At 47.6% G+C, this 122,617-nt stretch overlaps 6 protein-coding genes, 1 long non-coding RNA gene and 1 other non-coding gene across 37 annotated transcripts; 4 read left to right on the top strand and 4 right to left on the bottom strand.

Annotated features, from left to right (window-relative positions):
* Positions 1-6,679: 6,679 nt before the first annotated feature.
* On the bottom strand, positions 6,680-16,659 carry SLC27A4 (solute carrier family 27 member 4). The gene is made up of 13 exons (XM_085077141.1): positions 16,531-16,659; positions 13,938-14,104; positions 12,850-13,244; positions 12,023-12,181; positions 11,607-11,676; positions 11,426-11,517; positions 10,779-10,888; positions 10,154-10,363; positions 9,825-9,951; positions 9,505-9,642; positions 9,177-9,341; positions 8,623-8,769; positions 6,680-8,375 (listed from the first exon to the last, which is right to left on the bottom strand). The coding sequence occupies exons 1-13, from the start codon at positions 16,543-16,545 to the stop codon at positions 8,218-8,220; spliced, it is 1,953 nt and encodes a 650-aa protein (XP_084933267.1). The 5' UTR covers positions 16,546-16,659; the 3' UTR covers positions 6,680-8,217.
* A 113-nt stretch (positions 16,660-16,772) lies between these two features.
* TRNAR-UCU (transfer RNA arginine (anticodon UCU)) lies at positions 16,773-16,861 on the top strand. The gene is given in 2 exon segments: positions 16,773-16,809; positions 16,826-16,861. It is a non-coding gene; the product is annotated as a tRNA-Arg (tRNA).
* Positions 16,862-17,941: 1,080 nt separating this feature from the next.
* Positions 17,942-23,349, bottom strand: COQ4 (coenzyme Q4). The gene is given in 7 exon segments (XM_085077145.1): positions 17,942-19,145; positions 19,699-19,792; positions 20,542-20,671; positions 20,767-20,869; positions 22,439-22,535; positions 23,015-23,256; positions 23,258-23,349. Coding segments are annotated over 7 exon segments (921 nt in total). The 3' UTR covers positions 17,942-18,982.
* A 38-nt stretch (positions 23,350-23,387) lies between these two features.
* Positions 23,388-27,587, top strand: TRUB2 (TruB pseudouridine synthase family member 2). Its single transcript, XM_085077142.1, is given in 10 exon segments — positions 23,388-23,521; positions 23,637-23,765; positions 23,855-23,929; positions 24,447-24,508; positions 24,827-24,908; positions 25,441-25,513; positions 25,958-26,094; positions 26,706-26,939; positions 26,942-26,970; positions 26,973-27,587. Coding segments are annotated over 10 exon segments (1,029 nt in total). The 5' UTR covers positions 23,388-23,415; the 3' UTR covers positions 27,075-27,587.
* Positions 27,588-29,462: 1,875 nt separating this feature from the next.
* On the bottom strand, positions 29,463-33,689 carry SWI5 (SWI5 homologous recombination repair protein). The gene is made up of 6 exons (XM_085077144.1): positions 33,643-33,689; positions 32,005-32,259; positions 31,860-31,908; positions 31,320-31,441; positions 30,296-30,390; positions 29,463-30,049 (listed from the first exon to the last, which is right to left on the bottom strand). Exons 1-6 carry the CDS (start codon positions 33,672-33,674, stop codon positions 29,985-29,987), a joined length of 618 nt encoding a protein of 205 aa, XP_084933270.1. The 5' UTR covers positions 33,675-33,689; the 3' UTR covers positions 29,463-29,984.
* GOLGA2 (golgin A2) lies at positions 33,025-52,144 on the top strand. Of its 7 annotated transcripts, none has more exons than XM_085077105.1 (28): positions 33,025-33,181; positions 34,406-34,528; positions 34,852-34,932; positions 38,257-38,391; positions 38,990-39,033; positions 39,157-39,220; positions 39,686-39,745; positions 40,225-40,305; positions 42,047-42,085; positions 42,594-42,656; positions 42,895-42,988; positions 43,623-43,729; positions 44,280-44,338; positions 44,560-44,701; positions 45,682-45,771; positions 45,938-46,045; positions 46,133-46,220; positions 46,708-47,051; positions 47,875-47,988; positions 48,265-48,489; positions 48,741-48,840; positions 48,920-48,999; positions 49,566-49,719; positions 49,857-49,924; positions 50,200-50,302; positions 50,555-50,661; positions 50,835-51,003; positions 51,110-52,144. In XM_085077105.1, exons 1-28 carry the CDS (start codon positions 33,134-33,136, stop codon positions 51,358-51,360), a joined length of 3,141 nt encoding a protein of 1,046 aa, XP_084933231.1. In that variant the 5' UTR covers positions 33,025-33,133; the 3' UTR covers positions 51,361-52,144. The 7 variants fall into 7 exon arrangements, with proteins under 7 accessions (XP_084933231.1, XP_084933232.1, XP_084933230.1 ...); XM_085077106.1 differs by having other exon boundaries at positions 46,705-47,051; positions 48,923-48,999; XM_085077104.1 differs by having other exon boundaries at positions 46,705-47,051.
* A 1,125-nt stretch (positions 52,145-53,269) lies between these two features.
* On the bottom strand, positions 53,270-119,349 carry DNM1 (dynamin 1). 24 transcript variants are annotated; one of them, XR_014855491.1, is made up of 24 exons: positions 119,041-119,349; positions 95,665-95,738; positions 94,785-94,934; positions 94,205-94,408; positions 93,591-93,689; positions 92,752-92,912; positions 91,715-91,857; positions 91,501-91,636; positions 90,271-90,338; positions 89,124-89,262; positions 81,019-81,105; positions 80,758-80,828; positions 80,246-80,297; positions 79,022-79,033; positions 77,667-77,780; positions 67,414-67,523; positions 66,695-66,806; positions 65,466-65,477; positions 64,029-64,199; positions 63,626-63,867; positions 63,033-63,242; positions 61,211-61,368; positions 59,979-60,015; positions 53,762-55,841 (listed from the first exon to the last, which is right to left on the bottom strand). XR_014855491.1 is itself a non-coding variant. In XM_085077125.1 (23 exons), the coding sequence occupies exons 1-22, from the start codon at positions 119,199-119,201 to the stop codon at positions 59,994-59,996; spliced, it is 2,550 nt and encodes an 849-aa protein (XP_084933251.1). In that variant the 5' UTR covers positions 119,202-119,349; the 3' UTR covers positions 53,762-55,841; positions 59,979-59,993. The 24 variants fall into 24 exon arrangements, 16 of the variants coding, with proteins under 16 accessions (XP_084933238.1, XP_084933240.1, XP_084933239.1 ...); XR_014855496.1 differs by having other exon boundaries at positions 63,652-63,867; XR_014855492.1 differs by lacking the exon at positions 61,211-61,368 and having other exon boundaries at positions 63,652-63,867.
* A 14-nt stretch (positions 119,350-119,363) lies between these two features.
* Positions 119,364-121,624, top strand: LOC146429933 (uncharacterized). The gene is made up of 3 exons (XR_014855502.1): positions 119,364-119,726; positions 120,537-120,642; positions 120,753-121,624. It is a non-coding gene; the product is annotated as an uncharacterized LOC146429933 (long non-coding RNA).
* The last annotated feature ends 993 nt before the right edge of the window (positions 121,625-122,617 follow it).

Raw genomic sequence — 122,617 nt, 5'->3', positions numbered from 1 at the left:
GCACCAAGTTCAGGCTTCAGTGCGCATAGAAAGCCCATTCCCGTGCTCAGAGCCACACACAGAGCCCTGCTCCCGTGCTCAGAGCACTGGGGCTGCGCTAAGGCAGGAGCTGCAGACAGGTTTCCCGACAAGGGTTTCCCAGCAGAGGTTTCCCTGCAGCAAGGCTGCTATAACACAAGAAGTTCCACCTCAACGTGAGGAAGAAGTTCTTTACATTGAGGATGGCAGAGCACTGGAACTGCCTCCCTGGAGACATTCCAAACCCACCTGGGTGCATTCTTGTTTCACCAGCTCCAGGTGACCCAGCCTTGGCAGGGGGTTGGACTGGATGATCTCCAGAGGTCCCTCCCAAACCCACAATTCTGTGATTCTGTGATGCCAACCTGCATCGCAGCACATTGGGATTGTGGTGGGGGACCAGAAACATCCGGGTGATGCTAACGATGGCTCCTGTCACCACAGGGAAGATGCAGTTCTGCATCAGGGGTGTGTGTTCAGCATCCCATCCTGCTCGGGCCAGCCAGCACATCCCCACGGCGCCAGGCACCCCCAGCACAGCGTTAAACAACGCGGCTCACATCTGTCGCCTGTTTGTTTTCCCCTCCTGTCCCCAGAGAAGGCCCGTGTACACAGGCAGGACGCAGCCATGGCGGTGACAGCTGGGCTGTGCTTCTCCCCCACAACATGGAGCTGCACAGGGGCAGCACTGGTAGAAAAACTGCAGCCCCTTAACCCTCCCTCCACTCCGCGGAGGGTTTGGGTTTAAAAAATACACGTACGCGTGCACACATGCACATAGAAATGTAATAGCTATGCATATACATGATGCATTATGTGTAAGGGGCATAAATTTACACAGACAGATTGCTCTTCGTTTATGCTAACGGGGGTCAGAGTACGCCTAACCCCGGGAGCAGAAGGTGGTGGTGTTTGTAATGGCCTTTTGTTCTCCGAGGAGATCATTCTCCGGGCTGGGCCCCAGGAAAGGCCGGTCCCTCCGGCAGATGAATGCTGCCGTCGCTGCCGGGGTTACGTGATGGCAGAGCCGCAAAGCTGTTGACCGTGGTCTTCATCCAAAAATTCCAGCTGGATTTTAAATATCTCTAAATCCCAAGGCATTTTTGAGTATCTCGGAGATATGGCCCAGGATGGAATTGTGTGAAAAAGCAGCTGGGCAAAAAAGCCTTCGACAAAAATCTTCACTTCAGAAATGAGTGAAGCATTCTGTGTTCAGAGGATCTGGTAATCTTGATTCCAGATCAGTGTTTGCAGTTATGGTTTTATATGAGCTATTCTTCTTGCTCCCAGAAATCATTTATGAGGCCAAATAAAAGCAGAACTAGCTCCTAAAAGAATCTTGATGCCTGACTTACACAACAAAATGTTACAGATTTAGTGTTAGTACCTCCCTGGAAAAGCAAATATAAATTACAAGAAAGGGAACAGTAGTCATAAATACCAATTTGGCTCATTCAAGCATTCAAAGCTGGTTACTGTTAACAATTGTCCTGGACAAACAGTGAGATACGGGGGACGTTTTTATGGACATTGTGTGCTTGGGAGAAGAGTGAGTCCTGTCTCCATACTGAGCGCTGAAATCAGAGCACCACAAATTCTCTGGGATATAACTGGGATGGGGAAAGCAAGCACACAGTCTCCTCGAGAAAATGTAATTCTGGCATTGTTAAAGTGCTGTAAACACGGATGGTGTTTGATAAACAGGTACATAAAACCCAGGTAGCTGTGGTGCTCACTTGGGTTCTTGGGGCAGGAGGCCACTGACCAAGGGTTCTGGCTGCTCCCACCATTCCCCTCCCACAAAGCCAACTGCGCCAGACAAAGGGAACAGGTTGGAAACTGAGCCTGGCAATGAAGAGGGGTTAATTTCTTTTGTCTCACTCCTGGTTTCTGGCTTTTTCCCTGCCGTTTGCACACTTTCTCTCTCCCCTTGAGTGCAGAAGGAACATGCCTCCATCCGTCCAGTGAGGGTTTATCCTGGAGGAAACGTTTTAGGTCGCCATCACATCCTACAGGGAAACGTAGTTTATAAATACAGCAGGGCCTAGCGCTACGAGGAAACATTTTATCAGAGAGCCCCGAACTGACGATTCAATTATTTTTCAATAAAACATCAGGGGAATGCGCAAACAGCTGCTCGCATCCTTCCACACAGCAAGTCAAACTTCAAGGGGAACAATAGCTGGCGAAAGGGGAGTCATCGTGGAGGCGGTGACAATGGGTTTCCTTACTCGGGGCTTTGTTTGATTTCCCCGTCTCAGTTTTGAACTCCCTCCGCCGGAGAAAGGCGAGGGGGTAGGACGGGGAGAGGGGGAAGCAGGCAGAGGGGAAGGAGGGTCAGTGGGAGTTAAAGCCTTTTGCAGCCTTTCTCTCCCATTCATGTGGTAATTGGGTGTCAAGCAGAGATCAGTAAGATGGAGCCCGGCCTCTGTGCCCGGGTTAAACTGCAGCAGAAAGAAAGCGGGAGCTGAACCGATGGAGGCCTGAATGTCATTAGGGCGGGAGGAAGCGCCTCTCCCCCGGGAGCCCTTCTGCCGGGGTGCTGGGCTGGGGGGGCTGCTTCCCATTCAGGGCATCCCTGAAAGCGGCCAGACAAAGCGGGAGGGCGTCCGAACAATGCCGCACCCCCGGCTCTACCTTCAATAGGGAGCTCTAAACAGGCGTTTAACCTTCAGAATAGCTGAAAGTGATACTCAAAGCTGAGGGGGTGGCTCGCCCGCCGCTGTTAGCCTCTTTCTGCGGCCGAGCCGGAGGCCACTTGGATGGCCGGAGGCAGGAGGAAGGCTCTTGCTGCCCTCGCTTCCTCAGGCCCCTTGGCACGGCGCTGCGGGTGTGCCTGGTCCCGTGCGGGTCGTGGGAGGTGTCACCTCCAGGGCAGGATCAGGGCTGGCAGGATGCTGGGGGCCCTGGGAGGGCTGCTCCGCACCCGCAGGGATGGGGCTGCAGGAAGGCGGGGCTGTAACGCGGACAGGGTATGCGGCACAGTAGGGGTCAGATCCCACTTCACAAGCCTGGGATCATTTGTCGAGGAAACAGGGAAGATCGGGGCAATGACCCCCATCCTGAGCAGGAATATGTCCTGGACTTGGACAGCATCACCATTGCCTGAGATTCCTGGGGTTGCCAGCCTGTACCACATGATCCCAGCTGCCCAAGGCTCTCCCAGAGCCTGGCCTGCCATCATTTGTGCCTATGGATGTATTTCTAATGAACCAGGAGAAAAGCAGATCAAACCCAAGATTCTTTTGTAAGGTGGGATTTGCCACTGAAATGGGCCAGGGTCAAAGAAAGCAGAGCAGGACCTGTCCTTGCTCCCTGAGCCTTGCTCAGCTGCACAGCCCAGCCATCCTGTGCTGTCCAGGAGCTCAGCAGCAAACAGCCCTAAGGACATTTGCTTCCCTTCTGAAGCATTTCTGCTTTGGGAAGGAAAGCTGCTCTCCTTTCCCTCTCACACAGCATTATGAGATCTCCACAGACCATCATTTTGGTGGAATCCCCAGCCACACAGCCCCTTCAAACTGGAGAGGGAGAAGCCACTCCTGGCCCTGCTCCTGGTTACACTGGAACCACTCAGGAATCAACTATTTCCACTTCTAAAGAGTGCACCAAAGGATAGTCCCTTATTCAGCCCAGAGTATTTCCCTGTCGCTGCTTAAAGGCAAAGCCAGCTCCTCAGCATGTGGAGGAGCAGGCGGCTGTCATTGTTTGGGAAGGCTCCAGCACACCAAGAGTGGCAGGAGGAGGCTGGAGAGATGCAGCATTAAAGGTTGTCACAGACTTTCTCAGCAGCAGAAATTAATTTCACCCAGAAAGGTCCTGAGCAGCTTGCAAAGCCCCCACCTGCATTAGGGCTAAAATACACTCCAGTTTTGCACACCAAACACGGCCTGGCGGGGCTGGATCTAGAGCTGAAAGGAGATGCTGACCAAAAAGAAAGTTGCCACATTTTTTGTCTTGATGTTATTGTCATTGTCCAGGACACAGGGTCTGGGAGAAGCAGTCATCTCCATGGGGAAAAGTACATTTGGTTTGTAAAGCTCTTCGGCTTTGCTTAAATTAACAGTTTGATAATAGCCCTGGAAAGGATTTAAATGTTTTTTTAACCTCATGCAAACAGAATTTTAAGTGTTTTAATTAAAAAAGAATAATACCTCATACTCTATGTATAGGACTTCTATCTACATGCAGCTGTTGAGCCAGACTAGTGCATTGATCAAAGGGGAGGGCTGTCTCACAAGGTGTCCCTAATCACAGAGGATTCAATTAGCCTCTTCCTTAAAACTGTAGGAATAAAAAGATATTTTAAAAAATCAGACTATGATTAAACACTGGCTATTTCATTCCAAACACCTCTCTGCTGGAAGTGTTGCATCTCAGCATTTATCTACCTGCACTTCTGTTTCTGGGCCGAGAGCTGCAGGGACACTTGCACATGGACTTCATTTTTCCACAGAAGTTTGGACTTTAGAAAAGGCTCCAGGATTTCAACCCAAAACTGACAGCCAGCGGAAAACCTCTAATTGGTGTTTCAGGGAATCTTGAAGCACTGTCAAGTGCGACACAACCCTCCTCAGTCAGCACAAACACAGTGCAAATGATGAATTGTCCCCGGGCACCAGATCTGCAGTGGGGACCAAGCCCCCAGCACCACTGGGCAGAGGGGCTCCTTTAAGCAAAACTCAGAGCTATGAACACACCTCCCTGGGGTTCCCCTCTCCCTGGGAAATCCTCTGGCACAGAAGTGTACGTGGCATGTGCACAGCCCAGCCCTCTGGCACAGCACTGCAGGTCTCTGCTATCGATGGGCTGGGTACCAGAGCCCTCCATGCTGTTTGCTGAGCTCTTTCCCAGTGATTCAGCGCCTCCTGTCTCCCCAGAGCAGGAGCTTTCACCTCGGGGGTCCTCATCCTGCTCCTTGTGCCTGCAGCTTGCAGCTCCCCCTCCTCACAGCCAGCCAGGAATGCAGGGCTTGGGGTGAGCTCCCTGCTGTGCTCCAGCTAGGGCCCAGCTCCTAACTTGTGTTGGCACCAGCAAGGGCTAAATCCTGCTCCTCTCACAGGCCTGTAATTCCCATCCATTTCCAAAACTCAGCAATGCAAGCCAGTCTCCACTTGTATGGGCTCACTTGTGAACAAGTAACAGCCATACTTCCATAAGCTTCCAAAGGTATTACCATCTGTGTTTAAGAGGCAGTACCCTGAATGCATAATTTCCTTGGCTTTTTTAACCTACCCTACTCTCAGACAGACAGAAACACAGCGCTGAGCTTTGCCCTGCAACCCCTCTTTCTTCAGGACAGCCATGTCCTCCAGGGAGGGAGCACAGTCCTGTATCCTCCTCTGCTACTCCAAACCACCCATTTCCAGATGACCACCCCCAGGTAGGACTTCAGGGAGGCCAAGCTTTTCCTCATTGCCTTTAGCAGAGGGATGGATGAGGCTCGGTGCTTCAGGTCGCTGCCAACCACCTGCCTGGCACAGCTCGGTGACCTCACTGCTGCCCAAGTCTCTGTCAGGCACAGCCTCTGGCCAGGAGCCTGAGCACAATGGACACCAGTGCCTGGGCCTGCCGCTGGCCTCACACCCAGCACCATTATCTGTATCTGAAACTTCCTCTCCACCTCAGGCAGGGTCTGGGCGGTTCCCCTACTCCAGCATCCCATGCTTCCAGGGCTCCGAACCCACCCGAGCGCTGTGAAAGCCCCAGGAGCCCCTACAGTGCGTCCCCCCGAGGGGAGGCGTTTGCCGAGCCCAGCCTGCCCTCCTCTGGTGGCTGCGAGCGGAACAGGGCCGAAAACTGGGAGCAGAGCACCTGGAGAGGCAAGGCTGCATCCCCTGCACCAGCTCCCTGGCCCCTAAATATGACCCCCCAGGCAAAGCCACGCTGTTTGAGGGCTGAGCCCCCCGGGTGCTGCAGGGCTGTTGGGGGTGAGGTCTGTTTTCCACCTGCTGCTTTGGGACAGAGGCTGGTGAGTGTCCAGCAGACTGAAAAACTAAAATTAAAGCTTTTAGCTTAGAGATTATGGAGAAGACATCAATTTGAACATGTCCAAAGGTGCAGCTGGTATATAATGGATGCAAATTTCTGGCACTTTTCTTATGGTGTGTTTCACCAGGCAACACACTTCACACAGGCTCATGGAAGACATTTGTCCCTGGCAGCCACATACCAAGAAGGAGCCAGGTTCTCCTGTCACCAGGGTTGGATGCAGATGGTGTAAAAGATGGTTCTGACAGCAAGGGAAGGGGAATGACTTCCAAAAAACTTATCTGCAAGGGCAGAAATGAGCTGGGAAGTTCAGCATGGACAAACACAGAGAGAAGCAGCAGGAAGAGGAAAGAGAGAACAGGAGAGGGGCGGAAGAGCCAGATGTCCCAGGGTAAACAGGGGGGACAGAAGAAACCAGGATGGCAGTGCTGAGGACAGGAAAAGGAGAAAGGGGATGTGGGGAGTCAGTGGAGGGAACTGAGGAGGGTCTGATCAACATGTGTTCACAGAGTCATTAAACCCAGCAGCAAGGGGCTTGTTCCCCCTGCTCTAAGTTGAGTCAAAATACACACAGCGAGGTGATGCTCTGGAGTGGCAGTTCCCAAACCAGCACACTCCCTCGCCTTCCCTGACAGAACAGGACTGTACAAGGAAGAGGTAGGAAACTCCAGCATAGACCCATACTTGTGTTTAATTGTGAGACCGGGACAGACTGGGGCAGGCAGGTACGTTGGTGTGGAAGCACAGCTAGAAGAGCAGACACACCCTGCCCTCACAAAAGACAGACATCGTTTTAAGGAGTAACCCTGCTAACAGCATAAAACCAAATCATTAAAATAACAAAAAAAAAAAATAAACCCCAACCCAGAGTTTTCTCTGGAAGAGACATTTCTGCATGTTCTCCGAGGACTGGAATCAGACATTGCTGCTGAGGCTGTTTCACGTCAGACACAACATGGGGAATTCACATAGCACAAGTCAGGTGTTTCACACGGACATTTCAGTTCAGGGCCCTGCTCCGGCGCTGGAGACAGGGAGGGCTCTTTTGGGAAGGGATGCAGAGCACATGAAGTCAGGCTCTCACAGAGGCCACCCTCCAGAGGACGTTCTCTCCCCAGGCAAGTTGCCTCCCCTGTTCAGGACACTGACATCACGGCAGGAAAGCCCTGAGAGCTGCTCCGTGGTGCTGAGTACATCTAAGCAAAGGCAAACTCGGCCCTTCTTCCCACTCTCCCACTTGCTTTCTGCAGGGAAGAAGGTCCACAAAACAATGCTGCATCCACGAAAGATGGAAGTAAAAGACCCAGAGAAGTGCACACAAGACAGTGGGATTTGCTCATGTCCTCCACCATGGAGCAAGGCCACAAGGACATATACAGCTGCACCCACGCTGGAAGAGGAGAATCAGTCCCAGATGAGCATCCCATCTCCCTGTGAGAGAAAAGGATTCTCCAAGAGAGGACAGGTCTGGGCTATCCCTCCACCTACTGCACAAACCCGGGACACATTCAAAAGTATAGATAATAAATTAAGATTGAAAAAAAAAAGTCAGCGTGTATAATATATATATATATAATATAATATAATGTGCGTGTGATTGTGAAAAATAGAAATGTCATCCCCAGGAGAGAGAAAGGCATGGCAGAAACACACCCCTGTCCCACTCCTGAGCCCAATACTACCCTGCTCCCCTGATTCACAGCAGACACACAACACCAGCAGGGCCATGCAGAGGGAAGGGGTTGCACCTGGCACCCAGCTTCCCTCTGCCAGTGGGGTCCCTGTGCCAAGGGGGAGCTGGCTGCTTGGTAGAGGAGTGGGGAAGAGCCCAGCACTGGTCCCTTCATGGCCTTCACAAGGAAGGGTTACTGCAGGCAGGAAAAGGGAGGGAAAGACAGGAAAAGCAAAGTGGAATCGCAGGGGCACCCCACCCCTCCTCAACTGGCCAGGGCCCTGCCCCTCCTGTGGCATGGGACCACCACCACTGTACCAAGTAGAAAATAAAGCCATAATGAGTCAATGCTTTGGTATGTGACCATCCCCCTCCCCTCAGTCCCCTCTGTGTTACCCCCAAACCCTTATCTGTAAAACTCGTCAAATAAAATCTCTAGTGTGCCGTTTTATCACTCCATGAACCTTTCCTTCCCCAGTGCCTGCCTTGCCCCATGTCCCCAGCAGGATTTGGGAGGTGCCTTGCTTGAGCCCCACCAGTTACAGCTTCTGCTCTCCCGACTGGATCCTGCTGAACGCTGCCTGGTCCAGAGGCAGGTAACGGCCTTGCCTGGAGTCCAGAAAATACAACCTGTCCTTCACCAGCGTGGGGTCGAAGCCCTGCTTCCGTAGCTCCATCTTCTGGAACTTGTAAGTGCCTGGAATGGGGAGAGAAGAAGGAGCAAGGGCTCACTGGCCACACACATGTCCATACTCACCACATCTGTGTTGCCCAAGACCCAGCCTTGTATCCCATGCCTCAAAACCACCTGAGGAACTGGCCGCAGGCTCTGTGGGGCAGAGAGGCTCCATCCCCACCCTACACACTGATCTCTGTAACCAGGTTTCCCCCTCCCAGGCTCCCCCAGCTCCATGTCCAGTGTAAGTGTGCATGCCACGGCTCACTTGTCTTGGAGACTTCGTGTAGGAACCGCAGGAAGACAGGACGTGCATACAGTGGCAGGGCCTTTTTCAGCTTGCTGGAAAAGTCTTCTAGGTCACAGGAGTTCTCTGGGTCAGCGATGGCTGCCATTCCTGCCCTCCCCTCAACCCCTAAGAGGCAGAGAAGGAAGAGCACTCAGACACATTGTCCCTGTAGCATCATCTCCCCTCTGCCCCATGCCAGCAAGACCCTGCTTTGTACTGAAGTGCTGGCAGGTCCAGCTGTGTCACCACCCTGTGGCAAGGGCTACCAGAGACACGCTGCGGTCACAGGCATGGCCAGGAAGGACACAGGGTCCTTAACAAACCAGCCAGAATCAGACCAAAGCTTGAGAGTGAGAAAACCCTCTGGTTCATGCTAGCCACATCCCCTGTGGTCTCTTCCCAGCTCGGCCACAGGGAGCCCCAGTGCCCTCTCTTGTTAAAGGACACATCAATCTGGACATGCAGGACATGTTCACACTCAAGTGTTGGAGGCCTGCCTGCCTCCCCTGATTGTCCACTTCCCTCTCAGCTACCTGGGACCTCCACACCATAAACCACCACATCCGTCAGGTTGAGGATGCGGCTCAGCGTTCCCTCCACCTCCGTGGTGGAGACGTTCTCCCCTTTCCATCGGAATGTGTCCCCAGTGCGGTCTCGGAAGTACATGTAGCCATATTTGTCCATCACCAGGACATCCCCTATAGGAAAGCAAGGAACAGGCAAAAAAATGAGATGTCAAAGTGGCTAGGAGCAACCCTGGAGCATCTCAGGGCAGTGGCGCTACCCTGGAACAGACCCCATTCCCACACAGGTGCCCTTCTCCTCCACTCCCAGCAGACTGAGGAGTCCTGCTTGCCTCACCTGTGAGATAGGCAGCATCCCCTTTTGTAAACACATCCCTGGCAATTTTCTTGTTGGTGGCTGACTGATTCAGGTAGCCATCGAAGTGTTGCAGGGGATTGCTCTTGACAATGCGACCCACCAGCTGCCCTGGCTCCCCTGCAGTGAGAAGAGGGTATGAAGGAGGGAAACACCACCACCCCCGCCCCCCTAAGCAAAAAGCTTGTCTAATGGAGTTGTTGGGGTTTAACTGAGCAGAGACAAACCCAGGAAATTATCTCGATGTATCATGAAACACTCACACAGGACTGAGGAGATTTTATCCCCGTGGCTGTCCTCACCTGGTTTGCAGCTGATACAGACACCATCTGGTCCCCGGATCAGCTCCATAGTGTCTTCATCCACCTTCACCAAACCAATGGGGTACACACCTGGTAGGATCCTGCTGTTGAAGCCACATGACCCAACCTAGAACAGAAAGAGCTCAGAGCTGTGGGTAGCAAGGACATGTATCCCATCTGAACCCACATGCCCAAGGCACCACAGAGATGGTACAACACAACAGCCAAAACCCTTCGGGGCCAAGGAGCAAACAGCCCATTTGAGTTTCCAACCTTGCCCAGCCCAGCTGTCACCCTTTGGGACATGAAGAAGGACTGTGGGGCCTTACGTTGCCATCAAAGTTTCCCAGGCTGCAGTTGCACTCGGTGGCTCCATAGAACTCGGCCACCTGGGCGATGCCGAAGCGGGCCATGAACTCCCTCCAGATGGAGGCCCGCAGCCCGTTGCCCACGGCCATGCGCACCCGGTGCTGCCGCTCCGCATCATGGTACGGCTGGTTCAGCAGGTAGCGGCAGATCTCCCCGATGTACTGCACGATCTGGGAGCAACAGAGAGGAAAGACTCACTAGGACCCCTCTGCCAGGCCCCGGGTTGTCTGAGGTTTCTTCAGGGCAGGAAGGAATGGCACAACACACCCAAAGTTTGCTAAAGAGGCCGCACTAAAAACCAGAAGTTCTACTAACTCATCCAGCCTGTCCTTCCCTGGTTAACCCACCTCTCCAGGCTGTGAAACACATCCAGTGTCTCCTGACTAGTGCTGGAGCACAAGGAGGACACATAGTTACCAGCCCAGCTGGGAAGGACACAGCCTCACCTGGGCTGAAAGGCAGTTTTGGACAGACAGAACTGGTCCAGGCATCCCCTACTTCCAGCAGCTGGGCTCTCCCCACCATGGCACAGACCCCCAGGCTTCACTCCCCACTCCCAGCTGGCCCCTTGCCTCACAGCCTCACCGTGCAGTTGTATTTCACACAGTCCTCCCAAAAATGTGAGGCTGAGAACTTCTTGCGGATGACAATCGTCATGCCCTGCAGCAGACACTGCCCGATCCCCACGATGTTCCCTGCAGAGAGGCAGCCAGGAAAGCCCTCAGTCCCCAAACACCTCCAGCCCAGCCCACCTGGGGAAAGAACTGGCAGGGCAAGGCAGAGGCCATGGCTGGCTCACAGTAGTGGGGCTTCATGTAGCCAAAGACCCCAGGACCACGGGCACAAGAGAGGAGACACACAGCAGTAACATGTAGGGCAGCACTTTGCACCTAAACATCCCAGCACATCTCAGCCAGCCAGGCAGGCACTGCTTCCCCTTCTCCATGACCTTCCCCCCTTACTTTCCACAGGGAGCAGCAATAAAGAAGGGCTATTCCAAAACTAGGTTAGGATAATGCCCTCCCCACACACTCCCCACTCCAAAGGTCAGCCAGATCGATTCTTGGCTTCCAGGGAAAAGGCAGAAAAAGCCTCGGTGACAACACGGCAAGCAGCACTCAGATTCTCCTCGACATGGAGATCACAGCCACACTAGCGTCCAGCCCAAGCTCTGGGCTTGGCTGAGGCAAGAGTCAGTCCCGGGATGCCAGGCTCTGTATGGCACACGTTACCTGCAGCGTGGTAGAGCGGGAGGCAGTCGTACATCACATCGTCAGACCTCATCCGAAAACCGTAAAAAACTAAGCTGGACATGCGGAAGTACCTGAGGGGAGGGTGAAGGGTCAGGGGTGCTGAGCTAGGACAAGGCAGAGCTCAGCCCCATCCTCCCCAAGCCCCTGTCCATGACCTTACCGGCAGTTCACCACAATGGCAGCCTTGGGCAGCCCCGTCGTGCCAGAGGTGTAGATGTAGAAGAGTTTATCTGGGGAGCAATGAGGAGACAAGGTCACATTCCCAATCTAGAAGCTGGCCACACCAGGAGAGGGGACAAGCAAAATTTAAACACTTTACTCATGCCAGCTGAGCCAAAACCCTTATGTAACAGCCCCAAGCACATGCTGGGATCACCCTGGATAGATCAGGTTCATTGGACACATGGAGGGTACAACAAGGCTGCTCCACACAGGGCTGGGCTTCCAACACCAGAGTATGACCCTCCCAAACACCCCATGCCATCGGCATCCCCAGCAGCCAATCTTTCCAGAGCTGTAATCGGCTGATCCACAAAATCACCTCCACAGGTCTGGCCCCAGGAGCTGCCCACATACCAAGAAAGCCCTTATTAGGGGGGGCTGGCTGGTGTCGCTGAGCCATCTGTAAGAGGGGGTCCAGGTGTTTCGCACCAGGAAGCACAGATTCAGGGCTTCCTTCCCCGGACCAGAAGAGATGAACGGATTTATCCAGGGAGGGCTGCACTTCCTGCATTGCTGAGAAAGTAAAAGAGGGGAGCTGGAGAAAGGCTGCAGGGTGGCTACAGCACAGAGACCCCCTGCCCTCCCAGACAGTCTGAGGGACACACTGCTCCAGGTAGCAGTACCCCCACTGTGCTTGGCAGAGTCCCCAAAGGGCTCACAGCCATCCCAAGCAGGTGTTGTTCCCATGATTAACAGGTGCTGGGGCCACAGCCCAGACCTCTTCAGGGACCAGAAGATCCTGTTCTCCATCTTTCCCCATCCAAAATCTCTTTGGTGCCAAGAGGTCTGTTGACACCATCAACCTCAGAGGTGTGGGCTGAAACACACAAGGAGCTGAAGCCAGGGTGCTGCAGGGATGTGGCAACAGCCACAAGAGCAAGGGGAGGCTCCTCCCGTCCAATGGGGCAGGCCCAGCCCAGCCCAGGGATCCATGATGGGAATGGACTCGAGAGGCACAAGGAAGGCTGACTTGCTTAGGAGGCAGACAGCACTGCACTCCACATCCTGACCACTGTCCAAAGGTACCACCAACAAAAAACCCCCCAAATCTAATTTCTGGATGATTCAACTTGCTTCCAGATCTCTATTCTGTGATGGGCAGGAAAGGAACACTGAACCCACAGATTAGACACACCTCCCTCCAGTCCAAAGCATCCCCAAAATATCTGCCAGCACCTCACCTTCCATCATCTCCACCCCAAAAACCACAGCTTTGGAGTTGGAGATGGTGATGCAGTGCAGCAAGGCCTCCATGCGCAGGTGGGAATTCACGAGGGCCGTCTCCACCCCGATCTTGGCCAGGCCGAGCCACAGCCCCACGTACTGATTGCGGGACTCCATGAAAAGTGCCACCACGTCACCCGAGCGGAAGCCTTGGCCGTAGAAGAAATTGGCCACCTGATTGGAGTACTCGTCCAGCTGCCGGAATGTCCAGCTCTCGCCTGTGCCTTGGAAGATCAGTGCTGTCTTCTCTGGATACTTCCTCGCGGTCTTCTGGAAGATCTTGGCGATTGTGTTCTTCTCCCTGACGTGCCTCCATACCTGCCATTTCACCCGCAACAGGACCAGCCCCGTGCTGCCAAAGGAAGGGAGCAAGAGGGCAGCTGCTCAGTGACCCCTGCAAAACCACTTCCTCCAGCAAAGCCAGCACAGCACAAGGACCTTCCCAGGAGCTGCAACAGCCCAGCACTTACACCAGACCCTGCTCTAAGCAGCAGCTCTGGGTGCTCCCTTGAGCAGTGTGGACATAGGCAGAGCTCATCTGCAAATATGCTCTTAGCCAGGGACTGATGGAGGCCGGGGAGAGATATGTTTTGGAAGTCTGTAGACAGGGATGCCCCTGATCAAAGGGGCATTTTTGAGCCTCGGGTGCTCTCCAAGAGGTACCACCACTCCCTCCCCCACAAATCCTTACCAGGAGCTGGCACAGCCTGGTACCAACTCAGAATGAACTGTGCACAAGGGCCTGGTGCCACACCAGCAGCTTTAGAGACAGTAGTACAAGGTAAGTCAATAGACTTTGAGTACAAGGACAGTCAATAGACTTTGAGCTCAGCTGAAATCTATCCTTCTTGGGAAAACTATGCCCGAGAGTTTGGAGTCACCCGGACAAAGCAGAGGGAGATCTCCTTCCAGCTGGGCCAAGTGCCAACAGAAACCCAGGCTGTGCAGGAGTGAGGGGCTGTGCTCACACATACACATACACCAGGGCTGAGCAGAGGGCCAGGGGGAGGGTGAATGGTTGGGCAACCCCAGCCGAGACACCTACGTGACGTCCCTTCGTATTGTCTTGAGGAATATGAGGAAGAAGTCCCATCCGCCAGATGCCAGATAGAAGATGAAGAGAGCAGGGATGGCCTGGGCCCAGGACAGTTCCAGAGTGACCCTGAAGAACAGCAGCACAGCTGCAAAAGCAGCCAAACGCAGCATCGTGGCCTGTGGGGAGAGAGAAACCACAGCCATCAAACCACGCACACTAGACCTGATGACAACAACCCCATGGATGAGGGATGCCTGAGCAGCCCTCAGTTTCCTGGATGAGGTCCCTGAGTCATCAGTCCTCCTGGCAGTGAGTATGTAACCCAACAGCCCAGAGCTCCCACAGATGTAACTTTATCTGACCTTGGAGATGGCCTCTGACTGAGCCATCAGCACGGCACTGCTTGGTGCCAGCCGAGAGCCCGGCCATTCCCACCTGCGGAGCCACATCCTGCACACCAGCCAGGGGTACGGCCATGGCCCAGCAACATGAGATGCAGGATAAAGTCACTCCCATGGATGTGGAAGCAGAGTCATGGCAGGAGACCTTGTACAGATGATTGGAAGCCTCCAGGGTGATGGCAGGCAGGGCTGGCTCAGCCCCTCAGTCACAGACTGACAAAGTCCAGCTCCAAATTACTCTCTATCCCAGAGATTCCCTCTGTCCTCAAAATCCAGAGTCACTCAGGCCCCAGGTATGAGCTCTCCTGCACGTCTGGCTCCAGGACAGCCAGCATGGCTGTTGGGAGAGCACAGCTCCATGCGCTCCGTGACACAGCTCAGGCAGGATCAGAGACAGGAAACTCAGTCCTTTGAGCTCTGCTTGTGTTTGCAAACCCTCGTTTTGGTGGGCAGTTTCCTGGCCTGGTTAGGCTGGAGACACTGCCAGAGCAGGTCCGGGATGAAGCCAGGCTGGAGTGGGCAGAATAAGGGCTGTCACTGTTGCCAATAGTGCCAGACCCCTGCCCCATTCCCTGGGGACAGTGACTCAGTCTCTGGTACTTGTCCCTGCAAAAGAGCATCTCTGTCCCAGACACACCCCAGAAGTGGCTCTGAGACTCAGAGACTGTGATCAGCACTGGGAGGAGGAAAAGGACAGCGATGTGACCCTCACAGCTCCTAGATAAAACTGGCCCTTCCTGGCATGGACACAGGCCAAAGAGGAAGGAAACACTTGCATCATTTCCCTCTTGAAGATTGATTCACTGCTCTGAAGCTGGAAGCCCCACATGGGCTCTACTACAGTTGGGGCTAAGAGCCACACTTGTAGCTTTCCCTCAGCTCTGTGCAGTCCCCCCAGGTCCAAGGAGCCTCTGTGGATTTGATACCAGATGCTGCCAGGGGCAGTGCCACACGGTCACTGTGCCCTTCCATGTCACACTGGCTGTCCCACCTCTGAGCCATGCCACCAGCAGCAGGCTGGGATGCACCAGAGCACAAGATGACACCTGGAGACATCTTCCCACCTTATCCTGAGATTCCCCCCTTGTGCCACTGACCTCTGAACACTCTCCAGTAAATACCTACCTCCCAGATGTGATGTCCCACAACACAGTCCCTCTGCCTTTTAGCAGGGCAGGACTCACTGAGCGTTTGCCTGGCAGTCTCTCCCTGCACTTAAACAGGGCAACTTTTAGATGACCATCAAAGTGAGGGCACTGTGCCTCAGCCAGGACCTGGGCCCTTCCTTACAGGCTCACACCAGCCAGATGTGGAGAGGCAGCAGCGGGGGAGGCCCACTCTTGTGTGGGCAGCAAAGTGCCTAATCTCCCGCTTGAAGGCAAGGCAGGCTCAGGCAAGCCCCTGTTATCCTCTGCTCGCATCTCCACCTCACACCGGCATCCCGGTGCCTCCTGCGGAGAGAACCGCGGAGAGATTCCCGACAGATACCCGGTGTGTCAATGCCAGAGACCTCCAGCCCTGCGTTACAGATTCAGGTCTTGTCCAGCTGCATCAGCACAGAGAAAACGAAACCCTGCCTGTAGCTCACGGCCAGCAGGCACCGAGGCAAAGTGCGGGGATCCACCCCGGGAGCACCGAGCCCGAGGAGGGCCGGGGAGCGGGTCATGAGGGGGACAACGGGCAGGTGGCCGGGCTGTGAGAAGCACCAGCTCTCAAGGCACCTGGGAAGCACCTGGGAGGCACCTGGGAGGCACCTGTCCCCCACCTGCCCTAGGCAGGGACACCCGTCTCACCCTCCCGGGGTGCCCAGCAGGGAGGGCGAGCAGCGCTGCCCCAGCCCCATCACACGGGGCAGAAAGGCCGGGAGGGCCCCGCACCGGGATGCAGCCGGGCCCCACCGCCCAGCCCCAGCCAGGCCCCGGAACCGCCCGGGCACAGCCGCTCTCGGCGGGGCGAGGGCCCGCGGCGCGCTCGTGGGGACACCGCGGAGCTGAGGGACCCCGGCGCTCGCCGCCGTGCCCCACGAGGAGCCCCGGCACCTCATGCGGCAATCGGCGGGGCGGAGGGACCCCGGTGCCGCCCGCAGGGCCGCGGCGCCTGATGGGGAGCCCGCGGGGCCGCCAGCCGGGAAGGAGTGCGGCCGCCGCGGCGGCGCCGGGAGCAGACGGAGCGGGGTGGGGAGGACGGTGCCGCGCTCTTACCGGACTCCGGGGCATCCGCTGCGGCCCGGCCACCTGCACCGGGAGCGGGGCCGGGAGCAGGGCCCGCCCGGCTCTGCGGCAGGGGCAGGGAGGGGCGGGCAGCGCGGGCCGCCGGGAGCTGTAGTCCCGCCCGGTGCACCGGCCCGGCCCCGCGATGACGGGCGCGGTGCCGGGGAGCGGTGGCACGGGCGGGGCGGGCGGGGCGCGCGGAAGAGGCGGTGAGGGCGGCGCGGCAGAGCGAGGGCTCTGTGGCGCAATGGATAGCGCATTGGACTTCTAGCGTGTGACGGGAGTCATTCAAAGGTTGTGGGTTCGAGTCCCACCAGAGTCGCATTTTGCCGCCGGGGCGCGGCGATCGCTCTCGGGGCTCCGTGGCCGCATGGGGCCGGAGGGACCCGCGGTCGTCCCCGGGCGCTGCCGCCCCTAAGGGTTCGCCCGTGTTCGGGAGAGCGCCGAGGGGGACGCGTGTTTTGGGAGCGGAGCCAGGGGCGGCCAGGGCAGGGGGGAAAAACCCGGCCCTACCGGGGATCAGTAACCGGGCATCCATCCCAGCATTTCAGGAGTTACGGTTACCGCATCCCAGCACGGCCCTGCAGCACGGGCATGATGGAGCACACACTTGCCCACAGCGAATAAATCCTCTCCAAAAAAAGCATTTTCATGTGGCTGGTGTCTGCCCTCCCCAAATCACCCTCTGCTGCCTCTGCTGCCTTCTTTCCGCAGGCTCCTCAAGCGATGGCTGCAGGAACAGGAGCCACAGACACTGTTACTTGATCTGGCTGAGCAGATGCCGTTTAAAATTACATGATGTACCATTTCTGTAGCGGCGGCACCAGCCACTCATGCCTCACTCACGCACGAAGGCTGCACGAAGGCGGCACCACCAACACTGACAGCCTGGGCACATCACAGCTGCATTAAATAACCCAAAATACAGCAAAACCCTCTCTCATGGCCATCCTTTCCCATGTTTCATTGACTGTTTCTCAGAGCTCCTGGAAGCAAATCTTTGCCGCCCTTTGGTTTATCCACCCCAAGGCTCTGACATTTCTGATACAGAAAAGCACATTTCTGGGTCATTTTAGAGGCAAATGTTTCTTTCATCTCGACCACTGCACTAGGACAACCCCCACACTGTGTGTTTCACTGGCAGCTGAAGGATGTATTTATATGCTGTCTTTTAGTATCTGTTTAAAATAACTCCGGGGGCCAAGGGAGGCTTTGGAGAAAAACCCAAAGTCTGGCTTGTGGGGTGGATGATGCAGGGAGAATTTAAAAAAAGGGGGTTTGGCGGGGAAGGGGGGGAGGTGGGGGCAGGAAGGAAACCTGCTGGAGCCAAAAAGTGGTGAGGATTCACATCAGATCTCCAGCTCAGGAGGGGACATGGGGCAAAAGGACAGGGGTGACAAACTACAAGCTCCACTGTGGATTTTATTAAGCAAGAAGGAATTCCAACAGCAAACACACATGTACAAAGAGCCCCTGGCCTCGTGGCTCTTTGCCATCACATCCAGCAACTCTGCTCCCTGGCTGCTGGCAGGCTGGAGCACAGTTTAATTAACCTAGACAGTAATCAGCTCCCAGACACAGCATGAGCAGCCACCATTTCTGCACTCACTGGATTCAATCCTGTAATTCTGGCTGTGTCATTTTGTTGCCCAAGGAAGGGATGATTCCTACTGAAATCCCAGCACAATCATGTGGATTTCATAATTTTTGATGGGGAGGGACTCCAGGGAGACACGGCAGACTGGGATCGGCTCTCAAAACACCCAATCCAGGAGGGAAAATAACCAAAGGTATTTCCCTGCCTGCCCCATGGGCACACAATCATACACTGCCTGGCCTCTGAGGCATGAGTGAGGTACATCCAATATGACCCAACAGGAGACAGGTTAGGCACCAGTACAAGATGGGATTTCACCATCGCACACAATAAACCTGCCCCTGTGATCCTCTGAAAATCACTGGTTTAGCTCCAGTCCAGGGCAGCTCCAAGATGTGAAGCCTCTGTCTTCCCAGGAAAGGTAGGAGAAAGGATTTACCTGCAGAGCCCCAGAGCTGCAGAAGGCCAAGGCACTGATTTGCTGCAGAGTGCTCCCAGCATTAGGGAGTATCAGTTCCAGAATGCTGCTGCTGCCGGGAGACATGAGCAGCCAGACCCAGCTGGCAAAGGCACATCTGACCTTGACATCCCTCAACCGAAATCACAAACAGCAAAAAAGGTCCAGTTTTGACATGGCACAGGGAGATGCCACTTGGCCTCTATCAACAGGATGGTGCCAGCTCTTGGCAGGAGAAAACACAGCCCTCAGGTCTTTGGTGGCAGAGCCACAGCCACGCTGTGCCCCCAGGCAGGGCAGGAGGATATGCAGTGCTGCAGAGGCTGGCTGCTGGCTGCTGGCTGCTGGCTGCCGACAGGGATCCCCTGGGCCCTTCCTGACAGGAGCTCTCACACTCGGACAGTCGGGGGAGGGAAGATGCCAAGCTCCTCCCGCAGGGACTCCACTGGCTGCTCCCAGCGCTGCTCGTAGTAGATGTTCAGGACACAGCTGGCATTGAGCCCACTCCGAATCGCCCAGGGAACCAGCTCGGTGGCCAGGACCTGCAGCTTTCTGGAACAATACAGGTGGTGGCAGTTTTGATATCCACATTTTGTTAATTTCCTTCTCCAAGTCCCCAGTGTAGGCTGATAGGAAGCCCGTGGGTCCTGTGTACCACTCTAACTTTCTAGCATCCCCTCTGCTTAACTCACAGGGGAAACTGAGGCACAGAAGAGGATGGTGTGCAAGGAATTTTACAGCACCAACCCAGGACCAAAACTCAGGCTTTGCAACTGCCAGGCCACCAAAACAGATGTGCTGGGGCAGGAACAGCTGTCAGTGTGGTGAGGGTCCTACTGGCCCTCAACACATGCCTATCCAAGGCCCAGAATTGCTCCTGCCTGGCACGGAGGCCCTGGTGCTGGAGGAATGCAGATTAAGCATCAGGTTCTGCTTCAGTGACCAAGCAAAGCTGTCACAGCTTCCTTGGGATGTGGGGACAGCAGTGAGCTCACACCTGACTGACTCCCCCCTGCAAAGCAGCAGTGTCCCCTGTTTGTCCCCAGTGGCCATGTGAAAGCATCACACAGGCTGGGTGTTCCCAGGGCAGAGATGAAGCACCTACCGTGTGCTGAGCCGGACAGGGCCGAACGCTGCTCCCAGGACACACATGGGCAGCCCTGTCTGGACGGCTTCGAACCACTTCACCACGACCTCACCTGGGAGGGAGCAGGGAGGCTGTGAGTGGGCACAGCACCTGGAGCCAGCCAGGGCTGTGTAGTCCCTCAACACAGGCTGCACATCTGCCCTTTCTAAAATGGCTACTTGGGAATGCTTCCCAAGTCTGGCCATGGCCTCATCCTGTGCCAGGATGGGCCTTGTCACACACCACCCATCCCACAACCCCTGGGAGCTTGGGGAATACGTCCCAGGCAGGCCAACTCCCGGCAGACCTTGGCAATGCTGTGCCAGGGCCTGATGCTCCGTGTGGCTCTGCCAGCACAGGACAGGCCTTTTGCAAAACTGCCTGGGCTCAGGCAAAGCCTGCGTAGGAGACCTGTCATGCTGGTTCCCACAGGTACCAGCAAGGCTGCACTTGTGACTTGCTATTGAGTCAGACACAAAATTAGGGCAAAGGACACAGAGACGTGCAGATAAGGAGCAACCAGGGAATTCCCTTCTGCCTTCACACAGAGCTTGCAAAACATCCCTCTCTCCATGCCACCCTCCCTGCCAGGCAGAAACCACCCATCCAGTGGCTGCCTGTGCCCAGGTCTTGGGCAGAGCATCTCCCAGCAGGGAGAAGGGGACAGCCCATGGCCTCTCAGTCACCACAGAGCCAGTGATGATGCAAAATCCCCACACACCAACCCAGGCTGAGGTTCAAGGAGCCCAACTGACCCAGCCTGCTCCATTCCTGGGAGAGGCAAGCACTGGTGGATTTGGCAGTGTAGCCCCTGCTGCTCACCCAGCATGTTGGTTGGCATGCCCAGGAGGGTGTGCATCAGGTCGTGGACTTCTCGGTACCGCTGGATCACATATGCCAGCTCTTCATCATCAACAAACTTGGGAGGCATCCGGGTGTCCGGAGAAACCTTCTGCAAATCCAGGGAAGTCCAGCTCAACTCACATCTGGGCTCTCAGCACAGGGATCAGCCACAGAAATGTGCACCCCATGAAACCCCACACTCACATTGTCCTCCAAAAACCGGACGTACTCCCGGCCCAGCGAGCCGTCCGGCAGCCCCTGCAGCCTGGCCATGTCCAGGGTGGAGAGACGGATGCGAGGCCGTTCCCTGAAAGCAAAACACAGGTTAGTGAGACTCCCAGTGAAACCCACAGGAGCAGGTTCTGAAGAAAATGAGCCCTTGGAAACCTCCACCTCTGCCTCTGCCCTTCCTCACTGTTTTTCCTGTGCAGATCCTGACTGCTCACTGCAGGGACAGCATCGTCTGCATTTCTATTGCTCAGCCTGGGACATGAATTGCTTAAAGGATCTACCTGAAGCCTTGGCAATAAAAGGGCCTTTATCTTGTGCCTTTGTAACAACTCTGGTGGGAAAAACACCAGTGTCCTCTGCACTTAAATGCTACTGCTGTGTGGGCTACTAGCCAGGCACAGCCCCCAGCAACAGCCGGCCCTGCAAAGCAGCACAGCTTCAAAGGAATAACCCCAAAGAGGAAAGACAATTTGTTTTAAACACAGGTTTAATTTCAATCCTGCTCAGGCTTTCCCCAGCAGCCACGTGGCAGCCATACATGGAAAGGTCTCCTCTCCAGGTTGCTGGCAAACAGGTACCTCACAGCCTTGGAAGTAAAGAAAAGCCCTTTTATTTCCATTCCCAGGGTAAACTCTTCCCGCACTAAAAGCCCTACAGTGGATCCAGGAGCTGCTCAGCTCCTGGAGTAGAGGTGCCAGGGAGATAAACAGGACTGGCACCAGTTTCCCAGTGGCTGCAGATGTTTCCTTGTGTACTTGTTGTCAAAGGGACCGCAGCAGCTTGGGGGATAAAAACAAAAAGACTTGTGTGCCCAATTCAGACCCCTGCAAATCCCTGCAATACCATGGGGCAAGGAGCAGGTGGGGACGTCCCTCCCCAGCCCTCTCCCTGGGCAGTTCTGCTGGGTTTCAGCCCCATCCCAGTGCTCTGGGCATTGTGCCATGTCAACCTCCAGAGCCAGGATGAGGCTGGTCTGCACAAACATATGGAAAAAGGCAGCTTTCCTCAAGCTCCTCCATGAAACAAGCAGCAGGTGTGACACGACAGGGAACAGGGAGAAGGCAAGTACATATGCAGTGAGAGCTTGGTTAATAAGAGAAATCCCTCCTGGTCCTCAGACTTGCTGCACTCAACAAGTCCTTGCAGAAATGCAAGCAGAAGCAATTGAGTCTTAATATGGAACACAAGAGAAGTGGCCTCATTTCAGCAGGAGACAGGAAAGAAAATATGGAAGTGTCTAAGGAGGAGGCAGACCAGCAGAGATGAAGTCTCCAATGCAAGAAAATGAAGCAGCAGGCACAGGGAAGAAATCCATGGATACAGTGTGTTCTCATTGCTGCTCAGCATCCACATCCATGGATTTCTCCCCTGCGCCTGCTGCTGCATCTCCTGGTGTTAGCAGCTGCCAGTTCCAGCAGCGAAGCAGAACAGACAGGCAGCAGTGCCTGCCCTTAGATATGTTACAGGGCTCCTGTGAACTTTTAAAATAAAGTGAAATAAACAGCTTGGAGGGTTAAAGCTAACGAAACACTTGTGCTGCTTCCAAGCTCTCCCTTCACAGGGCCCAAGGAACCTGCTTGGCCTCGTGTCTCCCTCCCCACCACAAACCATGCACTGAGGGTGGGAGGGATGGGGAGGGACGCACTGGAGGATGCGGTAACCTTCAGGGTGGTTTTTCATCTTGTCTCGCAGGTTTGGCAGGGCCAGGCAGCCTGTGGTCTCCCCAAGGACTGCCACCATGTCTGAAAGAGAGACCAGAGAGTGACCCAAAAGCTGTTTTCGCAACACCCAGCTACCCTTGGTTGGCAGGTGAGGAAATAGGGCAACGAACCCATTGATCAGAAGCAGGAAAGAAGCCTGTGGCAAAGTGGGGACCCCATAAACCACAGATATTCAGCTTGAGGACTACTCTGCCTTGGTGTCACCCACATGATCCTTCCTGGGAATGAGATGGAGGAGCAGGCATGAGGCCTGAGGGACTATGGAGAAATAGACTGGTCTGGGCGGCATCACAAGGGGTCACACTGGGGTGTGTTTGGGTTTCCTCACTCCCTCTGTTTCACAGTCTCCTGCCTCGAGTCAGTGCTCAGCCCTGCGCTTGCCCCATAACTAAAGGTGTCACACAACAAAGGGAGAAATAAACTCTCCTACGAAGCTGCCAGGAGACAGGGAGCGGGATGTGCTGGACGCGGGTGGCAGGCGCTCCCCTCGCCGGCCTTACCGTGTCTGTAGGGGTCACAGAGCGCCATGACGGCGGAGCCGGCGGCCAGCAGCGCCTTCTGCAGCGGGCTGGTGGGGATGTGCCCGGGGTACAGCTGGTGCCACAATTCCTCCTCCTCCTCTTCCTCCTCCCAGTCGCGTCCATCCCGGCCCCGCGGCTCGCTGTGGCTCGGCCGGGCCCTGCCTGCGGGGAGCAGCGGGTTAGGGAGCGGCCCGGGTGAGGGGCTGGCGCGGACGCCCCAGGGGCTGCGGCGGGGGACACTTGCCTGGGGAAGCGGGACCCGCCCGCAGCAGCGGGATCCCCGCCCGCACCGCCCGCAGCAGCAGCTGCCGCATCCCCGGCGCTCGCCCCGCCGCTGCCCCGGAAGCGCCTGGCGCGGCGCGGGGCGGGGCGGAGCGGGTATGGCGGCGGCCGTGGCCGAGCTGGCCGGGCTCTTCGCCGTGTACAAACCGGCGGGGGTGGCGTGGGGCCGCGTCCGGGAGGCGGTGGAGACGCGGCTGCTGCGCGGTGAGCGCGGCGGGACCCCCAAGCCCGTCCCATCCCCAGGGGCTGCCGCTGGGACCTGACCCATCTCATGGCCGGGGGTCGCCGGCCGCCCCTGACCGCCCCGCTTCTCTCGCAGAGCTGAACGCGGCGCCGGGACGAGCCCCGCGGCAGCAGATCCGCTTCCTGCCGGTGCCGGCGGCGGACGGCGGCGGGGCCGTGGAGCTGGTGGCTGCCAGGGTGCCGGTGCTGGCCGACCACCCCCTCGGTAAGGGCACAGCGGGGCCGGGGGGAGCCGGGGCCGGTGGAGCCCCGGGCAGGCGCTGCGGAGCGGCTCCAGCACTGTCTCCCTTGCAGTCCGAGGCCCGCGGTTCAGGAGGCTGAAGATCGGAGCGGGTCATCGGCTGGATGTGAAGGCCTCGGGAGTCTTCGGTGGGTGTCGTCCCGGAGCAGCACCGTGTCCTCCCGGCTGCGACGTGATGGGTTTCCATGAAGGGAAGAAGGAGTGGAGGCTCGGCCATTGCACTGCAGCAGGCCCTGGATCTCACAGCCCCTCTGAGTTTAAGTGCTAAAACACAGAAGAAATGTCCTAGCAAGCCGCTGGCAAAGCCAGATGGGAGATAATCCTCACCCCCCAGCACACGGAGTTTTGCTGGAGGACACCAACCTCTTCTCTGCCCCACTACCTGCACTGGCTTCTCTGTGGCCAGCACTGCTGAGCATTTGCAGTACCCAGGTGGAAAGTTCCGGGGAAATTCAAGAGCTCTGGTTACAGCTTTACAATTTTCATGCCAGGCAATAACCTGGGGGTCTAACTGCTCAGACATCACTCAGGAGGAGATACAGCCCTGTCCAGGGGCAAGAGAGGCGTGAATGTGCAGTGCTGTGTAAATGCACATCAGTGATTTTTTGTGAGGCTGAATAACAGGTTCCCCATTTTCTCTTTCAGTGCTTGGCATCGGCCACGGGAACAAGCTGCTCACTGACCTGTACAACTGCCACCTGACCAAGGTAGGTGCTGGCTCTGAACAGGCCACAGAGCCCAGAGTGCCATTGCACACTTGATCCTGCCCCAGTGCCCCAGAGCAGCCTTGTGACAGTGATTCTGTTCTTGAGTTTCAAACCTACCAATGCTTTTGAGAGCTTTGCAGGGTCCAGAGTTTCATCTTTCATGTGAGCATCCACTTGTGACCTTCTAAGCAGAGGATGCTGCTGTCTTTTTGTGCAACACTCTCATAGCCTGCACTTCTAGCAGGGGCATGGTGCAATACTGCTGCTCAATTGCTTGGAGTATTTTTGGATAAATTGCACTCTTTGTCCTTCTTCCAGGTTTATACTGTTGGTGGACGTTTTGGTAAAGCCACTGATGACTTCTCAGACACAGGGAAGTTAGTAGAGAAGACAACATTTGGTAAGAAACTGATTTGATGTAGGTTTTTTTTTTTTTTAAACAGAGCACCAAACAGCAGATTAACTGCAAAGCATTTAACCAGGTGAATTGCACAATGACAAAAGCTACACCTTGCATGTCTTCTAGTCCTTCTTGATGTTGTAATCCCCCTGTTCTAAATCTAACCACAATATATACAAAGTCAGTGTGAATGTTGGTCGTGATGGTTGCTGGTCAGGACTCAGATCTCCCTGTAAATCACACTTGGAGATAGCAGTTAGATTTCATTGAATGAAAACATAGAGTAAGAAAACTCGAGCACCAATATTTTGAGATCAGTTAAGCAAAGTAACTCTTCCCTTTGCAGTCCAGCTCTGTGCTGCTCCATATAGATCTGGGGGAAGTGACTTTGCAAAGGCCACCCCTCAGCTCTCATCAGCCCCTTTTGATGTGACTGCCTGCCTGAGAAACAGCAATACCTCAGTGGCACATTTCAGACTTTCCAGTTTCTGGATGGATAATTGAGACTTTGTTTCTGCCTTAATATTTGCAGATCATATCACAAGGGAGAAGCTGGAACGGATTCTTGCTGTCATTCAAGGGACAAATCAAAAGGCCCTGCTGATGTGCGTATCCACCAGGGAAATGAGCTGATCTGAGCCCACTGCCATTTGCTGGTCTTGAAAACAAATGAGGGGATTTTGTTTCCCATAATCGAAGTCTTTAAAGGTTGGAGTGCTAGCCAGGGGCGGAGGGGAGTTACTCTCACTGCTCTGTGCTCTGGTGAGAGGTTGCAGTTAAATGTCCTCCTTGTATCCAGAAATCTCCAGCTGGTTTGGGACCAATCTGCTACATTAGGGCTGACAAAAATGTCTTGTAAACATGACCAAGTACCTCCCTCCCAAACTGTACTACACTACTGATTGTACATACACCACTAAAATACATGCAAAGACTTAACAGTTTTAAGAATAAAAATTGCATCTCTGTTTTATTTGGGATAGAGATATTTTGAATCTCATTGGAGAGAAGTACTAAATGTCTGTGCTGCTCCTTTTTTCTTTTCACAGGTATTCTAACATTGATATGAAAACACAAGAGGCATATGAGCTGGCTGTTAAAGGGTTGATTCGCCCCATGGAAAAAAGCCCCCCAATAATCACAGGTGTCCGATGCCTCCAGTTTGCACTTCCAGAATTCCAGCTAGGTAGGACTGGTAGAGAATGTACCGGGTAGTATGTACTGGGAGTATGTATTATGGCAAATAAGTTGGTAAACTTCATTTTCTTACTCATGATTTAATGCAAAATGGGTTGGTGGGGATTTCTAATCAGCCCATAACTTCTGTGGTAAATCCAGCCAGCTCATGGTTTTTCCTTGCCAGTTCAGATCTAAGCCAAAGGCTGGAAAATTTGCATCACGAATACCTATGGGGGAAATTCTTCTTAGCTCAATGTTTCAGTGTAATCCATTTCAGTGGTGGGGTTTGGGTTTTTTTTAAAGTGTGGTTGGCCTTCCTGCAGCCAGTCCCCTTTTCCTCAAGAATTATTTATTAAAAAGATGCCTTTTTTATCCCCTTTGAAATGGTTACATTACTCTCCTATATCTGTGGGTTTGTTTTCTAAAGTATTCACTTTGGAAGAGTATTCTGCAATACTTTCCTGCAGTATTGCAGAAAATCACATCATGCTGTGTCTTAAATAGTATCTTCTGCCAAACCAGTTCTTTCAACATAACTGTGAGTGATGGCTGGATTTACAAAGTCAGACCTTGTGTCAAAGCTTTGCTTCTTCTGAAGGGATGTCTCTGTCCTCCTAGAAATCCATTGCTTGCATGAGACTCAGCAGTACCTCAGGAAGATGGTTCACGAGATTGGTCTGGAGCTGAAATCATCTGCTGTGTGCACGCAAGTGCGGAGAATACGTGACGGGGTTTTCACAGTGGATGATGCTCTCCCGAGAACCCAGTGGGACCTGCAGAGCATCCGGGAGGCAATTCGGAACTGTCAGCCCAAAGTGGAAGCAGAACTGGAGAGAACACTGGGACACGGGGAGAACAGTCCTCTTCATCAGCTGGATGGGGAGACAGCTGAGCATGCTCTGCAGGAGCAACCACGAGCAATCGCTGCAGCACAATACAGCAGTGATGTGCCAGCAACGTGATGGACAGCAGACAGAAAGAGGTTAATTGCAGTTCACTTCCACCCTTTCCTTGAGATGACTTTTATCTGAGGCGTTTTTTTTTTCTTCAGTGACAGGCTGTATCATTTTTTTAAAGCATCACAAACAGTTCATTAACAGGAGGTAGCTGTGCCAAAATTCCTGTTGACTTTGAGAACATTAGGTTGCTAAGGGATATAAAAACCCATTCCCAAATTGTTTAGCAGCAGGAAGTAGTGTCTTGGAGAGCTGTATTCCCTTGACTGCACATATTTGTTCCTTGCAACTGGCAGCATAACTTATCTGCTGTATGGATTTTATTTGCCCTGTGTTCTTCTAGAGTATTTTCTTTCCATTAGCCCTGCTCTCAGACAGGTGAGAACTCAAATTTGGGCTAAATGAGGGATGTGCAGGAGAAAACACAGCTTACCCAATGCAAGGAAATGGTTTTATCCAGAGTCGGCACATGAAAAGTGGCTTCTAATGGGGACTAATGCACAGGATACACAAAAAATAAAACTGAAAATGTCCTAATGGGGAAGAGGTTGGTTCTTGGCTCGGTATGCATCCATGTACATTGACCCATTAAAAAACCCAGCATGTGCTACTTTTTTTTACCCCTTTTTTCCTGAGGAGCCAAGGGTGTTCAGTAGTCTCTGGTATCCTGCTCTGCAGAAGCTCCACGCAGACAGCATGTCCTGCCCTTTGGTGAAACTGAGCTCTGTAACACCATTTGGTCTCTGTTAGCTCATTATAGCTGGGTCTGACTTAGCAGAAACACACTTTCTAAATTTAAGTTAAAAATCTGAAACTATACTTATCATTACTGCAGTCGTTTCCCAGCTATACACTTAGTGAGTTTGGAGATTTATTTATAGAAAGGAGGAGACTCGTTCTGTTCCTCTCCTGGACTTGGACAAAGGCCAGCATATTTCATCCTCCAGGTGACAGCCATAAAGGTACAAGAGTAACTCTGGAACGAGCAGTCACAGGGACCACCATAAAGTACCTCAGTGTGCAGTGCTGTCCTGAAGCATTAGGAAATCCTTAACTTAGTCCCTGGAATCTCTCATTTCTGGGCTGAGGACTGGAACCTCTCAGTTCCTCTGGGCTGCACAGAGCAGCCGTGGAACGCAGCTGCCACCGCGTGGCAGAGCCACCGTGCCAGCAGCAGGGACTCCCCAAGGACACTGTGCCCTCTTCTCAGGTTGTTCATCCTCCGTGGACAAGGGATTGGGATCAGGGAACCTTCCCTGGACACATGCCCAATGCTCCCTGAAGTGTAAACCTATCCCTGCAGTAGCAGACTTGCACAGGTACAGCTGCAAGTTTTAATCCCAGTTGTTCCTACATAGAGGGGAAGAAAACATGGACTTCTCACTCTTTGAGCAACCTTCAGTAACTTTGGTAACAGACTGTACTTCATCCCCACAGCTCACACCTCACGCAAACTGAAGAATTTCCGTACATACTTCCCATTGCAAAAACAATTTCCAGTTACGTGTCATTGCCAGAGGAACATTTTGGTTGGAACACTCCAGGCTGAACCAGTCCTTCCACACGGGAAATACCACGCAAAACAGCAACTTCAGTAACAAAGTTTGCATTTCCCCGTTCCTGCCACCTTGTGACCTTTATCCTCCCCTTAAAACTACTCCAAAACACAGGAGTTTTATACATTTGACAGAGGGGTATATGGTGGGAAGGATATACCTGTAAACACTCTCCTGAAAGTCCACTCTGATGTGGCCACAGCAAATACTCTGCACAGCTGTACATCAGCAGAGACTTGCTTGGATGAATCACAGAATCAGGCTCTGTCTGTCCCCCTGTTTGAGACCACTCCCCCCAGTTTTTGAGGCAAAACAAGACACTTATTAGTGATGTTTCTATGCCACATCCAGAGCGAGGAGTGCAAAACCAATTAGCAGCAGACTTGTGACTGGCTTCTGATCACAATAAAGACAGATTGATTTGATTCAAATTTGGAAGTAACACACAGACTGCAGCATGGGCCTAACTGGAGACCACAGGGGAAACTTACTGGCTAGAAGGTCTTGGAAAGTAGAAATGGGTAGAAGGACATCAAGCCTGAGTGTAAAAGGGACAACAGATCTGCAGTGAGCAGAGCACTTCATCACTTCCAACTGCCCAAAGCAGCCAAATTTAGTCTGTGCAGTCACCCTCAGCCCTAACACTGACATTGAAACCCTCGTGCTCCCAACATCATCCACTATCCAGGACAGTGCTCACTCTCGTCATGACTCTGCACTTGGAGCTGAGAAAGGTGATTCTGTACCTGGACATTCCTGGAGCAAACATTTGAATAACAAATGTTACAGTTGTCTCATTATAGTTTTAGAGTTTGTTCCCAGGTTCATGCAATGTTTTATAGATTCTTAAAGCAAATTACTGATGGATGTGAAGGCTGCTTTATTCAGAGTGGACATTTCAACACAACTTTACATTCTGCCATTTACTACAGAAATGATACAAAACCTCCAGATACCAGAGCAGGTAAGTACAAAAATGTGTAACACCCAGACTTCTCTGGATTTGATGATAAAACAAAATAAAACCTCCAAACCACCACAATTTCAGCCTTCTTCCCCCCTCCTTACTCTGAGGGTTTTCCTTTCAAAGCAGCTATTACATTGCACATTTGTATGTCCTCACTTCCTGTATCTATTCAGTAACCAAACAGTCCCTGGGTACTGCAGGGAATCAAAGGCTCCATGGAAGAAGCTCAATATGTACCTGAATTACAACATTTCCAAAAAAAAAAAAAAAAAATCCTGTTGATCAGGCAGTACATGAAATTATCTAAAATCCTACATCCCTTTTCCACCTTCTGTCTATTCTAAACCAGGATGACACCAACATGTAATGGTCCAGTCACAGTCACTTCTGCAGGACAGGGCAATCTCCAGGCTCAGGACTAGTCACTGAGCTCCAGGTCATACTCAGGATAGAGCTGTTTTGTAGTGACCCCTCGGATAACAGCTATGGAACAAAGAAACATTGCTTTCAGATCAGTCAGAAGCATGTTTTCCTCCCCTAATTATCCCATAGTACCTCCCATAGCCAAGAAACCCAAGGTTCTGCAGCTGTGCCTCCTGCTTGCCCAAACACTTTTTTTAAGTGAAGAATCTGTAACACAAGTTTTGCCTCCGTGGTGCAGCAGCTTCTCTCTGTATCTGTATGAAAACACTGTCTAAAAAAAATCTTTAATAGCTTTCCCTTCCTTACCCAACTTGCCCAGCAGCATCTGCCCAGCATCTTTGATTTCGTTGTACTCATGGAGCAGAGAGATGTGCTTCTCTAGTTCCTCCAGGCTGTAGCCCCTGTAAAATAACACCAGAAAGGTCACAAATGACATGGAGGGACTGAGGGTTCCTGCTGCTGTGGGAGATACCCAAGCCTGGCACTTCAAAAGCAGAAACTGAATGCAGCAAGTGCAGCCACTGCAAGTCATAAACATGAAAGTTCCAAATAAGCTCAAAAAAGCCAATTTGCCCAAGCTCTCAGAAGCAAATGGAAACAAGAGTAAGCTGTGGTGAATTCCATTGATATGTATCTCTGATCTGTAACTAGGGAAGAAAAAAAAAGAATTGTAGAATCATTTAGGATGGAAAAGACCTCCAAGATCATTAAGTCCAACCTTTGGCCAAACACCACCATATTAACTAAACCAGAGCACTGAGTGTCATGTCCAGTCATCTCTTGAATACCTCCAGGGACCATGACTCCATCACCCCCCTGGCCAGCCCATTCCAATGTTTAATCACCCTTTCACCGTCCTGATGATCCTGGCACAGCCTGAGGCTATTTCCTCTTGTCCTGTTGCTAGGTCTGTTTATCGTTGAGGATGAATCAAAAAGGGTTCTGAAACAGCCTTTGTTTTTCTACCATTTCCATCCTATGCACTACACTTACCTTAGAAAATACCAGTCATTCACAACAAATAAAAAATGGCTAAAATTATCTGTTCCCAGTTAACACATAATTACCGCAGGAACACCCAAGCTAAAGCTAAAATCCTCTTATGCAAGCTCCTAGTAAAACTTGTTTTGCTTTACCACATGAAGTGGAAAGAATTCCCTCTTGTCTCTAACAAGTGCCATCTCTTACAACACTGTAACCAACATTGCACCACACCAACAATGGCATCATACAGGGTCAGCTCTCAGCTCCAATTCCTGGATCATATTTTGTTTTAAAAACAAAAATAATTGAGGCATCACAGTGAACACTGAGCTTGCCAAGGACATACTCGGACAATAATTGTGCAATTTCCTGGTCGAGTGCAAGGTCCTTCCGTTTCAGCTCTTCGATTTCACACTGCAGAGCTTCTTCGCTGGTTCCATTAGGCTGGAAGGACCTTGGAGACAGCATCTGAAGAGCACAGAAGACATTTAGCAGGAACTCAGCTCTGGTTAAGATGCTACAATGCTGGAACACTAATGGGAAAATAGTGTGTGTGTCACTGGATAAAACAGGAGAAAAGAGAAAAGGAAAAAAATATCCCCAGTGCAGGGAGGGGGGTGTTCAAGTAAGATATGGATCAGTGCACGTAAAATTAGCATATCACATCCTACAGCACTTTGGAGAGTTACAGCGTGAAGTGAAAATAAATAACTAAAAATCACAATCTGCCTTCTAGGAGAAGCTCCCAGGACGGCACAGTGCAAACTGCGGGGCCGGCACTACCTCGGGGAACCATCAACTTCGCCCTCGAGGAAAACCCTCCCGCTGGCCGGGCTGAGCCCCGCGAACGCGTGAGCGGCTCCCGGGAGCCCCGCGCAGCACTCACCGGTGCCCTGAACGCGGCCGTGCCGCTCCGCCGCCCGCCGCCAGACACCCTGCCAAGGCAGAAGACGCCGCGTCAGGGGCCGGTACCGCCGCCTCGGCGGGGACACGGCCCGGGAGGGGAGGGACAGCGGGATACCGGCTCCTACCTCCTGGGCAGGGCCCGCGGCGGCGGGTGGCGGGGCGGGCTGCGGCCGGCACTCGGCGGGACCCGCTCGGCCAGGGCTGAGGGCTCCGCGCTGAGGGCTCGGAGCTCCGCTGCACCGGAGAGTTGCAGTCCCGCCACCGTAGCGCACGCCGGGAGTTGTAGTCCATTCGCCGCTAGGCACGCCAGGCGTTGTAGTCCTGCCACCGAGGGGCACGCCGGGAGTTGTAGTCCCCTGCCGGGCCCTGCCGTGGCGGGGCTGCAGGTGACACAGGGTGTGGCAGAACACAATTGTCCCAATGGCCGCAGCCAAGGCGGTTACATTCGATGCCTCAGAGACACCTCAGTCCCGGGGCTCAGCCAGGACGGTGGTCCAGGGGGTCTCGGGGTCACTCACACAGAATTTCAGAGTCGCAGAATCAATCAGGTTTGAAAAGAGCTGAGGTCATCCAGTCCAACCTGTGACCGAACCCCACCATGTCAACCAGACCACGGCATTAGTTCCACGTCCAGTCTTTATCCTTAAACACTTCCGCGATGTTGTTTTCCCAAGGTGAGCGCTGCCTACCACCCTGGCTGCCCCCGTGTCCCGCCGGGCCATCGCAGCTCCCTCCGGGCCCGGTTCCCCTACCTCTGCACAGCGGCTCGGACTGCACTGGAGCCCCGTCCCGCCGCGCTCGGGCCCGGCTGGCGCAGGGAGTCGTGTCCCCGTGAGCGCCTGTCCCAGCGCCGGGGCAGCCCGAGCGTCTGCTGCTGCCGCGCTTGGAAGGTCACAGGATTAGGGGTCACACACAGCGACCCCGCCGCCTGCGCTGCCCGCGGCATCAGAGGCACCCCTCGGACACCGCAGGGCAGAAGGCGAGGCGGGTGTGCGGGACGCGCCCCGCAAAGGCGAGGGAAGCCGGGCTGCCTCCCGGCGTTTGCTCTGGGCTGTCGGGTCACTACAGCAGCGGGACGGCGCCGGGTATCACACGGGGGCCGGGCTGTCGCGGGTCGGGGGTGTCCCACGGGGCCGGGCTGTCCCGCGGTGTCACCCCGGGGTGTCCCCGGGCGGAGCGGGGCCGGCCGGGGGCGGAGCCGCCACCGCCCCCGCCGCTCCCGGCGGGCTGACGTGGCCCGGGCGCGGGGCGGACATGGCGGACGGCAGCAGGCAGAGCCGGTTGGCCGCGGCCAAGAAGAAGGTGAGGGGCCCGGGGGCCCGGGCAGGACGGGACGCGGCACGGAGGGGCTGGGGGCGGCTGCGTTCCGCGGGCCCCGCGCGGGCTGGGCCGGGCCGGGCCGAGCGCGGCCTCCCTGAGGAGCGCGGGCCGGGCCGCCGCCGCCCCCTCGCTCCGGGCCGGGCCGCGGTGGGGCCCCGGGAGCCCGCGGGTGTGCGGGGCTGCGGCCAGGCCTGCTCGGCGGGCGGCAGGGGCGAGGCCGGGCCTGGGTGGCTGCTGTGCTGTGCGGGCTGCCCGGGCTGGCGTGCGGCTGTCGTGTCCCCTCCTCTCCTTCCCCCCCACTCCCTTTTCCCCTGTTTTTTCCCGTGTATTTTCCCTCGGGGCAGCCCGGCTCCCTGCGTCCCGGCGGGATGCGCTTGTGTGTCAAAGTCACACCAACGGGAAAGTGTCCTGGAGCAGTTCAGGCTTCCATTTTGAAATCCTACCAATAATGGGATCCTCCTCCGTCCTTCTCCATGCCCCGCTGTCCCGCCGTGCCTTGCCCGGGCTGTGCGGGCCGGGGCTGCCGTTATTTACATAAACAGCTGCTGGCACCGGCCGCTCCGGGGCTCGGGCATGCAGGAATTGCACGGAAATGCCGGCAGACCTGGCGGGATTCGAGTTACAGTTTATCACACCGGCACTTCCTGGGCCAAGTGGATGTGATTAAAAATCGTTTGTAGATTGCTTCTCCCCTTAGTTCGCAGTTGTTGCAGTGTCTGACTAATGCGTTACCTACCTGTCGGGATTGCAATTGTCCTTCATAAAGTCTTTAACAGAGTGGAAGATTTTACTACCAGGTAGTGCTTTTTCAGTCTGCATGCAGGATTAATCGTCCTTCATTAATTTTTTCTTACTGCTCTTAGTTATAACTCTAAAAATCCCCAAACCCGTGCTTTCAATCTCTTTTTAGTTGCACTATGGAGTATCAAATAATTTCCCAGGAACAGCATTGGCTGTAAACAAAAGTTGAATGTCTACAACTCTGATGCTCTTGTCATAAACCCATCACTTAGGTCTTACTTTAGCCTCCTCTGGGTTTATTTTGATTCATGTTTTCCTCCCAAATGCAGTAAATTCATGGAAGAGCATTTCTCTTGCCCTTACACTTGATCTGTATTTTTACTCAGTGGAGTTAGGTTTTGAGGGTTTTTTGGGGTTAGAGAAGGCATATTCTCTTTGGACTTCAGATTATTCTTCTGTTCACAGCTGAAGGAATATCAGCAGAAGAACAGCCCTGGAGCAACTGCAGGAACTAAGAAAAAACGCAAAACTAAAGAAGGCAGCAGACCTGCCACTCCCACCACCGATGACCAGCAGCCTCCAGAGAACGTGAGTGTCTCATTTCTCCCAAATCATTTGCCACCTCCCTGTTCTTTGGTTTTCTGGAGCTGGGAAGTGGTTGTGCTGGGGTAGGAGCTGAGTGGTGTAGGTGCTGCATGAGGTGTACTACAGTAATTGGTAGCTGCCTGTGCTGGAAGGTGCAGCTGGAGTTGGGGTCTGTCCACTGGTGCCCTGGGTGTGCCCAGAGCCACTGGGCTGAGGCGTGTGCTCCTGATGAGCTGGACAAGGTTCTTTGGCTGCCTTGGATTGACATTTTCTCTCTGTCCTTCTCTGAGCCGTTTCTCTTTCCCCTTTTCTTTCGCCTCCTGTAGATTCAGAACATTCTGAAGGTGCTGGTGTCAGACCTTAACCGCTCCAATGGGGTAGCCATACCCTCATTGGACAAGAGGAAGGTGAGGCAGTGCTCATGTCCCTCGCAGTGACTCGCTCTCCCTCCTGCATGCTTTGGGTTCTGTTCACACTGAATTCCATCTCTGGGATGGAGCCATGTCCTCACACATCCATTGTCAGTTGCTTCAGTTTTGTTGCTGTTTTATTAACATGGAGCTCTTTGTTACCATTGCTTGTTAAGTGCTTGTTTCCTTCTGGTTTGTGTCAAAGTTAACATGTCAAAAAGGGAACCTTGTCAGAAAGTCTTCCTTGAGACAGCTGAACTTGGAGGAAAACAGGAATTTGGGGTGAGGCAATAAACTGACTTAACAGCTGAGGAGAACTGTCCTAGGAAGAGGCAGTGTTTCCCTATTCTGTATTTCTCCTGCTCTGAGTGTCATTGCTTTGTTTCCTGGAGCTTGGTTTCTGAAGGGCACGTTTCTGCTCATCTCCAGGCAAGCAGCTGCCCTGGCTGGTTATTCCAGCCACCTCTTTTATGACAGGCGATGAAGCTGGCACAGGTGATGTACAGTCTGGCAAGTAGCAGAGGTTTAAATGTGCTTAGGCAGGAAGTCAGAGACTTCAAAGCCAGGCATGTACAGGCTTTAGCGTCTTCACATTCCCAAGATCCTGAAGTGGAAAGGGCAGGAACTATGCCAAGAAGCAAGAGAAAGGTGTTCAGGAGCATACATGAACAAACAGCCTTTTAAAAATATTTATTTTCTGACTGTCAGTTTATTTAAAACAAGGTTCAAACTGTGATAGGAACTCAGAGAAGTCAGATTTTGTAGTCTAGAATGTTCTTCCAGTTTTGTTGTACCAAAGCTCTGCTTTTCATTTTCACTTGCATCATTTTGGTAGCTTATTTCCCTACCATTGTTTCAATGTAGTTCTCATAAAGAAGCTCATTGTTATATTTACTGCATACCCATGTGTCTCCAGCAATGAATATAACTATAGTAATCACATGGGGTACCTGACAGATAAATTTAAACCTACAAGATGGAATGGAATTCCCTCTGAATTGCTTTGTATTTTTTTTTTTTTTTTTTGTGTGATAATACGTCAAACACACAAAGTTCCTCCAGCTGGACCATGTACATGTAGGGTCTGCATCAGCAGAACTCAAGTGATGTGAAGACACACTGCCAGCTTTGGGGTGCTGAGTGTGCCTGTCTGGTCTCAGAAAACATCTGCTGTGACTGAAGGGTCACTGTTGTTCTGGGGACTGTTTACACTTAATACGTGTAAGATCAGAGTAAGTTAAATCTTGGAGAAAGAGACTTGCTTCACATTGGAGGGTGAGATGAAGATAGGTAGTCCAGTATGGTTGCTGAGGTGACATTTAGCCTTGTAGTGAAGGCCTACCTGTGTCTACAGCTTTAGTCATGTTCTGGAAATGGAGAATTTATTAATCTATTCATTCTTGTTTCCCCATCTTTTTTCTCTTTTCCTCAGAGATTCAGTTTGACCAGATTGGCTATTATAGAATTTTTGTGTTGTTGTGCCTGGGGTTTTAGAAATTTTTTCAAAACTAATATTTAATTGCAATTTGTAATGAAAGAAAGATTTCCTATTCTAGTTGCTGTCTTGTAAAAATCCTGAGTAAGGAAAATGCTGTTCAGTAACTTGAAGCTGATTATTGGCAGCTGAGCTGCTGCTGCCATTGGTGTCTGATGTGAGACAGAGCCCTCCCTTCTCACTCCTTTCAGCATTCTTGGCTCTGAAACACAGGAAAACCAGCAATATAGAAGCCTTTGTGTGAAAGCAAAGGGATCCTACTATATGCTAAGCTGAGCAGAATTCCTGATTTTTTATTCTATATTATTCAAATGTCACAATGCATAATTTCCATATAAATGTTTGCTTCTAATGGTTTCTGTTTCCAGCAAATTTGATTGTTCAAATAGTTTTGGGGCTTTTGAAAGTTTATTACAAAACTGTTCCTTGTGAAGAAAGAAGGAAAGAGTTCTTGTGGTTAAGGCATGTTACTGGTTTCTGCATCTTGGTAGTATTAGGCAAAAAGAATGTTCCGATCAGAATAAATGATCATTTTGAGATGTACTGGGGCATGAATTCCTTGTGTCTCTCTGATGTTTATATTGATGAGTGTGTGATTGATAAAGGCGAAGTTACCTTTAGCTGGAAGAAGTGAGGGAGTTCCTGACCTTCCTATAAGCACATAACATATATTGCTCCTTCAGAGCATCAGTACCTGTCCTGCTAAAAAGAAATACAGAAAACTCTGCTTCCCTTTGTAGTCTTCCAGCCTAGTGCCTCATTATATCTGTCTTTACTGTTGCTGTTTTAACCTTGCTGCTGGATTAGTGAGCGAAGTGCTGAGCAGGTAAACAGGGAATGCCAAGAAAGAGGTATTTCTTGTTTCCTGTGAAGTGCCAAAAAGGAAGTGACTGAAGTAAGAGGGAACTCTTCCAGGTGGAATTACAGTATATTGGTGGGGCTGAATGCTGAAAGATTATCTCATCTGTTTTGTTGTGCTTGTATGTGATGACTTAACAGAGCTGGACGATGAATTCAATCAAATTGCAATGAAACACAAGAGCACTGCTGCAGTTTTATGGCACTGGTGCTGTGCAAGGAGGCAAAATGGTCCAGTGCAGTGTGGCTTCGTAAAGGGGGCAGCAGATGCCATTCATCCTCCCATAAAGGCTGGATGGGAACTTGCATTGCTGTCCAGAAATAGGTTTTCAGCCCTTCTCTTTTCTATTTAGATTCTTCTAGTCATGGGATCCATGGCTGCAGCAGGGCCACAGGCACCTGCTCCCAGCCACCCTCCCTCTGGCCTGTTTGTAAATGTCCTGTTTCTAAACTGGTGGGCCATGGCATGCCGCAAATTTCACCGAGTTTTAGACAGAGCATTTGAATTTGACTAACCCAGTTTTCAAGTAGTCACTCCCCTGTTCTTTTCCATCTTCATTTGCATACAGTGATCTGTGTTTTCCCCAGGAACACCTTGAAGGTGGTGCTTTTCAAAGCACAGGAACATTTGGCTTTGCCCTCACTTGATTTTTGGTGAATCTTTTGCAGTGAATCTCCTGTATGAACTTAAGAGTTGAGTTGCTTTATTGCCCCGTGTTAAAGAAGGGAGTTGGATTGTCAGACACTGGTTCTTTATGAAAGAACACACTTTGGGACAATGTTTTTCTGTGGTTGATGCAGCCACCTCTTTGCTCTGGGGAGAACACAGGTTCCCTTCCACATGTTTCTAAATGACTGACTGTTCACATCTGTCTGGTTTTCCCAGGCAGGTCACAGGGTGATGTGTTGGTGTGTGCATTTGTCCATTTTGCATGAAGGCTGTAATCCTGTGCTGTGTTTTGTGACAGGCATACTTTGACAGTGATGTTGCCACTCGTAGTGCTGAACAGCTTGCTCCCGATGTCCCTGTGCTATCTAACAGCAACAGCCTCCCTAGTTGTGGTTCTGTTCTGCCTGCTCCTGAGAGCATGCAGCTGACACAGGTTTGTGACTTATCATTAATATTGAACCATTGAATATTGGTTAGTGATGCCACATTAGTGTGGAGAAAGATGATCTTCGTAAATATGATATGACTAGTTCAGGTTTTCTCCTGTTAAAAATACTACATTCTCCACTCTCCATGCAGTCATCATCTGTCTGTGAGAGCAGAGGGAGTACTAGCACACGTGTCCCTGTGGCTTCCAAAGCAGTTTTCCCTCCCCTTCTATTCCATTAGCAGAAAGTACCCTTAATAACAGCAGTTCTCCAGTCCAATCAATCTGTATTTCCTTTCACTAATTAAAGATTCAGTTGAAGATTTTTCCAGCAAAGTGTTGATTATACTGATAAACAGTAACAGCAAACATAAAGCTTGTTACACTTGAGTTGCTCCATTCCAGGAAACCCAGATTCACACCACTCAGAAATGGTGTGTAAGCCAGGGCTGAGTTGGTGGTTTTAAGTTTATCTTCCTTTGGAAAGCAGTAATTACAGCAGCTGTGGAACTTGAGCCCAGGTGTAATCAAGTCTTAGTGACACATTCGTAAGTGTGACTCCCATCTTTTACAGGCTTGTAAGTTTTTATGTTTTAATCCACAGATGCATGAAGCTGAGGATCATAAAAATGCTTTGGATGAGAATAGGTGAGTGTCTGTGTTGGTTTTGCAACAGGATCGCAACAAATTAAGGTTTTATTCCTGCCCAATGTTGTGCTGATTTGGGCAGCTCTCTGGGAGAGATTTTCATTGCCAGGTCTTTGTTCCCAGGTCTTTCTCGTCAACAGAAGGTCTCCGTCAGTTGTCTGAACAACTCAATGGCCTGGTTTCCCAGGTACTCCTTTTCATCCATTTGTCCCATTAATTCTCTTGCTGTTTGATGTGGAACTTTAAGCAGACAGCTCAAGGAAACACTCTTCAATCCCTGAGACGTCTGCAGCCATCCTACTAAACAATGTGATATTTAAACACTGAGAAGCAAAAAATCCTGTTTTAGGAATGTAAGAGTTCAGCAGTAGGAAGAAAAGTAGAGTGGGATGAATGAGTTGTACGTATTCATGGAAAGATGTACTCCTGATTTAGAGGAAAAGAATCTGAAGTCAGTCTGAATAATTCACATCAGCTTGTTACAGCTGGGGCAGCCAGTGTCTATCCTGAGCCAGGAAGGTGTTTTCTGTGCCTGTGTGTGGTCGTTTGAAGTGACAGGTGCTGTAAGAAGTGTTACTGTTATAGCGGGTTCTTACCTAATAGTGATTTGTTGCCTTGGGGACTAAAACTGACTTACTTGATTTACTTCTAGTCTACATCGTATGTGAATGGAGAAAGTGCTGTTTCTTCCACAAATATTAAGGAAATGGAAGTAAGTTGTTCTCAGTCTGTCATGTTTTTTGTTTTTCTTCTTACTTGCTGCTGTTAATCACTTGTTTGAATTCTGTGCTTACAGCAGTGTTAGTGAGGCCTGACTGAATGCACAAGTCACATACATCACTGTGTAGTGTCACCTGGGGCTGTAATTGGGTAGTTGTGATCACAACAGTTAGAGGCAGGTATTGGAGGTGTTCCCAGTTTGGGGACTGGGGATAATCTGGCTTCCATGCAACTGCAGTTCTTATTTCTGATTCACTTTTATGTCAAAATGAAGCCTCAGCAGAAACGGATAAAATAGGTTGATATCCCAGCTGCTTTTGTTAAAATCACAGATTTTGTTTTGTTTGGAGAATCTGATTATATCAAACTGTGATAATGATTTATTTTTCTGTCCTTTTTAATTATTGCTTTTTTCCTCCCCTCCTCCTCTTCTGCTCCTTCCTTTTTCTCCTGTATGCATGTGCCCGTCAGACACGTTACCAGGAGCTGGCAGTAGCCCTGGATTCCAGCAATCTAACTAACAAACAGCTCGTTACAAAGATAGAGGAATTGGTAAGAAACAATCCAACCAACCAGTTTGACATTGTCTTTGCTGCTCCTCCACGCTCTCTGGGTGTCTGCAAGGTTACGGGTTCCCTCATAGTGCCACAAGGAAGGCTGCTTACACAGCACTTTGTATGGAACAAAATGGGCTGGATGGAAAACCTGTGAGAGGATCAAAGCCATTTGTGAGTGTGGTGGCTCATCTGAGGAAGCAGAAACAGAGTTTTGCTGTTTCCATTTAAATGTGCTCTGTTGATCTCCTCACCCTGTCCCTGGATGATAAGCATCCTGATAAAGCAGCTATTTCTGGTCGTGGTCTGAATCCTTGAAATACAGAATTTTGGTGCTGGAAGCAGTGTGAAAACCTGTTTCTGCAGGTGGTGACGCTGCTCTAAATATATCAGCACAGTGGGAGCAATAGGTCCAAGAGAGCCTGGGGCTGTTTTCTGATCATATCCTCAGCTTCTCTTGGCATGATGAATGAACTGCTTTGTCCTGTGGCCTGCATGGATTCCTGCTGCTGCTTTTCAGCCTTCAGCCTTAACACTGCAAGAAATGCAGCTAAGTGGATCTGTTCCAGGCTGAAAAGAGCCTTTCTTGTGTGAAATACTTTTCACCATTTTGTTCCTCTCTAAAACTACACTTTTCCCAAAGTTCAGCATTTCCCAGTGTACCCCATGACCCCTCTTTTTTGTTTCATTTTTGGTTTTGGGTTATTTTTGTTCCATTCTGTTTCTTTTTGTGTTTTAGTTGGGCTGCAAAGGTACAGTGCATTGCCCACCCAGGATTCTCATTGTTTGCCAGCTTTTCTTTTTGTCTGGTACACTGTAGGGCCTTTGCTGCATTTGTGCTCTTGCCTTTGCTTTTCCTGGTTATGTTGTGCGCTGGCATTGCTAAAATCAAAACCTCATCATACTTCCATCTGCAGTTATGTTTCAAAATGCACTGACAGTAGTAGTGGTAATAAAGAAACAGTTTGGCCAATTTTCATTATATGGGAAGGGGAAAATACACTAATTATGTATTTACTTATGAGGCATCTCTGAGAAAATTGCCAGGGGGACAAGAGCAGCAAAGGGCAGACAGGGTTTAGTGGCAGCCTGGGCAGCCTTTGTCCCCTTTACACCTATAGATGCACCTTGTGCAGTCACAGATCTCCAGTACTTCACCCATGAGACTAAAATTGGCTGGGACAGAATTATCCCTTTCCTTGCATCTGGCTTCAGGTCTGTCTCATACTACCTTGGTGGGAGCCTGCCAACGTACGTGCGGCTCTGCATGACTTGGAGGCCAGTTGTTAACTGGGATAGAGGTCTAAGGAATCACTTACAGTGAAGGTCTTTTGGTTTGGGGTTTAGGTGTTTAGTTTTTGTTGAAAGCATTTTTGCTGATTCTCCTAACACACCTGGATTACTATGATTAATTGCATAGATGTGGGATATTGCAAGTTTAACTGAAGTTGCTGGATGCTCAGATAGGAACATAGAGGAGTTTTGGCAGAGGTGTGGGAGAAGAACTCCATGTATTGGAGTTACATAATGTACTGGACAATGAAAAACATATCAGGTGTACTAGTGAAGGGAGCCCCATACTGCTTTTAATAGCTAAAATGAACTTTCTAGTCTTCTAGAGAAATGGAAATTCTCTTTGCATTAACTGGGCATATATCCTACTTCATCAAAGTGAAAATGTGTTTCAGCAGTATGAGAATATTTTCTCTAAATATTGGTGCATCAATTTTCTTCCATAGAAACAGCAGAACCAAGAAGCAGTGAATCAGCTGGAGAAGGTAAAGTGTGTCCTATTTTTGGATAGAGACAGAGATAGGTACCTGTTTCTCTGAGGAATAGAAAACACAGTGGATTGTGGCACAAGCGTGTGTGATCTTTTCTTGTGTTAGATTCAGTTTTATTTGTGGCAGAAAGTTGAATATTTTGACTTCATGAATTGGGCCTGACAGGGCAGCATTCTTATTTCAACCAAAGCTAATATTTAAATGCTCAAGTTGGAGGAGTGCAGGGGGGGCAGGAGGTTACAATTTAGGTCTTTGCCAGGAGCTTCCATTCCAGCACTGCCATGTGTGTGCTGCAACGATTGCACTGTGTTGTTGCTGCTGGTCTGGGATAGAAAAAAGATGAAGTAGTTCAAATAATGGAAAACTGTGTCTTTAAAAATACTGGCATTGTTTAGACGCTGCTAGAAATAGTACCAATGAATTCCTGCATTTTTACTTTGACATAAAACTAGGGTTAACTATCTGCATGTTTGTGCTGACCAAGTATTATTTGTTTCCACAGGAAAAGAAGGAGTTTGAACAGAAATTTTCTAAAGAGCAAGCAGCACTGAGGGAACAGTTACAGGTAAGGCAGAGCCTCTTTTACAGTAATACCACCTGCCTTCTGCTGTTTTGTGGATTACTGGGCACTCACAGTCCTTATCCTGGAAGCCAGAAGTCGATTCCTTCAGGAAAACTGCGAGTGTCAGCCAGACTGTACTTAACTGCACAAACTCTTTACTGAATTATCCTTTTGTGACAGCAGTGATGTTGCAGTGACAAGCAAAGAAGTTTTGCACTGAGCTGATTTTCCTTTCCCAAAGGTTCATATCCAGACTATTGGAATTCTCGTTTCTGAGAAGTCTGAGTTGCAGACAGCCCTTGGCCACACTCAGCAAGCTGCACGGCAGAAATCAGGTACGTGACTGTCTGCGCAGCTCGAGCTGCTGTAGATGTCAAGTCACAGGCATGACAGTTGCTGGCAGCCAGCTCACAGCACTCCCTGACCTCTCTGTGAGCAGCCTTTGGCACTGGCACTGCTGCTGTCATCGTAGCTGCCCCCAAACGGGAGCATGTTAGTCTCATGGCAGTTGAGGTTCTTTTGTGCATCACTAAAGCCTTGTCAGCTCTGTTGGGCCTAGTGACTACCCCAGACTGTTCCTTTCTGATTCTTTTAAAACTTTGTTCCTCTTTTCCACCCTACCTCCCACACAGCTGTCATGTTAATCTAGGTCTTACCCCAAGCTTTTTATTCCGAACTAAATTTCAGCAATTTATTCTAATAGAAAAAAAACCCCAAACAACATATTTTCTATTGTTCTGCAAAGGAAGTTTCATCATTTCCTAAGAGTGAGGCAGGTAGTTAGAGAGAGCTGTGCTCCCAGGGCTGCTAGTGAATCACCTGTACAGCCAGGAGTGGAACCAGCTCTGCTGATTTACTAAGCTCTGTGCTGCCTGAAGAGCTTGTTGACAAAGTAGAAAGTGCTGTTCAGCCAGTTCCAAAATGCTCTTTGTGGTGTAGCCTGAACTGACTGTGCTCTGACTTGTCCAGGAGAAGCTGAAAGCCTTGCTGCCCGTTTACACTCATCTCGCCAGCGGGTCTCGGAGCTGGAGCGCACTTTGTCCTCCATCTCCATGCAGCAAAAGCAGTCAGAGAAGGTAAGAGTCACCTCTGTTTATGCTTAACCAGCAGCTCTGCCTTTGGCTGTTTGCTTATTACTACACTGCTGCAAAATCTGCAGTCCCTGCTTGGAGAAGAGGCAGAAATTAACCTTGTTAACTGTTAATTAACCTTGTAAAGACCTGTATTCCCCATGATCAAGGCAAACTTCATTCACGTTTCCGTGACTAATCATATGGTCCAGTTGGTGTCTTCAGATCTGGCACCTCACTTCATTAGTCTGGCAGCTCCATGCAACAGACAGACCTTGTCCCAGAAGTCTTCATCAAACACATACTTTAGTATTGACATTAATTCAGAAGTTTGCAGAAATAATCTCTTGTAGCATCACATTTGAAAAGACTGAGCAGACTTATTCCTGGCAAATTCAGGAGGTTCTAAGCAAACCTGTCCTGAGGTTTTTGCTAAAGTTATGACCTTTTCTGCTTTAGCTGATCTGTTAAAGGTGAAATGCAGTATTTTTTTTTTTAATATCTTATTTGTTTGGCTGAAGTCTATAGATGAATCAATAATTTCCTTTTTCTCCAGCATAATAAAGAGTTAGTGAAGGAGCGAGACAACCTGAAACTGGAACTGTACAAACGAAGGTAAGTCCCTTCTGCTCATTACTGCAGAAGAACCCCAAAACATAACAAGTAGCACAGACCATAGGTAGTGACTAGGGACGCTGGATATTCAATTTTAAAAAGAAGTAGTCACTAGATGTGATGTTTTTGTAATTCTAGCTGCCAGGAAGCACTGGTTTGTAGACTTATGACTTGGACATCAGCAGACCCAGAGCCACGTAAACTTTTTTTGTTTGTTTCAGCAAAAGTAGTGAGGAAATAAAGCAGCAGAATTCAGAGCTGTCAGAGAAAGTTCACTCGCTGGTGTCCCAGAACTCAGCTATGAAGTTGGATGTGGAAGATTTGCAGAAAAAACTGGAAATGGCTGAACTGATGATTCAACAGGTGAGGGCAGATGATACTGATCACTGCCACATTTCCTTCTGAGAGAGGGGGCAACACTTAACTCTTGGCTTTAAAGGAAGGCTTGAAATCTCATCAAGACATCCTCCCAGTGAAAGGCTTTCAGGAAGGCCTCAGAGGAACAGAAAGTTTGTATTCTAAGGAGATGGAGCTGTAAATTGAAAAGGAATGTGACATCAGTCTGCTAAAAGTGTTGTACAGTGTGAGAGGGTGAAATGTGGAAATACAATGACTTCTCTGATTGTATCTGTTGAGGGTTTTGGTTACTCAGTTGTGCAGTCTCACTGAATAACCAGCTGAGTAGGGGTGGTGTTTGTACCCCCCAGCAGAAGGTGGTGAATTGGACAGTGGCAGCTTGAAGTCAGCTGGGAAAAGAATGCATGGAGTCAGCTGTTAGCAGGTCAGAGTGCAAGCTTGGTGTAACCGTGGGCCTGGGAGGGAAGAAAATGCTATTTTTTATTCCTAGAAAGTAGCTTAAGTTACCCTTGAAAGTAAGCCAACTGCTGCTCATCTGGGAAAAGTACTGTGCCTCAACTGAACCCCTTGGTGCTCAGTCCACTGACATGCTCCAGACACTGGCTTTAAATTCGTGACATGTCTGACAACTTTTAAGGTCACAGGCTTTTATACCGTCTGATCTGACAGTATAATGCAGACTCTGGAAATGTGCAAAATTTCCGAGCCAAAGTTTGATTAAATTCTATTTTCTTAATTAAAAAAATAGTAAATATAAAATTGGTAGGGAGGAGCTGCCCAGTTCAGCCTGATTTACACAACTAAGATCTCTTTTTGTTTTTAACCCCCCTATTTTTTTTCACATTGAACTTCACTATAAGTTGGAGTACCTTAAAGAACTGCAGAAGGTTACAACATGGATCATGTGGCAGGTTACTGTCAGGGGAAAAGTTTTGCAGGAATTGAGTATTAACATTTTGCCTTAACTTTCTGATTTTTATTGACAGTTCTCAAGCCAGGGAGGGAGCCTGGATGCAAACCAGCAGCTGCAGATGGCTCTGGAGGAGAAGGCGAGCCTGGAAACCCAGTTAGCTCAGGTAAGAGGTTGTATGAAGTATGATCCGAATCTTGATGTCTGTAAAGAAACTTGTGGGGCAGAAAAATATAGCCTGAGCTTTGCACTAACACTGTTTTTTTCAAGTTTTATCCCTTAAACCAGACCTATTTAGCCAGTATGATTGAGCTTGATTTTGTTTTGAACAGCTCTCAGAGTCGCTTCATCAGCTGCAGGCAGAAAGAGATCAGTATGTGGAGAAACTGAAGGAGGAGGGGAGCGTTTGGCAGCAGAGGGTGCAGCAGCTCTCTGAGCAGGTAACCCTGGAGGCAGCATCCCAGCTCTGGGCAAACACAGGCAGGAGGAAATGCCCCATGAACATTGTTTCTTGTGTGGCCTTGCAGGTCCACACAATGGCAGAAGAGAAGGAGAAACATGTGGCCAAAATTCACGAGCTGGAAGCCAATGTTACAGAACTGTTGAGTACATCAGGTAGGGCTTCCAAAGTGGGGCTTCCCACTGCAGAGGGGAGCTGGATAACTGTCCTGCTCTGCAGGTGTTTGTGCACAGGAGCTGCAAGTAGGCCTGATGCTGGGAAGGCAGCTGGAGTCCAGGTCACCCTAAGAACCCTTTTCTCCTGGGAAACAGCAAGTTTCCTGCAGTGAATGGACCAGCAGCCTGGTTATGTCTGTATTGGTTTGACTGTACTGTCAGCCTTTCTGGCCCAGGAGCTTGGGAAGGCAGGATGCTCCTGCTATAGCTGTGATGTAGTCAGCAGCAGACAGCAGGATGCTGTGCTTGGCTTTGCTCTTGGTTCCTCTCAGTGCCATGCACTGAAGATTGGATACAGAAGCTGGTGATCCCTTCTGGGTCACAGAGCCCTATGGGCTGGGGTGTGCTTTGTGTATCCAGCAGGGATATGTCTCGCTCAGCCATTTTCGCTGTGACTGAGCCCCTTCTGATTGCATTTCCTCAGCAGTGAAGCCAATGGATGTCGAGCCTCCCTCACCCCCAGGGCCCACGGCAGCCGAGCTCAGTCTGCAGGAGGAGATCCAGCGGCTGCAGCAGGAGAAGGAGGAGCTGCAGGGGCAGTACCAGGCCCAGGTCCGGGACAATGAGCAGCTGAGCCACCTCAACCGGGAGCAGGAGGAGCGGCTGCTGGACCTGGAGAAGACTGTGCAGCGCTACAACGAGGAGGCTGTGGACAGACAGCAGATCCTGGAGGACATGCAGAGTGACAAGGCCACAATCAGCAGGGCACTGAGCCAGAACCGGGATCTGAAGGAGCAGCTGGCTGAGCTGCAGAATGGGTTTGTCAAACTGGTAGGTCTCTTCTTCGCATCTTTTCCAACTGCTTCCCTCACTGATGCAATCCTTTCGTAGTGCAGATGTGAAAAACTGGCAGCAGCATTATCCCTTTCTTATCCTCTGAGGCTCTGAATGCTTGCTCCATCTGTGATACATAGTGCCTACCACGAGGTTCCCTCCAGTTCCTTACTCCCTCAGGTGTTCTAGCAGATGAACCAATATTTTTGTCCAGAACTGTTTTCTCTTCTTTCTCATCCCCTGGCAGTCAGGCTGTTTCTGTCCCTGGGTATTCCTCCTGTCTTTTTACCTGAAGATACCCGTTTCCTGTTCCTGTATTTCCCCATGAGAGTTCTCAACAGTATTCTCTCCTGCTGCTGACATTGTTACCCATCCTGGAGCTGAATCCTTACTCTTGCTTTGCTTCTGTCAATTTAACAACTTCCCCTTCGGGGCCCTAGCAGACTGACACATGGTCTAGCTGTTGATTTTTTTTTTTTTCTTCAGTCCTTTTTGAACTCCTTGTTTTTGAATGTCTGTGGCTCTGTTTGGGATATTCATACCACCCATCTGCTTTGGAGCTGACAGGCTGCATGATGTGCCAGGCCTCTTCTTGGCACTGTCCCAGCACTGATTACCCTGGCTCTTTCCTTCCTCTTCTCCCATCTTCTGAACCTTTCTGTAAGTTATTCACTGTCCTGAACAGTCAATTTACAGACCTCAGTTACAGCCCAGAATAATACAAGGGATGGCACCCTGTTGTATTAGGAACATGGTTTATTGAGAGCCTGCTTAATGGTGGCTGGGACAGTTTCCTTACACAGTGGTGTTTGTCTTGCAGACAAATGAAAACATGGAAGTTACAAGTGCCCTACAGTCAGAGCAACATGTAAAGAAAGAGCTGGCCAAGAAGCTTGGGCAGCTGCAGGAGAATCTGGGGGAGCTCAAAGAGACGGTGAGCACCAGCAGTGGGATGGCAGGGCTGGATTGTGCAAATTGCTGGCAATTTACCAAACACTGATGGAAGGATGGAAATGGGTATTGTAATGATCCAGCTGGGAGCCTTCCCCTATCATCTGCTGCCTGATGTGGGGGACCAGCATGTGGGGGCAGATGGTGGCTGCCTGCCTGGTTTGTGGCTTTGGGGCAATGTTGACAATTTGGATCATGTCACACGGATCAGCTTTTCAGGCAGAAAGGGTTTGATGTGGTGGTTTGATCTCATTCTCAGCTGGAGCTGAAGACACAGGAGGCCCGTGGCCTGCAGGAGCAGAGGGACCAGTACTACAGCCACCTGCAGCAGTACACTGTGGCCTTCCAGCAGCTTGCTGCTGAGAAGGAGGAACTGCACAAGCAATTCCTGCTTCAGACACAGCTCATGGACCGGCTGCAGCACGAGGAGGTCCAGGGGAAGGTGACAGTGGAAATGCATCTGAAAGAGCTGCAGCAGACCAAGGTAATAGTAAAAAGGGACCAAGTGGAAAGATGGGGAGGTAATCATTAAGTGAGAGGTTTGGCTAGTCCATTCCACCCTGGGCTGTTCTGTGATGCTGTGATTACACCTGTGCCATACAGGCAAGTGATACCTGTCTGGAGCTGAAGTACTGCTTTTGTATTTGTGTGTGTGGTGCTACTGTCTGAAGGTGGAATGACTGTTTGCAGTCTGGCTTGTGCAGGTTTTTGTGATCTTATGCTTCTGTCTTGCAGGAAAATCTAGAAGCTGTAGCTAAGGAAAATAAAGAGCTGCAGGCCCAGATCAGTCAGTTGGCAGCAGAAATGGAAGGCAGGATTTTGCACCAACTGGAGGGTGAGTGGCTGCATCAGGGAGGAGGCAGAGCTGGGTTCTCTGCAGCATTGCCTCCTTGTTCAACTTCCTCCTTTTACAGAAGACGATGAAGCAATGACTGAAGAAATCCAAAACCCTTCACTTGTGATTCCAGAGAAGTTTGAAAGCCATGAAGAAATGGTGAGTCTTAATGGATAGAAAAGGCTTTGGTTTTAGTTCCAAACAAGTATCTAGAAAAGGAAACCGGTTAAATTGCAGAGAGGTTTGTCAGCTGTTATCCTATCAGCTGAGTGCAGTCATGAGGGAAATGCAACAGTTCCTTGTGCATAGCAGCAAGAAGCCAAGACTCTTCTGCAGCATCCTTGCAAAACAGGCTGGCAGTGGTTTCCTTATGACGACAGCTCAGCTGGCAGAGCAGCTCTTTAATGGGGCTTTGATGATGATGTTCTCTTCAGTTTAGAAGGCAATTTGGAAATGGTGTCAAATATCTACAAGATTTATCTGCAAGTACAGTCATAATACTGCAGTCAAACAGCTCTCAAAGGACCCAGTTTTTAACCTGCACTGATTGGGAATGAGAAGAGGCAGTAGCTGCTGCCTGGCTTAGTTCCAGGGCAGTCATATAGTTCTTTGGTTTCACACTCATAAATAAAATGGGGTAAAGTGTTACTCTGTCCTGAGATGTACCATTGATCCTGCTGAACACAGGGGAAGCACTAATGTCCACACTCTGCAATTATTCTTAGGTCACTTTCATGACCTCTGCCATGTCCCAAGTGGAGCAGGAGCGAGAAGATCTGAGGAAGCAGCTGGCTGCTCAGAAGCAGCAGTGCAGAACCCTCCTGCAGCAAATCACAGCTCTTAGGCAGGAGCAGCAACATCACATCGTGCTGGATGGAGGTAAATGTCAGCATGGTTTGGGGACAGTGTGACCATGAGGTGCTGGGCCAGCTGGCCATGGCTGCCATGAGACAGACCTATGGGTCTATGAGTGCATCCTCCCCCAGGAGAAACTAAATTGCTCACATCCCTTCCAGGATCTGTCATGGATACTGTTCCAGTGGAGGTTCATGAGGCTTTGAAAACTGCCATGGACAAGCTACAGGTAAGCAAAGCATCTCATGTTGTTTCAGTTCTGCTACACTGCTCTGCCAGACTTGGATCTAGTGTCAGACAAACATAACACAAACAGATTGTAGGGGAATAAGCAGCAGATGTTCCATAATAAGCTCTATCCTAAAAAGCTTGCTCACTACTTGGTTGTAAAGGAGAAGGATTTGTTCCCCAGGCTCAGACCAGTGTCGTGGGGGTGTTATCTTTAGCACAGGTGCTGTCTGTATGTGAACAGCCCGGATGGCTGACCCCAGTTTGTGTGTTCAGTTGCGTTTCACAGAGCTGATGCGTGAGAAGGCTGATCTGAAGGAACGTCTGGAGGAGCTAGAGCACCGCTGCATCCAGTTGTCTGGAGAGACTGACACTATTGGTATGTTCAGGCAACACCAGCACAGGCTAAAGCTTGCTCAGTGCCTTATTTTTGTGGGGGGCAAAAGGTCCCCAAACAGCTTTTGGAGCTGGAGCCATTAAACTACCAAGCCCTTTATGTCTCCTACTGCTGCCTAACTGGGCTAGGTCTCCACTCCAGGGCTGGATTCCCTGGATTCTCATGCCTCATAGCTAACTGTAAGGCTTGTACCCCAATCTTGCAGACACTCCTGATGCTTCTCTTGTGTTCCAGGGGAGTACATTGCACTGTACCAGAGTCAAAGGGCTATCCTCAAACAGCGGCACCAGGAGAAAGAGGAGTATATCAGCAGGTTGGCTCAGGATAAGGAAGAGATGAAGGCAAGGAATCTTTTCTGTGGTACTACTCCAAGCAGGGCGGGCCTGGGGAGCACTTAAAGAGTTCAAACCTTTGTGTGCTGCTCATTTGCTAATTTTGTGACAGAAGCAGGACTTCAAGCTGCAGTGGTGTGTTTGTGTGCATGTTTCATGGGCTTCCCTTTATTTTGGTGCAGATGAAACTATTGGAACTGCAGGATTTAGTGATGCGCCTGGTCAGGGAAAGAAATGAATGGTACAGCAAGTATGTAGCAGCTGCTCAGAACCCAGAGCTGTTGGCAAGCCAGACTGAGGGCGTGCTTCCAGCGGAGAGGCGCATCGAGCTGAACGCCACTGACGGAGCAGGTAAGCTGCAGTAAGGACAAGCTCTGTGCAGGGGAACAGCCCTGGGGCTCAGCCTTGTGTGTGGATGGGAGGAGTTACCTGCCTGCCTTATCTGTGCTCCTTGCAGGGTTACGGGAGGTGAATCTGTCAGATGAAGCAGAACAAGAGGCTGCTGTTCTTCATCAATCCAGTTTCCCCCCTGTTGACAGTAAAGCTGTTCAGCCAAACCAAGAGGACCCCACGGCAAAGCAAATAATGCAGCTTCTCAGAGAAATCCAAAACCCTCAGGAGAGGCTGGGCTCCCTGCTGGAAAACCCATGCATTCCCTTTTTCTACCGTGCTGATGAGAATGATGAGGTCAAAATCATGGTAGTTTAAGTGGTGCTAAATCTTACTGACAGCAACTTTAAATGGGCCTGAAAGGACTTGATGGACTTGTACACGCCCACACCTCTGTTCAGTGCCCTTGATGAGAACAGATTCCTAAAGACATCAGTAAAGAGAGATGTTATCTGATGGAACTCAAGCATCAGACCTCATCTTCGCTTTCTCTTTTCTCTGTTACTTGGTGTGCTTGGAGTACAGGCAGACTCTTAACTCATCCTGGCAGGCAGCTGGTGCTGCCACATCACCTAGGCCATGCTCAGACTGGGGGCAAAGGCAGTCCATGACTTTGGGCAAAATGACTTAAGCCCTTGTCCCAGACTGCTACCACAGCAGCTTCACACGGTTCTGATCCATCACTCATGCCTGTCATCAGCCCAGTTCCTTCCAGGGCTCACAAAGTAAATAACTGTTCTGGTAATGGACTCTTTGGACTCTCAGCAGGTTGGGTTTGTTTCATACTATGTATCCTGAACTCCCAGTTCCTGCTGCAGCCCTGCCTCCTGCACCTGTATTTCACATCAGGCCCCTAGCGAGCAGCTCCTGGGCAACACAGCCCTGTCTGTTCTCCTTGCAGGGGAAGGGATGGAGGGGAGCCTTGGGGGATCTTTTGGTTACTTGACAAAGCTTTATGTGATTCTTGGGAGTGGGGTGGAAATGTAACTGCACTTTGAAGGATGATGTGTTTCACTTGTATGTGTCTGAAGGTTTTATTTATTTTAAGAAACGGGAGAAATAAGTAAAAGGAAACCACTTAATAAACATGCTTCATTTTGAATTTCTGGACTTCAGGGGTTCTAGTTCTCCATCCCTGAACTTTCCTCCTCCCATTTTGGTAAGGAGTGCAGGAGACGAGTGGAAACCAAGGTCCCATGGCCCATGTTTAAGGTCCTGGGACACACAGCAAGCAAGCGTGGCACCTGGCCCTGCCTTGAAGCCATAGCCCTGATTTTAAGGAGAAAAGAGAACATGGAGGGAGGAGAGTGCTCCTTGAAACAGCAGCAAACCAAATCTCCTGGGTGTGGAAGTGAATTGGATGTGGATATCCTGCAACTGAATCTGCCTTCAGGCAAGAACTGCCTGTTCTTAGGACAGGTGGTGTCAGCAGTGGACTGCTGAGGGAAACCACAAGGGAGGTTAAAGGGACCTGATCATCAGAGTTGCGTGATCAAACACAGGCGTTTCAGCTGGTTCCTAAAGCAGCAGCAGCTGCCTCCCTGTTACCTGCCGAGATAGCAGATGCAAGCACAGGAGCACAGATTTGTGTCTGTTCAACAGGAGAGATGGTTCATTTCTTCATGTCCAAGTTGATGAAGCTTTACAGCAGCACGACAAAAAGCTTTTCTTCTACTGCCCAAGGCAGATTATGCGTGGGTTGGTTTTTTTAAATGCTTCATATCTTGGTATTTCAAAATACAAATGAAAAAAGGGGCACACAGCACAATCAGTGCTTTCCTGTGAGTCCCCAGGGGAAGCTGGTTTTTGAACTCCTTTCATTTAAATAGCACAAGTGGTGTCAGTCTCAGCACAAGTGACTGGGCTCCCCAGAGCATGGGGTATGTACATACTGTATCTGTGTAAAATGCTGTATATTCCTTGAAGGGAGACTAAGCCTGTTCAGTGTTTGTGCTTGCTCAGGCTATTCATAAATCTGAATCATAACTAATAGGGGAAGGGCTGTGATTTAATACAGAGCATTATTGTAAATGGTATAAATATTTATTGGGTGTTTACTCTAGGACTGTGAAGGAGACAAGACCAGTGAAGAAGGTCTGTGGTCTGTTGCAGAGGTGACTTAATCCTGTTACAAATTTGCTTTCTGAATAAACTTATTCAGAGGGGCACTGACTAGAGGTACTTCTTCTGCACAGATCACCTTGAAATTTGGGAAGAAAAAGAGAAGTGAAGAATGAATTCTTTATTGAAAGTACCTGCCCTGACAAAGAAGCCCTTTTCACTGAGCTTTCATTAATGTTTTCTGTACAGACTGCTGACAAGTGTGAGAGGTGGCTCTTGGCTAGCATTTCACATCCAGACCCCAGCTTCAGGTTCATTTTTAACCCTAATGCCTTTCAGGAGTGATTGCTGACCTCACCTTTCCTCAACATCCACTTGCTCTGCTCCACAAGCAGCATAGGCAAGAAATTCTTTTTTAAAAAGCAATTTGTGTGTATGTCCCATCTCGGAAGCTCCTCCACACATTTTCCTCTTTACCTTCTGTACCTGACAAGCTGTTTCACTCTACTGCAGCTCCTGGACATGCAGTGCTGATGCAGATCTGCTCCACCTTCCCTATCAGTGACAGCCCCTGACTGCATGCACAGCTTGTTAATTCTATGGGATGAAAAGATCAAGTTATAATCCAACACAGCTTGAAAATCACCCAGAGAAAGAGCAAGAGAAAGAGCGGTGGTTTTATTCTAGTCATGGAGACCTTCATTATACAGAAATGAGAGTTTATTTCATCCAATAAACAAGAGTGACAGGTAGATCACAAACTGCATCACAGCTACTACCAGCACTGAGACGGTTCACCCACAAGTTTGGGGTAATACAATAACCCAACTGCACACAGCAGAGAATTTAACAATCAGCTCAAAAACTCAACATTGGGATTTGGTTAACTTTTTTGATGTGTGTGTGTATATATATATGTATATAGATATTCTTTTCCTACTTAAGTATTTCCTAAAATTCACATGGAAGCACAAATGGCTTTTAACACCTGGACATATATAGATTTTTCATCTTATATATATATTTATAGATATTTATAACAGTAAAGATATGTTTTTCATTACTACAATATACTTGTTTAACTCCTTTAAGCAGCTGGGAAGGAAAAAAAAAAACCCAAACAAAAAAACCCCAAAAACAGTTTCACTACAATCACATCTGATATGTGTGTGTCACAAATTACAAACAAAACAAGCCATGTGTGAGATTCGAGTCAGACCATTCCAGGACAGAACAGCTAAGAGGCAGGCAAAGAGTCTCAGAGGGAGCAGGCCTACATGTCAAATGGTGGTTTTGGGCTCTCCGGGCGGGTGGAACTGGCCTTACCCGGCCGGCTGGAGGTTAAAGACAAGAAAAACAAAGAAAAAGGAAAAGGGAAAGGGAAGGAGAAGGGGGAGAAGTAGTAAAACAATAGTTAAAATACAGAAAGGAACTGGCATCAGAACAACAGAGGATCCACAACAGAAATTAAGAGTAATAGCACTGAAATGAGAGAACTGCGATGTGAATCAGGCCTAGAGGACAGCCTGCAACACAGGTGGCTCATTTAGCTCTGGTAGAGACATGACATCCAAGATGTACAGGGTTGATATATTTTTAATTTTTTTAATTCTCAAGTATTTTTTTTTGTTGTTTTTTTTTTTTTAATACATGTAGCATGAAAAGTAGAAATCAAACCTTAAGATGAGTTGTGATCAACAACAGTTACAAGTTTCCCCAAACACGTACCATCCACATGCAAGAAAAGGCTACGGAAGAAGTCACCACAGTACCCCAAAAACACTGAAAGATGTGCTTATTTCAAAGCAGAAATATTTTCAAGAAAACACCACACAGTGAACTCCCTGAAACATTTGGCTGTCCGTTTGCAAGGGGGGAGCAGCATGTCTATTCCCCTCGCCCTGCTGGGTTCAGGAAACTCAGCCAAAATGGTGGTGGCAAAACAACTGCTGGCAGGAGCCAGTGTGTCTCCAGCAGGAGTGGCCCGGCTTTGGGAGCCAAGTGTGAGCAGGTCCGTGAGCTCCCTGCACACTGAGGTGTGTGTGCTATCTCAGACTTCACTCTGGCAGGACTGGGCTGATCCATTGATTCCCCCTTTTATCAATCTCCCTGCCTCACTTTGATATAAAGTTGATTGCACTGTTCCCAACATGAAATTTTTGCACCTTAGAAGTCAAGCTAATACACAGGACATTGAATCTGTTCCTAACGGGTGTCATGTGTTTTGACAGCATATTTTTGCTAAGCCACGCTTTTGTCTTAAACTACAAGGAAAGAAAACAGCTACAGCTCAGTCCTGGGTGCTACAACTAACTGGTGCAGGCAGGACACTTATCCAGGCTAGACCAGGCAGATGGAATTACTGGACGGACAGCCACCACTTGGACCTAAGGATGTCCCTGTGGCTGATCTCTCCAAGGAGCCTGTGTACTTCAGGGATCCATGCCACTGAATGAAGGCTACTCTACGCTCACAAAGCAATACAGGACGCACGAGCGAAGACGAAGAGCTCGATCACTAGGCTAGAGTTTTACGACACACCGGGAGGGGTGGTAGGAGGCAGGGATGTGGGATGGATGAGAGGAGTGACTGTGGCTGTGGAAGGGAGGGTGGAATGGGGAAGCCGCCAGCACGGCACTCGTCGCCAGCTGTCTACAGCCTCAAGTTATAAATCTAAGAGGGACGGTTCAGCCGGTCGGATTATGGTAGGTCGAGTAGGTGAGGCGGGGCCCCTTCTGCTGTGAAAAAGCAGGAAACAAAAACAAGAGAACACACACTGTGGTTAGCACAGCAATTGCAGTCACAACCACACATGCTTCTCCACCTCGCCTGAGCCAGAAAGGAAATCCAACATGAGGCACAAATCCCCGGAGTACAGCTCCACAAAGGAGACTCACAGGCTTCTACTCAGCCTTGCACTGGCCTTTCTTGCACAGCACAGATCACCAGTAGAGCAATCCCTTGGACTGCTGGTTTTGCTTCCCTCTGAAATTTGGAAGTGCAGAGATTTATTGCCAGTGAGTGCACTGGCTCTGGGATGAGAGTGGAGAAGCATGGACAACAGTGAGCTCCTGTATCAAGCACATGACAGTCACACAGCATGGATGGGGTCCTCTGAGACGCGCTGCTGCCAGAGGCTCTTGGCTGGTTTGGTGGAGCACCTTCTTCCCCTGCCCTTGAGGAAGCCTGATTCCCTGTTCTGACACAAGACTGATCTTTGGTGTCAGGGGCAAGCTTAGACCTTTCAGTTTTCTAGTTCTGGCACTCAGCAAACACAGCTTCTACTTCACTAAAGGAACTTTGGCTACTCCTACTCCATTCTGTTCCAGCTCTTTTGCTGGTACTTTAGCTAGGTAAATGGGCAGCAGCTTAAGTGTTTGCCCTCTGCATGGACTAAGGGTTCTAGAATCTCATTCCTGTAAGGGATGGGGACGGGGGAAAAAAGCCACAACTAAAAATACAAGACAACACCCCTGACATGTCTCTCAGCTCATTACTTGAAATATCACTTCAGTCTCAGACTACAGGCTGTAGAAGGCTATAAATAAAAATGTGTCCTGTAAGACTGAGTCCAATCTGTGTTTTTCCGTTAAAGCATGCTCCCTGCAGTGTCTGCAACTTCAAATGCATTTTGGTGATGTTTTGTTAAGGTAACTAAATTGTTCAGTATCAAGCCAGAGTAGTTTTAAGGTCCAAATTACCTGAAATGCAAAGAGCAAACCCAACAGCATGCAGACCAAATGGAGGGGAAGCCCTTGCACTGATCATACAGGACCAGGTGTCACAGAATTAATGCCTCAGTAATTCCACACTGGTAAGATTTAGATTACAGAGAATCAACTCACTGCTAGAAATGAAGGCCCTCCCCTGACACAGGGGCTGAGGGGAGAGAGGGAAGGAGGGAAGAGGGGCAGAGGAGGATATCTGCACCAGTAGTCTATAATCACACTGGTACCAGAAGAGTTACACTCCTATAAATAGGGGCAAATTCCCTCATTTAGCAAATAAACCAGAGCAACTCTCCAGTCCTGTTTATTAAACCTCTGCAGAACTTACTGCTCCAGATCTGTTAAGCCCCAGATCTCAAAACAATTACAACCACTTGTTCCTTGCCTTGGGAAATAACACATAAAAAAGCTTCAGAGAGTAAAAGCACTTCCAAATGCTATCTCCTTGACTAAAAACACCAATGGGGACTGCAAGACCCCACTGTCAGCATGGCAATCAAGTTACTGCTCTTGTACAGCAAGTAATGACGGGCTTGAGCTAACCCAGAAATTACAATAACCTTGGAAGGATGCTGAAATAAAATGTTGTCCAGAAGTAAAAACTGCAATGGGATATTACAGCTGGGGAATCTGTGACCCTGAGCTTCACCACATGTGGGATCTGTGCATTATCTCTAAGGGTGCTCACGCTGCAAATGCAGCCACAGCAATCCTTTGGCAGCTTCTTCACTGGAACAGCAACAGCACCTGAATTAAAGCCCTACAGAACTTCAGCTCAATCTTTAATGAGATGCTGTTGCACCATCAGGTGTCAGGAGGCATTTTTTGAGCAGGTTGAAGGACTGTTTGCATTTCAGGAGTTTGCACAGGTTGTGCTAAAAAGCCTGTGAGAGTTCACATGAAAAGGATTCTTGAAACCACCAGAGTATGCAAAGTGTTCTGGCAAGAGTGGCCACTTGACCCCAGCAGGATAAATAGGGCTGAAAGGAGCAAGTAATTCACAGGTAGATGGGCTGCTTTTTTGTAATGTACTATGATTGATTTTTGCAGACTTATTTTTCTCAGCATTCAAAGCATTTTAGGGTGTGGTGCTGTCACTTTTTAAACTTACAGGTTGCTTCTGTTGAGGTTTTCTGGAGATGCTTGCAGAATCTGCCTGGTAAGGTTAGAAAAGGCTGAAAATTGTTTCCCAGCACTAAAATGGACTGAGACATCTCTCAGGCAGCATTTACCCCCAAAATGTTGCTTCAGTCTGACTACGTTGCTAGTCAAGCCTTTCTGTATCACTGAAAAGCCACTTTTCTCTGTCAGGACATGGAACAAAGTTTTGCTCACAGGGAAGCCTGTGGCTGTCTCCAGTACATGAGAAGGAAGACCTGAGCCCCAGCAGGAGCCCAGGGAGATGAGCTACAGTGACTGTCACATCCTTTGAAGTCAGTATTTCAGGCCATACCCAGAGAGAACACTGAGCTAATCCTGTCTAAGAACCACTGGGCTGATAGGGAGTTCTGCTGAAAAAGATCTTACAGAGGTGTGAAAACACTGCCTTTATTCCCTTGAACTGCAAAAGGTTTTGGGTATAATTTTTTGGATAATTTGTGGGTTTTTTTGGTTTTTTGTTTGTTTTAATTTTTATTTCCTTGGTGCTCTTTATGCCAGATTAAAAACAGAATGCCCCATAACAGCGAGTCCCAGAATGGGGTACAGACAACAGCAAGGCTCCTTCCCGAGGTTGTTCACCAGGATGCATGTTTCCAGGGCTGTCAGAGATGTCTGCAGTAGGCAGAATATTGGAGGAAACTGCTGATTGCTCCAACACCTCTGCAGTGTGTCATCAGTGAGGAGGGTTGACGATGACGTCCTCAAAGATGTCAATCATGAGCAATCACTGCATCGGTTTGATGCAATGTGGCACCTCTCAGCTCTAACTGCAGTTCTGTGCAGCAGTAACAGACACCATTTACTGCAAGATGGGGGCTGACTGTGACCCCTCTGCCCTGGAACAGGGGCTTGAACTTCTGCTATTCCTAGTAAAGTAGGATTTCAGGACATGCTCCTCACCCCCAGGTCTCTCTGCCACAACCAGCAGCAAGGCAAACTGCAGGAGCTGCTGCTGCTCCACTCCTCTGTCATGAAACAACATCCAGAGAGAAAGGGAGAAGGGGCCCAAAAAATCCACACCTGCCCTGTTTTGCCCTCTGTACCTCTTTGTCAGTAAAAGGTGGAGCTTACCAAGAAAAGGACTCAGGAGAAATTGCTAATATCCCTCTTCAAACCCCCACTCGACATTAACAGAATGAGCAGTACACAGCACGAACCCAGAACCTGCTATGTCACTGAACCACTACAATGCTACAAAATGCAGGGAGAGAGAGGACAGGGAGACAGGCAGGAGCTCAGGGCAGTGTTTGAGGGACACAGATAACTAAACCCTTCCTTTGGCAGGGCAGGAGGCAGAGAAGGCAGTTTGAATGGAAGCAGAAAAGTAACCTAGAAGGTAAAGGGCCAAGGGGAGAACAAACAAAGGGAGTTCACGTCTAACTGTGATGATGGGGCACAAGGATAACAGGGAACATTCAATGTCAGAGTTACCCTGCACTCAGACATGGAAGTCCTGATATTAATGATCCAAACTCCTCTTGACTTCCACAAGCACTAGGGAAACAGGATGGGAGCACTTCTCCAGCCAGACATTAGAATATAAGAAGAGGAGTCTGAACTATCAGCTCCCCAAGTCTCTATCTTGATCCTAACAGAGCTGACAGACCAAATCAAACCAGAGTTTATTCAGTTGATCTTACAGTTAGCCTGGATATAAGCCAAATGAAAGACAGAGTTTAGACCTTGTTGCCAGAGCTCATTCCCCCATCCCACCTTCTCTATTTAGAAGCAGAGAAAGGGTCCTCCAGTGACCTTAAATCAGGTACTGAGGCTTTCCCAGCTCCTGCAGCTCAAGAAGCTGCTGTCTCTATCAGCCAGTTTTTCTGTTCAAGACTCCTCCCTTTATGAGATCCTGGCAGAGGTGGTTCATCAGACAAGGGACTCTGTTACTAACACAAGAACTGGGCAGCAGAGGAGAGCTGCAGAGCAGTGCTGAAGGATGGGGACACAGTGACTCATGCATTGCAGCGAGAGTGCAAAACCTACCGTGGCTGCCAGTCCTCAGGGGTCACTGATAGTGATTCTGAAAGACAACACGAAATCAACATGGCAATTCAGACAGTTCAAGGCAGAGGCCACACAGACTGTCAGGAAGGTGGAACAGAGACACAAGCGCTTCCATAGACACAGTCACACGTCCCCCTCCAGACACAGCATGAATGGGGGGATTGCAAACCACACACACACACCACTCAGTCTCATTGCACACATCCAGACTTTGCTGTGCACAGGGGTGCATCAAAACCCATCCATCTGTCCACACACCTACTGGCTGTTGCTCACTCACCACCTAAGTCTCTCACACACCCAGGTGGATGTTCACTCCAGTGTCATACCCAGGTTTCAGTGCCCACAGCTGGGCACAGGTAGCTGGGCTTGTCTCTCACTGAGGATTCCCATCTTCTGACCATATTAAATGTTAGAGCTGAAACAAAGAGCTCAGGAAAGAGGGAGGTAATATGCAGTCCTGAGCACTACCCAAAGAGGCACAAAGCAGGTGAAGGCTTATATTCTGAAGGTTGTATCAAAGAACAGAGAACCTATTAATGCCTTCAACGTATTTTTCCAATGGCTAAGTCATTCTCACTTAAACTTCCTTAATTTTCCTTCAAGCTCTTCCATCTACAGTTTCTATTAAACTATTTTAAATTAAAGAGCCTAAATACCTGGAGGAATACCTTCACAGATTTCTTTCCCAGGTCAAATCTGGAGTGCAGTCCCACACAGATAGGACCTTGGATGGTTTGTAACTTTCAGCTCCCAAAATTATGTATTTGTCAATATGGGCTTCCACAGTAAACTGAATAGATGCTAAACACAGAAGCAAGATGGCAAGTCTTGTTTTAAGTGTCCTTAATTATATGCAGGAAAACCCTTCTGTGCAAAAAAATGTACCATGTGGTGATTATATGTGAAAACATGTTTATACACTTATGGTTATGAAAAAGGAGTAGCGTGACTCTTGTGTAAGTTCATCATTCATAAAATCAGAGGCACAAAACTGCCAATCTTCCACATAGGCATCAATGAGCACACAAAGTACACCCAGGCAGCACCACACACTTGAGTTCACTCCACACCACCAACTCCTCCATCAAAGCCCACTCGTGCTGTACACGAGAGCTTTGTTCCTCTCACACACACACACACTACACAGCCCGGTTAGCAAGGGAAAGATGGGTATTAAAAAAGCAACAATGGAGATGGCATTCGTTCACCCATGGCAGAAGGACCCGAGTCCAAGTGCTAGCAGGGAACATTCTTATTCTATATACAGGAGAGGAAGAGAAAGAGTCCCTTGTCATTGGAAATTCTCCATTCATCAGTGAACTCAAATGACAAGCTGGTATCAGGATCCGGAGGAGTCTATGAACAACTGGAAGAATCAGAGAGGGGGATCAGAGAATGAGCATCACACTTCACAGCTTCTGGAATTACATTCTCAACTCCAGATCAGGGCAGTCAATAGCATGCAATCCAACCTACCATCACTCCTAAACCAAGGGGTTGCTCAGTCAAGCATGAAACACTTTCCTCCTCTGCTCCAGTGCTGTTTTCCCTACCTTCCTCTAAACCCTTCAACTCATGCAAAAGGCAGAAAAGCCATTAAGATAGGCTATGACAGATTTATTCAAAAAAGGCCAATTCATTTCAGCCCATTTGGGGAATCCTATCACAGTGGTCAGGTATATAGAATATTTTTCATGAGTGAAGAAATGAAACTGAGTGAAAGGAGGAAGATGGAGACAGAAAGAAGCATAAGTATACCAAAAACAAAACCACAAAGTAACAATATATGTATGGAAAGGCAGGGTCACAAGAAGCAGAAGCCAAAATACACAGTAGAAGCATGCTGACATCCACAGGTGCCTCCACAATCTCTGGGGCAACACTGAAGTATGTGAAGACAAGTTACTGTGGGAGCTGCATCACGGTGCATAGGAAGGATTGGAGCAAAGGCACCAAGAAAGTAAAATCATTTGCACACACCAGAAACTGGTCTATAAACCTCTCTGGACTCATCCATCTCTGGGCTGACTGCAGCATGGCAGAGAACACTTCCTTCTAAACAGGCAGCACCAAGTATGAGCTGGGCACTATTGCAGGCTGAAGCTTGAATCCCCTCTGCCATACACCATCTCCAACCATTGACAGGCTGGGCATTTCCATAGAAAATGGCAAAGTTTCAGACCTGTGCCACCAGCACCCACTGGAGAGGTGTTTGCCACAGGGGAAGCATTCCCTCTGGCATGTCATTGAGGAGTTTCTGTTTATGTTTGTTCTTTACATTGCAATTACCCCCTCTTCCTCAAGGGAACTTAAGTACCCAACATAAAAGCATTCCTGGTTCCAGACTGCTTCCTAAGTCCTGTTCAGGAACACATGCTCAGCTGCACAGGGGATAATCCCTTATTACTATGTTGAAGTGTGTCTGAAGTGACTGAACAGGAAAGGAAATGAGTTTCCTAATGGGAAAGCAAAGCTGTGTGATTTGAACCCTCTAGACTGGAAAATGTTCAAGTTGATTACACAAGCAACAAAATTGCCTAAGAATTCATTTCCCTGCCAGTGATCCTGTGATACTCTCCTAGCCAAAAGCAACTGAGCAGCTTTGAAGGTCTTCCAACTCACCTTGAAGAACTCTGGGCCAAGAGAAAAGGGGCAACTTCAGACTCTGGAGAGCCCTACACAGAGGGGAGTGTCACCCCTGTCCTGTGACTTATCTGGCGACCACAGGCATTGGTATAACTGCTGTAAACCTTGGGTACAAGGTTCTCTCCGACATTCTTTACTGAGGTTTGTCAAGATGCAGCTGCCCCTCTGGTCCTGAGAGTTGCCTTGCCATTACCTCATCCATACAATTAAATCTCAGTGGACAATGATGCTCCTGCCTCTGGATCCAATTCAAATATCCAAAGGCTGTACCCACAGCATGCACTCCATTCTCTTCCTGTGGCCCAGGCAGGCCAAGTGCTGCCAAGGCTCCAACCCATAAACAGAACATACCCCACCTGCATGGAGCAGCATTTTAGGACTTACCTGGGAACACCAGGAGGAGCACGATTAGGCCGAGAAGGAACCTGAGGTGGGGGCCCAAAGGGATCAGGAGAGGCACCCGGCCTGGAGGGCACAGGGGGTGCACCCGACCCACCAGCAGGAGGTGGCCCAGGAGCTGGTCCGCGAGACCCAGGTCTGGCGGGGGGCACTGCAGGAGCTCTCCTCTGCGGCGTGGGGCTGGATGTGGGGGACCTGCCAAACAAACAAAGGCATTCAACTGCAGCAACAGCTCTGGGATACCTCTGCCACGACAGGCTGCCTTCAGTGTTCCCTCTTTAGCTTCACATCACTTTATACACCACCCTTTGGCTTTCAAGAGCCACATCAGACCCCAGGTTGCCTTCAAATCTACATCAGCCCCATCCAACCTAAGGGCTTAGAACATCTTAACATCTCTGTAAAGACAGAGCAGCCCTACACAGCTCTAGGAGCCTGCCAGCAGAAATACCCAGGACTCTTCATCCACAGGGAGAAGAGGGGAAGAAGAGGACTCCCTGTGTCAGTGGGAGGCCCCAGCAAGGCACTGAAGAGGCATCAGGCAGGTCTGCGGGGCTCTCCCCCTGAGCCTCTGGTACCTGCGTCCAGACGGTACGCTCTGCACCTGCAGCCAAGAGTCGTCCACCGGTGGGGGCATGGGGGTGCTGATGGTGCTGGTGTTGATGTCCCCGATGATGTTGAGGGCCTCTTTCAGGGCGTGGTACATGCGCAGCATTTCGTCGCGCCGCTGTGCCTGTTCCGCCGACTCCTCCATCAGCGTGTTTTGGTCACCGCAGGAGTACAGGTTTGCCAGCAGCTCCGAATGGATGAAGTCCTTGGTCTATAAATGAGCAGAGAGAGGGAATCAGTTTTCACCATCTTCCCCAAAACATTCTATTCTGTCTTCTTTACAAGCTGCCTTCAGTTTTTCTTTATTCTTTTCCTCCCTATTTTTCCCCTTTCTGTCTCTCCCACCTCCCCCAACCACAGCATGATAAGTACATTGTTTATCATGAGGTGCATGATTGTCTTCGGCATGAGGTCTCTGATGGTTTTGTTGACAATCGCCATGTAGGAATCCACCAGGTTCCTGATCGTTTCCACTTGTCTCTCCAGCTGAGGATCCATGGAGTGCATGAAACTGTCTCCTCCATTCTCCTCTGCTTCACTGGCCTGCAGAGAGAAAGAGAAACAGATTGGTTCTTCTAATGTAACACAAAATTGGCTTTTCATGAGAGCTAAGAGAAGAATAGAAGGGAACAGGCAGGAAGCGCATGCAATAAATAAAACTTATTTAAACTTACATTTTAAGCTGTGATTGTCAATGCACAGCTCAGTTTGTACAGACTTCTCCAGCTCAGATCTGAGGAATTTTAGTAATAAAGCTGCCCTCTTAGTAGAAAGCTATTAAACAAAGGTGAAAGGCAACAGGGACTCCTGACCAACGTTCAGAGGTTATGGCTCTGGTGCATACTCAAAGCTGTATCGTTATTTTTAATGTTTACAGCTTCCTGAAAGGTTTTTCATTTGAGCCGGGTTTTCCATGACCAGAGTCAGTTAAAATCAAGAATCATTCACCATAAATTAAGTCTCACAGGCTCTCTGCCTGCATCTTTGTCCTCATTATCCAAATGAGAAAACAGAGAGGTGAAATAACTGCTCTTCTCAGGCTGAGCACAAGAAGATGGAATAACCTAGAAAACTTTCCTATCACTTCAACTGCAAATCCTGCATCCTAAGTTATAATTATGTTTTCTTTCACACCAAGCAGATGAATCTCTTCCTGTCAGCCTGAAGTACATTGATTATTCTGTAAGGTAAAACCTGGACTGTGCTGTTTGACAGCCAGCAATCACCAAGGCTTCTCCATTTGGGATCAATTTCAAAGCACTGAAGCATGAAAGACTGCTGCCTTCCTCAATGCTTATTTAAAAAAAAAAAACAAAACAAAAAAACCCCTTGATTGTATAATGAAACATCTTTGTTTTAAACCGCCCTAGTCTGAACAATTTGCCATGTAGGAAATGCCTTCTCTTTTGTTTTGGGGAACAAAATATATGACAAAGGGCAAATTCTTTTGTTCATTTGAGCTTTTGCCGAGAAGATCTTACATAATGAAGGAATGCCAGGTCTCAGTGTGAAACAAAGTAAAGGAAGTGGATGTCAAACAGGACAACTTAAAAAAAGTAAGGGTAAAAAAAATCCCAAAAATAAGCTTGCACCAAGATTCAGAAGTCATACAAAAAGGGAGGAATAAAAAGAAAAAAGGAAAAGTCAAACCAAGAACAGAAACAGACAGCAGGAATCCAACAGAGGGTACAAAGAGGGAGAAGAAGCAAATGCCTCTCAGGAAATTTTGACAAAAGGAGAAAAAAAAAATGAGATAACTATCCAGTGAGAGCCCCAGGGGGCAACACAGGCAGAAGGGGTCAGACTTACTTTGTCCTTGTCCTGGCAGGCCAGTTTGAGCATACGTGGAAAAAATTAAAACAAAAAGGGACAAAAAATAAAAGATGACTTTTAGTTGGTCTCAGAATTTGGAGAAGGTCCCATAATAGCACTGACAAACAAAAGACCAATCCCACTAAAAATACATCAATACCTCTATTACCCTGGAAGAGGAACAAGTGAAGTGTTTAGCTAAACTGAAAAGAGGGATGCTCTGCAAAGGAAATCATATTGTTAGCAACAAAGGGCAACTTACTTACCTGCAAGGGCCACTTGTCATTTCTGACATGGGTTTTGAGACAGGGATCAGGGCTCCCATGTCAAACCCCTCCACTTGCACAGCAATAGGCCACTGTAGTTAAGAGGCCCAGTCTGGTTCAAAGCCAATCTGAAGTCATGTCACTGTTAAAGTCCAGTCCCTAATCCTCTTTTTTAAATCTCATATCAGTTTGTTAGGAAATGCTTTAAGGCAAAACCAGCAATATTCAAGTGTAACAGGACAGATGAATACAAGAAATCTATTAGGAGCAACAAATACACACAGAAAAGCAATTACCACTTTTCTAATGGGAAAACTATTTATAGCAGCTTCCTCTCAGAGAAGAACAGGAAAGGCTTTGAATAGAAACAAATACCACAATTGTCTAGAAGATACTTTTAAAGCAGAAAATAATGCTGACAGAAAGTGCTGTGGGACAAGGAGAAGGAAAAAGATAAGAGTCCTTGCTAAAGTAGCATATTAGGGTATCAACCAAGCAAAAGGAAAATTCAAAGAACATCACTCCCCAGTTGGTTGGAGGAAGGAAAGGGAGAACAACTGCTAAGCGATGAAGTTCCTAATAAGGCTGTACAGTGTTACCAAAAAGGAATGGTGCCTTTGCTCAGTGGATAGCACACCAGTTAGTAGTCAGGTAGTTAAATATCACCTTTATATTGTGAATTTAATGTCAACAAAACAAGAGACCTATAGGGATTTATCAAGGCAGTCTTTTCCCATTTTATCTTCCCTTTGAAGCTGCCAGTTACTTTATCCCAAGCTTCCTCAAAGGAAGCACCAGGACATACCAAAGATTTTTTTTGTTCTGAAAGATTCTCAGCTCAGAAAAGACATAAAACCTTTACAGATGTATTTTTGACACAAGAAGATGCAGCTCTCCTTCTCAAAACACACGCTTTGCTCCTCCTCATTCCATTATTATGGCTGTAATAATGTAACTTACCCCAACACGCTCTGGGTAGACTCCTGCACGAAGGAAGGAAGCCTTCCAGCTATCCACCTCCTCCTGGGTCTCACAGGCCAGCTCCAGCTGTCGGTAGTCCTTGTAAACATTCCTGACAGGAAGACACACATTTTATTATTCTGTCACAACTCAAGAGGTTTGCCCATATTGGACAAAGACATCAATGACCAGGGAATCCTCCTGTACTTTTAAGACAGAGTCACTCAATCTCTTGCTAGGAACCTCATGATGACCCTGAGAAAGGAAAGTTATTTTTCTGAGCAAGTTTGATTGCCTCCAAATCAGTTCTGCGTTTCAACAGGGCCTGAAAAATATTCCCTTTTCAGTGCTGCTCACTGTTGGACTTCTCCAGCCATCCCAGGTCCTACGGCTTTCCCTAGTCCTCACCAAGAACATTGTGATTATAAATACATATCCCAGCCACAAGCAGGCCCAGGTAGCCACACCAAAAAGCTGAAAGGTAAGGTCACACCACAAGCCATGCACTGGCAGAAAAGAAGAAAATTATACACCTCTCTAAGGCCAGAACAAATGAAGTTAAGTCCTCCTAGCTCCTTCAAAAGTGTCTGTCCCAAAAGGACACTCACATGTTTCCCAAACAGCCATCCTAGCACACTCATCCCTAGTCTCTCTTATCTACTATTACATAAATCCTGTCCCTAGCTCCAGCAGCTTGGCGTGCTGAGAAGGGAGCATACCTCTGTTCAGTGTTGAAGAGTGCAAAGATGTGCTTGCTGGACATGAACCCCTTCTCCACATCTCGCAGTTTCAGGTTATCCACTGGTAGCATGTACTTCTTCTCCTTCTCCTGAAAAGGGAATCAGGAACAAAAAAAGTCACTACCTGTTCCAGCAGAGCCTCTGCTCTGCCAGCACGGAGAAGCATCAGCAAGACAGCCCCACATCAACAGGGAGGCATTCTCAGATCCAGGTCCTTTGTTCCCTCAAATCTGTGAGAGAAGGGGACCTCTGGAAATAAGAGTTTGTCCTTCCCAACTGCTTTTGTGATGAGACCCAACAACCCCATATCATTAACCCCTCCAGAACCAGGAACCAGCATGCCATCTCCCTAGATTGTGTTCAGCATTGAGGGCCCACTCTTCTTAGCAAAGGGGCCAATCCACATTCAGGAAAAGCCAGGCATGTGATAGAGAAACTGGTTTGATACAGAAGTTATGTGTCAACATAAGTTGACGTTAAATATTATGTTAAAAGTACGTTATTTTTATATATATCTATCTCAACTTAAATTTACCTCTTCAGAAAACCTGACTTGCTGATTTTGTTACTTCATCTTATTACTGTCCTAGTCCTACACTCTGTTAGTGACTGTGAACCCTTTGCCTTCATAAAAAACAGAACCATCAAAACTTGATCTTAACTTTTACATTTGCATTCAGAAACTAAGCTAGAAATTATCCCCCCTGCTTAGTCTCAAATCTGGATCTACAGCAAATGAATAGAACTGAGTTTGGTTTAAGGCCCCCATTTGGAGCATTCTATTCCAGCTGGGAATTATACCCCAGCATAACAAGAGAGGGAGCCCTCACACTGGTCTCCAAAAGGTACAACACAGCTATCCGAGACTAAAACACAAAACCAGAGCATACTGCTGTGTGCAAGCAAGCATGTGTGACTGTCCCCTTGTGAGATCTTGTGTGTTTGTAGACCTTTCTTGTCTGGAAGCAAGAAGACTCTTGGGGGAAACAAGATGAAAAATAAAGACGGTCAGTGAGCAGAGATCCTGAAGAACTGACCAGGAAAGAGGGGCAGGGCAGAGAAGCAGGTACAAGTGACAAAGCTGATGAGCTCAAACACCCAGACAATGGCAAGTCCAGCTTAACATCCTCTTAAGCGCCAGCTAAATTGACTTGAGTTTGCTAAGGATACCAGCACCTCACAGTTCAGAGATACCCCGAAGATCAAACCATACCAGTCCATTACAAAATGTATGCAACAAGAATATCCCAAAAAACAGCACCTAGAAAACAGAAGAGATCACTTGGGTTCCTGCCAGACTCTCTCTCAGAAATGTCAGACTATGAAAACAGGAGAATTCCTCCAAGCAAATTTCCCTGGACTTTTTAATACTGCTGATCAGTTTTAATTAGATGTGGGTGGGCATTTTTCTAATGGGGTATCTGTCAGCCACATGCTGGTCTCAGAGCCACAAAGAACACTTCAGGTTCCGTGAGCCACAAACAACTTGCAGCTTTCTATTACTCTCGGTTATTATTATGTTGACTTAGGCTGAACTAGTGACCTAGCAGTGAAGAACACCAACTGCTGAGTCCCTGGGCAAGCCAGACCATCCCCACTGCAGCCTCGATTAACTGGAGCTCCCTGCATTCACCCCACACTCTCTGGGCTAGTAAAAAACAACAAAAAAAAACCCCCAATGTTAAAGATGTCTGAGAAAAACCTTCTGCATTAGACCCACGTAATTCCACAGAAGTTTTGCAATGGTGTCATTCTTCATGAAAAAAATGTCAAAAGGTAAGGGAATTCCGTGTCCCTGATATGGAAACAACACTCTTTGCCAGAGTTTCAACTTTCACCCTTTCCAAGCTCTTGTATAAATGCTGCCACGTGATCCAGACAGCACTATCTCCACACGCTGATCTTTCCACAGACCACAGGGAAGACAAAATATCTGTCTGCCAGCAAAAAGCATCAGCCCTCGAGGTGGAGGCAGCAAGAGCAATCAAGTGGAGGACATGGGCACAAGACAAGAAGCCCCCAAGCCAGGCAAGCTGCAATGAGCCCCTGCTGCTCCCCATCTCCCCACACCTCCCCCTTCCCAGTCCCCCACTTCAGCCTTTCCAGCTTCTCAGTTTTCAACCCAGCCTGTTTTATATCAACACTCTGACTTCATTTCCTGAATGTAGAGACAGGAAAGTGTGGAACGAGCTGCCAAGGGCTGAGCCTCTCAAAACTTTGGCTGAGAGCTCTGCCCATATGTTAGCAATCTGGCAGGGTGTGCTATGGCTGAGCAGCATCCTGGCCAAGAGGGGAAAAGGGCTTCTCTCTCTCTAGCTTTCCAGACTTGGAGTCAGGAGGAAAGAGAAGGAAGAGCCAGCACACATTGAAACAGGAAAGTAGTTCGTGAAATCCTATATTCAAATTCCTCAGTCTGATCCCAAGAAGCTTATGTTGCTCATATTGCCCTTCATCGATAAGGGGAAGGGAAAAAAAAAACCAACAGGCAAAACTCTCCCTCAGCAGCAAAGTATGTGTTATATAAAATGTGCTCGTTGGCTGTGAGTTAATCTGTAGAACCATGAGGCCAAGGGGAGGTGGGGCAGGGACAGAAGCCCCCAGACTGTACAAAACAGAACATGGTACAAGTGTTGGCTTGGGAATGTTGCAGGCACAGGGTAACCACCCCTCATCAGGGCTGCTTCTCCCCACAGGAGTCTCAGCCTGCATGGAGACCTGCAGAAAGATGACTGCAAGCTCCTTGCAGAGGCAGGATAAGTGCCAGAGGATTATTCCCCCGCCCCCGGCACAGTGCAGATACAGCCATATGGCTCTGTACTTTGAATCTACCAGAGAAAGAAAATACACATGGCCAGGAAGCCAACCAGGATCCATGAGCCATTCCAGTTGTGGAGTGGAAAGCACAATAAAGTACAAGAAAAAAGGGATGCTGCAGTTGCAGCCTGATGTTCCAATGTCCTTTATTGTTGTTACACATCTCCTTACGGCAGCTTATTGCTAGAGATGGGTTTTAGCCAGATGTAGCAATAATCTACACTATCACCCGAATTATCTGTTGTTAACCTGTAGGTAATAACTTACAAGAAGTTCACAGAATTCAGCAGGCAGCAAGCCAGCTTGACTCCAAGCATCCCCTCCATTCACCTGGACTGCCTCAACAGTAAAGTAAATTTTCCTGCTCTTGGATACATGCAAAATGAAGCTGACAGATGCATGTGTGGGCTCCCTAAGGTTGGAAATTGGCACTCACAGCACAAGAAAGTAATTGGCAGAATTATTAGGTCTCAGTTTGCATTTGGAGCATAAATAAACTAATTAAAGGTTTCCCTGTAGCTATTATGACAAACACCTTCTTCTGCACAGAGACAAGGGTCAGTGGATATGGGAGAAGACATTGACATTGTTTTAACTGGGGGCCGTGTGAAATTAGGAGAAATTCGTCTTGCTTAAACCTCTTAATCTCCTTTTTCTCCTCTAATATGTAAAGCATTACGGGTAAACAAACTTGCCCCAGAGATGCCTGGAGTTTCAGTAAAATTGCTTCTGTTAAACACATGCACAGCATTTTTGGAACTCCAGTAATAAAACTCCAGTCAAATGGAGAAACATTAACATCATAATTTATAATAAACACACCGCACAAATACATGCATACTAAAAGATTATTAGGAAGAAGCCTCTGAAAAACAGTCTGGAATATTTGAAAGCAAGTGAGCTGAGCTTTTCAAGCTGAACCAACCACTCCACTCCCTCAAACAAGATGCTACAAACTGCTTTCTGCTTCCTGTCTTAGCAAGTAGAAGAGCTGAATTTCTGAGCTGTAATTCCTCCAGGAAGCCCTGGTCATCCCACTGCATACACACATCTTGAGACCATCTTTCCCAGACACAGCGCACCTGTACCACTTTTACCCTCAGAGCATAATTTATAGGAATGATTCCTCCCCCAAGCTGCAGAGCAACTGTAATGGCTTGTTTACACCAGAAAGCTGTGTTGGTTTAACTTAAACAACACATCCTAAGATTTTTAAGCTGATTTATTTCAAAAGCTCTGCAGACACTAGACCTGGACTCGTGATTAATCACAACCATTACTGTTGGCTTAGTAAGCACAGCAATGGTAATTAACTCACCTGCACAAAAGTAAAGGTTTTTATTCACATCAGCTGAAATAATGTGCCGATTTAAAGCTAGAGCCAAGCACAACCCTAGGAAGCTATCAGGGGGTTTATGAGGAAGCATAGGCATAAACCTGAGGTGCTTGACAGAGGCTATAGAGCTGAAAACTCAACTGTCGTGACCTCTCTAAGGTTACAGCAATGCCCACCAGCCTTCACAAAGGACAACCAGGCACTTCTCCCTGCACCTGTCCCTGTGCCAGGGCAGGGATGAACCATCCCAGAGTATCTAATTTGCTTTGCTAAGGTGAGGCACAACACACACACACAAAGCGTTTCACACTCCTGAGAGAGGGTGGGTTACCCCTCCCCAGTGCATGGCTAGAGCCAAGGTGTACATTCTAAGTGCTCATATTTTCGGTCCCAAATCTTAACCATCCACACCAGGAGAAGAGATCCTGGAAGGGAGACGTGAATAAAGCCTTCTTTATCCCTGCAGCACAGGGAGAGGGAGCAGAGCGTGCGGGCAGGGACTAACATCTGGAATCACTACATGGGAGCCAGGCGTCACAGAAAGCGACAGCATTCCTCAAGTTTCCATGCGGGGTAGGGAACCTTCCTTTCCCCCGCGCAACCCCATCCGTCAGCCACTCACTTCCTGCCAAACTCGGCCTTCCCAGCAGCCAGCAAGCTCCTCCCTCGAGTCTAGTTAGCTTTCCACTGCCACGTCAAGTGAGGCAGAAGGACAGAAGGGAAGCAAGAAGGGAGGGAGCAAAAACCAGAAGAGGGAGGGAGGCTCAGCAATGCCAGGGCGTAGTGGGGGGAGAGAAAGAGGGGATGTGGATTGCTCCTGCAGCAGCCAGAGGTGAGCTGCAAAGGCAACTGGCCAAAGTTGCCTTCTGCAACCTTGTCAAAGGACCTTCTGGAGAGCTTGGAAGCCAAGGCTGGTCCTGTTTGAGCTTTGCTCTGGACCCGCTGATCTTCAGGACAGGAGATGAGGGTGCATGGGGCCTGAGGATCCTCCCACACAGCTCCATGGGGAAGAAAAGGAGTTGAATGAAGCAACAAATTCTGCACACCTGGGTCACAGCCAAGACTTCACAGCATTTCCTCCTCAAACTGAAGTAATCGATTTTTTTTTCTCTCTTTCTAAAAAGGTGCAGCACATCCCAGGTGGAATCCAGGTACCAGCCTGACACCAGCACTGGAAGAGGAAGGCGCTTGGAAACTTAACTCCAAATTGGAAACATGCAGGGAGCAACATTTCTTCTCCCCCAGCTGCCAGAGGAGGATGTTTTTCCAATCAGGACTTGGACTTTCGTTCACCCCATCTCTGCCCCGCACAACCCCATCCCAAAAGCAGGGAGGGGAGAGGACTAATGAGCTGCTGATCGCCGGAGAGCAGATCGCAGAGGCTCCACTCCGTCTGCCCAGTGTTCAGACTACCTGTTCAGGACTACGAGATTGTACAGTAGTCTGCACATTGGTTAGGCTGTGCTGGGATACACCACACACTGCCAGTGCTGCACGGGGACAGCAACACCTGCACGGCAGAGGGACTTGCTTGGAGAGGGTGGGCTCTGGGGATGGCTGCATGCAGAGGTCACTCGTCCCTCAGCCTGGGAGGGTCTAACCCTTTGGAGCCATGCCTGGTCATCACTTTTACCTGCCTGTTCACCAGCCTACTCACAACCCTCTTCTTCCTCCTCCTTCTCTCTCATCCCATTCTTATTTCTTTCCGTTTCATGTGCTTGTCCCAAGGTAGCTATGTTCAGGATGGCTTGTGTTTCACATGCTAAGCTTTGCCATAAAATGCAAAAGGAGACACATGGGCCTGTCAGAGTCACAACTGCACTGTGCTTTGCTACCTGAGAAGGCAGGATCAAGCACAGAAAGGTGACTGGAAAAAAGGGAGTTCACAGTGTAAAAAATACTGGTCATAATACAAAAAAAACTCACAAAGGATTCAAAGTTGGAGGTTTGGATGCTCTGGAAGCTGTGTTTGCTTTGATGTTTGTCTGCCAGAGAAACAGTGAGTAAAAGCATAAATGAGGACTAATTAAAACTGAGTAAAATGATGAGAAAACATGCACTTGTGAAAAAAAGATAAGTGCATGAATGAAAAAGTTCCACAGAGGATGTAAAGAAAATGAACATGTTCTAGAGAGCACCTCAGAGCAGCACAAAAGCAGGAGAGGAACCACCTCAGAGCACACCTGCTCTTATGGTCTTTAAAACAAGCTGGATGCAAAAACCTGACTGCAGCCAACTCATCACAGCAAGTTTCTGATGACTGGTGGGCATCTGAGTAAAGAAAAAGGATTTCTACCAGCTGATCTGGGCCTCAAGGCCATGGACTTGGGAGTGGGAAGGGGGGCCAGAGAAGAGAGAAGTGCATGTGTGCAGTGGGGGAGACAATCTCTATGGATTCATGTGTTTATTTTTAAACTAGAATTGGGTAAGAGACACTGAGAGGTACAGAATACACAGCTATCTAGTGACTGTGAATAAGTTCACATCTTCCCCAGGATAGGAATACGTTCCAAGCAAAAGAGAAGGCATGAAGACAGAGAAGGAGCTCAAGAGCAACTAATGCATCAGGAATCAACACGATCTGTAAGGAATATGAAGCACCTGCATGCACCTAAAGTACCTAAAACTCTGCAACCACCCCTCCTTGTACACACTCAGGTCTCCAATGCAGTGACATTGCATGCCACACGTGAATACTCTCACACAAGCAGATACATTCCTCTAATGTAGCCACCCGTTCATACAAGACCCAGATTTCTAGTACATGATTTACCTGAGTAAGGACAAAAGGTCCCATCTGTATTGCACATTCACACAAATTCCCAAAGGAAGCAGCAGATATATCCATCTACCCAGCTGTGCAAACACTCCAGCACACAGTGGCACACAGGCACTCCAGCAGGAACAGGCATGCTGCAGAGCAGGGAGTGAGCTTTACTGACAGGAACCGCAGAGCACAGTGCTCATTCCATCCTGCCTACAAAGTCCCCATCACCAGCAGCTCCATCCAAGCTCACAGCCCCTCTTTTCCAGCAAGTGGGAAAGCCCTGCAGAATCATGGGCACTGTGCATTTCATAAGGGATCTGGACAGAAGAACTATTGGAATGAAATTCTTGTATCATGTCCACTGTGGTGCTTGCTGAGCAGCCAGCGTGCTCTGGTGCTGTGCTGCTGCTCCACTGGGATATTGTGGCCTCCCTGAGCAAGGAAACCTCACTCTGTACTGCCAGAACAGGCTCCTCCCCTACCTCTCCTTCCCACTGCAGCATAATCCCACAGGGTTCAGGAGATGCAGGTACCTCAGGAGGGTCGCCAGGTCTTGGGAGGCCAAGCTTTCTGTGGGGCCACTCTCCATGGGGCCAGTGTTTGACTCATTGAAAGGAGACAGGAAGAAAAACAGAGAGCCCAGGAGCACACACACAGACTCTTGGCAGCAAGGCAGAGTGGGGAGCCAACTTTCCACCCCCGCCTGGCCCACTCTTTCCTTCCCCTCCCATTCCCCAGCACACTCCTTCAGGCCCCTCCAGAGCATCAACAGCCATATATCCCAGATAACATGTAATGCTGGGCCCTTTAAGACATTTTAAGCTTCAGTTCCTTTCTTCAGAGGCAGAGAAAAAACAAGCCAGTGCTGCGGAAAGACTGGTATTTCACTAATCGGGTCCAGATGTCTTCATTCTGCAGACTCCAGGTCCTGGCTTGTGGGACAGGGCAGGGAGAGGTGGTGTCCCCAGTCCTCCTGGCCCCAGAGGTGCTGGCCCCAGCCTTCACCCTCACCCCACCACACACCACTTTACCCTGCTCCTTCCCCCATCAGCATCCACAACTCTGCTATGCACACTTCCATCCACAAAAGGCAGATTCAGCTTCTTCCCTGTTCCCTCTGGAAAGCAGCCAGAGCACAGGGGAACTGGGACAAGAGAGCCCACAAAACTGCAGGGTGGGGCCGACACAGCCTCCCCCTTCCTTCCAGAACTGCAGCAAAGAAAGACCATGGTGTACAATCTTTAAAAACATGAGATCATTTCAGGAGCAGTACAGGACATCAGTTTTCCTGAACTGGTGGAGGAGAGCTCTGGAACTGACATACAAAGATCCCCTGTCTGACAGGGCACCATGCACTGTGAGCAGCTCTTGGGCATCGAGTCAGCTCCATGCAGGACTGAGGTTTGGGATGGGAATCCCCATGCTCAAGGCTCTCCCAGCTGCCCATCAAATGCACCAACCTTTAGCCTGACTCAATAGTTGAGTCCAGGAGGACGTTGCTTCCTTTCTCCTTCACAACAGCCAGTGATCAAGGAGCTGAACTTGGGGAGGAAGCAAATAAAACACACACTTCCCTTTCCCCCCAGCTCCCACTCAGTTGAAAACAAAGGCTCCTTTCTCAGAGGCAGCTCAGACCTCATCAGTGCTGGTTCTCTGTGTTTAAGGGATGGGGGCTGGCAGGGAACTGTTTCCATTAGGCAGCTCTGCAGAAGGGAAATGGTGCAGACCTCCAGTTGCTATCGACCCCCAAGGCTGCCCTCCCTCAGGAGGGGAGGGAGGTCCAATCCCCATCCCAGGCAACTGGAATCCATCAACAGTTTATACATCCCCACTGCAGCCTGCCCTCCCTCCCACTCCCTGGGGGAAGAACAGGGAATTCTGATCATCTCTGTAATACAGATGTAGCAGCTGGCTTTGATTAAACTACTTGATGTTTATAACCACTCGACCTGCATATGCAGCCCAGTGGAGAGGGAAGCCTCCCCAAGCAACTCTGAACACAAAGGGCAGGGGTCTTGTAGCAGGGAGACACTGATTTAGCGAAAGACATTTCAGTGCCTGGTTCTTTAATTAGGAAATTGCTGCCTGCTCATCCATAGCAGCACAGGAGCCATCTCCATGCAGAAAGCAATATTTAGAGGCTGATTCATCACTGTATTTGTCATCATTTCTACCTGCCGAGAAGGAAACAGGCCCACTGATAACAACTAGACAAGAAGCCAGGCCTGGCTGCAGCTCCCAGACACAATACTGAGTGCCTTAGAACACCTGAGGGACACAAACCACAATAAGAGGGATAGCAGTTTCTTCATTTGCAGTCGGAAACCCTGATCAACTCAGAACATATGACTACATCATACCAGACATTTTTCATCTCCCAGCCCATTGAGGGGACTAAGCCTTTCAATCATGTTCTTCCCAGAATCATCCAGCTATTCCTTCTCTTTTCAAAGTAATCAAAAAGGACAAGTATCTACCTTTGTCTTGCATAGGAATCAACACACTGTTGACAGTGATTTCAGCTGGAACAATTCTGTCTGCTTATATCAATTACCACTGAAGCAGAAACACATCACAGCATGTTGCCAGAATTGTTAATATTCAAGACTATCAAGAAACCCTACAGAGTAGGTCCATGTTCCTATCAGTGATATTCCACACATCACTGTACTTTTGATCAGCAGAATTCTGACCATTTACAACTCAAACAATTTTAAATATAACAGATTAACTGGCATGTTCAATATAGAAATAGCAAAAAGACATTCCTACTTTGTATGTTTAAGAGCTGGTCCTGGGAGAGATTAAGTAATTTACTCAAAGTCAGAAGGACACAGCACCTGAGCTGGAGCTTCACGTCCACAGCTCCTGTTGCTTTCCTCTGAAAGGAGAGAGCTTTTTTCTTGTAACCAGGAGATGCATGAAATCATCTGCCATACGCCTTCAGAAAACTCACTACTGCCGTACAAATGCCTAAAAGTCCAAATCTTGGAACTAACCCATCACACCCTTGATGATCACAGCTGCCACAGCAAAATGAATAAAGGTCAAATTCATTCCAAGTGCCTGTCAACTTTCTGCTGAGCCAGAACTTGAAGCATAAATATTACTCCTTGTGCGTCAAACAAGCCACATGCACATCAATTCAGAAATGCTCAGCAGTACTGAGGCCATGGGGAGTCTGGCCCAAGGATAGTGTCAGTTTGACACAAGCTGCAGACAGCACTCAGAAGACACATCTGTAATACCCAGTGATCTGAAGGGCTTGTCCTCCTCGGATGCCCCAGACTCAAGCAGCAGAGTTGAGCTACTCACCTCATCATCCTTATACCAGGAGAGGTTCTCCGCTGTCAGGACAAACCAATACTCCTTGGAGCCACCCTTCATGATGCCAATGTTGTTGATGGTGAGCCAGCCCTTCCGGATCACCTGAGGGGGTGGAAGCAGTGAGCATTAACAAGGACAATCATCCCTGGCCTTAGGTGACAGAGGAGGGATCAGAGGGTATCCCTACACACAGAGCAGTATGGAAAGACAAGGAACACCGTGCTCTCTGCTACTACCAGAAAAGCCCCCAGTTCAACCAGCCAGAGAAGGTTCTGGCCTCAAAAGGGCCAGGAATAGCATAAAAAGGAGGCAGGAAGGAACCTGAAAGTGCTGTGCATTATACCCTCTGCCAAGAGGAAGGAGATACAGAAAGAACTACATCAGTGCCTTGGAGACTGGCAAAACCTACAAGCACCAAATCACTGCAGAACACCCAGAAAAGGCCATGCCTAGAGAAAACCAGGACACCAGCACACCTTTCAGCACACTGGAGGTGTGGAGTGCTTGACTCAACTTGGGGTAGGAGAAACCAGTTCAGGAAATGGCCAAGCACCCCAGAAAGAACTGAGTTTAGTAAAAGGAGTCACTAAGGATAAGAGAACAAAATGGTGCATCTGGAATTAGTACCCTGGACTTCAGCATACCCAGATATTTGGGCAGTCATATTAATCTAGGGCAAGACAAGTTCCTAGAAGTTTAGTCTGTAAAGAAGACAGGCTATTACTCTCTAGGGGACTCCTATTCACCAAGTGCTGGTTTAGAACCCCACATGTGCCATAATCAAATGTAGGTATGCATCAGCTTAAAGGTGTTAGGTTTTATGCCTATTAATGCACTACTGACACCCAAAACCTTTATGTGTGTACCTTGTTGTATGGACATGTTTGTTGAAAACTTCCTGGCACTGAAAAAACCATGAGACTTCACTGTCCATTAGCAGGTTGCACTGTGTGAGCAGCCTGCCCTGGAGGTACAGGATCATTTAAATTGGCAATTTACTCTGTAAAGGCAAACGCAGGAGTCTTGGATCTTCATCTTGTGCCTTCTAAGCTCAAGCTAGTCCTACTCTTCCTGTGGACAGGAGGGGGCAGTGGAACAGAACTACACATCCTTGGATTGCTGCTTTTCAACTCCACCCACTTGAAAGATGTACCAGCAGTCCTGAATTTTTCCTCAACATACTACCTTTCCACCTCGTTTCTGCTTCATCTGTGTCTAATGCCAGCTGCCCTCCTATCCCCATTCAGCAGCAGAGGGAATAATGTGTTTATGCCCTGGTTTTGCCTTCCCAGATGCAACATTAATGTTCATTAGCACACCCTGCTGAGTGGCCTTCTACTCACCAGGATCTCATCCTGCAAAGGGGAACCATAGCAACAGCAGCAGAGCAGAGAGCAGGAGAGGAGCAAAGAGAGGAGAGATTGTTACTAGGAAAGCTGGAGTAGGAGAAGAGAGGCTCAAAAATAAAATAAAATAAATTGGAGGTTGGTACCAAATCTTTATCCCAGGTGTTAACAAAAGCAACTCCCATCCCAAAATAAATCTGCTAACAGGAAAGCCAAAGCGCTTTACAGGTAGATCCAGAGTCTGCCCTTTGCACTCTTCTACACTCAGCTCTACTGTAAGGGACTGCAGAGGATGGGATTCCCTATAGCTGCTCAGAAATGGATGGCTGGCCAGCCCAACCTGCTGACAACACCTGCCTGCCAACAGTACTGAAACAGTCTGCGATGTCACGTGCAGGGAAAGGTGGCCAAACATTTTGTTATGAAGAGGATGGATATCAGGAGTGAATGTCTTTTTAAAAGACTAAAAAGTGTTTGCTTCCATTTTCTATGAAGCTGCTTGTAAGGTTTTGTTCCCAAGATCTTCTAGCCTAGATAGCCTTACCATTTCCCCAGCAAATCTGGGACAGTGTCATTAGTCTCTTTAATTCTATGTACATTCCTTACCATTCCTAGAGGATTAAGGGGAGTCCTCCCCTCCACTGCTGTTTTCTCCCATGGGTGTGTTCTCATACATACCCACTGCAACCATGACTATCATCATCCTCCATCTCCCTGTACAGGAGTTTATGTATTTCCAATTAAGTTTTTCAGAAAGAGAGTCCATGAACTCTCTTGAAATCTCTTTTCAGAAAGTAGATACCACTGATGGGAAAGCCAAGTAGAAAGGACAATTCTGTAACAGTTCAGACCTAGTGTTCTGTACCCCTCACCTTGGCAGGAGAGTTGGCACAGTTAGTGAAGGAGCTGAACAAACAGAAATTTACACGACATGAACAGGGATTTCCACCAGAAAAGCAAGACCAGATTTTGATTATCAAGCTGCCTCCCTCCACAGCTCCTTCCTTCCATTGCTGTCAGATCCTCAGGTCTTCCTGACTGCAGGGAGCCTAAACCACTAACCTCCAGTTATAAACGATTTGATGAGTTTTAAAAAAGAAGACAACACAAAAAAACAACTTAGAGCAGTGCTACATCCAGCCCAGCACTTGTCCACCTGGGAGCTTCCAGGTAGCAAACACGTCCTCCTTGCAGCAGTGAAGGAGATGGAACTTGGCCTACCTGGTTGCCAGCTGCCTTCTTCTTGCTCATCTGGCTGCTCCTCTGCTGAGCACTGCAAACAACGGCAGAGACATTCAAAACTTCTCAGGCTCTTCTTGATCACCTGCATCCTGCTCCTTTTGGATAGCTGCTACAGTGAGTTGGGGCCCCCCACCACTGACTTCCAAGCCTTAATAACCCATTCTTTTGCCATCTGCTCTCTCAGGCTGGACTACTCATCTTTGCACTCCCACATGAACCACATTCGGGTCACTAACCCTCCACAGCCGCTGGGTTTTTTTGCTCTGACACAAACCTAATACTGTAACACCCCCTTCCATGCATTCCTATTCTCCTCCCCAACCTTGCAATCCAGAGCCACTGAAATAACAAGCAATATTGAGAGCTGAACTATTCTTGGGACCACAGCATCTGCACCAGAACCTCTGCACCCCATTTTCTGGAGCACCTATAGGACAGAGACACAGGAAACACATGTGGAGAAGAGGAGGCAATAGGAGGTGCATGCTTACTTGGCAAAACCAATGAAATCCTCGTGGTTTGTGTTCATGTAAGCCAGCTCAATGTCTATTAGAAGCATGACCTGCCAAAGAGAGGCACAGAGTAAGATGGTAGTAACTGACACTGCTAACAGGAGGACACAGAGCCCTGTACATTGTTTATCTGATCCCCCCGGCAGCCAGATACCCCTTGCCTCAGGCCCCTCTGACCTAGAAACCCTCAAAAGCTGCCCCCCACCCAATCTTCCCCTCTGACACACTCCTGATCCCCACCTGATCCTTGGTCCTGCCTTCTCTCTCACGGATGTGGGTGGTGACGATCCTCTCCATCTCCTCACGCAGATGAGGGTACTGGCTGAGCTGCAGGAGAGAGGAAACACGTGCACATGGGAAAGGGAGGTAAAAAGGGGGCTGGCAGCCCCCCACATGTACACATGCACACATACACCCTGCCACCAAATATTCTCGAGGGAAGTTCTAGAAAGCTGGACTTGCACACAGATTTTTCCAAGTTCCTGGAGGTCTGTTGTGGGTGAAGTTAATTTCGGCTTGCTTTAGGCTTTAGAGAAAAGCCCTTTTCATTCTTGCAGCAATCTTTCTGCCTCACCAGCGATCTGCTCCAAACTATCCACATTCTTCCTATCATAAGACTTTTGGCAAATCCAAAAGATATATGTGGACTGCTTCTTGCTTGTTGGATTTTTCCCAATAAAGTGACTAGTTTCTCTATATGTTCAATATCTCACTGTAGTAGGCTAAGCAGGTGAACAGTCTGTTGTTACAACTTGCAAAGTCCTATAGGAAGTGAAGTGGATTTCAGTCCCTCTTTGCTGAGGGACTAAGTGAAAGCATCTGTCTTTTCTCCAAACAGCAAGCAGAGACAAAGGATCTGACCAGCTCAAGGGTTCGTGTCTCCAAGAAACACCATGCTCTGGGCATCCAGCTGCTTCTTCCTGCTCTCTGCTTTGCTGGGGCAGGATTACACAGCTGAGATCTATGTTCACATCGCACCTACACCACATTTTTTGCCACATTACTGAGGAGTGAATCTGTTTCTGCCGACACTGAGAAACAATAGGACTTTACTAGCTGTGATTCAAAGGAAGATTATCTACAGAGATAATACCTGAGTTACACTTCCAGAATCAGCACCTTTAAAGTCCTCAAGGTTTCACACAACACCTGCCTTCTTCTCACCTAGATTCATAAAACTCTAGTGATTCCCACAGCAGCAACTTTTACATCTTGGATCGAGACCAGCACAGTTAAATGAAATTAATCCTCGAGATCGAGAATCCAGCCCTTTCTTCCCTATTTTGCCTATCCCCTGTGAAACTATTTTCCCCATTTTTTAAAATATTATCTCCAATTTGACTATGATGTCTAACAGCATTTCCCAATACCAGTCTTTTATACCTCAAGGGGGTGTATAAAAACAAAATCTCATTTGCCCATTACTTGTACTGCATTCGTTTCATTCCTCCAGTTTATGAGAGCTTCTTCTTAAACTGGTTTGCCCTTTTGTTTTGTATACATAATTACAATATGCTACAAGGAACAGCCTCAAAATGTGCAGCATCACTACTGGAAGCCAGATCCCACACTAACCACCACCAATATTTCTAACATCTGCTTACAAATACTTTCAAACCCTTTGAGCCCCCTTGCAGTCAAGCAAGTTGCAATAGCCTAGAACTGGAATCTGGACTAGATTTGACACTATTTTTAAATGTGTGGTTTGTTTTTGAAGGCCACAGAGGCAGGAAAAAACAAGTGGAGTTGTGTTCCCCAGTACCACCTCGTCCTGAAAGCACAAACTGCATGTTCTCCATGATCTTTTGGTTCAGGCAGCTGGTTGCTTCAGAGACAGTCAGGGAAAGCTTCCTGTTTCCTTTGGGGGGTTGGCAAAGGATAGATGGGCAAGTTATGTCAAACAGAAAAACAGGAAGTTGGAAAACCTTTTAAGCAAGTCTCAGCTTCTTTTTTCAAATTAAAAAAAAAACCAAACAACAAACACAGTCAAACAAAAGCCACATCAAACCTCCCCCCATCATCCCTGTCCCAACCAGTACAAATGCACACAAATTGCAAAACAAGTTGTGGTTTATTCAGAACCCAGGTTGTCCAGCAACATTCATGTGCAAAAATAAATTGGCAGCATTGGTCCCCATGCAGGAGCTTCTGACCCCAAGCATGCACAGGAGCAGCACAGGGGGGCAAGGAAAGAGGATAAACAAGCCACAGGATGTCACACCACCAAGGAACATGCAACAGGGTATAGAGGGGCAAGGAGTTATCACCAGCAGGACAAACAGCACCCAGAAATGCCATGACTCTGAAAGACAGGAGAGCAGGCGACCCTTCGAGGGGTAAAGTCTGTCAGCCTGTGATCGTGTCCCAGCTAAGTGGGGTTCCGATCCTGTTTTAGCATCATTTTCCTGTTTAATCAAAACACAAGCTTACAGCCCTCTTTGAAAACAAATTTGTCCCAATGTTGCTTAGTTCCCCTCTTTCCACATTCTAGGAGTCCTTGCCAGCACACCAGAGATCAACCTTCAGCTGAAGGGTTGCTGACTTGCAAGACTTTCCTGCACTTGTGAGATGCTGCAGTGCAGTCTGGCACAGAAGGCTCCTGCTTTTGGAAAAACACTAGCTAGAACATCATCCTCCTAAATGTAAGGGCTTGCATGCTTACACCAGCTTTCTGTTGCTTTTGGAGCTACTATCCAACAGCAAGAAGCTCAGAATCAGGCCAGTCACAGGACAGCTGTTAATTGCCATCCTCTTCAGCCCTCAGCTTTGTCTAATAGTCAAGAAATAGTCAACTTTTCATACAGGAAAACTGTACTTCTGTGAACACAGATGGGTTTGCCACCTTCTGTGTTCTTTGATAGTCTCATAAATATTCAATCTATACAGCTTTATCAACTGCACATACAATGATTTCTTCACCATCTAGGGTGAAACGAAATAATTGTGAGAGAACATAAACAGTTACACACAACAGTTCAGGACAGCAACAAACCAAGGCTACAGGACTGTTAAGCTAATTCAAGAGGTGTTAGCCCAAGCAGCCTTCCTTTCCAGAAGCCTTGCAGGACTTCTGGTGAGTTTAAAGGTTTTTGTCATCTGAAAGGCAGCATCAGTCCACAACACGGCAGGCTGGGTATTACCTTACAATTAGCATCAGTCCTAAAGTAGCCTTTTCCAGATGCTTCCCCTAATAGCACATGCTCTTGTCCATGTCAAGCAGTTAGAGCTATAACATGCAAAATAAATATTGCAAATTAACTAATGTCCCTGTGCTGTTACTACCTTATGCCATCAGAACCCATCTCAGTCCAGCTGCAATCCTTAAGTGGCCTTTTCTTTCTTTCTACTCTTTCAGAGGGAGGTACAGGCAAGGTTAACCTTCTCACTACACACAGACAGTTGGTTTTGAGCATTACTAAAGTCTTCCTTTTATCCTCCAGTACTATTGCTACATGTTTTCATTCAGGCAGTTATTTTACATCTCTAACATCTGCCTCCCTGGCTTTACCCACAGCCAATAGTCTCCTACATTGTCACTATCACCTTCCTTACAGGATTACCCACGTTGCATCACCTTGGAATATCCTCACAGGGTCCTCCATCACATAATGGATTATAACACCACAGAGAAAGTGGCTATCCAGCCACTCTAATGACATGGTCTGATAGAGAAACTGGAATTAAACACCCTTGGGGTTTTCATCACCATCCTTCTCTCTCCCCACCCAGAGCAGACATCACCAGCCAGATGCAGAACACAGTGCAAGCAATCACACCCATCAAAATAAAAAATCCACATTACAAACAGGCTGGGAAGGAGTTACTCTGCCTCACACATTAGCCCCCACAATCTGGCAACAGCAGGACTCCTCAAGACATAAGACTGGGCAGAGCTTGGGGCATGTCAAAGATGTGTCCTTACAGAGGTGGCAATGAGCTCTGCATTCCTAAGTGAGCCAGACCTTATAACTCATCTTTTGCCCTCACTCTGAACTCGTATCAATTCTTATCTTCTCTTCCTTCCCAATTTAGGGCTCACCAATATGCTGGTGAGTCTGGCTGTAACCCTGGAAGAAGGAAACTGTAATTTCCAAGTCCTAAAATAGCCCATGAAACAGCCCTTTCCAACTCAGTTTCCATAACACACTGTTGTGCCACACATCTCTGGCCTCTCACTGGTAAGTTTAACACCAATTGCCACATCTGCCTTTTTTTTAAAGGAGGCATGTGGTGCCCTCTCCTGGAGGGAACCAGCCTGGGAATCAAAACCACTCCTGCCCCAGCCTCCAAGAAGTATTTGACACCTTCCCTGTCACTCTCCACCTGCTGCTGCCCTCAGGCTTCACCTCCTGCGGTTCACAGCAGGCAAGGAAAAGCATCACACTACTTCCCATTGAGCATAGTCCATGGAGTGAAAAATCAGCAGGAGAATGATGCAGAGGGTGTAATGCCTGGAAAAGCTTTTCTCAAAGCCTTTTGGAACTCTGAATGTCTCTTGCAGAACAAATCTTGCGCCTCAAAATTTTAATCAGCTGCTGTTTTGTGGATGCTACTGCTCAATATGCATTGTAGACCACTCATGCTGTGGGGGTGGGAGGTATTTTTCTGGCTTTTTATCTTTTTCTAGGGTACCTGGATCTAAGGGGATCCCAGAAACAAAAAGTAAGAAGTTCTAAATGTTCAGGCAGTAGCACAGCAAACTGGTCTTGCAAAGGGTTTGATCCAGACCAAGCCAGACAGAGAAAACGGTTATGCCAGAGTAACCCACTGGGTCTCAGCTCACTGCTCAGCTAAAGAGCCAATCTTGTCACCCACTTCCATTGGCCTGCCTTTAAACTGCTCTTGTACCTCCAGGTTGCTGCTCTCCTTTAGATCCATCTTTATATCCATTTTCTCTCTAGATTTGCTGGAGTTCCTGGTGGGTGTGTGCATGTGTGTGGAGAAACAGCATGGAAGTATGTGGGAAGGGGGTGGGCATTGACCTTTCTTTGATGTTTTGTTTCTTTACCTTTTCGCTACACTTTCTGATGGTGGATGTGAGCTCACTCACTACCATATCCACACACTTCAGACTTGGCTCCTTCAACTTCTGCACCTGCTTTTTCACTATGGCTTCAAAAGCGAGGTCAGGCGTGAAGAGACCCGTTCTGTATGGCAGGGGAAGGGTGGGAGGAAGCAACGAGGAAGAAGAAAGCAAAGCAGAGAAAGAGCAGGAAGGAGGAAGAAAGAAGGAAGGAGAAGGGAGAAGAGAGAAAACACAAGGCAAAATGAGAAGTGAGATTTTGGTTCATTCCATTAGCTTACTGAACCAGGTGAGCATTGCTATGGGGCCTGTGCACTGCCAAGTATCAGGAGAGTCTACAGGCAAATGGAAGTGTCAAAAGGGGAATGAGGTAGGAGCAGCTGGGCCAGTGAAATGGTGAGCTGTCAAGAGCAAGATGGATGGATGGAGCCCCCAGGGATCAAGTGATCACTTCCTGAAGGAAAGCTTCTTTGGATTTCAAGACAAGCCAGTGAGCCACTGCTCCTCTTCCTAGAGGTTTACCATTTCTCATCTTATTTCTCTCTCCTTCCCACCACAGTTATTTACCCTTCAAGTTTTCCTTATTCCAGTTGCAGGAAGCCTGAACAGGAGCCAGACTAAGATCTTGGAGATGTCTGTCACTTGCATTTTGTTTTGGCAGAACTAATGTCTCTCAGTTTCAGGGATTTGGGCAAACCACTCCACTTACAAAACATATTTCATCTCACCCACCTTCCCTGCAACATCAACTTCCTCAGTAAGAACAGACGTACCCAGTTTTTAGGAAAATGCAAAGGTGCTACAGGACATCCAGAGCTATACAAAGCATCCATTATACCTGCAGCATCAGAGCCAACACAGGCCTGCTGTGATTTATAAGGAACTATTACTTTCCACTGATATTATGTGGTCTGTGTTCTCAATGGCTCCACTCAGGAAGAACAAAACGTCCACAGAAACTAAAGTTACTAAAATATAACCAAGATCAATCCAAGTCAAGACTACTGCACCCAGAGTTTTTCAGCACTTCTTTTAACACTTCAGAGTTTCTACCAGGATCCTCTTTATTACACAATCTGTGTTACTTGTCTTACCATTGGCCATTACAGCTTTGCCAGTGTTTCTAGGGAATAACATCCCCTTGGCATGGGAAAGGGATATTGCCTTTCAAAAGCTGCAGTTTATAACCACACCTGGGGTGCCTGCAGCTAACAATAAACCCTGGGATGGCTATAAATAACCACCACTTCATGTAAATCGGGTATTTACCCCTTCACCTCATCTTTCACATCTCTGTGGATAACACCTGCAAGTCCCCAAGCAACACCAGTATTAAAACACACTTCAACACGTATTATGGGATGTGCAACCACTCTGCTTTTTAAGCAGCAAAGAGCTGGAATATGTTAGAAGATTTGGATTCACCCACAGGTCTCTCTTAAGGTGCCAACAATGCCCCTTTTGAGCAAAGCAAGAGCATTTCCAGTTCACATCCTCTGACTCAGCAGAGGTTTCCTACTAATCCAGTTGCCCAGCTAAGCTCAAGTTATGCTATTTCCCCCACCAGACTTCAGGGGAAGTCTAATTTTTAAAAAAAATTAGTCCCTTACAGTACCTGAGTATCACCTGAATGACAGTATTTTGTTTCTTCAGTACAAAACTGTAACCAGGGCTACTAGAGCACACACAGAGAAACTAGAACTGGAGTCAACCACAAACACCTTAGCAGTAGGATCCAAGTTGAAATGGAATCCTTTATTCCTGAATCTGTGACATTTCCCCTCCATCCATGTGGTCTCTTCTCCCATGCCTCCCACCCTGCTGTACCCACCACCTGATCACTTGAGGAACTGCTGCCTTCAGAACAGATGGTTTATTCTAAAATTTTCAGTAAAAAGAAGAAAGAAAAAGAAACAATGAAATAAGAAATACAAAATGAAGGAAAGGATGCAATGAAAAACAATCAGTGGGAGGTTTCAAATAGCAACTGATGGATGGAGAATAAATCAAAAGAAGCTTCAGAGGGCATGAAAAAGGAGGGCCCTTCTGATCCAGTTAGCAGGTGACTCTGGATACTTGGCAGCCCGAGGGCCTGTGCTTACCTGTCGACAGGCTCTAATGGCAATTTTCTGGGTGCTTCCCACAGTCACACACCCCAAGAGAGGACAGCAGGACAGAAAAAGGAAGCTCCTCCAGCACTCTAGAAACCTGAGCAACTTCTCACTGCATCCACTTTGCTCTCCCAGTCTGTCCTGGGGGGCAAAGCATGTGCCTGCATGCCTGAGCCCTTCTGCAGAGGCTCTTGGCCCTAAGGACCAGGCATTTGTGCAAGGGATGGCAAGTGTCACCACTAGGGCACCTGTCCCCACCCTTGCAGAGAGGGGGTCAGACTCTGTAGACACCTCCTGCAGTGCCCATTTACCCACACCTGAATAGCCAGTGGTGATTCCAGTCTCCAGTGCCCACCTACTCCTAACTGAGGTGCCTTTTCACCAGCACCCAGCCCTGCCTGAAGCAGCAAGTCATGGCTGAGAAGAACAGCACAAGTCATCTTATCTTGCTCTATTTTAACCCCAACCTCAAAAAGAAAAGCTGCCACATCCAAAGGGCAGAATCAAGGTAGGTTCCCTCCCTTGACCCCAACAAATACCAGGATGGATCCCAAAGGGCAAAGACTGATGTCCTCTCTCTTGAGAGAGGCAGAGCAGATGGACTCTAGAGGCTGATGAACATTTCTAACTTGCTTCTTCTCAGCCATGTGCTGCTATTCCAGATCAGGATATGGACCAAACCAGCCAGAAACCAAGCCAAACACCACAGGAACATTTCCTTAAGATACAGCCCACAACTGTAAGTGCTGTAGCTCTAAATTTCAGCTCCATACATCCCCCAAGGGCTAGTCTGGGATTAACCCTCTCACTTCTACAAAAACGGAGAGCACAACATTTAAATCCCAGTTTCTGGCTTGGAAAATAAACCCAGATAATAAATTTAAAGACAAATGTAGCCATAGGGAAATACCCTTGGGTTTCAAAGGAACCAGGAGTCATGCTATAGACAAAGGGGTGGCCAGGATATCTCCAGCACGCTTCAGCTCTAAAAGATTCAGGGAGCAGGACTATAACCCACATCCCACAGTGCTTCCTTCCTGTTTGGCTTGCTGGCTGGATCGCTCCAGGCTGGCTTTGCTCAGGTCTAGTCATGCTGAGGAGGTGGTGAAAACACCAAGTGTGGCTGCAGGCAAGTCCCTGCCCAGGTCACGATGCTGCGCCGCAGCCAGCGAGCAGGTGGAAGGTGCCAACTCCATGCTGCCTCTGGTTACCTTCTTGGTGCACTGTCTAACAGTATTGATTAACTCCGAAATGACCATGTCCACGCATTTCAGGCAAGGCTCTTTAATCTTCTTCACCTGCTTTTTCACAATGGTCTCAAAGGCCATGTCGGGTGTGAAGAGACCGGTTCTAAACACCCAGGGTGGGGACAAGACAAGGCAGGAGGGGGAGAAGGGGCAAGGAGAATTTCACAGCGTTACACACACATCTTGGAGCAGGCACTGCCATCACCAAAACCCAGGACATTTGGGCTGGGAAGTGTCATGTCCCCTGGACAAGCCCAGACTGGAGTCCATGAAAAGTGAGGGATGCTTGGCACTTCCCAGAAAGGAGGTGCTGAGGGCAAAATATATCTTAGCTGGACAGCCATGGCCAGGTCACCATTTCACCTCAGCCTCAGGGTGGCAGGGGCTGACCCCTCCACAGTGTATTTGACCTCACATTTGTGCAGGGTATGAAGCCTGTGCTCTGGAAGAGTTTAACAGTTAGGGCACTGACATGTTTGATACCTTTTATCAAGCTCACCTGGTGACTGAGCAAGAGAAAGGAATGAATATAAATCTAGGTCATTGTTTGTTCAGATCCCTGTGTGCAGGAAGGGTTCCAGCAGGCACCTCCCCGGGAAGAGCACAACTCAGGGTCTCATGGCTGAACTTTCTGACAACTCACCTTCACTGAGGGGAACGCAAACCTGTTTGCTAACTGTGTGGGGCCAGTGAGACCCTGGGGATGGGCACACCAGTGCTCCCTCAGATCTCCAGGGGAGGGGGGTCTCTGAACCAACATTTTTATCGAACAATGAACTGCTGATTAATGTGGAAATCAACATTTTAGTTTTAACTAACAAAGGAGTAGCTTGGGCTTGCATCCCTCTTCCTACCCTTTAATATGTAAAGACCCAAGGAGGATGGAAAAGACATTAAGTCACCCAGGCTTTTACCTTTTAGGCTTCTGTGACTGTCACGTGGGAAAAGAAAGCAAACTGACTTGGAGAATTGTCCCTACTCCCAGATTCAAGCCAGAGGTTATCCCTCCCTTTGGCTGACCTACCGTACCTCAGAAGTCTTCAACTCCATTTGGAAGGTCTAGAAGTATTTACAAGGCTTTTCAGCCAGAGCTCTGCCTAGTGATACGTGCCTGATACCGTGGATGTTCTTGATGGCGTAGCTGATCTCCCGCCGCAGCTCCTTCTCATCAAACTCCATCTGCACCAAGGGAGAATTCCATCAGAAACTTTCTGAGGCTGATTTGCACAGCACGACACAGTAGCAGACTTTGCAGAGAAGAGGTCCCATGCCAGCACTACCATGTGACACATGAGATATTAGCCCAAGTGCTGGATACAGAGTCCAGCCATTAAAGTGCTGTGGCCAAAGCAGGACACCCTGAACACACATGAATAGTTAAGGGCCCACATCTAGAGATGCCCCAGCTGCTCTTAAGGAGGTTCACTGAGATAAAGCACTAGGACTGAAGTGTTAGATGGCTTTCTAAAGCAAACTGGTTTGCCTCACAATGTTTAGCATGAGATCTTGGCAGCTGCCTTTTCAGTGAACACCACAAATGGATCATACATTTTGTGTGAATTGTAAATCTAACACAAGGCAGGCTATTTATTTCACTAGAAAGGCCTCATCTTATTCAAATGTGAAAAAAAAGGACGCAGAATGCAAAATATACTGAAGCAGAAAGATCTGGCTCTCAAGTTTGTTCCAATTGACATTAAAAAAAGAGATTTTCAGTACCCCTCCTGATCTAGTGGACTTCACCATCCAAGAAATCTATCTATGACTAAAAATCCCACTGCTAATACAGGCGAACAGTTTTTTACACTGTTCCCACCTCCAGGCCATTGATAGAGGACAGATGGAAGTAATCCTAGGTATAACTACAGTTCTTTTTCCAGCTTCTTAGGTATCTATTAAGGCAGTTTTAGATCTAGTCTGATGCTCAGGATCAAGGAAGTACAAGTTTCAGCACCACTCCTTCCTTATGAAATTCAGTCATAGTAGCTTTGATATACCTGTGAGGGCATTCAGGCATTGATTTACCATTGGTTGTGTTAAAGTGATTTTGCATGCTTAATTTAGCATTTAGGAATTAAGCCAATGAAATACTGTCATTTAGCTCAGAGAAAGTTAAGTTCTGCCGCAAGAACAGGGACAGAGGGAAAGGTCAGCACTATGGGAAGGTCCCAATAAAGGAGACAAACAAGCGAAAAAAGGTGCTGAAAGGGAAAAACATGAAACAAAGTAGCTGAAGAGGAAGTCAGATGATGAAAGATAGGAAGAGGAGTAAGGAGACAGACAGAAGTAGTAACAGACAATAGGCAACAAAAAGTATCTCAGCAACACGGGGAAGCAGTACCTTCACCAGTTCAAAGGGGAAACGCTCATGGAAGATGCGGTTGATCCGAGCTCCTCCTGACAGCTCATAGGTGTCAATTTGGTCTCCAGAGCCTTCAATGCGTTTCTCAAAGTCCACAGCAAACTGCTGGACCATCCTGAAAGAAAACCAGGAGCGTGACATAGAACTCATGGCCAAGCAGTCTCTTCCAGGGAGGGACACTGAGGCCACTTACTGAAGCAGAGCTTTGGTCTTGCGAGCAGGGTCATCAGGGCGAAAGTTCTTGTACTCCTCCACCTCCTTCTCAATGGAGAGGAGCTGGCTCTGGAGCTTGTTCCGCAGCCCCGGCAGTGTGTCACGGATGTGGTTGGTCAATTGCTGCACAAGAACAAGGTTTAAGATGACAATAAACCTCAAGGTAGCTACTGGGAAGAGTTTGCTGTCTCCATACTACAAAATACAGATGAAAACTCCTCTCTGTGTTCAATTGTTCTGTGTGGTCCTAACAAAATGTCTATCCCAGGATAGATACCAGTTATGAGCTGAAGGTATTTGCCCTCCCCAGCTCCTGCCTATTGTCCCCCCTTTACTCCTGACCTTCAGTTTACTTTCTAGTCTGGTGCAAAACTACCCTCCACACAAACCTGCTGACTCAAACCCAAGAATAAACTTCACATACAAGTATTAGCATTTGCTATTTACACGAGGGTAAAGGCTATTTTGCCTTCAGGTTAGCACAACACTGACACCCAGTGTGGTGGTAAACCCCTTTTGGAAAAAAATGGGTAAAAAGGCAAGGTGGAAGGAGCCAGAATCACTGATGAGGCTCCAGTAAGAGGGTATCCACAAAGCACAGCTGTGGAAAACTCCAGTTTAAAGATGATTCTCCTATTTGAATAAGGAGAAAAAGGAAAGAGACTCTTCACTTCAGAGATTATTTCAAGGGAACAGAAAGGGAAGCAGCAGTAAATTGCTGCTGTATGAGAAACAGAGATAAGACAGCCTCAATAGATGGGAAATGACTATCAGTATCACATAATTACTGTTAGGTACAGAGATCACTAGAATTATAAGGTATCTTTTAACTTCACCAGAAAGACCTTGCATTCTGACAGTGTATATGCCACAAATCAGCTATTTTGAAATCAGCTGATTTTGAAAGTGAAAGGATAAATCAGTGCTCTGCCTTTGGTGTGCAGGCTCCCTTATCAGCCTCAGTGTGTTTCACAGCCAGTGACACCGTGGGCAGCAGTTCTTGACTGTGGACAGTACCTGGTTCAGTACTTTCTGCAGGAAGGGGGTTCCCATGCGATCAGCCATGTGTCTGTAGGCCGGGTGGGAGAGAAAAAACTTTCTCTCTGCAGCCAGAGCTGCCTGAATATCCTTCTTGCCATCTATGTCCTTCTGACTTCTGTTGACCACACCAATGTAACCTGTGAGAGTGGGGTTAGACATCAGATGGTTGCAAGGATGCAGAAGAGACCCAGACTGAGAAGGAAGTTACTCAGTCAGCAGTACTTCAAAAGGGGGATTCTAATGGTAATACATTATTAGGGGCAATTTGAGGAGTTTAAAATTAGAAATTCCTTGAATGGCCCAGGTTCTGATAGTTTGGTATGCAGGACAAAAGTGAGCACAGAACAGAGAATTAACTTATTTATTACTGTTTCCCAAACACAAAGCACGTTTACAAAGTCTCGTTTATTTCAGACTCTCTCAAGAATCCTTAGCACAGGTAGTTTTGCTATGGCCACAGGAAGTATCACCGCCCCAGATTATTTAATCTCTTCACTGTGGCAGTGAGGGGGGGTGTTTTAGACACCTTTCCCAGCTTGCCTTATTGAAAGAAGGAAAGAGAAAGCAAAGATAAGAGCATAAGGCTGTTTCTGCTAGGAATACATATCAAGGTATAAATACCTATAAAGCTTCTATTAACAGCATGACTGAGCCCTGTCACCCAACCTTTCTCAGTTCTAGCTTGAAACAGAGATGGCTTAACCACAAGAGATGTTATAGGAAGGGGAAACACTGGAGAAAGAGGATGAGGCCAGGACACCTCACACAGGGAAAACAGAGGAAGGAGATCATGGACAAAGCATGAGGAAACATACCCCTACGGAGGGGAAGCAATTTGTTTTCTAATACATCTCGTGCATCAGTTCCTTCATCCATTAGATCCAGCTTAGTGATGACCCCAATGGTGCGTTGGCCTATGGAAAAAACCCACAAACATATTTGGTCAAGCAAACAACTCATGTAACATTTTCCTCTGTTCACAAAGATTGCCCAACTTGGCTACTCAAGGGCCTTAAACTCAAACATTACAGCTCTCATCATGCACAAGAGACCACAGGAGCAAGACAAACAAAAATCAAGCTCAGCTCTCAGTTGTATCCTGCTGAATGCACAAGCTATGCCATAGCAGAAAAAGATTTTAGTGCATATTTTCCTAGTTCTCCCTAGGCCAAATGCAGGTGATTAAAGGAAAGGAAATCCTTCAACTCTCCAGAAATGGGGCTCAGACAAATGAAGAAAAGGGGAATAATGAAATTTCTACTACAGCAACTAGTTAGCAGTTAACACTGACTAATACCTCTCAGAAGAATGTTTGTTGAAGATACATCCCAAGACAACAGACAGAAGCCCACAGCTACTGGGCTAATCACAACCACAGGAAAATCAGGCCACTGTTTACTAATGCCAGGTTAAATTAAGAGACACTTACCTTGAGGATCCACCTCCTTTGCAATCTTCAGGGCATCAGAATTGGCCAAATCAGAGTTGGCTGGGGATACTGCCAGGATGAGGCAATTCTCTTTGGTGACAAACTGCATGAGCATGTCTCGGATCTGGAACTCGATATCAGGGGGCTGATCCCCCACAGGGACTTTTGTCATACCCGGCAGATCCACCAAGGTCAGGTTCAGGACTAGACACAGGAGACAGGAGTTAGCACAAGGGATTCTTAAGGTAGGAGTGTTCTAGTCTTTAAGTACCACCTGTAGTTTAAGTGACTCCAATATTTCACAGAGATAAGAGACACACACACACACACAAAAGAACACAAAGTTTTCTATTCCCTTCTTGTTACTGCTTAGTAATAACTAGCTGTTACTACTGTGATTGTCAATGATCTCATCATCCCTTCCCTTTAAATCACTTGTTTTCACACTGGTCAGGAAAACTGTGCCCTCAAAGTCCTTCCACGTACATTACACTGAAAGGGAAGGGACAACAGTACTTTGTTTTCAGTTCACAATGGACTGGAGAGCCAGAAGAGTTGGTCCCACTGCATTGGGACTCACCATGGGGAGAGTAGACTCGGAGATTGATGGGCACAGGGGAAATCCCTTTGTTTGAGCCAGTAACACGATCCGTTTCAGCCTCAATCTCCAAACGGACCTCCTCAAAATCAGTGAATTTCTTTCCTTTGCAGTGTAGGAACTCGCCATATTCTATTTAAATAGAAGCAAAGAGTCAGAAATAGTCACCAAAACCAAACACTCAAAAGTGTGATGAAAGCACCACGTCCTGAAGCACAACACAACAAAACACAACTGAAGGGATGAAGTCTGGCAAGGGCCTTTCCCACTAGAGCTTGCAGGTTGGAACAGAAGTTATGCAGTCAGGTTTGTGTGGTCAACATCTGAGATAATTCAGCTAAGCCAAACACCTTCACAACACAGCTTCTGTCTCAGCAGAGGTGGCATCCTCACTTGTCTTCAGTCAAGTAATAACCCAGGACCTTCCCTGTTGATACTCACCAAACTTTGCATGCACCTCCCCGCAGCAGCTATGACTTCCAAAGCTACACTGGGAGGTACCTGGGTACCCAGGAGGACTCAGGGTAGCTCCATATTAAAGTGTTGGGTGTAAATAACAGTCTCACTACATATGAGAACAGATTCCAAATCATCTCTTGACATAGTTTTGAATTGGCTTGTGGTTGAGACTTTTTGTGTCAGTCCTTGAACAGGTTAACCAGTCCAAGAACCCTCTGTTCCAATTTTAAAACCTTATAAAAGTCAAATTGTCTTCTTACTGTACATAAAATTCTTGTCAGGTGAACTTGATCTATCAAGCAGAGGAAGAGTACCTTGAAACATTCATTCAGTGCCACTGATCAAATAAGACCTTCCTAAGAGAGCAATCCAGCTGGATACACAGGGAAGGCAGCTCACATACCTGTGCTGGCATTTACCAACTGCAGAACCAGTGGGCGCCTGGTGACAATGCCAGATCCACGCGGCAGAAAGTCCCTGAAATGAAACAGGAAGTTTTGGATGAGTGAGTGATTGTTTCCTTCCCTTTTCAAAGCTTTTCTGCTTCTATAAGCGTATATGGATTCTAAGAGGGAGTCCCAGCCATAAGCCCAAAAAACTTCAAGGCACAAAAAAGTGTAAGGCACTAAACACAAAGTGCTTCTCCTTGAGATGGCCAAGAAGTTGTTCTGAAGATTAGAGGGACAGAACAGTCCCTCTAATCATGTGTATGACTGTACAGCTCCTTCAGCTGAAGTTCCAAGTTAACTAACAAGCCCATTTAACACAGCTGTCTGTACTTTGGAAAAAAATAATCTCTTTCATCAGAAAGAAAAGAGAAGTTGAAGCAGAGCCCAAAAACTAGCATGCCTCCTTTTGACAAAAACAATTACACAAATTCACTCACACCCTCCACTTGGGGCTTGAGAAGATACCACACTGTCCCAGCATGTAAACACCATGTGATACAACTGAGAAAATAACCAGCAGCCAAAGGTTTGTCTCCAGCCAGGGTCTCTCCTGGCTATAACTACTCCAGATATCAGTATTGCCAAGGCAAAAGCAGAAGTTTCCTTCTATATTCACAAGAATCCTGTATTTTTGTGTACTTCAAGTAATTTCAAGGAAAAGCAGCCTTTCACTAACCTTCTCCAAATGCTGACTTAGCAGCCACAGCCCACCAGTTCTCCTTTGCTTTTCCTTTTTCCTAATCCAAAGCTAGGCATGCTCACAGTATCTGCTGATGACCTTGCTTGTTTGTGGCCTGGTTTTCTAGTATTTGGCTGTTCTTGTGGCTCTTCAAGAGCCACTGAGTAGTTCTGAAAATATAATCAATTGCTTCCTTGCCTACTTGGAGAAGCATCACTTCAAAATATGTTTCCTACAGCATGAATATAGTTTTCTCTGTTAAAAGAATCCTGCCTACACTGCTGGGGTTTTGGCAGACAATCCTCCTTCCCTTCATAGCTGTTGCAAGGAATAATTTTGCTAATTCAGGAGTAACTATTGACTCTGCTGAATGAGAAATCCAGGGCTCTCCACTTTGAGGTCTTCCTCTTAGCCCTGCATGAACTTAACACTGACAAAGTCCATGAAGATGAGAAATCAGTTTCTCTTTCAACATACCAGACAAGACCTTGAGCAGCTCTGTCTCAGCTTCTGGTTTGGCCACTCGTCTCATATGTAACACTATGGAAGTTACTCTACGTCTCTGTATTTTCCTTTCCTCAGCTATAAAAGTAATTCTCCATCTGTGGGGATGTCAGAATAACTTGATAATATCAAAAACTGGAGAGTTGGTTCAAGTGAAATGAGTCTAAGGAGGCACCCCACGTCCTCTAATACCTCAAATAAAAATATCACCTGTTAATTACTAAGTCTGGAGTAATGGAACCTCTGGTACAACTCTACCAGTTAAAATTAGACTGAAACTTATTCTCATTATTTTAGACTTTCCAGAAGTATAAAGAGTTAACTGGGGATTGCCCTTCATTTGTTTTTCAAATAATACAGCTCTAGTTTTGCCATTCCAGTGGGATTAACTCTGGAATCTTTGAGGCACTGCATCATTCTAACAGTTTTCTGCTGTCTCAGCTCCATGCCTATAGATGTCTGTGGTCAATATCTAGAAAAGTCCTATCCTTGCATCAGTTTTCAGCATAACAAATCCACTTGAGCTCCACTGACTTATTTTGAACTTGTATCTTAGAAAAAGGAATCCTATTACTACAGATCCCTTTCCAGCACACAAGACAGTCCTCTAGTTATTGGTTTCCAACTTGCAGTATCAAATCCTGCTTTACTGTAGAAGAAGGACCACTTGCATTTATAAGCATGAAATCAATAGGAAGCAAGATCCTATTCATGCTGGACTATGTTTTTCTGAATCTTCCTGCTTTGGTTAAAATCCTGATTTTTTCACTGTCCTTATCACAGCTACTAAGAAAAAAATCTCAAGACAAAGGTAGACAGAAAACCTGTGACACTAAGATCCAGCGTGAATAAAAAAAGATTCAATTTACTGTGTTAACTCAAGCAGCTCCCAGGCTATTCCAAGGAAAAAACACCAAATCCTCTAGAGGACAAAACAACAAATCCATAAGCCAAATTTTGTCACCTAAACCAACAATCTTCAGTGATGCTCTATTTCTGAATGAAAATACATGCAAATCTGATCCCTAATATCAGAAAATGAATGTGTGTTCTTACCCACAAGCTATTGGGAGGTACATGCAGTTCAACTTTTAAGTCTTCTCTACACTTGATTCCCATCAGGAGCTACAGCCAAAAAACTTTATTAAAAAAACCCTACAACTGATGCAGTATCATCCCATTGTATCCATGTTATTTCCTATTCTTCTTTACTTTCTTTCTCTCTACAGTCTGTTGGAAAAACTCCTTCCTCCTCCTGCTCCAGCTAAGCCTTTCAAATCATAGAAACTAAAAAGTAGGGATTAGTAAATTCCACAGGGAGCTGGCTGGGTGCCGAGGAGCAGGCGGAGTACAGAGCCCTGCCTGCCCTCTTGCAGGGGGCACAAACTGCTGCTGTAAATAAACTACAACCAGAGAGCATGTGTGACACAGACAACATGCCCAGCACAGTCTGAGCTCACTGCAGAGCCTGAAGGAAGAGCTACACACACAGAGCTACCGCTCCAGAAAGAGCAGCCCAAAGTGACGACACCAAGTTGGAGTCAGGGGAGCAGCACACCAGGTGAAAACCACCAGGTGACCTGGGCAGGCAAGAGCAGAGGGGTTAAACTGGCTTATGCATTTCCAGCAAGGGAGATGTATGGTAGCAAGGCTGGGGGAGGAAAAAAAAAGATGGAATAAGTGTTTAGAGACAGCAAGTTATAAGGCTTGGAGTGCTGAGATAAGGGAGCCTCTAGCATGACATCAGAGCATCATTACATACACCACTACACACAACTGTGCCTGAAATTTGTTACTAAGGTTCAGGGCACCAACTCCCTGTTTTCCTCCTTCACTTTTTTCCTTAAGAACTGGAAATCTCTTTTATGTTGCTTTGTTTGTAACACACAGAACCACATGATATTTGGTTTCCTGTGCTTTAAAGCAGGAATAAAATACCGTGCCACTCCTTCAGGGTAGGCTTCATCTAGAAAACACACAAAATAGCAGCTAAAACAGACGGAGCTGTATTCAGGGAATATAAATACTTAATCTGCTTGTAGCTTTCTTAGCTACTGACTCAAAATTCTGAATCAAGATGCTGAGGTTCTATCAATGCAATTCCAAGCATTTTATCAGAGTTGGAAAACTAGGCTCAGATCAACTACATTTCTCAAAACATCACTTATTGGAAGACTTATTTCTACGTATTTCACACTCATCTTTTATTAAGAACTGTCAGAGAGAGGTTATTGAGGTAGGTAAATTCTTGGTCTCATCGGTGATAGATGTTCTCTTCTAAACCAAGACAACAAAAAGAACCAAGGATACAAATCCCAACAGGTCTCAGACTGAAAGAGTTCAGGCAGGGAAGTGACCTGGAAAGGCATTTATTGTTATATTTTGCATTGCTCAGTTTTGAAGTGCTTACACATGTTCTTGACTAGATACCTCAGGGCAAGCCCAATCACATCATCCCTCCCAGTCTTATTTCTATTTTCGTATGCAGAGCTGCATGAGAGTGCAGATTTGGGCTGAAAGCTGCATTAGTAATGCAGTAATAAAAAAATATTGAAGGAATGGGAACCAATCTAGCAGTTACTGTAGAGCAAAACTGAAACAAAATCCAAACACCTTGGAAACACATTAGAGCAATCTTGATGTCATGCAACAATACATTTATAATCAGGGTACTGGGAATTGGGGTTTCCTTAATTGTTTTGTTGGTTTGTTTGTTTGGAGTTTTTAATTAAAGCCAGACACTACATAGAAAAAGCCTTCATGCATTAGGTAACTTGGAATCCCACAGAACAAAAATGTTTTAGTGGCTATTAGTGACAAAAACCCCACATTTGCTCTATAAACAAGTTTTAGAGTTCATTTAATGACTTGCACAGTACAGAGAACGAAAAGTTAAAGGAATCATTGACCAAAGACACTTAGCCCAGACTATTAATAAAACAAAGGAGACTGACAAACTGCTGGTATAATTCAACATATGTTTATGGCAAGGGAAGGAAAGATAGATGCAATAAAAAAAAATAGGACAGACACCCATATGGAAAGCTTGGGATTACCTGAAGAGGCACACATTGGAACTTTCAGACATGTTTCTTGTGTTTATTCACTGTTGCTACACTGAAGAAAGTGTGACTCTCCGTTAAAAGATACTTAGATGAGCTAGTTTGCTGCAGTAGTAGCACATTTGTGTCCACACACACAGTTTGCTAGACTGAAGAATACTTGTTTAGTCCTTTGGTCAAACACTTGATCTGATGTTTTCCTCTCAAATGAGATACTGAGATCTCTGGAGGAGGTGCAAATCTTAGAGCATCTCAGTGATTGTTAGGGGCATGTTGTGCCTGGTCCACCAGCTTTGCTGGAATAAATGCTCTCAATCCTGATAAGCCCAAGACAAGTGATTGCATGAGCCAGTCTGTCCCTTCATGCTTTGCCAGAAGTGTCAGCTCACTGCTTTAGTATAATGCTCTAAGGCTTAGAGGTTCCCATAACATTCACAGTGCTGCTTCATTCCAGCAATCTGGCATTTGCAAACCTCTCTATGGCCCTGTAGCCATGATATCAGAAGTGATAATCACAACTTCCTAACAGGGAAGGGCAGGAACATACTAATAGCATCCCCACGTGTTGGCTCAGACTGCAAGTGCTTCTCCATAGATACACTTCCACTGCAAATATGAGCACCATTTATTCCCTCTTTCCACCAAATTCAAATTTTGCACCTTCTCCGTCCATTGGTAATCTATATTTCTGAAAAGACTTTGAGTCAAAGCTTTTTCATGCATGATTTTAGTCTTCACTGAAGTTGAAACAGAACTCCTCAGTAGTCAAAACTGAACAAAGTCCATGGTACCATCTCTTGTTCTACATGGAAGATAAACCAAATGCTTGCTTCCCCTTCCTCCAGAGAAGCTGGAAGGCTTGGAAAGCTGATTGCAGAGGGCTCTGAAATACAAATCTAGGCATAGTCTAGACAAAATAACACAGCATACTTACAGTCAACTGTTCACCAGTCCTTTGAGATTCTTGAATTAGAATGCACTAGAGAAGGTAAAGCCTCAATTAAAGAGCCAAAACAGAAGTTTAAGAAGACATAAAAGTAGTTGCAAAGAACAGAAGGGAACACCAGCATCTGATCATTTAATTTCAATTTGATTTCTTATTAAACATCTATAGACAAACAGGGTATTAAGGGATGCAATTAATCCCCAGTTTGGATTATATTAGTTTCAGAAAATTAAAATTCACACAGCCTCCATAATTTCACACAGCTGTTTGTATTTTAATTCGAGTATTTGTAATTTCCTGTGTTCTGATGGTGCCCAGGGACAGCGATTTAATAAAAAATGCACTGCACAAAGCACTGTGCCAATATACCACAAGAAATACAGTTCTGTCCCTATGGATTTTACTGTCTGGTTACACAGTTCAGACCTGCTCCTGCTTAAGCTTCAAACCATTTTCATCTGTCAAGGCTTATAATTGATCATCCATCATTCTCACACAATCCAGATCAAGAGTTCCTCCCTTGCTCATAATGACACAGTGCTTTACAAGAACCCCAAGCCAATCTAGGGATATTGGTATCTTTGACATACCATTTTTCTGATCACTGCACCATTTAGCAGCATTCACATCTTCATACAAGCTGCATTCTATGGACAGCTTGCATTTCTCTGAACAGCATTTCATCTCACAGCACAACACTTGTGTTTTCAAACATTTCTTACTTCAGCACATCAAAATGAATCCTTAACACACAGGCTGACACCTATGGGGTACATTAACCACCCACTAAAAATATTTACTGTTAATCATGTTGACTCCTAAAACAAACACTTCAGAAATCGCAGGAGCTTTGTACTTCTTGGTCACTAACTCCTGGTGTTCCTTCAGAAGAGACATTATCTGGTTCTACTAGAAGGAACAATTCTGATGCAGGAACTGCCCTTGGAGCACCTTCCTGGTCTGTTCCTTTAAGTGACATGCAAGTACATTCGTAAGCAATTCCGTAACTCAGGTGTGGGGCAAGAACAAGGACAAATTTGTTCTTTCCTCTACCACCTAGATGGTTGCCAAGAGGGCTGCAATGCAGATTCAGACTTTCCTGCTAACTTGGTTGGCTCTGTGAGCTCTCCTCTTGCTTGAGCCAAAGTGCTTTTTAAGGGAGAAAGAAAAAAAAAAAGCAAGAAAAAAAAAAGCTAGACAAGTCAAAAGGAAGAATAAGCATTAAAAACAGGTGTATTATGAAGAAACCCATCAACCTGCTATTCTGTTTTTCTCTGCCTTTAGCTTTCATATTCTTTTCATGCTGCATCATGTGAACTCGGACACCAGTCATACAGACTCATAATCATATGGTAAGTCTTGTTCCTAAGTTAAGCCATGTTTTTTTCCATTAAGTTTAGCACCTTTAGATAACTTTAAGCCAGAGGATGTGTGTTATTTATCAGCCAATCTCCACAGCACAAGTGTGCCTAGTCCTGACCCACAGTGAACAAGAACAATTCCATAAGCACTCAGTATACTGTAACTTCTTAGGATGCAATTGGTACTGGTTACACAATGGATACATATAGAAATAAAGATCTATTGTAAGTACACAATTTTCCAGTATACTGGCAATATTACTGTACACAATGATTCATTATTCAAGAAAACAATTGTGAAAAATAAAGACAGGCAATAGTTCATGAGTGTCATCATAATATACATGTCAGGATTGCCTTGTACCTTAAGTTCCTATTTACAATAGTGCAGAGGGAGGTTAACACCATTGTGCTGGCTTGGAACACTTACAGTTGCTTTGTTAAATAATTCTGGCCCTCTAACAGCCTCTCCAACACCTGGCCACTCCTCCCCAGTACAGCTCCCCAAGTCAGTAAGCAAAAGGGCCAAGCAGCCTCTCAAGCATGGGAGTTTGCTGTGCTTAAGGTGAGTTCCCAGAAACCATCCTAGAAAATTCACAGGTGCTGCCCTGGCAGGGCAAAACACAAGTGCCAGTATAAACTGGACACATTTATAACATAATACTGGATAATTTACAAACACGAGTCAGAGAAGATAGAGAATTAACTAGGAAGTAACTCCTTGTTACTTTCTAGGAGAAAGTTGGCACTTTCTCCTTATCACCCTTGAGCTGTTCTATTCCGTTGTGCAGAATTGTACCTCATACCAGCACAGCGCCCAGCAAGTGAGGGATGTTCTGCCTGAGGTTTTGTGCAGACTGAGGCACTGTGATCTTCAAACATGAAAGGACAGCAACTATGCTAATTCAGTGTAAGCAATTAAGTGTAGCAATAGGTTGTAATACATGTTCACACCACATCCTGCTCCAGAACTGACATGATTCCCACCACAAGAATTGTCTTTGCTGTGTTTCCTGTGTCTCTTTTACCACTGACCAGGATTGCCCTGTTCTGGAGCTCTTCTGCATCTTTTTCACGCACTGTGCTCTCACTTTATTCAAAGTAAGAAAAATGCAGCGTATTTACAGAGCTAACATACAAACTCAATAAAGCCACATCAGAAACATACATTTCTTGCAAAACACATTTCAAAAAACATAATGACCCCACACCACCGGCTCTGCTGAAAAGACAAGAAACCTTTCAGGAGACTGCCCCCTTCCAAGAGAATCCACCTCCATAGAAAGCTGCATGCCTGGCTGTTTAAAAGCCTACACAGTGAGTTTGGCGAGTCAAATCCAGTTCCTTGTGGTCAGGCATAATGGCGAGGTTTGTTTCACTGACATTTGGAATAAACGATGTGCCATGGAGGGACAGAAGTTAAATTTCAAGCACCCATCTCAGCCATTTTAACATCAGCTTGTCTCCTCACCTTGGGACACAACACAATTATTGGCTGCTGACCTACAGAAGTGACAGTGTCCAGTACTGTTGTCTGGGTAATTTTTGGTAGTGCCCAGATCTTTCCTACAGAACAGGACAAAGATTTTTGTTACTGGAAGGCATTGTCATATTCATGTGTTGTGTCTCTGGGAGGACCCACATGCCTTGAACATCAAAAAGTGTTAATCAAAAATGTGTTTTTTCCACTCACATGTTTTTTTAACCAAGTGTGGACTGAGGGGACTCAGACAATGAGAGAGGGGACACTACAGGCAAGGTTCTCTCACATTACTGATACTTCAGCTGCAGTAGCTGTGTTCAGACTTCTGCCTGCAGCATCTTCCTTAACACTGCTAAAGCCAGAAGGAAAGCACACAGCAATTTTTACATCAATGCTCACTTGGAAACAGCTCTCTCCCCCACCCCTCTGCAAGTGCATTAAATTCTGCTTTTCTGGCTTATCTCTGACTGCACAGACTGGTTCCCAGGAGCCATCCATGGCAGTTGGTGCCTCTCTCATTCATTCTTTCCACATCACCTTTCTCTGCATTTCAGCTCCTCTCCTGCCCATGCCTCTGTGCAGGTTGCTGGAAGAAGTGGGATAAGTTTTGCTATTGTTTATTTTCATTTGAATCCTGTGGGCTGATTTTTCTGTTTCACACTCCGCTAACTTCAGGATACATCAAAATCTGGAAGACAGCTGTGTGCATCATGCCAAGTCACGGCTGTGCTGGAGCTGCTGTGCACCAGTCAATCAGATGCACAACTACAGAGCCCTTTGCCGCTGCCCTGCTTCCACAGGGCAAGACACTTCCAAGGAAGTCACAGGCATTCTTACACTTTTCATCAATGGCCTGGGGGCCTGCCATCCTGCAGACTAAACTGGCATAGCCAGAAGTTTGCCCCAGGCATTTCGACTGCTGTATGTCTACAGTAATTCCAAAGAAGCCAGCACACCCCAGCTTTATGCTTGGTAGACCTTACAGCAGGATCCAGCCTGACTTTCAAGGTCTATATATATATTTTTAGATGACCTGAAAGTAAGGCAGAGATATTGCTGCATTCTTCTGATGCATCCCTGCAAATCCATAACCAGGATTATCCCATCCAATTGACTCACTGGCTGCACTACAAATCATAAAGCAAGAATTTTTGCTAGAAGCTGCCCTTCATTCCTAACTCAGTTTACATAACATGGAATATAGGAAGTCCCTATATAAAGTAAGGGGAGACAGAAGCTGAGCAAACAGAATTTTCTCTCCATTAGAGACAGTTATACAGGTCCTGTCCTACATTTGTAGGAAACAAGGGAATACCTTATGAAAAAACACATGTGGGCATTACCCTTTCTGTCAGTTTTCCATGGTCTGTCTACTTTCTATCTAGAAATTCAAGCTCTTCCAGTCAGTCGATGCTAGAGCCTGGATAGGCAAGTGCCTTTAGGACCTAAGAGCCTGAAATACACAGGTGTTGGTTAACTCCTTCTGAAGGACCAGCACTAGGATCTCACACAAGGGCACCAGGCCCATTTGAAAAGACTCAGTTCTACAGACCTTTAGGAAAGTATGGGGTTTAGCAACAACACTTACTTGAATCTGTTCGAGGTGTATATTCATGCTTTGATTCCTTCTGTGGTTTCATGAGATTAACTTTCATTTCAGAAAAAAAGGTCTCAAAATCATCACCCCCAGACACAGCACTTCAAGTGCTGGGACCTTCTGAGAGTAGTACAACAAATCGGACATACAATAATTTCATCAACAAGCATCACTTGAAACCAGCCTGAAAGATTGCAGCTTCCTCCAGACCTTGTAGAAGCCTCAAATAGTTTTCAGCTCTTGCCTAAAAGGTGTGGTGAGGTACAAGCACAGTTCATCTCCTCAGCCATCACAACTGAGGAGTCTGGGTGCAGCTGCCTGCACTGTAATGCAGCCCTCTTTTGGGTCTATGAGCAACCAAAGTTAAACTCTTTGTTTTTAAGTGCCATGGAGGGCTGTGACCCTGGGAATCCCAAAATGGGAGCAGATTGGAGCCACGTGCTTCTCTCCCTAATTGTGATCACTGAATGATAGATAATCCCTTTATGGGCTGCTGCTCTACAATTGCTGTGCAGCAACCAATCCAATCTGAGAGCCAGAACCAGGCCCAGGGGGATAATTCCCCTCCTACTTCCCTAAAACATGGTGAAATCTACCGTTTCCATAGAAACAAATCAGTTTGATGTCCACACAACTCCTGCATCCCTCACTGCTGGGCATCAGCCCCAAGCTGCTGAGGTTATAAGCAAGTGTCTACAGCTATAGGTCAAGAGTTTGGAGGAGAATCAAGAGGTGCTCCCAGTATACAAACCTGATCGTCTCATTCAAAATGTCATTTGCTTCACTTCATCTCTGCTGTGAGAGAATTAATCGGGAATATTCTTCCCCTCCTCCATTTTGAGGGTTATCTGCCAGCTCCCTCCCTGCTATTTTCCTGCAGATGGGTTAGCCCAGAATACGTGAGGACGTAGAACACAGATGGGAAATCAAAACAGAGCACTCCAGCACCTCACGTGCACTTGTGAGCCAATTTACTCTGTGTTTCTGCTGGTAAAAAACGGTGAAGGTATTTTCTTGTTTGGAGCTCTGCATTTTACTGCAGAGAATTATTTGGAGTGGTACAGTCTAGAGTGCATTGCCTGATCTCAAAAAGTCACTGCCCGTTATAGCAAATGCCGCATTGACTCCAGGCTGCAGAGCTGGGGAAGCAGAGTCTGGAGACAGCGGAAAATTGCAGCACTGCTGCTGTGCAGCTTCCTCTAGGAGCTTCTGAGTAATAGAAAATAAAGTCCTGGATTTTGTTTGCTGCCTTGGGGTATTCAAGGTAAAGAATAATACAGCACTGATTCCACAATATCAGGAACTCAAGGGAATAAGCAGCCTGGTGTATCCTGAATGGATGTGGCAGTAAGGATTACACATTTGTGGAAAATGCAGTTTTGAGTTCAAGAATTACAATCCCAGGAGAAAGGAAACAAGGCTGGTTTCACTCGTGAAAAAAAAAGTAACACCAGAAATATTGCACTGCATGATGTATTCTCCACCCCAGAAACTGTAAACCAGACCTTTATGTCTGCCTTGCTTAATTTTCACCATCACAGCATAAAAGCAAGTTTTCATTTTGCTACTTCAAAAGCATATATACCCTGGCAAAAATCTCCCTGCAATTGCAGAATCTCCCTGTATTTTCCAGACAGTCTCCAAGAAGACAATACCAGGCAGCAGCAACACCCCAGAGCATCAAATTAGTCCAGTTCCTACAGCAGTAGTGAAGAAAAAGGTTTTTTGAAGGCCAGAAAGGTAAACCCATGACCCAGCATCTTTGTTTGTCTCTTTTTCAAGCCGCACTGATCTGTCATAACACTGCAGCAACACTGCTCTGCTTTGGCACAAACAAATCTACCGACAACCCCTGGCTCTACCATAACAGAAGGGCTGTAGCCTTGAAAAGCGTGACCTGCTCAGCACCTGCAACTTGAGCTGTGAGAAAACAAAAGGACAAGCTGTACACTAAAACTCTGGGACAGGAATGGCTGATGGGAAAGCATGGCCACAATAACACCCTAGGATTAATGGATGCTAAGACTGAAGAGCAGCAGGCTGACCTTGCTATTTCCCACCACCAGTGTCTTAATCTCTGGAGCCAGGCTGCTGCTGAGTCCAGACTAAAGGCTGCCCAGCAGTAAAGGCTCTCCTGTGTTCAGAGGCACCACTATACTGTGCAGCAGTAACTAATACTCACACTGCTCATCACATGGAGGCTCTGGATAAAAAAAGGGGTTATCCCCCTTTTTGTCCTTCTCTCCTTCAAAGAAGGAAACCAGGTACAATTGCAAATTCAAAGATATCAAATATCTGTGCTATGTATAATCTTAGATTTCTTGTCAAAATTCCACCTCTGGAGTCCTGGTATTTGCTGCAAGACCCAAGAGAAGAACAAACGTAGCTGGAGGCACATTTCATCACTGCAGCATGACACTTCCTCCACTCCCAGACAGCACTGTGTTCTAGAAAAGGAGAGAGTCTGCCCAGAGCCTGAGTACCATAAAGGGTACAGACAACTGAAAGAGTTCATTGGGAAAGGCAAAGTCACTTTGATGAGCCCACAGATAGAAACCCAAACAGAAGCTGCATGAGGAAGGATGGTAACTCAACAAGCCATGATGTGGCCACACATTGGCGGTGGGTTTATAAAGCTGAATGCATGTACCCTGATAGCTTATCTCAGGTCAGTGGTAAGAGGCAGATGTGTTGTGGATAGGGAGGTAGCCTGCTTCCCTTCCAACAGGCCAGGCAGGAAGGACAGAATTCCATGGGGAAACAGAGTTAAGCTGCACTCAGGCATCCTGACCAAACTGCCCACAGCACATGGTTGTCCTGCAGAGGGAACTGAAGATGCCAATTTACATCTCTGCTCTGCCTGGAGAAGTATGCAGGAACAGTGCCAGGCTCCTTGCTATGCACTGCACCTCTGCAGCTCCAGATATAATTACCATCAACCCTGGCTGGGAACATGGTGCAGAGGCACTGCCTCTTAAGCCCTTGAAGAACACCCAGCAGACTGATTGCAAACACCTCTTGAGCACAGCAAAGTCAGAAGCATTAAACTCTACTCTAAAAACCACACAGGACACCTCCATTTCAGGCTATACCAGAACAAAAATTGGATCAATAGTCCCAGAAGGGATGAGCTTCTGAGCTCCTGACTGGTTCAAATGTGCCTGCCAAAGTGGTTTTGACCAACCAGTGGAACAACACTTCTCATGTCACAAAGAACGTTGTGCTCTGGTCATTTGGGAAGTGACCATGGGAGGTGACAAAAAGGCTGGACTTAAATTCAACCAAAAAAAAAAAAGATCAAAACAGGTGTTGTCTTATCAGTGGGCATTCTAAATCCATTGCAAAATCGTGGCGTAGTGACTTGGACAGACCACAGTCTTACGGTCTTGCATTCCTTTCCTTATTTCCCATAAGTAAAGGGATTAACTAAATTTCTCCCCCTTGTATCTGCACTCCACTTGTTTAAACCAATACACTGATTTCTAAGACATCTGCTTTTGCCCCTCCAGGTGTCCATTGTGAATTCAACTTTGTCCAAGCAGAAGCTGGCAAAATAAGTACCAATGCAATACCTCACTTATTCTTTTGCAGTAAGCATTCTTTGAATATCATTCCTTCAATAGCCTATAGAAATTCATTCAGGAAATGGACCTCTTTCTCCAAAATGAGTTTGGGGTGCCTGGTAGTTTGCAGGCCTGAGATAACAAACACATTGTATGAACAGGCATAAGCAAAATAATTCTTAGGAACAGGAACAAATCAAAGTAGCACAGCCCAGAGGGGAGAAGTTTATTGCTGGGATCTCTGCTGAGAGCTGCGTGCATAGAAGAGGTGACCTGAGTTTCAGTGCTGGAGCTGCAGCATCAGCTCTGCAGTGTGACACATGTCATGCACCAATCCCTGAGGGTATTCTGCATTTTGGAATGTACCAACGTCCTCCTTACCCATAGCTTTAACCCCACTGTGACAGATCTCCTCTCAAGGCCACCACCATGCTCAGGCAATTCCCAGCTATTCATAGAGGAGCTTCTATTAAAAGTAAAAGCACAATCAGCTTAAGAAATAGCCAGAGATTACACAAGAGATCACAGCAGCCAGAAAGAGAGAAAACCTAACAAGTATTAGAATCAAGGGGTCCCATTCTGACCCAGAGCAGTGTAAGCTCAGAGTAAATCATAAACAAGTCAGTGAAGCTAAATATCAGCATAAAACCTGTGAGGGTTAGAGCTCTGTTGTTTATTGGTTTAATTCTGAACTAACAGGTCATCAGATATATTCCCCTGCTGACAGGGAATTGTTCCTGTGCTGGAAGGCAGGTGGCAAATGGACAGTCATTATAAGCCCCATTTGTAGAGGTTTGTAACTACTCGGATAAGGAAGCGCTCTCAGGGCTAAAACAGCCTGTTAATTTGTCGGAGCCCTGAGCCAGATCCTACGTAACTTACTCTGTCTTTACATGTGCAAGAGTGGCAGGAAGACAAAGAGGAGGCACTGAACAAAGACTTCAAGATTTTTGCCTTTAGGTACTTCTTTCCTTGTTGTAAGAAATTCAGTACTGCCTCCCCCATCCCTGGATTTCCATTCTCAATTTTTTTAAAAAAAAGAGAAATTATAGTTTCTCTTAGTACTCTCCAGGGTAAGTTAGCTCTGCTGTGAAAACATCTGCAGATGTTGAGAACCGACTGCTCAGCATCTCTGTAGACTTCTGCCTATTGATACTACGAGAAAGGGTCTGAATGCAGCTGAAAAACTACTCTGAAATACAGCTGCAATTTATGATCAGCTTTTATACAGTGTTACAGCATCACTGCCTGGCTCTGCAGCCAAAATCCACAGCAGTATTAGTTTAACACTGGCTGCGTCCTCTCTCAGGCATCTCATATACTACACTGGCCACTCTTGCAGTAAGAGTGTTCCCCAGCCCCAAAACAACAGTCGGAGCAGTCAGACAGGAGCCCAGCACTTCCCATGTCTATTATGGTTGTGTTAACTCTTCACCCTTCCACACAGCTGCAACAATGCAGCCTAAAGCCATAAGAAACAGGAAAGGGAGAGTTAAAGGAGACTGTTGAGGCAATACATTATTAAAATAGTATTTTCAGCCCCAGAGACTCCAGTTCAATTCCCATTTCTGTCACAAGTGAGGTACTGGGTTTATTCCAAACCTCATTTATTGTTCATTGCGACTGCAACACAAGTATTTCACAGAGCTTATAATTTTGAGACTAAGCCCTGATTTTTAGGAAGGGAGGAGATGACAATGCAAGTCTTAGAAGGTTTGCGATTCTTTATACTTGTCTCCAGAAGCACTTAGGGAAACAGCATCTTTTAGAGAAAAAAAAATACCCTCAAACCTCCATGTTAGAAATTGCTGTTTTCAATACAAAAGCTACACTGCTCTTCTGTTCGCTCAATTGCTGTGGCCAGGGCTCTAAGAAAAGCCACACAAGTCACAAGACTTGCAGAAAAATGGCAGAAGCTGGCAAGTTTGCTTCCAGTCAGCAAGACACAGCTTGAGGAGCTTGCATAACGTCTGCTTCCAAGGAGCTTCCAAAAGCATGTTATGCTGAATTGCAAGAAGCTACTAACCAGGGACCATCTCACTTCCATTTGGTCATGGCTGGGTCTGCCAAAACTTGCCATGTCAGATGCTCCGGAGAAAACAGAGACACTGTTAGATTTCAGACTCAAGACTCATTCTTCCTGCACTGTGTCTTGAAGGAAAGCAAAGCAGTTATCTACTACAAGTCAGCAGCAGGCTCAGAGCTGTGACAAACCTGAAGGTCACCAAGGAAGCAAAAGCCAGCAACTTCATTGTCCTGTCTGCCCATCTATATAAGGCAGCTTAAGAAAACTACAGAGCCACTTTATATTCAACTGTTATTAAAATATTCAGTAATAGGTGTTTGAAAACAAAGCTGGACCTAAGTACAAAGTATCAACGAGTCACCTGGAATAACTGTTTTAATATCTAACATTAAATTGTGCGCTCAGTTGCCCACCACAGTGTTTTGATGCAGTCCTGCCTGCTCCTGAGTAAACACTGGAATGTTCTCAGCCTTCTCTTTGCAGCCACCCCAGTTTTTATAGTATTCAATCCTGAGCAACACATCCAGTTTGAATTACTAAACTCCATCAAGACATCCCAAAATAGGTATGATGTGTGTTTTAGAAGGATCACAGATAAATGCAAATTAAGAGAAATAACTTTTTGCAGCTTTTTAGAACCAGTCCTGCTTGCAATCTGACCACCTCCAAACCTGACCAGAACATCAAAGTGCTAACAGTCCCTAGGGACAAAACCCTGGGCTCATTCCTCTGTAGGACTGTGCCACCCATCCCTGCCCTGAAAGACCATGCTCAAAACTTCAACTACTACCAGGCCATCCTCTCATCTCCCAGCACTTTCTAAGAACACCCTGACTCCTCAAATCCTGCACCTGATCTGTGCCAGCAGCCAAAGGCAGATGCACCAGACTCAACCTCTGCAGAGCAGACCTAAGTAACCTCCAAGATACTGAGCAAACCAATCTGCATGAAGAGCTACAGTTCTTGGTACAACACTTCTAGAGAGAAGGCAGGCCTTTGCAAGGGCTGAGACAGACATCGTGGCACCATCACTGCAGTTTTCATTTATTATTAAGAAAAACAGTTTATTGCTTTGTGCTTAACCTTTTCCAGTGTCATTTCAAGAGTCCATTAATGATATACACCTACGTGACATGAGACACCAACAGCTTCTCCTTCAAGGATGGAGAAAAATGTATAAAAAATTAGTCACTAAGAATTTAGCTTCAGAGCAAAGAACAGAATTCTACCTCAAGGCTAAATATGCCCCCATTTGCCTGTAATCAGACAATATTCCTTAACCTTGAGCTTCTACTCTCTATCAGAATGTGCAAAACCAGGTCTGAGTCCAGGAAGTGAAAATTTCAAGTGGAATGAGAAACTGTCCCACTAGTAATCTGTTTTCCCACCATGCATGACTAGATTTCCCTTTTTTTTTTTGGACCAGATTTCATTTCATCTCTCCTCCCAACTAGCAGTACTCTGACTCATATGGTTACAGATCTGTGAGTCCAAGAAGGGAAAAGTATTACACCCAAAGTTTTTTGGGTGTTTTTTAGTGGCATATCAAGGAAGTAGGTTTACCCTGCATATTATCAGTAAATCTTTCACAGACGCCACCTCAAATCCAATTTTACATTGAGCACATAGGCTGAACACCATATGCTTCTAGATGACTGCCTGCCACCCCTTCACTAAGTCTTCTGATTTTGCCACTCAAATGCACTGCCCAAAACAAAAATCTGAGTACTGGCTCACATGGGTGGAGCACACATGGGTTTGCTCTTGTCTAATAAATTCACTGTCCAGTAAGTTTCACCCCAGTAGCCAGAACACAGCAAGACCTGTTTCCTTGATTAAATTATGCTAAGTTGTCAACTCCTTACATTTGTCCTCAAAAAGATCCATCTTAAAGATGCCAAGAAAAACCTTACTCAGAATTTTTACTCACACTTGTACAGACAGACTCAAACCTGAAGTACAAAGTAGAGACATTTGGGAATTCACCAGATCAGGAAGGGGATTAACTTCCTGCCTTAGAATAACATTTTCAGAAGCTGCCTCAGATAGGAGGTGTTGCAGACAGACTCCCACTCCTTCTATTTAAGTCTAGCAGGGTTCTGCCTGCTCTGAGCATCTGGAGAAGTCAGGGTCAAGGACTTGGCTTGGCAATCCCAGATAGATATTGAATGGCTTCTGAAAACAATCAGAACCCTTTAAAAACAGTAGTTCATCTTTGCTTTGCCTGGTTTTATTTAGGTTTTTTGTCTGTGTGATAAGCACATCAAGTTTTGAAAAACAGTAGCAGCTGACAGTCTAACTTTTGGGAACTTCTGACTCCTTTCCCCACTGGTTCTGTAACCTTTTTACAGCCCTATATCACAGCATACCATTTATAGAGCAAACACACAAAAAATTCCACAACATTTACTTATCTCAAAGTACAGTAATGACTGAACAAAACTCAAGATGTTCTTAGACTCTAAATTTGAGGATTATTGTGCTAACAAGGAAGAGTCCACACAAGGAAATGCAGCATCCCTGACCTGTCAGCTATCAGGTGATGAATTCCAGCAATGACAAGGCAACCTGTCATTTTCACACACCAGTAGGTCCAAACACCAACTTGCACAACACTGAGCATCAGCTTCCCCACTGGAGATACAGCTGGTTTCCTTTCCCTGGGTAAATTCTGAAATGATCTGAGACATGCCATAAGGATCTCTTTTCCTAGAGAATTTAAGGCTAGTGGGCAGTTACCAGAAGCACTAGATTATCACTAAAGAGTTAAGCTGAAGAATACAGACAGCGAGAGCTGCAGAGAACATGTAACTGCTGCAGGAAGTAGAAAAAATATTAGACTTGTATTTATTTGAGCCAACCCCTATAGGATTAAAACAAGTCGACAGAGAGCAAACACAGGCAGATACTGCTGCTGAATCTACAAACACTGAGATTCACGGGTTTTTCCCTCACAGCCATCCATGTTATGTTATGTTATGTTTTAACTTAATTATGTATCTCCTTCTAGCATTCCTCCTTCCACAAGTGTTTGCTCAGAGATCTACAGATTTCTCTTAAGTGAAATTATTTTATCTCGGGGTCTGCTGTAGCACATTACCCATTTCCCGCAATGATCCATATTTTCTTCCTTCCCCAATTAATCCAAGAGGAAAATAGGTATTTTCTTCACTGGAGATCAAAGACCGGCTGCCATTTGAAGGACTTATCTGACCATGATTTATTTCTCTACGCAGCAGAATCCTACTCCTGACTCTTGCACCATCCACTGTAACCCTAAATAAGTCAGTTCACAAGCAATGCCTGCATATTTAAGCTGCAGATACACAAGATGATTTGACTGGCTCACGGATCTATTTATTATACAACAATTAAGGGTCCATGATTTGCATTTAATCATCTCTCTGCCAGCACACATCTTAAAGAAGAACCCTTAAACATTTAGAAGAATCACACTTAAGAACCTCTTACGTGGCCAAAGCACATGTTGTAAATGCATCTTCTTAAATTTAAATCTGCTGCTGAAATACTGAAATGATTTTACAAGATTTAAACACTCAGTCCTGGACACTCACGCTCACAAAGCACATACTGCAGCAGAAGCCTGAGCAACTTAAAAGTACAAAGATCATCAACAAAACAGTTTTCCTGCAGGAACAGGCCAAGCATCTGGATCTCTCTATGCATCCCTTTAGTCCTTCACTTCCAGACAGTTCCTAAATACTTGCTGTTGGCCTCTGAAGGTATTTTGCTGGGGAAGCTTTCCATAACAAATCAAAGTGCGTGTTATCAAGGAAGGCATTCCCTCATCATATCTCCAGGGTATAAGTATTTATCTCTAAATGGCTGGGGAAAGTTAAGCTATGAAGGTATTAAGTTGCTCCTCAAAGTTATACCTGAAGCCAAACTGAACCCTGTGGCTTCAGGATCTAGCTTTGCATTACCAGTATGGGACATAGAAAGGCAAAGACACACTTGCTGCCAGGCCTATGCCTGATTCAGTCAAGGTAATTACTGCAGCTATGCCTAATGGGTATTTAGCCTTTCCACTGCCACAGGCATTGCAGTGCTACCATTTTCCCTGCTCTTTTACCCACGTGGAAATTTCAATGTGTAAGGAGAGGCAAGGTTAGCCCAACATGGCTGAGGTTAGCCCACACCTGTCTCCTGATTCTTTCTAGGCAACACACAAACATCAGGGAATTCAGCATATACCATCAGAGCCTGGCGACAGACTGCTAAATAAGTACCCCTATTTTGGGTGCACAGCTCCCAGGAGAGGATGCTTTTGGGGTACCAGACTCCAGATCAGGTATGGGGTCAAGAAAACACTGATTCACATCCCACAACTTTGGCACTGCTTAGGTCCCTTTATCATAAACAAGATGGTTTCATCTCCATTCGAGTCCATCCACCCACTGTTCCCAGCCCTTAGTCACTGCCTCCTCAGCAGCCCCCTGAAACCATCTGTTCTGGAGAAGTCAGAGGTGCCTTGTTTTCCCCACGAAGAGCAATGCAGCTGTCCTATTAGAGCTGAGCAGCACCCTGCCTTGGATAAGACACCACCACCACAAGGCACAGACATTTTGGGAACCAGCTCAACACAGCCCAGTGCTTTCAGTTTTCCTGTTTGTTAAGCACAGATAACAGTAATACTCCCATAAATCCAAAGATCTGTGTAACAGTGCTCTGAGATCATAGGATTTAAAGAAAACATATTTGTTGTTTTCACATGGCAAAATAAGAGTGGTATGAACACGGATGATTATACAAACAGCTTTGTGGGCTGTCTCGTACAACCTCCTCAGTCATTTGGGCTCTCAAGTCAAATTAGCACATACCACATGCTTTGTTCTTTTTATCAGACCAATTTTGCTGATATAGGTGCCTGCTAAAAGACCTCTTCATTTAGAAATGGAGGCAGCAGAGAAGTAACAGCACCTTAAGAATGGACTAAATGATCCCTGACATCCCTTCCAACCCGAGTTATCCTACAAGCCTATAACCACACCAACAGGAAATGCCTGAAGCTCACCCAATTAACCTTCCTTCCAGTTCTGGGGCCCAGGATAAACCAGTCTATGGAGAGATGTGTCACCTGTCTGGCTTCTACATGGCTTCTCTCATTTCTTCAGTGATTTTATCACCACCAGCCGGTATCCAAGTCACCATGCTGAGACTCCAGCAGCAAAAGCACACAGAGCAGCCACGCTGACATCTGGTATTATAAATATAAGCTCTGCACTGTTGGATAATCTGTTAACAGCAGAGTAAGTGTCACTGAAAGAGCAATTAGCAGAAACTAGTAAGCCATCACATTCAGGAGGAAAAAAAAAATATTTGTTTGGTAAGACATGTAACTAAACATTGATTTCAGGCAGTGTCATTCCTCCCTGCTTGGAGGTTTCCAGCACGTCTGGGACTTGGTGCTACCGCAAAGTGCCTGCAGCAGCCCTGGACTGAAGCCCTGCATAGCCACAGCACGGGTCTGGCAGAGGGCAAGTGTGCTGTCCTGTTAGGGAAACATGACTGGATGACAATTTGAAAGGAGCAGGGAAATCAGCCCTGGCAGGGCCTCTAGCCCCTCTGCTGAAGTGCCTGCATCACGCATATCAGCCAGTACCAGCTACATCAGAATTTGTTCTTGCACAGATTTCCATCCACTCAGAGAGAAACTCATCAGCACTCACATTCACTGTGCAGCGAGCAGCTGCTGAGCAATAGCTGCACCACCATCCTGGTATCAAGCTGAAGCAGTGACATATGTCATGTCCACACTACAGCAATAATTGTATTTGTACACAGTAGGTCTACACACAATTTCTTCTTATGCCTATTCAGACAAGAAAACAGCCCCTATCACGATTACACTCAGGAGCCCTGCTTATTCTGGGTACTATTTCCATAGCTCCTTATCATGGTTTCCAATACCCAGACAAAAAGAAAAGAGACTATACATTACAGCAGGGCCCCAACACTATTTTAACAGGATTGGGGTTTGCAGCATATACACATACATTCTGTGGTAATAGGTCTCAAGTTACCAGTCTCTAAACTAGCCAGCACTCAAGGGTATCAAATGGAGAAAGACCTCTTCACACTGACATTTTCCATTTCCCCTCCAATTATTTCCTCTAAATGCTTTTCTACAGACAGCTCTCAGCTCCTGCTCAGGGGACCCTTCATTATTTCATTTTCTAAAAGCCACAGCACTATAACTTGCTGCTAGAGAGACAGCTGATGGGACACAGTGAGGTCACAAGTTCTCCTGTGACAGAAGTCATCGGAGAGACAGAAAACAATTTATTTAATATATTTTCCACCAAGCAGATAAAATCCCCAGTTCTAAATTGGTGCCAGTGGAGATGCACCATGGATTAATAAATCCCCTTGTGTGGTTGGTCTAAAGGAGAGGGGCAGTGTACCCCAAGACTGTCCTTCAACAAACCCTCCTCTGGCCCAGCAGCCCTACGTTATCTACGACACCACTGCAGCACTGCCTGCACAGATCCTCTAAAAAGGATTTATGAGGTTTGACTGCCAGTACTTAGAAAGCAGGAAAACAGCAGAGCCAACAGGTGAACCCATTTTGCTCACAGATTTCAGAATATCCATTTTCCCCTTCTTAGAAAGCTACAATCCGACAAGTTTTTCACTTGGGCAGCAGGAATTTTATTTTTTTCTGTGACTATGGACAAACAAGTGGATCCTGGACTATGGACCTGAGGTTCAGTAAAAAGTGTTTCTGCAATGTCCTTCCTTTGGCATGATCCCAGCATCTCTGGGGGATACACTACATGGACCTTTGGAAGTTACCTAGAAAAGATCCTAAACTCTCTAATTTTTTTATTTTTATTTTTTCAAAACTCTTTGAACCTACAGCAAAGAAGAAAAATGTTTATTTTGATTATGCTTTCTTTGTACCAGATACAATCCTTATGCTTTCCTCCAAATATACACAACACATCCTGCACTCACTACTCAAAGATACCCTTGCACAGGTCCAGAATTTGGGGCTACTTGCAGCTAAACAAGCAGTTAATCCACACCACAGACCCTTCTGACAGTGGAAAAGCTTTATAAGCCATCCAACAGCAAACAGCTTAAAAGAAAAAGTGGGGGTGGGGGAACGAGATCCAATAGATGTTGTCACAAATGCAGTTTGCTGAAAGAGAAAAACCCACGCAAGCATCTGACCAGGTATCAGCAGTCCCTGCTTTCAAGGCAAGTCACCAGGAACCTGGGTGCTCTTTTAGCATAAAAAACCACCTTGATAACCAAAACCCGTATATAACTTAAGACAATTAATTAACAAGGAACAAGCTGAGGAACCACCACCCCCCCAGGTGTTGTGTGTCTGTGCTGGAGCAGATACCCAGGCAGCACGGTCTGCAATTTACTCAAGTTGCAGATGATGAATGCGAAGGTCACATGAAGGGAAGGCATCAGTATATTGCCTGTCACAAAATGGTAGCACCCGGGGATTTGAGCATATAGGAGAGCTATAACCCCGTCCTTCCTATAGCCTCCCCGCAGCTCCTGACATGGCATCCGCTATGGAGGACAGCGAGCCTGGGCTGGGGGAGGGGGACGGAGCAGATTAAACTTAAACACCCTCCACCTCACCCCCCCCGCAGCGACAACATCCATCTCTGAGCCCCGCGGCCCCGCACCGATCCGGGGATGGATGGGGCCGCTGCCTGCGGCCACTCAGCCCCCTCCGTTATGTAACAGCCAGGACAAGGGGGGGCTCCCACCGGCCGCCAAGGTGCGGCAGTGACGGGGACCCCGCTGCGGAATCCCCCCAGGCGGGGAGCTCTGCCTTCATCCCTCCCTCCCTCCCGCGCCTCCCCGTGCCCCTGCACCGCAGCACCCGGGCGTCCTGCAGCGCTGCCCGCGCTCCGCACACGCACTGAGCCGAGCAGCTGCAAGCGGAGCGCTGTCCCCGCAGCGCGCTCGGAGCGCCCGCACCGCGCTGCCCGTGAGGCGGCTCTGCCCGCGCTCTGTCCCCACCGCGCTGCCCGTGCGGAGCCTCTGCCCGCGCTGCTCCCGCACCGCGCTGGCCATGCGGCAGCTCTGCCCGCGCCCCCGGGGACACCCTCGGCTCACCTCCCGACGAAATTCTCCAACACGGAGCTCTTGCCGGCGCTCTGCCCCCCCACCACAGCGATCTGCGGCAGGTCGAGGTTGGCGTTCTGCCCGATGGCGGCGAACGCGTCCTGCAGCCGGTTGACCAGCGGGATGAGATCCTCCATCCCGCGGTTCCCCATGGTTGCGGCGCGGTTCCTCGCACAGGCAAGCTCGCACTACCCCTTCCCGCAGCCCTCCCCGGCTCTGGGGCCGGTGGGCAGCGGCTCCAGCCCGCACCCCTCGCCCCGCTCGACGCCGCCCGGGCTCCGCTCGCCTCAGCCCGCCCGCCGCGCCTGTGGAGCCCCCCGCGCTGCCGCCAGGGGGCGTTAAAGGTGCCGGCGCCGCGCTGCATGCCGGGAGATGTAGTCCGGCGACTGTGAGGGGCTGAGGGGGCCAGGATGGCGTTGGTGTGCCCAGAGAGCTGGGAATGGGGCTCGCTCCCCAAAATCAGAGCATACCAGGCTGCCCTGGCGGCTGCGCGGGGCCATGTCTGTGTGCGGTGGGCTGATACACCTGTGTGGCCCAGGCGGTGTGGGTGTGCAGCGCGGTGAGCCCGCCCCTCAGACAGTCACGATACACCTGTCTGTGAGCGCGTACCACCAGCACGGTGCCACCGTCCGTGTGGCGTTCGCTGCCTCCAGCTGAGCAGCGCTGCCAGCGAGCAGGTAAGATTTGGTGGAAGGACCCATATGGCTTGGTTACTACACCCTCACAATGGGATCCTCATGGGCACACCGTTCAGTCAACGCACCATGGTTTGGTCACAGCACCTGGGAATTGGAACGCACCTGTTATGGGAGGGCTTTGTGTGAAGACAGCATTTGTGAAATTTCCAGAATACAAGAAACACTCGATACGATTAAACTGAAGGTTTGCAAAAACGCTACCGCTCTCTGAGCAATCTGGTGTAGCATGAGGTATCCCTGCCTGTGGCAAAAAGGTAGAATGAGATGTTTTTTAAGGTCCCTTCCAACCCAGCCTATTCTATGATTCTGCTGCTTCATTCAAACGCAAATGAAAAATGCATCCATTTCTGTTTATAGCTGTAAAACAGTAGATGTTGTTGCCAGGCTTGTTTCAAAGAAACACAAACAGGTGCTTCATCTTATGCACCCAGATTTTGTTTTTAAGATTACTTGTCTGCAGTAAAGAGGGAACAGCTTGATTTTAGGTTTTTAAAAGGGATGGGTTTTTAATAAGAATTTAACATGAGGCCATATTTGATTTCAAAGTATAGCAATGAAAACAAGTGTTCAAAAAAGCATCTGATGGCTAGCAATGACTCAGAAGGATGGAGAATGTTGCATTTCAAACACCTCTCAGTTCGTGCTACCCAAGACTCCTATTCACAGCTCAGAGAGAGATGGGGGTGGTGGGGGAAACGAATAACAAAAAACTGCAACAGATTTTGAGCTGTCTGTTTTGTTTCAAATGGCAGCTTTTTAGTTATAATAATTGTAATGAATATTTCACAGGTGTCCTCTGAATTTAATCCATGCAAAAATACCTACCTGGACATGCAGAGAAACTGGAGCAACCATGTCAATTTGCCTCATGCTCTAACACAGCACCAGTGTGCAGGTAAGAACACTGAAGGAAGGGAAGGGAGCTGCTCCATCTGTATGGGTAACACCATTGTAGGGCATACGTGGGCAGTTTTGAGGGCTGTCAATGCTATTTTTTCCTCTCAGCAAATTACCCAGTAAATCTCAAGGAACAAGCTTAAGAAACTCAATATGGACTGTGGACAAAAGCCTTTGAGCATCCACGCAGCCATTCTGATAATTTATATTGAAGGAATCTGGAGAAAAACCCACTGTAGATAGTTGCTCCTTGTAAGAGGTCACCACAAAAAGAACAGTGAAGAGTATCAAAGGCTCAAATAATGATGTCACCTTCCTTCCTGGATCAGAGCTGAAGCTCAGGGAACTTTAGGCCATGAGGATCTTTGAAGCTTTATTTGAGGAGCCATAAGAAGAAAGCTGTACTTTTCCCAGAGCTTGCTGTAACCAGAAGTTCACCAACTGCAATAAAGTTTGCAATAACCTCGCACAATTTACCAGCTGTACTAAAAACTCTCTGTGGCTGTGACCAGCCTCACCTGGGGCTTCTCCCCACATCTGTGAGCCTGGGAGTTTTAATTAGGCTTAGTTCAGAGCCATCAGTCCCTGCTGAATTGTGGAGAAGTGCTTGTGTCTGGTTTAGTTGCAGCCTGTGGAGTCTTGGGGTCTGAGTTTCACTCATAGGTTGATTCCTTAGCTTTGTCCCCATGTACTCTGTGTAGGTATTTTGTTCTGGGTGAGTCAGTTCTAGAAATAAACATTCAGGTTATACTATTCTTTTGGAAAAGCTAAAATGAAACTAATCCATTTGAGAAACATTTGTGAAAGACTATTGAAAGTACAGTATGTGAACAGCTGATGTTGAAGACTGAGGGGAAAAATAGGGTTTATGTTGTCAGTTAAGGAGCTGGTACAGTACAAAGGCTCATGCATAATTTCTTTGCTGGTATTCTTTCCTATGTTATCTAGTTTTATTTTTCTGTGAAATTCATACTTAGTTCTTGGGAGGTCTTAAAGGGCAAAATTGAACAGGAGGGGTAATATGAGCTAATAGGGTGCTCCAGGTACACAAGAAAGGAATAAAAGGAATGGTAGAAATGGGAAAACGTGCAGAAATATTGGCAAACTTTACTTGGATCGATATTAGTGTAAAGCTGAAAGATGCACAGAATGTGCTCCAGCTTCTCTGTCCTGCAGAGATGTTTGTAAGCAAATCAGCTCCAGTGTTCTCCTGCAGCGTCACCCTAAACAACTCATTAACAGTGTGAACTCTGAACGTTTCTGCAGCAACTGCAACTGCTCAGCCCAGAGAGACTCAGCTCGAGCAGCCGAGTAATCGAGGCTTAGATTTTCAAGCTTTACAAACCTACACCTCCCGTTGATGAAAAAGCGAACTGCAGCCACTCGGAATCGCTCCTACAGCCTTCCATTTTCTCTCCTGCCACAAACTCAGTTGTAAGGATGTTCTCAGCAAACATACCTTTTGATTCTGTAATACCTCCTGCCTGTGACTTACACAGCAGCATGTAGCAGACAGAGCAAGAAAAAACAACTATGTGATCATCTTTCACGGGAAATACTGGAAACCTGAAGTATCAGTGAAATAAAAAATTAAAAAAAAAGGGGGGATTTTATAAACTGGAATGAATAGGAAAAATCTATTTCTTTGAACCTTGACAGAAAAACGGAAGATGTGAGCAAAGAAAAACAAGGGGAATGAAAGATTCCCCCTCCCACCCCCCAAGCTGCTATAAATATTTCTGAATGTACTTTAACATGAATCCCTAAAAATGCATGTGGCTAAGCATATGTGTGTTTCTATGTATGGCTATCAACATAGCGACAGTTGTGTATGCTGATTTTGTCACCTCATGCAAATAGAACTCCCAGTTTAGTTAGCATAATTAGAAATAGACGTTTGAGAGCTGGATTCTGTCCTTCGTTCCTTGCCCTTGCAAAAATAACACATCTAGCCCTCAGTGGAAACAAAGAGG

Source organism: Lichenostomus cassidix, chromosome 17, assembly GCF_008360975.1.
Source record: "Lichenostomus cassidix isolate B80296 chromosome 17, HeHo_3.0, whole genome shotgun sequence".
Lineage (NCBI taxonomy): Eukaryota > Metazoa > Chordata > Aves > Passeriformes > Meliphagidae > Lichenostomus > Lichenostomus cassidix.
Note: the sequence above shows the minus strand (reverse complement) of the source record. Positions and strands in the feature narration are given on the sequence as shown.

What these genes read in the sequence shown, in the direction of transcription:
- GOLGA2 (XM_085077104.1), top strand. Translation starts at nt 33,134, where the DNA reads ATGGCGGACGGCAGCAGGCAGAGCCGGTTGGCCGCGGCCAAGAAGAAG. An exon ending in AGAATGGGTTTGTCAAACTG is followed by an intron (nt 47,052 to 47,874) that starts GTAGGTCTCTTC and finishes TTTGTCTTGCAG; the next exon opens with ACAAATGAAAACATGGAAGT. An exon ending in GATTTTGCACCAACTGGAGG is followed by an intron (nt 48,841 to 48,919) that starts GTGAGTGGCTGC and finishes CTCCTTTTACAG; the next exon opens with AAGACGATGAAGCAATGACT.
- SLC27A4 (XM_085077141.1), bottom strand. An exon ending in GTGTGAAATACAACTGCACG is followed by an intron (nt 10,364 to 10,778) that starts GTGAGGCTGTGA and finishes TGTTGCTCCCAG; the next exon opens with ATCGTGCAGTACATCGGGGA. An exon ending in GGATGCTGCCTATCTCACAG is followed by an intron (nt 9,342 to 9,504) that starts GTGAGGCAAGCA and finishes GCTTTCCTATAG; the next exon opens with GGGATGTCCTGGTGATGGAC.
- DNM1 (XM_085077112.1), bottom strand. Translation starts at nt 119,201, where the DNA reads ATGGGGAACCGCGGGATGGAGGATCTCATCCCGCTGGTCAACCGGCTG. An exon ending in GTTGGTAAATGCCAGCACAG is followed by an intron (nt 94,935 to 95,664) that starts GTATGTGAGCTG and finishes CTATTTAAATAG; the next exon opens with AATATGGCGAGTTCCTACAC. An exon ending in AGCGTACCGTCTGGACGCAG is followed by an intron (nt 63,243 to 63,625) that starts GTACCAGAGGCT and finishes TTTGTTTGGCAG; the next exon opens with GTCCCCCACATCCAGCCCCA.
- SWI5 (XM_085077144.1), bottom strand. Translation starts at nt 33,674, where the DNA reads ATGGAGAAGGACGGAGGAGGATCCCATTATTG. An exon ending in GGAGGAGGATCCCATTATTG is followed by an intron (nt 32,260 to 33,642) that starts GTAGGATTTCAA and finishes TGTCACCTGCAG; the next exon opens with CCCCGCCACGGCAGGGCCCG. An exon ending in CGGCCGCGTTCAGGGCACCG is followed by an intron (nt 31,442 to 31,859) that starts GTGAGTGCTGCG and finishes TGTGCTCTTCAG; the next exon opens with ATGCTGTCTCCAAGGTCCTT.